The sequence below is a fragment of the Vulpes lagopus genome, chromosome 11 (assembly GCF_018345385.1).
Source record: "Vulpes lagopus strain Blue_001 chromosome 11, ASM1834538v1, whole genome shotgun sequence".
In the NCBI taxonomy this organism is placed as follows: Eukaryota; Metazoa; Chordata; class Mammalia; order Carnivora; family Canidae; genus Vulpes; species Vulpes lagopus.
Genome location: NC_054834.1, coordinates 34,787,648 through 34,911,304, shown reverse-complemented (window position 1 = coordinate 34,911,304; position 123,657 = coordinate 34,787,648). Strand labels below are relative to the sequence as shown.

Here is a 123,657-nt window from a genome sequence, read left to right as displayed (position 1 = left end):
AGTAAAATGCATCTAGTGTCCTTGGTAGAGAAATAGATAAACAAAATACAATCTAGTCACACATTTTGATAAGATTAATCTCCAGGCTTACCCCTAACCTGTAACAAGACTATTAATACTTTGCAAATGAGGTGAGTTTTCACTAAAAAATCAGCTATAATATAGTACAGATGAAGAAAGGATGGCTCTCTGAGTCTATGGCAAAGATGGTTAAATGCAATTTCATTCCCCCCTCTGACCTCCATACCTCTGAAATGATCAGTCAAAAGCTATAATACACATTTATCCACAATTACAATAATGTTGGAATGAAGGATATGTGTTAAGGAAATCATTCTTCCACTTCGGGACTCTTTTTTTTTGTGTGTGTGTGTGCTCACTTGCTTCATATTCAGACATACTTAATTAGATATGAGAGTATCCCACTTGATTATTTTGTACATAATTTGCTTTCATCGTGCGTTTGTAAGAATAAGGAAAGGTAATCTCTCTGGACCGTTCCTTGGGAAGAGGAAGATGCATTTTTAAGGAAGAGAAGTTGCCTACCCCTTCCTCCAGGAAGGACTGAGCACACAGTGGATTTTGGCTCCCACCTACGCCCTCTGTTGGGCATTTATGGGCAGTATATGAAATGTGTAGCCTAAGCACCTCACCCTGAGGAATCGCCCACGGTCAATTCACAATTATTCTTTTACCATAGTGTCATTCAATGGAAGGTCTCTAAGGAACATTTTTGTAATCTGCCATAGTATTTTGGTTGAGAACAAGGTTTGGGAAGTTTCTAGCATTTAGTGAGAAGGAGCTCAGGTATGTTAGATGTCTTGCCAAGTTCAGCAAAGTTCCAAACTACAATCAATTGTTCTACATTCTGCAGATTTTTGTTTTTTAATTTTAACTGGTACAATTACCTGAACCTTAACCCTAATTCCTGTGTGTATGTATATATACATATTACATAATATATATATGAATTTATTTAACAGTATCTATTAAATTTTCCAAAAATGTAACTACTGTGTAAATCAAGAGAAAACTATATTATGTTATTTTGCAAAGATTTTCTCAACATTTTGGAAAATAGTACCACTAAAAGCAACTCAAGTCATAGAATTTGCATTTCTAACACAAAACACATGTGTAAGTCGATATTCATAGTTGTACCATTCATGATAACTGAACATATGTATGAATATAATTCTTCATATCTTACTTCAAAATATCACAAATAAAGGAAAAAGACAATAATATCCAGTTGAGTATTTGAAGCTTTGTCCACAAAAATCACCAATGTGCCCTGAATCCCTATTTGGGTTTTTTTCTAATTAAGTAACAAAATCATTAAAATTAAAAAGACATTTGACAAAGGAACATCCCAATAAAGTTGTCAAAGGTATGCTATACTTCCAAGGAACTTTGTCTCTGAAATGTTTATAGTCTTTTAAACAAAAAAGAACAAATCTTAGAGAGTAGTACAAATGATTGCAAAATGTGGTAAGCTACACAATCTTGGAGAAAAACGAATCTTACTAGCTGTACAAGAATTTACTAGAGTGGCAATGGAAAGAAATATAAATACAATAATTGTTTTGTTTTGTTTTGTTTTTTACTTTTTCATTAAGCAATTTTATTTCAAGAAGAATTGGCAAGATGGCAAACAGTTTTTAAAAATTAACCACCAAGTAATAAACTACACAAAGCAGATTTTTATGACAAGTGTATGAAAGCATCCTATACGATAAAGATCTACTGTTCACATACATAAGCTTTGCAAAGAAAGAAAAAAGTTGTAAGAAACTAATATATTCAAAATTACTGAGAGAGGACAAATAAGGACATCTGTAGTTGAAATTCTTAAAAAAAATAAAAAAAAAAAAATCTCACTTCCAAAATCATTTGTACCATAGATAATGAGACCCGCTATGATTTGTCAACAAGGCTTTATAACAACTTAAAGGATCATCATGTTTTAGCAGTTCATTCTATTTTTCATGGAAAACTAGTAGGCATGTATGTAGGTGAAACATTTCACAAATCTGTAAATACTTTCATCAGTCCTTAATGAAATTCAGACTAAGCCTTTGAATAACAGATTATTTAGAGACCTATAAAACAACAAAGATATTATAAGGTTTATCTGACATAATATGTAATCTTTTCCTACATTTGAGGTGGTTCTCAAAGGAAAATGCTTATAAATATTTTGCTCACTATTTCATATTGCTGTACAATTATTTCATTCAGTCAATGAAATGTTAGTGACAAATTAAATACCAAAATTAAAATATTGAAAAATGATGTACTTACTTTTCAGAGTTATTGATAAAAAGGTAAATGAAGTGATCCTTTAGATGTAAGAAAATTACATTAATCACATTAGAGTAAAAGCAATTTTTCATAGGAACTATCAAGAAAGATTTCTTTTGGGACCCCTGGTGGCTCGGTTAGTTAAGCATCTGCCTTTGGCTCAGGTCATGATTCTGGGGTCCTGGGATCAAGTCCCATATCAGGCTCCTTGCTCAGTGGGGAAACTGCTTCTCCCTCTGCCTCTGCCCCTCCCCCTGTTCACTCTCTTTCTCTCAAATAAATAAATAAAATCTTAAAAAAGAAAAGAAAAGAAACAGATTTCTTTTAAAATAACCTTTGTCACTGACCATTTCCAGGGTTCTTTCCAGCTGTTGAATAAGGCTAAGTGTAATGATTTGGAAATATATTACTCATAGGCTGCTAGCAAAAGATGAGATATAAAGATCTGAATGAATTTCCATTAGTGGTTCGATGGGAATCATTTATTTGAAATGGAAAATAGGCATGTCAGCCAACATTCCCAGAGTTACCTGAGAAAGGATGGAGGAGGCCAAAGATTTGAGTTTCAGAGTGGTTGGTATCTTTCTCCTTCAGGCTTAAGAACATCCTTTAACATTTCTTGGAATTCCTAGTGAAGAAATTCAGCTTTGGTGTTTTGTGAAATGGCTGTTTCATTTTCATTTTTGAAGGATGTTTTTGCTGACTTAGGATTCTTAATAAACAGAAGAGCTTTTGTTCTTGTTGGGTTTGGGGGGCGGTTTCAGGGGGCAGCGTTTGTTGTTTTTTCCCAGTATTTTTAAAATGCCAATCCTTGTCCTCCGGCTACATTGTCTCTGATAATGGTAATTATTGGTAATTGTTATCTGTTTCCTAGCACATAATATGTCTTTTTTCCTCCAACTGCTTTTTAGATTCTTCTCTTTCTCACCAGCTTTAAGAAATTTGATAATAACGTGCCTGTTTGTGTTTTCTGTGTGAATCTCCCATTTGGAGTTCACTTGGCTTTTTGAACTTATGTGTTTATAATTTTCATCAAGTTGGGAAAATTTTTGAACATTATTTCTTAAAATATTTTTTCTGTCCTCCCTCTCTCATTTCCTGGAACCCCAATTTTCACTTCTGTTCCACCTTTTCCACAAGGATAACCAGGAATCCACCGTTACACGCTGAGTACACTGGGATTAGATTGTGGGCAGTGAGCGTTATAATGCCAATTCTCTTGATTTTTGTTGTCTTCTTTTAAAGAGCATTTAATTTCACTTCAGCAGCAGTTAAACTACCTGTGGATTGGCTCAATTCTTTTAAGTCTTATTATTAAGGTTTATTAGGTCAAGACTTGAGTAACTAGTTTGGCCCTACTTCTAAGGCATGGCTATTCTAGGGTCTCTAGTGCTCCAAAGATTTAATGAGATCTTTCCATTCTGGACTGAACTCAAACCCTTCTCAGGCCCATGCATGCTCCACAGTTGTCCACCTCCTAGCTCCTGGGTACTTGCTCTTTCCCCACTAGCAGTTTATTCTCAGCCTCTTAGAGTTCCATCCTAGATTCAAGGGAACTTTCCTGCAGATTGTTGGAGCTTCTCTGTATTTCTTCTTTCTCTCTTGGGAACTCTGCCTGGCAATTTGAGCTCTCTCAGCCTCCCTGGGCTCTTCTGTTTGTCTAGCTCAGCAAGATGATGATGCTCTGTGTAGACTCCTGCTCCCTGTGCTATGGTCCAGGGCATGGCTTCGGACTGAAAACCAGTCCGAATCATATGACACACTTCTTTCATTTCTCTTGGGAATCCCAATCTGGTGCTGGCTCTCATCCAACATAAAAACCCATTTCTTTCCTATATGTTGTTCAGATATGTGTTGTTTACGGCAGGAAGGCTATTCCAATACTGGTTCCAGTCATGACCGGAAGCAGAAGTGAGTTGCCTATTAATTTTAATTTTCCTCTTATATTTCCCCCAGAAACATATCGTAAAACAGTTTTCTACAGCCTCCTGAATGTATTACTCTTTTTTTTTTCTTAATCCACCCTCCGCTCCCTACCACCTGCCAAAATATTTGGCCTTGAAAGTCTTAATAAATACCAGAAACTGAAAAGTATTCCCCAACACGTGGCAGGAATTTAAAATAGAAGATATGTGTTCTGTGCTACTCTGTCACTACTCTGCCCTAGGTCATTCCATATGAGTTATTTTGACCTTCCCCTTACAAGTAAGATACAGCTCATTTGTTGGACTGTCATGCTTCCTCATTTCTCCACTTTGTTAGTCTGCAAGTTTTCCTTGGCATGTTATCCCAACTTCAATTAAGGTTACTTCTCTCTTTATTTCGCATGAATGAGTCTAGGTTATAACTTATCCGAACACTAGTTTCCATTTTAGTGTCACTCATATTTCTGCTATTTCATTTTCCTGCCCCTCATATAGGGAATGGTTTCTTATCTTTTCACTTGTTGAGAATCCAAACTCACTCATCTGGCTACTTGATCCCGTCTTTTAGGTAGTCGAGTTTAAGCATTTACAGAAACGAGGGGCATATTTTTTGTTATAGCTTTTCTTTAATGGCCCCTTTCGAGGGTATTGTATTTATGTGGGTATACATTTATTTTTTCCCAGATATATGTGTAGACAGATGGTCCTTCTTGTTACTTTTCCTTCTGCATTGTACAGGTGCATCACAAAATATTGGCTAGTACAGGACATTGAGTCTTATAAGGTTGGAAACCATGGATTTACTTATTTAATACAAATCAATAACCGCCTTCCATGTTCAAGACACTGTCCTATGTGAAATATAAAGTTGAAGTGGATGTCCTTGAAGAGTTACAATTTAATGAAAGAGATGCCCTGGAGCTTCACAAACATAAGGCTCACATATATTTTGTTTGTATGATATCTTTTGTTCCCAGAACCTTATGGACACAGAGAGGGTAATCAGTAAATGCACCTTGATTTAAGGCAGGTGAGTTTGAAAATTGCTTAATAAAGGGCAATAAATAAGGAATACTCTATAGTGGCCTGAGTTTAAAAGAGGGAAATATCAGATGTACAGTGATCACAACAGGCCTCTTGCTGAAAGGCCATGATGCATAAACTAGATTGACATACAGGCAGATGACGCAGGCTTTCTAATGGAGACGAGCAAAGGAGCACAAATGGAGGAGTACCTGGGGTGTTGGAAGAATGATTCTGGATTAAGGTCCAGGTTTGTCTGGACCTTAGTAATTAAGTTCAAGTAGAAGCATGGGGAGAGATGAGGCTTGAAAGTCAGGACCTGCCAGATTACAGAAGGGACTGCACCAGGCAGGAACCAGGGCTCCCTTGTGACACAACAGAAATAACGCGTTGGGAGATTAGCTTCAGTGTGTAGGGAAGTTATGGTGACAAGCGACAGCACTTAACCTGGAGGACTTCCCCCAATCAAATGCCCACCAATTATGTGAACCACAGAAAATCCTTCTGTTTGAAACCAGTAAAGTTCAGGATGACATTATTATTATTATTCATATCCTGTGCCTGCAATGAGGAGATAAAGAGAAATTAAATGATGTTTCTGTCATGTTCAGGTTTAGGGGAAAAGGTAGACTCGGTGTTTGAAATAAAAGAATAACAGAATGACACACGAAGGGCTCTGCCCAGGAACTTGAGCATTTTTCTGCCTCTCATCTCCACTACAAAAAACATTAATATCATCCTGGGCATTCCGCTATGCAAAGTCACAGTAGGTTAAGCTTCAGGAAGGCTGTCCTCAAAGAATTTGCTCTATCAGAGAGGACACATTCCGATAGCTTGGCTTTTGTTACTAATAAAAAACATCTGAAAATACACGATTGGCCCATGAAGAATGTACTTTGCTATTTGTTTTATTTTTTATCTTTCCTGGGTGCTTTATAATTTCTACTCATAAATGGAGACTCTAGGGTGTTTCATCTGTTTTGGCTAATTAATTCCATATACTTTGAGGTACCTGAGAGAGACAGACTTTAGACTATCAAGGCATACTGTGTACACCTCCCCAAGAGCTGTGGAGTCATCGGACCTCGAAGATGATGGCTAATACCATCTTATTTATTCCACAGCCCAGGCAGTGAGATGACGTTCCCCTCCGCAGACTCCAGCCAGGATGACACACCGAGGCTGGAGTGTGGATGAGAATTTGCACTGGTCAGAAGAGATGGAGAGCCTGTAATCTTGTGGTAAAACATTCGATTCTCAGCGTACACCACAGAAGACCATTATGGGCCTCAGAAATCCCCTGGTTACTTCTCCTCCCACACCCTATGAAAATAATTGCTAGTTCATGCCCAAAGATTCAAACAGCCACGGCATGAAACAACTTCAGTGTCCCTCTTAGCACACTTATTTGTTTAAGCCTTCCTTCCAGACTTCCAGAATGCCCCATCAGTCAGAATTCCAGGCAGTGCTTAAAATGTGCAAAGTTGCTAAGCTTTCATCTCTGACTATTTTGACTCGGTCCCAGTCTCTTCCTCTAAGTGGGGTGTGATTTTTATTTTCATTCTTTCTCATATAAATCATACCTTTCTTCCATGTGGTATCTCATGGTTCAGCTATGGTAACCAGGAATAAGGCCTCCTCCAAACTGAGGAAAGAGAGAGAGAGAGAGAGAGAAAGTGAAAGAGAGAGAGAGAACCTGTCAATCTATTAAGGGTTTTCTTTGAAATCTTAACTGGGCCAAATAATCTGAAATGGGACAAATAAAATCCTTAAACATTGAGTGGGCAAGAGAAAAGAGCAACATTTTGTGAATGGAGGGGGTGATTCAAATTAACTTTGGCAATTGACATATTAATTCTAATAAACCTAACTCTGATGAACATTTGGTTTAGAACTAATTGACTTGCAGGTGACTGTGATCATTACAGAAGTAATAATAAGATGATAAGCAAACACAGGAATAATATCTCCCACGCTTTGTGTGATATCCTGACCTATCTCTTTTGGGAGAAGTAGTAAGGAGAAGTGAGTTCATTTATTGGTGTCAAACTGAAGCAGGACACTATGGCATCCCCAAGTTTGAACTATTGGAAAATTGTCAAGTAGAGCCTCAATAAAGCATAACAGATGCCACGAATTAGGTCCTTTACCATGACTTCATCTATAAAATTATAAATAATAAAATATCTCAACTTTATTGTGCACTTACCATGTGCCAAGCAAGTGCTTCATGCATTTTAAACATTTCATTCTTATAGCCTTTTTATGACATAATCCCACCCAATTTACAGACCCAGAAACTGAGGCCAGGAAAGGTGACATCATTTGCCTAAGTGAACAAGTGGGCAGTGGGACTGGGACCTAACGCTAAATCCTTATTCTGGAACACTTTTTGCCATTTTAGCTACTTTTTATAGATATTGGTTATATTACAGTTTGATTTATAATCATATATCTAACAGTATTTGAGGAGTCTTGCTGGGTGTTTTCATCATCTGTTTAACAAATAGGGCTACATTTGTTTGGAGCAGCATTAAATGCACTTATATGGTTGAAACAAATTGAGGGAGGTTCACTGTCTGATATAACATGAAGTTTGAGGTAACTGTCTGCTGAAGTAGGCTCAGTAGCTTGGCAATGTCATCAAGGATGCAAGCTCCTTCTGTCCATTCACCATCCTTAATGCAGAGGAGCACCATCGTGGGAGTGTGCTAGCCACCATCAGGTCTACATTCCAGTCAGGAAGGAGGGGAAAGGCTGCATCAAAAACATCTATCCCTTTTGTTTAAAAACAAACAAACAAACAAACAAACAACTGAATGCTTTCTCAGCAGTCCCAGTAGTCTTCTCGTATATCCTACTGCCCAGATCTCTCCCACCAGGCTGCAAAAGAGGCTGCAATATTTTTGGCAAATTCTATAAGTAGAAATAGGCGAAAAAGGGCTTGTGGGTGGGAAGGAAGTTGGCCAACCAACAATGGTATCTGCCAAAAGTAAATATTCAGTAAGAAAGTGTCTGAGTCACTTCAAGCTGCTGTAAGGAAAGTACAATAGACTTGGTCAGCTTGAGCTGCTATAACAAAAATACAATAGGCATAAGCAACAGAATTTTATTTTTTGTGGTCTCAAACACTGAAAAGTCCAAGATCAAGATGCCAGCAGAATCAGCTCCTGGTGACAGTCCTCTCCCTCGTGTACAGATGGAGGCCTTCTTGCTGTCTCCTCATATAATGGAGAGAGAAAGACTTTGTCTCTTCCTCTTCTTCTATAAGGGCATTAATTCCATCATGAAGGTCCCACCCTCATGCCTTATCTAACCCTAATGCCCTCCCCCAAACCCCACCTCCAAAAGCATCACATTGGGGATTAAAGTTTCAATGTATGAATTTTGAAAGAGGAACACAAATATTCAGTCCATAGCAGAAGGGACTATTTGAACAATATTTTTACAGCTTTTATTTACCTGTAATATAATTCTCATAAAGAATATTTTTTAAGAGACAGAGTCTTGTGGAAGGCAAAGACACAATTTTCATTTTGGTAACAGTCCTGAGAAACGCCTGTGTGCAGGCACACGTCCGGGGGCATACAGAGAGTGAAGTGTGTCTATCTAGCCTGCACACAGTTCCCTTGACAAATATGAAGAGGGAATGGAAAAGTGATTCAGATAACTGTAACATGCTATGAAAGAGAGGCAAGTAAAATGCAAACTTCAGAGGAAGAAGAAATTATTTTTTCACCGGGGAGGGGCGGGGGAGAATTTTGCTACATAAAGGAGTTATTTGACTATTTTGTAGAAAGTAGAAAGGGAATCCTCAAATAAATGTCTCTCTAATGGTAGAACTTCAAATACTATGGCAACTATGTGTCAGAGTGTATAAAAGCACCCCAAACTGCTGGATGAGTAAGAATGTCCTGACAATGTTTAAGGAGCGTGGCGTTGCCAGCACACAGATTGGTGCATAGGAATCCCCACATATCATCATGAATGTGAACGTTCTTGATAACCTCTTGTGTTTAGATATCACCATTGGGCACCTCTGGGATTTTCCTCTTCCTTAATCATTTCATCAGTTTGCGATTCTGGGGTGTTTAGGGACAGAGAATTGTTTGGTGTGTGAGAGAAACACATAATATTTTAATTGTGCTTGGAGACAGAGAGACTCAATGAGGGAGGTTAATTAAGAAACATAAATAAACTAGGAGTTCTGTTTTGCCTCACATCATATCATTATGGTTCAGAATGAACTGTTGAGCTTTATTACGAGTTAAAGAAGCAGTCAGAGTTACTGATTTAGGAACAAGACTAGGGCTATATGTAACATATAAAGTGAATAATGGAGGTAACTACTATATTATTATAATTATTATTTTTTATTGTACATTTACTTTGATTATCATAAAAAAAGCCCTATTGATGGGGCATACACCGTGGGCTCTGGCCATAATCCATGAATACACTGTAACATTTTTCATTTAATCTTCACATCAAACATATGATATGGATATTCTCAGTGCCTCCATTTTATAAATGATGAAAATAAGGCTCAGAAAATTCAAGTGACATACTCTTCTCTGGGTACATAGCAGGTGCCAACAGCCATTAAGTGGCACACCTTGTTTCGAATCATGACTTACAAGCCATGTTTTTAACCATTGTGTAAACTTTGATATTTCTGTAACCCAAATTAAAGACAAAAGAACTCTAAATTTCAGGAAATTTCGGCAGATTACAGGTCAAGGGAGAATTATCTTGGAAACAAGCAATTAACTATAAACTTGTTTATATGGAATATTAAAATGCACATTGAAACTGTCCTTTGGATACATTTATTAATACACTAACAATACTACATGTGAATGTTTATGTTCACAGCAACATAATTAATGGTGCTAAATTTCCATCTATGTGCAAGGGTTGGCAGACTTTTTCTGCAAAGGATATACAGTAACTATTTTCAGCTTTGGAGGTCATAGAGTCTCTGTTGCAATTATTCAGCTCTGCCTTTGTAGTGCAAAAGCAACAATAGACAATGCATAAGTAAATGACTGTGACTGTTTCCAATAAAACTTTATTTATAAAAACAGGCAGGGGTGGACCTGGATCACGGTCCATAGTTTGCCCACCTCTATGTTAGAGAACTAAAATCATCCCATTTCATTGAGGACATCTAAGAGTATTGCAACTGCAAGCAAGAAAAAAATAGATGTATTTGAATTTGAAGCAATACCTGAATCTCCTGTTTACAAAGGGAGGAGGTCAACATGGTTTTCTTTTTTTACTTTCAGTTGTATTAAACAATGATTAAGAGGAAATGGACTTCTGCTAAATGAGAAAATAATTCGGTAATTCATAAGGAAGACTGTCTTAGCAGTCAGAGTAACTAAACATTGGAAAGTACTTCAGAAGCAATATTAGTACACAAAATAATTTTTTTAAGTAAGCTCCATGACACACTGGTGGCATGAACTCAAGACCCCAAGATCAAGAGTCACATGCTCTACCCATTGAGCCAGTCAAGCACCCTCACAAAATAATGTTTAGAAGAATCAGAGGAAAACTCAGTATCTGTCAATCTATACCTATCTAATAATGCAGGTCCTGTTGGATTAATTCAAAAATTTTCTTAAAAGTGAAACAAAAAGGGATGCCTAGGTGGCTCAGCGGTTGAGCATCTGCCTTTGGCCCAGGGTGTGATCACAGGATCCAGGATTGAGTCCCACATTGGGCTCCTTGCAGGGAACCTCAGCCTGTGTCTCTGCCTCTCTCTCTCTCTGTCTCTCTCTCATGAATAAATAAATAATTTTTTTAAAAAAGTGGAACAAAAAAAGCAGATATTGCAGAATTATATATATTTAGTTTATGAGACATTATTATGTGATTATTTATTAAAATTACTTATTTAATGGTGTGGAATACATTCCCATCACTGAAAGTACCTAAATTACTTCTTTTTTTTTTTAAATTGGAGTTTAATTTGCCAACATATAGCATAACACTCAGTGCTCATCCCATCAAGTGCCCCCCTCAGTGCCCATCACCCAGTCACCCCCACCCTCCGCCCACCTCCTTTTCCACCACCCCTTGTTCATTTCCCAGAGTTAGGAGACTCTCATGTTCTGTCTCCCTCTCTGATATTTCCCACTCATTTTTTCTCTTTTTCCCTTTATTCCCTTTCACTATATTTTATATTCCCCAAATGAATGAGACCATATAATGTTTGTCCTTCTCCAATTGACTTATTTCACTCAACATAATACCTTCCAGTTCCATCCACGTCGAAGCAAATGGTGGGTATTTGTCGTTTCTAATGGCTGAGGAATATTCTATTGTATACATAGACCACATCTTCTTTATCCACTCATCTTTCGATGGACACCGAGGCTCCCTCCACAGTTTGGCTATTGTGGACATTGCTGCTATAAACATCAGGGTGCAGGTGTCACGGCGTTTCACTGCATCTGTATCTTTGGGGTAAATCCCCAGCAGTGCAATTGCTGGGTCGTAGAGCAGATCTATTTTTACCTAAGTTACTTCTTAATTAAAAATCTACATGGCAGGGATCCCTGGGTGGCGCAGCGGTTTGGCGCCTGCCTTTGGCCCGGGGCGCGATCCTGGAGACCCGGGATCGAATCCCACGTCGGGCTCCCGGTGCATGGAGCCTGTTTCTCCCTCTGCCTGTCTCTGCCTCTCTCTCTCTCTCTCTCTGTGACTATCATGAATAAATAAATAAAATCTTTCAAAAAAAAAAAAAAAAAAAATCTACATGGCAGCCATCTCTAGAGATGGCAAAGAAGAAAACTGATTGATCTTAATGGATTTAGACTTAATTATCTGAAATCATATAACCTCTTGAAATTAGTTATAGCTCTTTTAGCTCTATTACTTTACAGTTTTATGAAGGAGACATATGTAAATATATGTTATATACCTGCACATGACTAATTATTGTCTATACTCTATATAATATATAGTGTGTATATTATTATATATGCACTATATATACTACATATGTGTCACATACATAGTATATGTAATGTATGCAACACTTATGCCATGAATATATATATTGCATTCCACATATACTGACTATGTAGAGAATAATAAGTAATATAGAGATTACCAAAATTCCCACATCGTGTATCTCACGAGATCTTCACATCAACAGGCAATACCAAAAGAAAGGCCAAAGTAACTTGAGCAGAGATAATAGTGAATAGCTTTGTAGTGGAGAGACCAATTCAACACAGTTGTTGGATGGCAGGAAGCTTCAGTCCTCGCCTTCTCCAACAGATGGCATACAAGGAGAAAAATAGGACTCACATCAAGTTGTGTGCCAAATCATTTATCTTTTGTAAAATGTGGGAAAGCCGTTGAATTGGTAAACAAGTCTTTTGTAAGCATGCATAAAACATATTCAATATTTGGTGGCAAGGGATTTCCATTAAGCTTTCACGAGAGTTAATAAATCAACAGAAACCACTTACCGAAACATTTTCATGGGTCCTGTGGAATTCTAAGCAAATATCAGGTTTAAGAATGAAAAGTCAGTTATATTTTCAACATAATCTAACGTTCAAAGAAGTGTAAAAGATGCTTAAGTGTTAATATTTTATGTTTCCCTGCTCTCAGCAGTAATTGCAGCCCATTAAAAAGAACGCTAAGCCATAGCTGTTAGCACTGGCACAGACCCAAGGAAACATTGAACCTTCACAGAAGGGGGTTAATTGCTACACGAAGAGGTAATTTATTAAGGAACACTGAAGCCCTGTATACTCCCCCAATATGAGGCTGAACAGCACAATCTTACGTGAATATTACATTTGATAATCAAGGCCTTCTCTATGGTACACTTCAGAACGAGCTAAGCTAAACAAAAAGGGGAGGTGGAGGGAAAAAGGGGAAAGAAAAAACTCGGGCACCATTTTTCTCTATGGCTCCCATAAACTTGCACTTGGTGCCCTCCAGTCTGTCGCTCCCCCCACCAGGAAAGTTGGCTGCTCCATAAAATTCTTGGTGGCTGATGAGAAAGGCTCATATAACTATCAGGTTGACGAGCGGCTTCTACTGTTCCTTATTTGCCCAGATCTGGTTGCTTCAGTATTCTTCTGAGTGTTCAACTTCATTTCCAGCATTTGTCAGAAGTGATGTTTTCAGAACCTTATCACACTGAACTAGGCCTTCATTTCCATCAAGTTTAGACCAGTATCATGTGGCTTATAAAACATGGCGTGCAGAGCAAAGAGTGGCCCCCGCGTTCCTTGCCTGACATCTCCCTTTTGGCAGAATTTCCTCCTCGGTCCTGTGGGTGCCTCAGGAGCTTAGGTTTCTCGTCGGTGGCAAAGGTTCACGAAGTAAAAGTCTGCAAGCAGGCTGGAGGACAAGGTGGCTCAGAGGAACCATTTGACCCAGAGAGCTGATGGTTTTCTTGGCTCTACTGACAACAAACTCCCATCTCTAAGGGTTAGAGAAAGAGAACTCATTTTACCTCTGTGTCTGCCTTTTTACCATCTCTAAGGGCAAGTTAACATTGAAGAAACATTCCCTTGAAAAATAGGGTGAAGGAGAAACAAGGGTTTCTCCAAAATGCATCACTAATGCGTTCCAGTGTTTTCCACTTTGCAACTTGGTCCTGTAGCCATGTAGGGTCAATGGAGTATGCTATGGATTGCTCGTTTTGATCCTGGCACTGGGTTGAGAGAGGTGATGCGGAATCCAAATGTCATACAGCACATGCCCAGCCCTTAGAGTGTTCAGTAGAGAGGAAAGAGTAAAACAAGAATTTATGTGAAACAAAGAACAATTTTATAGAACCACCACAGGAAAAAACAGCAGAGCAAGAGCAATACCGGCAGGATTTTAATGGGCCATTATCCATCTCCTTTGTTGACCTTCTCCCCTCCTTTACTTGTTCTTTGCTCCTCCTCTGCCACTTTTTCTACGATCCAACTGTCTCTTCTTGTCCCTGATCTGCCTCTGCTCAAAGCCTTTATCTGGACCTTTCACCATCCACTTGACACCATCCAACCTTGAAGGGCTCCATGATCAAAACGATGTCTTCTACTGGGAACTCTTCTCCCTGAAGCCCTTCTGTTTCTTCAGTATCAATCAGCTGAGTGATGGGGGAAAAAAATACCCACTGAACTAGTTCACACAAAGTTGTGAAGTGACTCAAGCATCCTCCACCTTCATTGCCCTCTTCTCCTTCAAATATTCCATGGACACTCCAGATCTGAAATAGTCTATCCTATTCTCAGATCATACCATGACCATGCCTCAGATGATCGGGATGCTAAGTGTAAAGCAGGAGAGAAATCAAGAGAGGTTTCTTTCTCAGCTATAGAGACCGATTCATCCCACAAGCCCCAAGTTCCATTACTGTTCTTGATCCTTTTCTACTTAGAATTTAATGTGCAGGCTGTTGTACTTGACAGGTGACCTTACAGAAAAGGAGAAAGAGAACCACTCTTTATAGAGCAAAGGGAACAGCATGCCCTAAGTCAAATGAGCATAATGCTTGTTCTGCTTTCTAGCACTTGGGGGTGGAGGCAGCTGTTCCCTGGCAGCCTCCAAAAGACTAAAAGCAGATGTGGTTCCTGTCGAGGAGAAACGAAAAACGTGGATCCCCAAAGACACAGACCCACGTGACTCCCGAGGATCCTCAAGATACTTTCTGGTCTCCCCTCTTTTCTCTCGCTATTTGGAACTCTGAATTCTCATCTCAGCTATATGTAATCAGTACTAAGCATAGTAATTTACGTTTATCAAAAACAGTAATATTTTTAATTTTTTTTCAGCCAGTTTTTTTTTTTCATTCTCTCTACCTCATGGGTACTTCCTAAATCAGATCAGTATATTACACACTTAAAGCAATATTTTTCCTGCATTATTTTTATTTGTTCTTCATCTTAGGCAGACCTGAAAGTCATTAAAGATCACCATTAAGCTCACAAAATGAAATCAAACACAAAATGAAATCAAACACACACACATGAATGTACACACACACTTCAAGGGTTAAAGTCTCGTTTGTTTGTTTGTTTTGTTTTGTTTTTAGAGAAACCCTGTGTTGGATCTTATTTTCTGAAAGCATACCATTGAGGAGAGCCTCATCTTGAAGTTTATCTTGGAATTTATCTAAAAGGAATTTTTTTTGGGCATCAAGGTCAACACCCCTTTTCTTTCTTTCTCCTTGTTTTCAATTTTCTTTCTAAGGAATTGGAAGAAAATGCAGGCAGATGAGTAGTTACGTAATCCCAGAGCTGTGCATGTCACCTGGACCAGAGCCAGGCACATGTAAAGGTCTTCACTTGCCAAAAACACACCAGGGACCTCTTAAGCAATCAAGAATTGCTACATGTGTGCAAGAGCTAACATCTTGAACACAATAGAAATCTGTAATTCAATTATCTTCTGTTTCTCATACATTTACCCTTTGAGCATCCTGACATGTTGGAGCATGGAAGTCCAAACTGGAAACTGCTAAATGCTCCCCCTGCGAGTGAACAGGCCGCGAGGTCACTCCCTCCTGTTCACAAATGAGCATAATGAGGAGAAATAGAGACTTGGCTCCCCACTCAATAAGCCCTGGGGAAATGAGAAGGAAGAGAAAAGGGAAACAGGATAGAAGGAAAAAGCAGCTTAACAAAGGATAGACTAAAATCAGAAAGAGTTAGAATAATGAAAGCGAAGGAAGAGAAACTCAACCAAGGGTTAACTTCTATTGCTCAAAGATTTCTCTCGGAGGCACTGATAGCATTCTTGGGTACTAGTCCTCAAAAAAGGAGAATTTCTTTGCATGAGATAAGGACTTGTTTTTGTTGTTGGCATATGTTCTACCTAAAGGGGGATCAACTGCCCCCAGTCTTTCTCACAGACAAGCATTCTACTTCTGAAAATGGGATCTTAAAATACACAACAAAGACTCCTAACTCTGGGAAATGAACTAGGGGTGGTAGAAAGGGAGGTGGGCAGGGGGTGGGGTTGACTGGGTGACGGGCACTGAGAAGGGGCACTTGATGGGATGAGCACTGGGTGTTATTCTATATGTTGGCAAATTGAACACCAATAAAAAATAAATTTATAAAAAAACACACAACACATTATTCACTACCTGCATATGATATGAGAATCAGAAAGTATCCCCCAGCAGTTTCACTCACAGTTATTATAATGGGCCAGGTCATTTTCCATAAAAATGAGCAACTCCCAGCAGGAAAAAAAATGAAGAGAATGTGCTGATCTTGAACACAGAGTATTTATATATTTTATCACCCATAGACCTTATAGAGCTAGGTTTTTCTCCTGGGATGCACTGTTAATATTTCAACCTCTGTATATGCCAAATGGAAACAAAGATTGTTTCAAAAGGTAAATACAGTGCTGTCATTCTTCCTGGCACAATACGGATGCAATATATTTAACTAGAGTTACTAAGAAAACTACGGGTTTTTAACAAGATGTGGCAATATTATGCAAATGACTAATTCCAATTAAATCCTTTTAAGCAAGATGTGTGATTCAGGGTTCTTTTGATTGCAAGTGACAGAAATCTAGCTCAAATTAATTTACAGGAAATTTATTGGTTGATACTGAAACATCTCAAGTTACCAAAGGAAGGGTTAAATAACCAGTTTATTGCAAGAACAAAGACGCTGTTGGCCCTCAAAAATATGTGGAATCAGAGCTTCAAGACAGCCAGGACTTTATTTTTGTGTCCCCCATCTTTGCTTTTCTCTGTGTGTTAGATTTTTCCTCATTTAGTTCAAATTTCTTCCACAGTGCAGGAAACATGGCCCCTGGCTAGTCCTGACTTCAAATCCCACAGCTTTAAGTAACAGAAATGGTTATACCCTCTTCCTTATTTCTAGTCAAAAATTCCAGGTGTAGGGGATCCTGGGTGGCTCAGTTGGTTAAGCCTCTGACTCTTGATTTCAGATCAGGCCATGATCTCAGGGTGAGAGGATTGAGCTCCACATTGGGCACCATGCTCAACCTGGTGTCTGCTTGTTCCTTTCCCTCCCTGCCCCCGCCCCTCCTCACCCCCCTTGCTTGTGCTTACTCTTTCTCTCAAATAAATAAATAAGTAAAAATTTTTTGTAATTGCCTTTAGAAAGAAAGAAAAAGGAAAGAAAGAAAGAAAGAAAGAAAGAAAGAAAGAAAGAAAGAAAAAGAAAGAAAGAAAGAAAGAAAGAAAGAAAGAAAGAAAGAAGAAAGGAAGAAAGAAAGAAAGAAAGAAAGAAAGAAAGAAAGAAAAGAAAGGAAGGAAGGAAGGAAGGAAGGAAGGAAGGAAGGAAGGAAGGAAGGAAGAAAGAAAGAAAGAAAGAAGAAAGAAAGAAAGAAAGAAAGAAAGAAAGAAAGAAAGAAAGAAAGAAAGAAAGAAAGAAAGAAAGAAAGAAAAGAGAATTCCAGGTGAAGAATTATGATTGGCTTTGCCGTATCAGGTACTCATCCTCTAGCCAAAGAGTCACCTGTGCATCAGACTATCGGAACAAGCTCTCCTTGTGCTCAGCATGCATCCATCAAGTGGTTAATACCTAGCAAAGTGGGAGTAAGTGTTCTCTTCCTCTCAGTTCAGCACCAAGAGAGCAGCATCATGATAAAGGATTCAGGATACATAACATCCATGTGGGAGTCCCAGCTGGGTGACAGCTGAGACCTTCAAAGAAAAAATCACCACCTCTTTGAATTTGAGTTTCTTCCTTGGTAAAATAGGAGGGAATGGAGCCCTTTCTCAAAAGAAATGCTAACAGATGCACTGACACAGACAAAGCTTATGTTCATTATGTCAAGTGAAAGAAAGTACAAGCAAATGAGGGCATGGTATATCATTTCACTTCGTGCAATGCTAGAAAAAGCAAAACTGTCCAATAGTGATAGAAACATAATCAGGAGCTGCCAAGTTGCATGATGGAGGGTGCTGAATAAAAAAGGTATGAGGGTAAAAGGGCACAAACTTTCAGCTTCAAGATGAATAAAATCTGAGTATCTAATGTAAAACATGGTGATGACAGCTGATAGCACTGTATTGTATAAGTTAAATTCACCAAAAGAGTAGAAATTAAATATTCTCACCAAAAGAAAAAAAAAGGAAAAAAATATATGAAGTGATAGAAATGTTAATTAGATGGGGAGAACCCTTTCACAATGTATATGAATATCAAATCACCACACTTTAAAGATCTTACAGTTGCATCTGTCAATTATACATTAATAAAGCTGAAATTAAAAAAAAATTTTAAGTAAAAAGAAATAAAATTAAATAAATAAATGATTTTTTAAAGAATTTTTAAAAATAAATAAATCTGAAATTTAAAAATACAAAAGAAAAAAATTACCAAAAGGCAGGAGGGATCTTTCTGGGAAAATATAAATGTTCTATAACTTAATTTGGGTGGAAGCTACATTGATGGATATGGGAGGAGTCTTTGACTCACAGATGTAAAATATGAGCATTTTATTTTAGATAAATTACATCTTGATAAAACTGAATTTATTTTTTAAAAAATCTCTTTCCCACTGGGAAAAAAGATTTCTTTCCCAGAAGGTTGAGATGAATATCAAATGAAATGAGGCACCTCAAAGCCTTTGCAAACATAAGTGATATGCACATAATGTAATACTGTCTTTTACTCTGTTTAATTGTGTCTGTGGCTAGTTTTTGTAGTTGAATCAAGGTGCTACTACACCCAAACATCTGGTCAGAGTCTACGATCATAAATTACTTCTGTCACTTTGGCCATGTCTTCTCCAGGCTCTTCCTACTCCAGGAGTCCAGTTATCTAAACCTCAGGTGGTAAGATTTCTAAAGTTATCTCCCACCCTGGTGTCACTTGCAGCCTTTTGATCTTTGGGGAGACAAACTAAAACAGGGACAAAGCTTACACACCACTGGAAGCACCACTAAAATCTCCCTTAGTAGGGATGTAGGTGATTGTGAGCTTGAAAAGGCTCAACTTACTATGTGTTTCAGTTGTTTCTTGCTGCTCATTGAAACTTAGGATTTAATGCACTGTGTCTTATTATTCCTCATGATTAGGTATGTTGACTGGACTCGGTTGGGCCATCCTTCTCTGCATAGTATCAGTTGGGGTCACCTATATGACTGCATCCAGCTAGGAGTTCCACTAAGGTTGGAATACCCCAGAAGGCTGCACTCACATATTTGGCACCTCAAATATGGGTAGATGGAACAGCCAGGGGATGACTGGGCTTCTCTCTTGCCACTTGGTTTCTCATCATTCTGAAATCTAACCTGAATTCCTTTCAGTGACATCTAGAGGCCAAAAGGATGAAAACAGAAGTTGTAAGTCCTCCCACGGTCTGGCCTCAGTAGTCTTAGAAAATCACTTCCACTTCATTCTGAAGTCAAAGGGCCATCCTTATTTCAAGAGATGGAGAATAAGACTCCACCTCTTGATGGGGAGAGTGCCAGTCATGGGAAAGGGTGAAAGAACTGTTGGTGGACATCTTTACCGACAATCCACTGCACTCTGCCACTCATTTCTTCCACTCATTATAAATAATTAAGTTCAAGGTCAATTAGCTCTAAAGATGTAGACCACAAAATGAGGGACTTAGTTGTTCATGTAGTCATTGATTCAAATAACAAGGATCAAAATCTGTGTGCCAGGAAGTTGGTATGCTAACCACACCAAACTAAAACTCCCTTGACACAAGAGGGCAAGAAACCACCCAGTACTCTAAGTTGCAGGCTTGGCAAGAAAACCATACCTTTATCAAGAGTTCCCATTTATCTGGATTTTAGGAATAATAAAATACTTTGAAGATCAACTGGCCTTTCCTCTGGACGTAGGAGGAACTTCCTGGTATTTCCTTGCTAGATCATAATCTTTCCCCTTTTGAAAGACTTAGGAACCGAGAAAATAAATATAGACAAATAACCGTTTGTATAAATTAGAGCAGGACCTGTTGAAAGATAGATAGAATTCATTCTTAGTCCATTAATTATTCCAGTATGGTCATCTATTCATTCCATATAAATTAGTAGCTATCTGCTACGTCATAAGCATTTCTAGTTCTTTGTATAGGGCCACACCTCTTTCATCTACTTTGTCTTTAAACTTAGTAAAGTTTCAGGCCCAGTTTCCTCCTGGCACATGTTGAAAGTCATTATTTAAATAGGAATGAAGAAGGTTGAGACTAGGAGCAAGCAGGAAGCCTACCAGGAGGGGTCCTAACCCAGGGTATTAAGACCCCTTCCCTTCAAGTGTGTGGTGCCCTCCTCAAGTGCATTCTCTTGAGCCTCCAGTGGCCAGCTCTGCCGGGTTTCAGTCCATCAGCTTGGTTCCTTTGAGCTAAAGGTACCTCCTCTTTCTCCCCTTCTCTCTCCCAATGAAATCTTGCTGATTCTATAACCCAACTCCTCTAGGATTAATTAACTGAATCACAAAAGGACATTAAAGACTGACAACAGTTTTCTGTGGTACCTCTCCAAGAGACATTCCCGTTTGGATTTTCAAAGCACAACCTAATGATCCCAAAAGCATGAAGCTCAAATGGAATCAGGCAGAGGCAAGAGGGAGATGCATTGGGATGAAGGCTCATCCCAGTGTTCCTCAAGTCATAGGATATATGCAGCTTCTGTGTGCATATCAAATAAATTTGGCTTTTAAAAAACTCCACTCATTTTCTCCTGGAAACTTTTTTTTTTCTTTTTTTAAATGCTTGGTGACTGAATGTCAAGAGACATATCAGAAGAGAGCACTTGATTCCTTGTAGAAGCAAGCTACTGAAACTGCCCCCATTTGTTTTAGTCTCTACTACAGAACTTTTGGTTCTGGGAATTGATCAAGACCAAGACTTTGAGGGGAAAATGAGGTCAAGGTCACTGCAACACCACATGGCTGAGGTTCAGCTAACTTGGTGTGTGAGTTTCCTTTAACGATGTGGAGCAGACTAATAAACAGAACATGCTATATTTTGGAAAATGAATGAAGCCCAGTACTGGGAGACTCTTGGATGGAATGTGTTAACCCTCTCCTGAGCCAGAAATGGGACCTCTGAGGTTTCTCATGGAAATTATAATATTTGTGGATTCGAAAATAGAAAAGTGGCCAAATCTTCGAAACTGAATGAGAATGACTCATTTTGGTAAGGTACCTCGCAGGCTGTGCAAACAACTCCTCAGTCATTGTCAGGACTGGGAATGTCCTCAAGTGGGCTTTGAAGAAGACTCCTTGGTTTCAAATCCTGGTGACCACAGGGAAATTAACCTCTCTGAATCTTTGCTCCTCCCGCATTAAATGCAGATGATAATAGGAGTATGTATCTCAGATGTTGGGAGGAGTAAGAGGAGGCTTTGGAGTACTTTGAACAGTGTATGTCACATCGTAAGTGCTCAGTAAATGTTCTTTATTAGTATTTAAGTATTGTCAATTCTGTATCATGCTTATTTTACAGAAGAATAGCTGGACAGATAACCCCAGTAATGAGGACTACACAGGTGTATGCCTGCCATTGCAATGCATTTTATGCTTGCATTTCATTCTTGCAACAGCAGATTTGCTTTCCTAATTATGTTCCCCAAGCATAGCCAGCCATCAGTGAGGGAAGGCCCAACAATATGGTGCATGATGAGAAGAAAGTGAGACAGGCTCTCAGGCCCTTCTAAACTTAGGATTCTGTGGTTTGGGGAATACAAGTTTCAAGTGAGTAATCCACAACATGCCTACATCTCCAATGGCTAATGAGGCATTGGCTTATTTTCAAAAAGCTTTTCCTTGGGGTTTCCAATGCTGAGTAGCAACACTTTTCCTCCTCAACCAACTAGCTGTCCTTCTCTCCCAAGGAGTAGACATGCATTCCAGAAGTGAGCAGCTGAGTTTCATCACCAGGTGACCCAATTATTCCTTTATCTCAGTCGAAGTCCTCTGTAGGCTCTGGATGGCTGCTTAGCCAGAAGTGTTTGTACTTTTCTGGCAGGATATAAAGTAGACAAACACAACAATACATAAAATATAAACTGGCAAGTTGAAGCAACAGAAGCACCACAGGGGGCCCCAGGCAGAAATGTTAAAAAACAGAACTTAACCCTTGAGAGGACTCTGCAAATGCTTATAATACAGGCATCATTTTTTTATTCGGTTTGAAAATGATCTAGATATTTCCAGCAGGGACTCACGAGTTAGGACTCAGCATCACTGATATAGTTTCTGTGAGCAATTTTCTTTGGCGGTAACAAACCCCATCTGACCTCCTAGATTTGGAGAGAGGAGTCTCTGTCAATGAGAAATTTGAGAGAAAGAAGAATTGACTGTTGTGAGTTAATAACAAGATTCAAAAATGCAATTCAACCAACACAACTTTGATGCATTCGTTCAATGAGAAAAGCATATTTTATTGAGAAGAGCCTGCTCAGCACTCTTCTATGTGTCAGGAATGCAGTGAAAAGCCTCCGGCATTCCTGCAGTTTCAAATCTGGTGAAAATCACAAATAATAAACAAGTAATCAAATAAATATATAGTGATTTTCTGAAAGTGCAATGAATAATGGGTGGAGGTAACGGGGTAGGAGTATTAGGGTAAGTGGTCAGGAAAGACAGAGTGGTCTGGATCTCTTATTTCTGGAGCACTGTAACCGAGTCAAGCGAAGGCCTTCTATATGCTACTACTGATAAAGCCAGACTCCAGTCTGCCCCATCAGCTTTGCAATGATTTCCAACCTGTGATCAAAAGTAGGAAGAAAATAAACAGCTAATATGGCAGCTCTCCTGGAATATGGCACTGAAGGACTTCATGAAGTTTCTTTCAGCTCTGTAATAAACTCTCCTTTATCCAGAAGCCGAGATTCACTTGTCCCCAAGTAGCTTGAGACCCAGTCAGAGGGAAACAGTGACAACGCTGTAAAGGCTTTGCTATTCCTCGATTTGCAGAGTCAGTATAAATAGACCATGTTTTAAAAGGTGAGCCAAAAGAACCCAAAAAGGTGGAAAAATAGAGAAGCTAAAAATAAATGAGTAAAAGAGAAAAGTTCCTGTAATTTTAGGTTTAAAATACGAGGTTGAGTAATCAAGGAAAGTATTTTTACTGCCTTGTCAATATTTTTCCTGGAAGCTCGGGTAAATAGACCTTCTTCAGATCTGTAGTGTGCGTGCCTAATGGTCTTAGGTGTCTCTGACCACAGAATAACTTTATCCCTAAGAAACAGGGCAAACAGGAACTCTGTGGTTTTAGCATTCCCCACAAATAAGTAAATATATGGATGTATATTTAAAAAGGTTCAGTACCATAGGACAGATCATTTGGGTCTGCTTGAGAAGTGTTTCCCCTCAAGTGGGATATTTCTTATGAAGCTTTCCATGCATTAAAAGGAAGCCCTGCTTGCCCAGGGTGATCTCGGTCATATTTTCTGCATCGTTTGTACTCTTTCAATTTACTGCCGAATGCCTAGCAGCTGTGCGGGAAAGCATATGAGAAGTTATCCGTTTTCTAAGTTGAGTCCTCATTTATTTACCCTGCTGGTGAAAAACCCACTGGCTTTCATCTCTGCTGAATCTGTGGCCAGGAGAAGCAGGGGGTCACAAATGTTGAACAGAGTTTAAAAGGGGGAAAAATTATCATGAGAGCCTTCAAGCACACCTCACTCCTCAGTTCAAGCTGTCCCTCGGTTTTATGAGGTATTTGCCCAAAGCTCTTGCTGTTCAGGCAAGGGGAACAGCACGTGGTTTTGTTGGCAGTAGAGACTCTGCCTCAAACTGCAGCATGCTTCCATGGGCTGATTCATTAGGTCTCGCTGATCCTATGGTTTAACACAAATCCATCACTTGAATAACTGGCACCCCTCAACCCCTGGATCCTTGATTATTTGATGTTGGGTGGAAAATAGGTGCTGGGAACTGTCAGGGGAAGCAAAGAGCATATCAGATGCCCATACATCACCTTGAAGGCCATGGACACAGTATGTGCTTTCCAGTGAGACATGACTAATAGCTCTTCAGTCTGGACTTGGCCAATGTGCAGCTAGCATGGTGAACAAAGAGGAAGACTCACTATCTCTTCCAAGAAGGTCCAATAGGAACCAATAACCCCATTTATCTGATGGTTCCTGGATGAAAAGACTTGAAAGATCTCTTGAAGATTGGAAATTCGTAATTTTACCCCAGAAGGAAAAAATAACGTTGCTCTTCTAGATTGCTTGAAGAGCAATTTCCAATTCCATCAACATGCCAAAACTTCCAGTTAATTCAGTCCAAAAAACTAGTCAGGGCAGTCATTTTCAAGCAAATAAAAGCAAATGCTTCTTCAAATAGCAAGTACCAAATTATCCCCAATATATTGTGTGGGTTGAAAATATCAAGTGCTCTAAAAAAAGCATTTGATGTATCTATTATTAATCAACCTAATGTGGTTTTTCATGGAAAAGCTAACATATCCTAAAAAAAGTCCACAGCCAGACTAACATCAAAAAGGACAACTACTACATTTTATACAAAAGGCTCCAAAAGCCAAAATGCAAAGATAAATGTGAGCTTCTTGATGTCCTTGAATTTGATGTAATGTAGGCAAATATGAATGAATGAATGAATGAATAGCTGAGCATTTTTCTGTCATGTTGATGTAGTCCCATTTTTATTCTCTACAGGAAATATTTGAGATGACTGTACTATATACCAGTTTGTCCTCACTATTTGACATATCCGTGACATCTCTTCCTCCAGAATGGCAGCAAACAATAAGCAGACAGGCAAGAACTTTTTTCCCACAGTGTCTTGAGTCTGATCCTGTTTATCTTTCTATAACAATGGAAACAGATGTATTTTTGTGCTTGCAGCTTCCCAGATGCTCCATTCTAAAATGCTGTCTGCTGTTCAAAGACATTGCTAGTTTTTAAAGCAGTGAGGACTTCACTAAGTTAATTACTTGAGTCAAGACTTAGAATTTCTGGGTGCATAGTGCACCCTCTGCAGGAGATGTTTCATAATCAAGGGTTCACTTGGGGTCCTGTTGTGATGTCCTGTGATCACAGACTCTCAGCAAAGTAGACCTCTAGGTAGAACTTAAACTTCCTTCAAGACCAATGACAATAATAAAGCAGCCCAGGTGCCCAGAATCAGTGATGGGTAAATTGCTTAAATCTCACCATCACCTTACATCAGAATTGATCTCAAGACCCTGTATAATACTCCGTAATAAGCTGAGGTCAAGTATCCCTGGTTATGGGAAAAAAACAGAGTTATAATCTGGGCAGGAAGTAGGCACAACCTGCCAGAGTCATACTCCAGCTATTAGAGAATCTTGTTTTGAAAAGAGCATCTTTCCTTTTCCCTAAATTACATCATTCCCTCACTAACCACGTTTGTTTCTTCCACAAACTGTAGCTTTAACCAAAAGGCATATATTTTTGTCTTTATAACCCTCTATACCAAGATGCTGAGCACATAACTTGTAGAAGGATTCCTGATCTGAAGCTGTAAAAAACTCAGCACTTACAACAGTAAAATATATATTTTTTCAATTGCACACAGAACACTTAGCAAGATTGACTATATCCTGGGCCATAAAACAGAAATTAATAAGTTTAAAATAATAGAAATAACACAGAGTATATTCTCTGATCATAAAGGAATTAAACTGTCATCAATAGCAGAAAGATATTTGAAAAACTCCCAAAATATTTTTAAATTAAATAACATACTTTTAAGTAACCCATGATTCAAGTAGGAGATTTGGAAGAAATCTTAAAATGTTTTAAGCTGAAAAAAATTAAACTACAATATAACAATATTTGTTGGATGTAGATAAAGCAATAATTACAATTTGCCTTGGGAGTGAAAGAAGACATATTCCTGATCCCACAGATCAGGAATTACAAAGGAGTAATAAAACAATTCTACAAATAATTCCATACCCCAAAATTCAACAATTTAGATATAAGGGTCTCAGTCCTTGAAAGACACAAACTACCAAAACTTATTTAAAAAGAAGTAAATAACCAGAATAGTTCTATGTCTATTACAGAAATTGAATTTGTAGTTAAACATTTGCACAAAGAAAACTCAAGCTTGAAGGATCTCACTGGTTAATTCTATCAAACATTTAAGTAAGAAATAATACAAATTCTATACAATCTGTACTGGAAAATAGAAGGGAAATAAATACTTCCCAACCAATTTAATGAGGCCATCATTACCTTAATGCCAAAACCAAACAAGGACATTACAAGGAAAGAAAACAAGTTAATATCCCTCATGAATATAGACACAAAAATTTTCAACAAAGCATTAGCAAATACTAGCCAGAAATATATAAAAAGTTAATATGTCATAGTCAAATGGTGTTTATCCCAGAAGTACAAGACTGGTTCAACATTTAAAACTCAATCAATGTATTCCCATACATCGAGTGGCTCAATGAGTGCTTGAGTGGCTCAGCAGTTAAGAGTATGCCTTTGGCCCAGAGCACGATCCCGGGGTCCAGGATCGAGTTTACATTGGGCTCCCTGCATGGAGCCTACTTCTCCCTCTGCCTATGTCTCTGCCTCTCTCTTTGTGTCTCTCATGAATAAATAAATAAAATCTTTTAAAAAAATCAATCAATGTAATACATTATATTCAGAAAAATCACATAATCATTTCAATAGATGCAGAAAAAGTATTTGATAAAATTCAAAGCATGAGTGATTTAAAAATCTTCAAATAGGAATTTGAAGTTTGAAAAAGGTATCACTTATAGTACAACCCCAAAGAGAAAAATTTTAGCTATAAATCTATTTTAAAATGTGTAAGTTCTATCTGCTTAAAAATAAAAGCACTATTCAAAGAAATCAAAGAAGATATAAAGAAATTAAGAAGGATAATGTGCTCATAAATTGAAGGAGTCAATATCGCTAAGACATTACTTCTCCAATCTACAGATTCAACACAATATCAGTCAAAATCTCAGCAGGCTTTTGTTGTAGACATTGTCAAACTGACTCTAGAATATATACTGCAACGCACTAAAACTAGAACAGCAAAAACACTTTAGAAAAGGAACAAAGTCAAAGAACTCACATAATCCCATTTCAAGACTTACTAAACCTACTACAGGCCAATATTCCTCATAAACATAGACACAAAAATACTCAAAACTCAAGTCCAGCAATATATTAAAAAGTTAATACATCATAACAAAGTAGTGTTTATCCTAGAAATGCACGAGGCACATCCAATAATTAAACAGTGTGATATTAGTGAAAAAAACTCACATATGTTTAGGATCTCATAAGGTTGAAATCAAGGTGTTAGCTCTACTGGATTCTCATCTGGAGACTCTGAGGAAGAATCTGCAATGAAGTTCACATAATTGTCAGCAGAATGCAATTCGTCACAAGTTGTAGAACTGGGGTTTTCTTTTCTTGCTGTCCTCTACAGGCCAGCTGCAATCCTTGTCATACACACCCCTCCATCTTCAAGCTAGCAGTAGCATATTAAATCCCCCCCAGCCTAGAATCTTTTGTACTTCTTCTTTTGCTACCAGCTGTAGAAAACATTCTACCCTTAAATGGTTCGGAAAAATCCATTTCAACAGCATACCGTAAAGACAAAAATAGCCACACAGAAATACTGTACACTAGTTAGTTAATTAGAGATTAGGCTCACCCAGTTAATTAGAGATTAGGCTCACCCAGATAATTGCCCTATTGGTAAATCTGAATGACAACTGATTAGTAACCTTAATGACATCTGCATAATGCCTATGTCATGTGAAGTAAAATAATCAGGGTGCATTATTTCATATTAGCCACAGTACCAAGGATTAGGGCAGGATATTTTGAGGGGGGTATCTTAGAAATCTGACTACCAGTATGCAAAAGAATGAACTTCAAGCTGTATTTTAACCTTTTACAAAAAATAAGTGAAAATGGATTACAGACCTAAATGTAAAACATAAAATTATAAAATTTCCAGAAGAAAATATAATAGAAAACAAGGTCTTTCTGACCTTGTGTTAGGTAATGAGTTTTCATATGTGACACCGAAAACAAAATTCATTTTTTAAAAACAATAATTTGGCCTCTTTCAAAATTGAAAAATTTTATGCTGTGGAGATACGTTTGTGAGGATACACAAGCCACAGAATGTGAAAAATATTCAAACATTATATTTCTGACAAAGGATTTGTTTCCAGACTACATAAGGAACTTGCAGAACTCAGCAACAAGAAAACAACCCAATTAAAAGTGGAAGAAAGATAAATGGACACTTTACCAAAGAAGATATATAGATGGCAAATAGGCATTAATAATTATGGAAATGCAAGTGAAAATCAATCAGAGAAAGACAATTATATGATCTCACTCATATGTGGAATTTAAGAAACAAAACAGAGGATCATAGAAGAGAGGAAAAAATAAAACAAGATGAAATCAGAGAGGGAGACAAAACATAAAGGACTCTTAATCATAGGAAACAAAATGAGGGTCACTGGAGGGGATGTGGGGGAGGCACGGGGTAACTGGATGACGAGCATTAAGGAGGATACATGATATAATGAGCACTAGGTATTATATAAGAATATATATGAAGACTCTACACCTGCAATCAATAATACATTACATGTTAATTAAATTTAAATAAAATTTTAAAAAAGAAAAAGAAAATCACAGCTAGATATAACAATACATTTGTCACAATTGTTATTAGAACAAAAAACAAAACCTGACAATACCAAATACTGACAAGGAAGTGGAGTTATTAGAAGTCTTACACGTTGCTGGTGAGAATATAAAATGGTACCATCACTGTAGAAAACAGTTTGGCAATTTTTTATAAAGTTATACATACACTTGCCATATAATCCGGAAATGTAACCCAAAATTTAAAGAAAAATACTGATATAAAAATGTACATGCAACTGTCTACAGTACCTTTATACATAATCACCCTAAATTGCAAACAATCCTGATGTCCTTTAACTGTGAATATGTTACATTGCCTGGAAAAGGAACTTGCAGTCATGATTAAAGTTAAGGACCTTGAGATGGGGAGATAATCCTAGATGATCAAGGGTCCTTCCTTCAGGGACTGAGGACCCAATGCAATTACAAGGGTCCTCATAAGAGGGAGGCAGGAGGATTAGAGTTAGATCAGAGAGAGAGGAAAGGCAATGAAGGTGAAAACAGGAGTGAAAGGAGGTCAGGCGATGTGATATGGAGACCTGAGCCAAGGCATGAGGTCAAACAGACTCCAGAAGCTAGAATATAGGAGAAAAAGAATTCTTTGCTAGAATCCCCAGAGGGAACACAGGCCTGCCAACACCTTGATTGCAACCCAGCAAAACAGATTTCTGACTTCTGCCCTACAGAATTAAAAGGTAATAAATTCGAGATGTATAAGCCACGGAGCTTGTGGTGATTTGCTGCAGTCGTGCTAGGAGACTAACACACCACTCCTATGTCTCCATCTCCGTTGCTTCTACCTTAACTGAGGGGCAGTTGTGAACACAGATTCTGGAGCTAGACTACCTGTATTTGAATCCTAGCTCTGCCACTGCTATGGGCAAGTCAAGTCCCTGTGCCTAAGTTATCTCACCTGTACGATGGACTCGTGATAAGCATTCAGAGAGTTGTGACAGTGCTCAGCATCTTGAAAACATTTTTCAAGTATTTCCTATTATTGTTTCTGTAATCTGAAATCCCAGTATTCATAATCTGAACCGATCCAATACTCTTAGCTGGCTGCCCTATTTTCCTTCTTGCCCTTATTATAATCTTATTCACAGAGCAGTAAAATTGAGATGTTTGCAAAATAAAATCATGAAATCCCTCTGATCATAATCTTTCGAGGGCTTCCCATTGCACTTAGAATTAAATCCAAACTTTTAACCATAGCCTACGAGGCCTGATATGACATCCATGATTTATACTCAACCTCATCTCTCTCCACTCCCTTTGTAGCTTGCTCGCTTTACCCCACCTCCCTTCATTTTGAGCCTCAAATACACCAAATGTGTTTCTGCCTCAGTGCCCTCAAGTGGGTCATTCCTCTGCCTGGAATGCATGTTCCCCGGTTTTCACGTGACTGACTCGTTCTTGAAACTCACTCAAGGTCTCCTCCTCAGAAAGACCTTCCCTCATCACTCAAACTAAATTAGCTGTCTCTAATCATGTTTACTTATTTATTTCATGTCTCCCATTAAAGGACCTACCGCCACATCCCCAGTGCTCAGAATTACATCTGGCATATTGTAAGTACTCAATAAATACTTGTGAAATGAGTCAAGTGTTGGCTGACATGTGTGTTGAGGTATCATGCTGGTGACTCCCACGTACATTATGAATTAGATTAGTATAGTTGTAAATCTTCCCTCTCAGCAGAAAGGTTCTGCCTAAAGACAAAGTAATTTTGCCAGTGATGATTGTGTAGTCTATTTTCTCTCATTCTTCTCTTTTGTCTTAACAAGTGTCTCTGAGGACATTTTCTCTCAAATTCCTGAAAGGGGACTTCAGCGCTGCTAAAGTGAGAGGTTGAACTATGTTTAACCACCAACATCCATACCTTCTAACTCTTAATTCAATTACTTCTTTATCTTAAGTTGTTTTGGTGAAGAGTGAAAGACCGCGTGGTCTATGAGACCAACATGAGGCAGGCACTGCCTAGCTGCCCAGCACTTCAGGGACTGATGAAAGCCCTAGGACCTTATCTTCTCCAAAAATGCAAAGAGAGCTGAGATCCAATAACAAAAGAAGGGTGGATCTCGAATGGCCCGTAGAAGAACTCCCATGACATTCTCACATTGTGTTGACCCATGGAACTGGGCATTGGTTTGTACAACACTGCACCTGTTCCGATATGTTTGTTTTTCCCCCTCTTTCCTTCTCAACATGAGGCTTTGAGCAAATACAAACATAGCTTTCCTCAGTCTCCCTCTCTCTAATCTTTCCAGCACCTTCCCTTAAAATGCAAGACACCTACTAGGCCTAAAGTGTATTCAATATTGATGGGTTTTTCTGGGGCTTTCATTGTGGATCTTCTTGGCTACTTTGGTGCTGGTAACCAATCTGTGGTCATTGTTAAAATGTGACAAATTGCGGACACTGGGGTTTAGTGTTAATGGGAGAAAACAGACCCCTGGAGGGTGATTCACTCTCTTTTCTCTCTAAAGACAACAAAATCTAATCCTGGGGTGGCCTTGTCCGCATTGCAAGTGCATACCTGGCATTTCAACTGACAGCCAGAGAGCGCCTGCGATTACTCAGAAGAAAAGATGGTATCTCTGATAATCTGAGAGAACAAAGACTCCAGTTACTTCATCACTCTTGCCTGAGGGTCTGGAATTAATTGTGTTTCTCTATACTCCATCTAATTTTACAAAATCATACTTCTCCATGGCAGTTTACTAATTTACCACCTCATCTAAGATAAGGCTTTGCCAACAGTAATAACATTTAGAAAATGCTGTCAGACCTGCTGTGGATGGTTTCTGCCCTGCACTGCTGCCTACGCACACATGCACGCATGCGCACACCTATACAGTGCAAGAAAGAGCCAGACCTTAAAACAGGTAGCTCTGGCCTTTGAGGACAGGAGCTCATCAGAGTGAATGATCTGGGGCCTCAGAAGTTCACCTTCAGGACAAAATCAAGAACAGCTGAATCAATTCAGAGACCTCTTTGGGTATCTGCTCCACTGTCTGTCCAAAGAGTAAACAGAGTAGAAAGAAATAATTCATCTGCTTTTCAGAAAAAAAGAAAACATTTATATATATATATATATATATATATATATATATATATATATATATATATATATACCTGACACACATTTAGTGTGTTCTTAGCATTAAAACCATGACATGGCTTACCTTTCTTCAAATATGACGGAGAGGGAAGAAAGCAGGGAAGTAGCAAAATTTGGAATGAGCATGGACATACCAAGCCTGGAGTCTCTAAACGTGAAAGTTGGTGTTCTGGGGCTTGGGGATAGATGAGAGAGGTGGGACTTTGATATTTATTTCAATTGCATAGTCAATTTTATCAAGTCCTCTATTCTAGGGATAAGTAAGCAGACTCAGTATACAAATGTCTTCTAAATCCCATCACTGGAGTATTATGGCATATTCATAAAGACTCAGAGGAGGACAATAAGCAAAATAACTCTGTTCACACTAGTCTAGATTCTCTGGGTCATCGAGCAGTACATCTCTGATCTTTAAGCATGATGTGGTGTGTATGTGTGAGATGTGTGTGCACAGGTATGAGTACGTGTGCTTACGTTAAGTGTGTAAGTGTGGGGTGGAGTACGAAGCAAAGCAAAATAGTGCCTGCTTCCCTTTTGGCCCAGATTCCACTTGTAGATATAATTATTTGTTTAACATAGTCACACCATATTGTGTTACCTTCTATGATTTATTAGCAAAAGCACGCTCTGTAAGCTCCACTTTCCCAAGCAATGATCATTTCTTGACATGTTTCATTGCTGGGAAATGACAGAGACATTTGTTATACTCTCAGACAATAAAATATTGCCTTGTTCAAATACCTTCATGGAATATTAAACAAAATGAATGCTGTTCCTTTTCCTGTGTTTATCATATCATATTAAAAGTGAAGACGTAGCCCTTATGTTTTCTTTCCTGATAGACGAGACATTGGAAAGAATGAGTTTAGTTTACCCTTCATCCAACTGGCTTCACTTAGCTATGTCCAAAGCCTCCAACAGCACTGTTAGAATACCATTTTAATCATCCGGTTTCTCAAAGGCCATTTTTAAAGTACCTCTCTTTCAAATCATCATGAAGAGTAAAGTCCAAAATCTCTCCTGTAAATTTGTTCTTGGTGGCAATTCCAATTTTTGAATTTTTAGGCAGTGATGGAAATAGTAAAGACTAGGAAATGATCCAATATAAGGATTGAAGGAGTAAGCTCCTTAGAAACTGGTTGTGGACCAACTGTATGTACATCACAAATATTCACCAGCCCATATACTGGTTTATTCTATATGCACACAAAGAATATATAAAATATACATTCTTTACCACTGAAATATCAAAAAGTGTTACCTAATTTGAGTAGGAGATAATGTATTCGCAAGGTAGTATATGCACTCCCACATTTACACGGTATACACATTTATTATAGAAAGATTTTCTAAGTAGTACTGACTTTTTGTGTAGAAAAAATTCATCAGAAAGAACAATAAATTATCCTTTTGAGTTTCATCAAATGCGTATTACAGCAAATGGGATTTCCAAGGCTACCTTCAGTGTTGAGTTGAATCCCTCGTATCTTTAAAGCTTTTTCATCTCTCACTTGCAGAATCAGTATTAAACCAAGGGGAGCTTAGGTAAACAACAATTTTAGCTGAAGAAATATGTGTACTTTTTGACATGATGATGCAAAAATAGCCTAAACAGCCTATAACAACCTCAAGCTTAAGTGCAGATGGCCTAAGCTCTGCATTCGTCTTTGTTACTACTTTGTTTGAATTTAGGCCAATTAATTTTTCTTTACACTGGCTATCCAATATGCAAGGGAAAATGTATTTGCTCTATCTGAAAGGTGGTTGCGAGAATAAGATGAAACTGTACAGTCAGAGCTGGCTTTATGGGGATGCAACCAGGGCAGTTACACAGGCTCTGCTCTCTAAAGGGCCATGTACTCGGCTTACTGCCTTCTTGCTACAGACTTGAAGTTCTCAATAATTGTATCTTTGGACTTGGGCTTTGTAAGTATAGTCTAATGGGACTGAGAGGCATGAGCAGAGCAGATATACCAGGTGTTAGGACTCACGCGCACAGGCTTTGATACTCTGGTACAGTGGGCAATGGGCTGAAGCATCAATGGTGACAGCAGCTACCCCAGCCTGGGGAGAGAGCACAGGCCCAAGACCAATGGCAAGAGGATGGCCTGCCCATCCATCTCCAAAATCACCTCTCTAGCATCTGTCAAAATTCACTTTCCAGTCTGAGTGCAAACAGCAACTGCCTATCAGAAGTAATCAATTTAGCCAGTAAATTATTGCAAAATAAAACTGTAAAGACATTGTAATAAGACATATCAGGGAACTGTTAAAATTCTCTAAAAAGTTTAGAATCTCTGACTCTGAAAACTTCTGCAGTATTTCAAAGCAAATGTCCACAAATTCAGATATAGAAATTAAAGATCATCATATTCGACAGAAAAGAACATTATTCTCACATGAAAATTCAGATAAACCAATTATCAACAAGGAAGACAATTTTAAAATTAAATTTTCCTCGTGATTGAATATATGGTGATAGAATGTGTAAACAGGTGTTCTTAGCTGTACATAAATCATGAAACTAGTTGCGGTTTCTCAATATGACCCTCATAGCTTACAGGAAATGTGAGCAAAAACAATAAAATGCCCTTGCAAAAATTTGCATCTAAAATTAAATTTGAACTTACACAAAACTGATTCTTGCAAAGAGTCAAATAGTTTTAGAAAAATTGTTGGGCAAAAATCAGTGACTTTAGACGTACTAAAAATTTATATTTCAAAATAGTGTGGCAGAAACTTGTCCCAACGTTGTCACAGTCTACAAAACACAATTAACAGTTGCATCAACAGAGAGATCTTTCTTAAAATGGAATATTTATCAAGAATTATTTGCAGTCTTGCAGTTGCCAAAAGAACTGACACTTCTTTCAATTACATTAATTGAAAATGAAACATCCACGAGTATAAATTTTGACGACCTAATGAATTTACAGAAAATTGAGTCAGAAAAATTTTATGATCAATCAAGATATCACATTAATATTGTTTTTTATTTAAAATTATGACAGCAATATATTATTGTAGTTTGTAAGTTTATGTTGTTACTCATGTATCATTATTATCCCTATTATGTTTCGTAAGTAACAAAGTGTTCTTAAAGAAAAAGCTTTTTATTTTAGAACCGTTAATGACACTTCTTTTTTTCTGCTTTTTGAACAAGGAGTCCTGCATTTTCATTTTGCACTGGACCATGCAAATTATGTAGCCAGCCTTGGCTATAATACAGTTCAGACTTTTGCCACAAATTTCCTGAGTCCTATTTAACCAAAGTGGGGCTCATTTTTCTTTAAACATGTTAAGAGTACTCATTTGATCTTATTTACCCAACAAGTCTGTCCCATGAATATTTGTTTCTTTGTGTGTTATATAAACTTTGCTTAGTGCCTTACTGTTCAATCTGTGTGTACCTCTGACAAGAGGGCATCAGGGTTGGAATGTGCCCCTCCAGTGGGAATTTACAGTTTCTCTGTCAGACACCCTAAGATGCCGATGGGCAATCCTATTGATACCTTAGTTTGGGGTTTTGCAGACCAGGCAGGTAATACATAATTAGCCCTGAACCCAAATGAGGGAAGATCTGTGTAACACAGCCTCAGGAAATTTGCTTTTCTGTCCAGAGCCCAGAAAGAAACACAAGCTTCCTTACTTTTTGGTGAGGATTTTTCCCTAGTCCACACTGTCACAGGGGAACAGGCCTTCAAGCATCCCAACTACCTCTCACCCCAGCAAAGCCTTGTCCTGGGTTCTCTCCCCCATCCTAACCAAGTGTTCAAAACAAGCACTTGGGTTAAGAAGTGTTCAGCAAACCCAGATGGCCGCAGCTTCAGTGCCCCTTCCCTGAATGGTTCTAGCTTTTCTGCTTAAATTTAGTCCCTGGTGACTGCAGCTACTCTGTGCATTGGAGGTAATGTTGGTGGTTATTTCTTATGTCTTTTTCAAATGTTTTACAGATGATTCTTCTATCTGACACAAGGCCAGAAAAAGAAGTTTGGCATCTGTTGTCCATTATGTAAAATGAAGATGTTGAATTGGATGAACCCTAAAATACAATTCACGTCTTCCATCTTCAAGTGCTCGTTGAACATCTACTATGTCTACTATGTGCTGGACATACCCGGATATGTCCCAAGATACTAAGAATACAGAGATGGATGAGACAGGCTCCTGTCCCGCAAAAGTGCATAGTCTGGTTGGGAATATAGAGTCAGAAACATAATTTAGATAAAATGTGGCAATACCATCATAGGGTAATACACAGGATAGCCTATAGGTGCAGGTCAGAGAAGGCTTCCAGCAAGAACATAATTGAAGCTAAGTGTAGGAGGATGAGTAGACGTTATCCTGGTGTCCGTGGATGGACAGGGGTTTTGGGGGTTGAGCAGGTGTTGCTGCTGCCGGAGTGGTAAATGTGATTCCAAACAAAGGAGGGATCACAAGAAAAGGACAGAGGTGAAAACCACAGGTGAGCTAAGAGCTGACTGATCCAGTGAAGCAGGCTTGTTCTAACCATCTTTTATAAAGGATACGTATTGGATCTATGAAAATAGAGACTGTAATTGTCCATGAGGTTCCCTGATTCAAATATGTCTCCTTAACATAACCTAAGGAGATTTTATTTTCATGTAAGATTTTATTTCTGTAATTTTATCACTTTTTTTTTGAAATTTATATAAACTAAAACTAGACCCTGGAATAACACGAGCTTTGAACAGCTCAAGCATAAAAGTGTACAGAAAACTACAGATTACCTGCAGATATAAGAACAATGTAGTTCTGGTGGAAATGAATCAAATCCCTTCTCTGGGGTATTAGTGAACCCCTTAGCCCTGCTGTCAAGAGAAATCGTTTTGTCCACCCCCTCACCACCATTTCCTTTTTTTTTTTCTGTTGGCTCACTACTGTCTCCAGTCTAAATTGTGTGTGGCCACAATTCTCTCTGAACTAAGCTGGTCTGTTTTCCTCCAAGGGTGCTCAGTCCTCATTTCTCTCTAAAACTGTCCCAGGTTTCCATCCTAAAACCAGGGTAGCTGCAAATGCCTTAAGATTTGCAACTGAACATTTACTGCTTTTCAATTGTTATTCCTGTTTCTAATTTTTTAATTGCACAATTCCATACAATGTTGAATCTATAAGAGATGATATCCTTTTCAAAATCGAAAGGACTCTGTCCCATGGCCCTGAATAGAAAACTCTCAGTAATCCAATGGGTATTTCCGTGACTTCAGTGAAGAGAAAACACTTTCTGCACAGAGTCCCCTCAGCCATTACTCAAATGTCCTTCCTTTTAAATATTCCTTCCCCCATTACCTTCACAGGATAGAAGTTCCATTAAAGGACTTGCCTATCCTTACAGCTGCATTGCCTTGAGATTCTACTGTGTATTCATTTGGGGTCCCTGGTTGTTGGGTCACAAATTGACTTTGAAATGGTTAGCAGTGATATGTATAAATGCAAAACACTATTATTATGTGGAAATTACTACTTACTTTGTATAATTCTTTGCTTTCCCTCTGCAAAAAAAAACCCACATACTTATATTAAAGTTTAATGTGCACGTTCTTTTCCTGTAATTTCTATGAATAGTTGTATGATACTCAAGTCAACAGGACTCATTACAACCCAACTGAGATTTCAACAACTTTTGATCTTCTGGTGACATAAAGACCACGTTCCTTCGTGTTTAATGATTACATGAACTAATGTGCCATTGCATATGAGATTTTCAGCTTTGCAAGTTTTTCTTAAGGTCTGTAAAAAGAAGTGTCATAATGTTTGTAACTTAAAATACTTCATCACGGACCATAGGATATTATAAAATCCCACTTATAAGCTTGAACTGTAAGGATAGTTTCTTCCTCACAGAAAATCTGTGCTTCAGGGAAACCAATCAATATTATGTCAGAAAGGCTGAATTTGGTTACTACAAGCATTTCTACTATTTATGTTTTGATCAACTCTGAGACTTTGGCAATTAACCTAATGCATATCAGATTCTCAGAATCAGTATTTAGAATGACAAATGTTAAAATTGGTAAAGTATTAGTAAAATTTAAATGGACTGGAGATACATAGATTCGTTGAAATACTTTATTAAAGATATTCAACCTGTGTAGGTTGGAAACTGGAGGAAATGTTTTGAATTCATTCAACTGTCTCGTGAACAATCTCCACTAGGCCCAAAAACTGAGCCTTTAATTAATGAGGAAGCCAGAAAAGAAGTTCCAGTTGGTTCAAAGGAGACCTCAAAGACCAGACAAGAATATAATCTTGTCTGTAGGTAATGCTGAAATGAATTATCTTAACTGGTGTGAAACTGGCTTCTTCCACTGAAGAAAAAGAAAGTCCATTGAACCTCCTCTAGGCAGAAGTTATTTGCATGTGTATAGACAAGAATGAGTGCATTACCATCAGTTTTCTAGGAGTTGACTTAGTTCTACAGAATTGTAAAAGAGCTCAAAGACAATAAAGGCAGTAACTCCAAAGAAGCAAATAACCAAATGAATATACTCTAAACTGTCTGTAGTTTTCTACTAAAAGAATCTAGTTATCTTTTGGTCTATTTAAAAGTTGTTCCAAAAAAAACCACACATTTTTTTCACATTTTTTCCTTGTAATAGACCTATCTCCAGCCACTGGTTTTAGAAGCTTTACTGGTTGCTGCTCAAAAGGTAAACGAAGTCTGCTTCAAAAAGGCTGTCTAGTTTTCCTTAGGCTAAATTTTCTTGCAAGATGTTGGTCAGAGTAACTACTAGAGAGAACAGGACCACACTGAGCTTACAGAACAGATTGTATTGTGCTTGCTTGCTCATAAAAATTTGTTTAAAACTGTCTACATCTATCATGAAATTCATCAGAAGCTCTCTTTCATTATAGCCTCGGTTCAGGGTTGTAGGGGCATAGTCACCCTTATCAACCTCAAACATTTTGATTTATTACCTTTATCTACCAAAAATAACCCAAGAGTTATGCATATCCAAGTTAACTTTAGGTACCTTTGCCATAGCCAGAAATTGATATCAGGGTTAGCCTTTTTCTTTCCTTAAGAGAGGGTTATAAATTCTGTTTACTGAAAGTCAAAATTCATTCCTGTAATAGATTTGGACTGACCTGTAATGGATTTGGACATCTGTGAGAGCCCAATTGGCTATTTACACTTTGTTCCTAGTTGTCCATGGCGTGGACATGACCCTCTCAACTTAGAGTCAAAGGAAACTGAAAACACAATTTTTATTCTTTACTCATTTCTACCACGCTCCCCAACCCAGTCCCTGGTCTATGTCCTTATCACAACCACCCCCTTATCCAGTGTCCTGATGAGAGGGCAGCAGGAAGAACAGACTTAAAAGGTGGTGTAGATCTTTAGTCTCAGCATCTCCAAGTCAATATTTTATGCTCTTTTTTAGTAAGACTATATCACTAGACCATAAGACACTTCGGCAGTAACTACCTCAAAATGTAAACACATATGACTGGTGAGTAAGCTGAGTTTGTTAGGCTTATCCAGCGTGGTTACAGAAGAATTAGAATTTCCATACACCTCCAAATGAACTCTCAAAAGCAGGCCCCAATGAAAAGGAGGTAAAACAAAGACCATGACATATGGTTTATCTTTTCAGTAATGACATTTTCAAGGGTAATCCTATACACTTTTTCCCCTTAAATAAAGTCTTGTTTAAAACCAAATGTTTCTCTGTTAACACAGAGTAGGCAAATGAGAGTCCACACGCGGATATTGAGATATTCAGTGGTTTCATGGTTTTGAAAAGTTTGAATTAACATGCTGTACTTGTGGCCTCCTAGAGCATAAGGCTGTGCAAAGGGAAAAGTGGTTAAGGACTAAGCTTGTGTCTTCCACATGGACAAGTTCTTTCGGGCCACACTCAATTGCAGAATCAGCATTTTTTTTTTCCAGAGAGGACAGAGCAGTTGTGCACTGCAACACATCCCACATGCCCACATCAGAATGGCATATTTCTTGACCCCAGAAAGAAACTTACCTTCAGATTCTCCTTTTAAGTAAAAGGCTTCCAGAGAGAGCTCTTGACAACTCTAAAGTCACTCCAAAGGGAAAACAGATTTCTTAGGAGTTTTAATACAGCTAAAACGATCAACCATATTTACTAATGATCACATTCCAACTAGGTTTTCTGCTATTCTGGTAACAAATGAGGTTACCCTACCTTTCCATATACCTAAATTTTCTGTTCACTGCTCAGAAAACATGTTACTCCTTCAGGGGGAAAAAAAATCACCTTTGATAAGGTAATTTTATAGGAAATCAGATAGTAATAGGGCAGGAGTCCTGCAGTAGACCAGAGTTTCAGAGAGGAGTAGAAAGCCAGATGATATCTAGAGTCCAAGGAGTGGGGGGGGCACTGTGATTTTGTTCACTCGGCCTCCATTCAACCTTCTTTCTTGTCTGTTCTGCAAGGAAATCTCCATTTTCCAGACTCAGTAGCAATGAAAGCTATGGATACAAATTAGGTTGGACATTTAGATACATGCATTTGCCCAAGGTTTAGAGATCAGTAAAGGCAACTCTTCCTTCAGATGTTTCTGCTGGCAAACCAGGTCAGAGATGTGACTACTAAGAGATCATTCAGCTGGCATATGCATGTGTCCAGTGTTGGGTACAAAGTCTCATGGGTGTCAAAGGGCAGTTATTGTGGCTGCAGCAGGATCCTCAGTGGTGTAGCTGCAGCCTCCATATGCCGTGGCCACAACCATGAATGGTCCCATGTTGGGTCCTTGACCCCCTGGTCCATCAATCCTTCCACAACTTTCTGTCTAAAAGATCCAGAGTGTTTTTGCTCCCTGTGCCCCACTTCAACTAATATGGACAAGATCTATAGTCATTAGGAAATGATCAACCACAGGCTGAGAGATGAAGTTTCAAAATGTGTAAGTTTTACAATTAGAAAGAGTTTACATATCCTCCACTCAGTCCAACTCTCCTCATTTTTAAGGTGGAAAAATAAGAAGGTTATATTATCTGAGATTAAATGAAATGAGGCATTGTGATACAAAAGACGAAACAGAGGTGATGAGGAGGGCATATCTGAGTTTGAATTTCTGAGCTGCCACCAATTAACATGTGACTTTACCTTCTCTAAGCCTTAGTTTTATTATCTGTAAAATGGGAGTAATCAGGTTAGAACATGGCAGGTGCCCAGTCACTGATAGTGACTCCTTTATTATTTATTTATTTATTTATTTATTTATTTATTTATTTATTTATTATTTGTTTCATTACTCTAGGTCACATGATGTGGCAGGGTTTTGTTTTAAAATATTTTATTTATTTATTTGAGAGAGAGCAAGAGAGAGAGAGAGAGAGAGCATGAGACTATAAGCAGGGATCTTGAAGCAGGGCTTGATCCCAGGACCTTGGGATCATGACCTGTACCAAAGGTAGACACTTCAGCAACTGAACCACCCAGGCACCCAAGAGCATTCGCTATTCTTATGGAAGTTTTTGTGAAAATGGAGAAAAAAGCTAAATGTGCCTGTTTCAGTGTTGTATGAAAGAGAGGTGCCACAGAATTTGCCTGAAGGAAGAGATGACTAGGTAAACATAAGTCCCTGGAAATGTGCAAAAATCTTATAGATGCACTGGGACTTCCATAGGGCATGGAATGAGAGTATTAAATTTTGTGATTTCTGGCTTAAGGGTCATGCGAGTTACCTATTTATAAGTGTAGGATGACACAGAACACCCAAAGGAGACTAGAACTTATGCTAACACTTTGATAACTCCAAGTACCATATTTAGAACTTTGGGAATGGCTAAAGAGGTTTCTGGTAAGGTTCTGTTGGGTGCAGTATAAGCCTATTGGCAGATCCTGTCCTAGCATGATTGAATAGATCTTCAAAGGAGACTTGTGTCTGGTCTGACTTGCTTTTGCCCGTGTTATTTTAACCCTGGCAAGTGTGTCTGCTCTTCACCCCTACCTGTGAAATTCAGATCTGTTCTCTGGTATGGTGGAGCAGGCTGAGGTTCCCAGCACCAGCTGCTGGATCCAGCTCCGTTTCCTGTCCAGAACATGAGCTACCATCTGCCTTTATGAATTATTACTACATGATCACTTTGGTTTTTGCTATCAGGTCACTTGGATCTTGTTACAAATCGAATTGTGTCCCCCTGAATTTATATGTTGAAGCCCCAACCCTCCGTGTGACTGTATTTGAAGATAGGAATCTTATGGAGGTAATTGAACTAAATGAGGTAGGTCATAAGGAGATGAGACATCAGAGTTTTCTCTTCCTGTTTCCACAAAAAAAAAAAAAAAAAGCCACACGAGGACCTGTTGAGAGGGTAGCTATCTTCTTACAAGATAGGAAGAGAGATCTCAAAATGTCCACATTGGTCGGCACCTTAATCAGGAACTTCCAGCCACAGCACTGTGAGAAGATAACTTCCTATTGTTAAAGAGACCCCCGGAAGTGGTATTTGGTTATGGCAGCCTGAGCTGACTAATACAGACCTTCATGAGTAGAGTCTTTGGTTCCATTTGTTTTATTTCAACACTTCCAGATCCCGATTTCTCTTTTGGTCCTCCTCCTCCATTGCTCTTTCCAATTGGGGAGCTTTCCCAACCTCGGTGTTGTCTTCCAGATTTTCACTGTTCTGTGTTTTCCACAGACTAGAGGTGACCTGAATATAAATTTGCATTTCACCTGTCTTAGTAAGTATTTCTAGTGATAACAAAACTTGGGTTCTAAACAAACAGTGCTGGGGCACCTGGGTGGCTCAGTTGGTTAAGCATCTGCCTTTGGCTCAGGTCATGATCCTGGGATCCTCAGGTCCTGGGATCAAGCCCTGCACCAGGTCAGGCTCCCTGCTCAGTGGGGTCTGCTTCTCCCTCTCCTCTGCCCCTCTCCTCACTTGTGCACACAGGCTCTCTTTGCTCCCTCTCACTTTATTTTTCACTCACTCTCTGTCCCAAATAACTGAAATCTATAAAAAAAAATTAGAAAGAAAGAAAGAAGAAAGAAAGAAAGAAAGAAAGAAAGAAAGAAAGAAAGAAAGAAAGAAAGAAAGAAAGAAAGAAAGAAAGAAAGAAATATGAATAGTGAGCTCTGTTGAAGATATGGGGGTCACAGAGAAAGGCTTAAGAAAGAGTCACATGGCTTCTGGCCACCTGTCCAACTCACCTCACCTTCCTGGGATTCCCCATACCCCATCTGTTATTATGCAGGATAGTTAAGCTCTCCTTAGCAACTTCTCTCAAACTCCAAGCCATGCCCAAACCCACACCCTTGTTGACTTTGGAATCCAAAACAAACAGATCCAGAGTAGATTAAGGAGTTTACTTAAACATATAAAATCTAATAAAAACCAAAACTGTAAAATGAACAAACCAACATTTATAAATAAAGCAGGCTAGTGCTCCTAGGGATAATGAAATACTCCTTCCTCATCCTGGGTTGGTTCAGTGTAATGGTATGAACAAAAGCAGAGGTGAAATTAATTCAACTATCTTTGCAATCAAGAAGAAAAGAGATCAATCAAGCAAATGAGAACTATTTTCATCAATGCAATGAATTGAAGTAGCCACTGAATAGCACGGAAAACAGTTCCAACAGGCTTCTCTTTCAACCTTTCCCTCTCTTTTCCTTTTTTTTTCCTTCTCACTTATTCATTTATTCAGCATATATTTATTGTGCACTTACTGTGTGTCGGGCACTGCCTTTATGGCCGCTGTGTGTGCATCAGAAAGTAAAACAGATTGGGGACTTCATGGAGCTAATGTTCCAGTAGCAGAGAAGGATAATAAACATGTAAATAGATGCATAAAATAAGGCCATATGATGATCAGGACAAGAAAGGAAATAAAGCAGGGTCATAAAGAGACTAACTGAAATGGGTGGGGTCAAGTTGACAGACAGCCAAGGAAGGTGCTAGGAAGATAACTGGGTTGAACAGTGACCTTCTAAAGTAGCAAGATCAAGGCTTGGAGAAGAGGATGCCAAAGCCGGAGGGTGGGAAGAACAGAGGGTGTGAGAAACAATAGGGAGGCTGAGTGGAAGGTGAAGAACAGGGAAGAGAGGAGACAGGAGGTGACATCAGAGATATAAGCAGAGCCCAAATCATTAGGACTCTTATAAGTCATAGTCAGGAATGTGGATTTTATCACCATCCAACTATCATATTTCCAACCATTTATTTCATACTTTTTGACAGAATCAAAAATAGACCTACATAGTTCCTTTTTAAAAAAATTAGCTGGCATATGGTGTTTAAATGATAATATATGATATCATAATTAAATGGAAATTGGAAAATATTAAACACACACACACACACACACACACACACACAGTGAGGGAGGTCGAGCCTTCACCTTATGAATTTTCCCATGCAGAAGGTACACAGTGTGCCCTCAGGGACCCTGCACTGTGTATTGTCATCTGCTCCTGCAAAATTTATGTCTACAAGCAAGGAAAGAAATCCTTCTAATACTGTGCCCCAGGCTCCTTCCGAATTTCAGACCACAGCTGAAGTTAACGTGTAGGAAATTTTCATTGTCTTTTAAAGCCAGTAAGAGAACCACTCCAGATTTTTCTTTCTCACTAGGTTCTTGGGATAATTCTGAAGAGCATGCATGTGATTTTTAGAAACTAATGTTTTCCAGCCCCTAGAGATGGGGAGGAAGAGTCAACTGGGTGCCAGAAAAGTGAGCTGAAACAAATTATGTAGTGGGCTTAATAGAAAACCCACCATGTGATGAAATCTTCTCTCTCTCTTTTTTAATTTATGGAAAGCACTTACTTGCATGTTCCACACCCACTTCCCATGGGGCTTCCTGGTCCATTCAACTGCATCGCTTAAGAATTAATTTTTTTTCTCCGCAGCCAAGGCTATTAAGACAGCAAGACGAAGGTCGGCATCTCTGTTGCACTGATTCAGAGGGAGTCCCCTCAGGACTTTTCTTCCTCTTCTGTTCCAAGGTGATTCTAAATAATTCCCAACCACCTCAATTTTGATCTTATCCATTTACCTAGACTTAGAGATTCCGAACAATAGCTGAAGTGAAGCCACCAACTCAAACATGAGAATTTTTTTAAGGAAACCTCCTCAGGCTCTGCTCCTAAATGGAACCATGTCCAATCTCATGCTCCAGGTATAGTTTTAAATAACGTGGGAAAACCAACCTACTGTGGGATCTTAGCCAATCACCTGGCTCGCTCTCTCTCTCTCTGGATCTCAGTTTGTCCCCATATAAGAAAATAATTAAATAGGAGAGGGAAAAGCAATATGAACTAGGATATTCATTGGGGCATTAAATACAACAGTGAAAAATCAGAGACAATTTCAACCTCCAAAACGCTAACATCACAATAGTATTTCACTGGATTTCATTAATAATAAAAACAACTAGAATTTGTGTAGTATATTAATTTATAAGGCATTGGCAAGTACATTGCCTCATTTGTAAGCAAAAAACAGACCAACTTATGACTTTTATTTATTGCTATTTTACAGATGACAAAACTAACACTGAAACAGGTTAAGTGGTTTGTATCAAGTTATGCAGACAGTTCGTGATGAAACACCTACTCAGACCTAGCAGAGGAGAATGTGATGGTCATGGCCTTTGGATTCAGGTGGTCTTGGTCTTGAACGTTAGCTCTACCATCTTCTATTACTGTATCTTTTGAAAGTTGCTTCAGTTGTCCCTTCAACAGAATAGGCTGGTAGGCGTGTGATTGAACAGGGGGACATACACAGGATGCAGTGCCAGGCCAGGTAGTTGATAGAATCAATCCAAATTCCCTTTTTCTTCTCTTTTAACTGTTAATTCCATGGCCTTTCTACCGACTACGCCATGCTACCCATACCATCACTGAAACTAGCAACAGGTAATTTTATCTTCTCTTTACCTGCCTGTCCAGGGCAGTGATTCTCAACATGCCAACAACGTCATTACTACCCCGGGTTTAGGGCCACCCACACCCAGCAGAATGGCACCAGTCTCTTCACACTGAACTCTGAATTCCCTCTTGCCTCTTGAAATCTGTGTCACCTTGACTTTCATTGGGATCCCTGTGTCAGAAAACAACGTGAGTATTTTTGTGTTTTTACATGTTCAGGGCTTTCTGAGTAATCTGGGTTAAAGGATGAATGAATGGCAAGCAAGACTTGGAAGGTAAAGATCATAAATCACCCAGGAGGGATTAGCAGATTTATCTCCCCTAGAGCCATTTGTTCACATTCCAAAGGGTTGTAACACCTTCCAGTGTCTCCTCAGAGAGATGTTTACATTACAGAGCAAAGGTTTCTATCCTTGTCTCGGGAAGAGAGGAAAGAGCTGTGCCACTTTTCATCTACCCGTAATTCCAGGGTGCCTCTACTTGCTGCAGACACCCTCCCTGCTTCATACATGTAGGCGATGGCTGCCTTCATCATGTTGCCCTCAGGGGGAAATGGGGCATGGGGAACTGGTGCCAACACAACTCCGTAGGTAAATAGATCTGATCCAGAAACCTCATGTGGTAAGTAAAGGTAAAATAAATCAAATAAGTATAAAATGTTATCTCCTTGGCTTGATTTCTTTCTCCATAGAAGCCTGAAATACAGGGACACCTGGGTGGCTCAATGGTTGAGTGTCACCTTTGGCTCAGGTCATGATCCCAGAGTCCTGGGATCACGTTTCACATCAGGCCCCTTGCAGGGAGGCTGCTTCTCTGTCTGCTGTCTGCCTGTGTCTCTGCCTCTCTCTCTCTCTGTGTCTCATTAATGAATAAATAAAATCTTTAGAAAAAAAAAAAGGAGAAGAAGAAAAAGAAGAAGAAGAAGAAAAAGAAGAAGAAGAAGAAGAAGAAGAAGAAGAAGAAGAAGAAGAAGAAGAAGCAGCCTGAAATACATTTCAGGCCCTTTCCCACTTGGTTGAACCTGGGTTATTGTCATCTGCGGAGTCACTTCAAATGAATGCAAAGGAAAATATAACTGGATATCCGTTCCAATGCTGACCAGGTTGAACTAAATGGAAAAGAGAAATATAAGCATGCCTAGCTTGGGAATCAGATTTAAGACCCTAAGCAGAACCCTAAACTTCATTTAGGGATGATGGGCAAAATCTGTAAGAGGAAATTAAAAGGTGAGAGAGACACACCAAATTCACCAGTTACCATTAAATAGCACTTAACTATTTCAACTAACAAGTAGAAGGAATGCAAAATAATCTCTCAGATCATCCATGTATTCTTTGGTCAGAGGAAAGTCACTTCCAATAAAACCGTGGCTCCGGTGACAGAGGACTGGCAGGGAGCAAGAGAATGGTGCTGCTTGCACCCTTGTGTTTGGTCTATCCAGATGTTGAGAGCAAAAACACCTCTTCCATCGAATTGCAACCCAAATCCTCAGGTTTTGGCAGTCTTTTCCTGCACGGCTGCTTTCTAGTGACCTTTGTGAGCCAAATCTATCTTCATGCAGAAGCACACAGGAAGTCATCCTTAGTAGGCTTTGGTCAGAGACTTTTGTGATCTTCACAAAGTGTTCTGGATCCAGGGCGCCACAAGATCAGCAGAGTGAATCTAAATGAGCCACATCAGCAAGAAGAGCAGTGAGTAAAACTTGAGTCAGCCAGTGACTGATCCCTGGCTCTGATGAGTTCACGTTCCCAGCACAGCTTTGCTCTCAGACTTTAGATTTCCGGTGCCCTCAGGGCAACGCTTGGTTGTCCTGTTATACAAAGCCCTAGAGGGATCCTGCTACTTAGCTGTGTAACTGTTTTTCAGATCCAAAGCGTAGCCTGCTGCCTTGCTGGCATCTCCTTGCAACCCACTCTGTCTGGTCCCACTTCTTCCTGCTAAGTCAAATCAGTTCAGTATCTGACAAAAGCGAAAACGTGAAAAAAGCTGGTTTCTCTTATCATCTCAAAGGTAGATTTATTCTATGACTTTGGACAAGTCATTCAACCATTCTGATCTCTGTTCTTTTAAAACATAAGTAGCCAGCATGGATTGTCAGCACATAGCTATCCATGTTTCCAGGGATAGCATTCAGTAAATTATGAAAACCCTCTGGAAGGGTTGGTTTATACAAAGCAGGCAAATTCCAACCTTAGAGAGGTTAATCCCTTCATAAAATAGCATAAAAATACTGAGACACTAAGTTTCAAGAGGATGGAATCTGACTCTAGCTGCATTGTTCTGCCTTAAACCTCAGCCAATATAATGAGCCAAAAAAAGAAAAAAAGAAAAGTCCCAAAATCTTAATAATTAAATGCATTTGGATAATACAGTGGCAAAACCAACTTCCTGAATGGTGGAAATTTTATCTGCCTCTAATGGCTCTAGTCTGTTTGCATGATGACTTGAAAAACTACCAAGGCAAAACCATTTCATGGCATAACTGACCAGCGTGCCAATATATCATGTTCACTATTTTTCATGTTCTGAGGAGCAACACAAAAGATCAGTGTCTTGCCTTTTGAAACATTAACAGGACTGTAAATATCAATAAATCTAATGTACTGGAAGAGGCTTTTAGATGCTGGGGATGATCACTTTTGCCCAGGCAGTTGAGTAGTTTGGTGACAGTGAGAAGATGGGCTGATATTTTTATCTAATCTGATTCTCTCATAGTTTTGGAGCTGGCTGTTGCTAGAAGTCTGGCATCCTGGGAAACTGACCTCTTTGCTCTGGGGCTGTTAAATCACAGAAACGGGTGAGTTCCATCTACCTTACTTAGAAGGAATATTTAAGTAGTTCTACTCTGTGCTGGGTAAAATTATAGAGAACAGCCTACACCCCAAACTGGTACCAAGCATGGTCCCTGTTCTATAATGCACGCATCTATAGAATCCTACCCCAGCTTCAGGGGATTAAGCTGGTTTTGCTTCTAAAGTAGACAGCACCGAGATCATTCCATTTGCTTGTATCAGTCCAGGAAGAGTGCGTTGTGTTTAAGCACGGTGCAAGACTCTTTTATTTGCTGTTTTATAAGCCTAACATCCCCTTCCCACCCAGAATGGCCAGTTAATATACCAGGGCTAAAGGTTTGGAGAATTACTCTACCATATGGAAGTAGCAAATGAAGAACATAAAAAGCAAAAAGATCTATGCCCTGGTGGATAGTGGTCTCAAATTCACTCATTATTCATATGAATGTAAGAAACACAGGGAACAGGAGAAGGTCAGTAGGGTCCATGGAGGCCATTCCTTTCCAATATGCTCTTTTTTTCTTGGGCAGCATCTAATTGCTTCTGTGCTGCTTGCAGTTGGGACTGGAATTCTGTTCCAAATATTTGTTATTCTTAAAAAAAAAAAAAAAATTCCTGGTGTCTGTTCTGTATTTAGATTGTTGAGTTTCAAGTTGCTGGCAGATGAGGTCCTAGGCAGAGGTGGGCTTCGAGGAGCCTCATGCTGCTTCCCAGGAGGTTCCATCCCTCTTGGAAAAAGAAAAAGCTACTCTAACCCCAAGGTTTGTTTATCATTTTCTATAGGAGGTGTGCTACTGGAAAATGTTGGAGAATCAGGGGTGGTCAAAGGACACAGACATTAAAAAAAAAACAACGCATGCTTCCTGTTTTTTGGTAAAATAGATGGGTGTCAAATGGCCTAGGCATTACCTCCTCCCTAATTATTAATACCCCTCTTCCTTCTTTCATTCTTCCTTCTTTCTTCCTTCCATCATTTCTTTTCTTCTTTCTTCTTTCCTGCTTTCCTCCCTTCCTTCCTTCTCACTTTTTTTTTTTTTTTTTTTAAATCAAAAGCCCACTACAAAGCCCATTACCTTATCTGGAAAGTCATTACTTTACCCTGGTCTTCCTTGCTCTGAGAAAATTTCCAGTGTCTTCAGAATAGCTATTGACCCTTGTTTGCATATACCTTCAGAGGTCTGGGACTCTAACTGCATTCAACACCTCAACTTCTTGACACCAGTGACCAGAGACAGACAAATCAACAGCTGCTAACACTGGGAAGTGAGAGGAATAAAACGTATACTCGCTCTCAAGTAACTTAAAGTTTTGCTAAGGCAGCAATATTAACTAATTAACTAATTAACCATGCATATTAACTAATTCATTAAAAAAATACATGATAATATAGTGGGAGCATGTGAAGAAGCTCTGAAGCTACTATGTTAGGATCTAGTGCCAGGAAAATCTAAGTCCAGGTTCTGAAGCTCTACAAGCAGCAACTAGGAAATGTCATAGGGTCTCCTTCTCACTACACTTAAAGATTTTCATACTGTTCATCTTTAAAAGATGGGTAAGAGCCACTCATTCTTTGTCTAGTAAGTAGAATTAGTAATGCCCTGAGGTCTATAATTTCTTTGACTCCTAAGTTTTTTGAAGGGTTCACATACCCTGTTATATGCGAGGCAATTATATTATCAGACAAAAGGATCTTTCTTTTTTAAAAATTTCAATCTATCAAGTAATGAAATGATGCATTTGGGCTGGAATTCTCTCCTTCCTGGGACTGAACATTAATCATCCAATGAACTGGTCTGTTCTTCCTCAAAGCAAGGTTTGGTCCATCTAGAGCACTATTCTCACACATGAGAGCTAGAAAACTTTTGACCACTATGGGCTGCCTGCAAAACAGGATGGAGTTTTCAAGGAGGGCTATTCATTACCTCACAAATCCTACGGTATGTCTGCCTTGGGTTTATTAGTTCAGTGAAATTTTGATGGATTTTAAAATATATATAAATAACTGTAGTAAAAAGCCTGTGTAGCTTTCACCCACACATGAACTGAAGAAACTAATAGGCACAAGTGCTATGAACACAAACACGCCCAACTGGATTTGTTTGGTGGGATGATGATTTCACTCTTGGAAGCTCTGCTACTCTTGGATATGCTTTGTTTTTTTCTTCTAATATAATTTCACATTCAACAAGGTAAAGCAGAATGGCTTCTCATTGACGTATGCCTCTATAAATACCTACAAAAAGAGAAGCAGCTTAGGTTAGAAATGAAACAAATCAGCCTCAGCCAAAGCAAAGTGGAGAGATTTATGAACACCCTAATGAATTTTATCACAATAAAACCTTGATCGTGTAAAGAATGTCAAGTATATTTGTTGACAACATGATCTCAGACACTCGAAATAGAAGAAGCAAGACAGGTAAAAAGATGTTTAAAGGTAACAAGAAGAGAAGAGGAAGAGTGAATCACAAAAACACTAAGGGAAGTGAGAAATGAGAATGTTCTGCCCATGTTAAGGTATTAACAGTTCCCTAGATCCAGGTTCTATTAATCCATGCCTTAAATATGGGGGGACAGATGAGCTGATGAACTACCTCAACTTCCTAGACCTTGTGGCACATTTAGAATAAGATTTGTTATCTCTAACATGTTAGCATTGGCAGAACCTGGGAGACTTGCTAGTTCAACCCTCACACCACTCTACAGATGAAGAAATTATGACTCAGAGAGGAAAAGGGACTTTTCAGAGATCTCTCAGCTAGTCAGCAAAAGAAATGAGAAATGAAAAATAAATTCCAGATCTATTTCCTTCCCCATTCTTATTTCCACTAAGCTCCCTTTCTGATTTTTGGTGGTCCTTCTAATTCCCCATCTTTTTGTGTACGCCCCTCCTCTTCACTCTCCACTCCATCCCAACACGCACACACACACACACAAACACACACACACGCACGCACTGCTGCTGTATGCTTGTGCAATAGTTCTCCATCAGATAGGACAGGTTGGCAAAAAATAATAAGGAATGTATGTTGACAACCCAGTGTTTACACACTGAACACAAATGCGATGTAAATGACTGTCTGGCACTCCCAGCCATTACATATGCTGAAACGTAACCTTTGGGAAAGTCCTGATGGAATTCACCAGTTTTCTTCTCCCTGAATCCACCAAATCATTGCACAACACAAATCCAGCTGTGCAATCCTGCCCTGTGGAAGAGAAAAACTGTGGGGACTGGTGGCGTTTCCCTGTGGATTCATTTGTTGAGGCAATCCTGCTGCTGTCACCTCTGACTGGGAAATAGCCATTTGATTGTTAGAAATTTTGGATTCTGTAGGCTTCTTCCTTGACACACGACAGATACATAAACCCTCTGGTTTAAACACTTCACCTCCTGGACACTAACACTCCCCACTCACACCCCCATCCTCTGGGGCCTTCACCCCCACACTCCACCCTATTTCCACCTTAGGCTTAATGACAATCTCCACTAACTTATTGTAAAAGCCCAAAATGAAATAGTAAAAAGGAAGAAGGAAGGAAGGAAGGAAGGAAGGAAGGAAGGAAGGAAGGAAGGAAGGAAGGAAAGAAAAAAGAAAGAAAGAAAGAAAGAAAGAAAGAAAGAAAGAAAGAAAGAAAGAAAGAAAAAGAAAGAAAGAAAAAGAAAGAAAGAAGAAAGAAAGAAAGAAAGAAAGAAAGAAAGAAAGAAGAAAAAAGAAAATCCTTCATTCTAAAAATTTTTAAGAGGGCTAATGTGAAATACTGTGCTCTCCATCCCATGTGTATTGCTGTCAATAAAAAGCCATCAGAAGAATTTGAGTTTTGAGTTGTTTTCTTAGTGAGAAGGATGGATTTAGACAATTGAAACTGGATGGGTAGCATAGTGAGGGTCTGGTGGAATGCTCCCCCACCTTAAAATATTTAATAATGGAAGAGAAAAAGTTCAGGCCAAGAATTAGGAAGACATTATGACTGCTATATGGAAGAGTAAACTTTGGTTTAAGACAAAGAATGACTTTCTGATGAAATTCACTAACTACTATGCTCTGTTATTTCTGTGAGGTCAGATGACCATGTACGCAGATGCTCCTGGCAGGAATTCTTGGGTGAAAGCCTGGACCAGACATTCTGAATCCTCCCCAGCTCCCCACACCTGCAGCCACAGAAACCCCTCTGATGTGGGGGTTGAGAACAGAATGTAATATGGGTTTGGAAGGGACCACAGGAACTGATGGAGGAGGGATTAAAAACGGACTCATTAGCAGGATGTTCCAACCAACTATGGGGTGATTCTGGAGCTCACTGTGGACACTGAAGCTAATAAAACCTTCAAAGATCTTCTATAACAAGCAAAAAGAATATTTTACAAACATTGCACCCAAAATATTTTTCACTTTTCAAATGCACAAGCATACTTGAAAAGTTTATTCCCTTAGGTAAAATAAATGGCCACTTTTAACATAAAATTGAGGAAATAATGGTCCCTACTTCATAGAGAATATGATGTTTGAAGGAAGTGAGGCAGAAAAATTGTTGGACAGATTGCCAAGCATGGTTAGTAATTAATAAATGCTAACAGTTTGTCTTACTTACAGTCAGTATTGCTTTTCTCAGTAAGTTATTTCTTTAAAAAAAAGATTTTATTTATTTAAGAGAGAGAGAGCACGAGCAGGAGGAGGGACAGAAGGAGAGGGAGAAGCAGACTCCCCACTGAGCAGGGAGTTGGAGGCGGGGCTGGATCCCAGGATCCAGAGATCATGAGCTGAGCCAAAGTGAGATGCTTCACCGACTGAGCCACCCACGCACCCATCAGTGGTCTTTCTCAATAGAGATTGCCCAGGTGGATAACCCACACTAGGTCAGAAGTGTTCTGATCCCAGATTTGCAGAGCTGTACCGTCCGGCACTGCATCATCCAGCACAACCTGCAAGCCTGAACACAGAAGGTGCACAGGTGTAGACGCTCATGCACGCAGCATGTTGGCACCTCGGTGTGGCCTGCCCAGTGTAAGCACAGAAGAAGGTCACAACGAAAGCAAGCACTCAAAGGCTCCATTTTCCTCAGGAAGTAAACAAACCTAGTGAAGATAGAATAAAAGGGGCAAATAGAAAGAACTGGGTCAAGAGAGGCTTGGTACACAGATTTGTGTGTGTGACTAATTTAGTGGGTTAGTGTTGCCTTGCAACTCCGTGGTAGTTTCCAGCTGGCTCAAGGGAGTAGAGAATTTAGGGCCAAACATTTGGTGAGTTTCCTAATGAAAGAAATTAAACAACAGCCACTCTGGCTTTTTGTAAGCAAAGCTGTGTTAACCAAATTCCAGAAAGAGAAGCAGCCCTCCCTCTGCTCCACGTCCATGGGTCCATAGGCCCAGACCGAGGTGAGCACCCCCAGAGGTCCCATGTTATGCTGTTTCCCTTCACCAGGCCAGAACAAAAACAGCAACATACACCGAGGGAGACTCTCAAAAAGTGACTTCTGAAAAGTAAGCCATACTTTTTATCTCCAAAAGCAAAGGCACAAATTGCCCAGAGGCAAATGGGTAAATGCCCAGCTAGCTCCCAGCCAGAGCACAAGATCGATGAGCTGGAAAGCTTGGACTCTGACAGGACTCTGGACTCAACTCAGACTCTTTGGATGACAGGATTCAATTTGGGGTCGACACAGCTAACTAACCATCCAGCAGAGGTCTCTGCTACAGGGACAAGCTACCCAGAGACCGCCTGTTAACTCAGCTAAAATCTGCACAGTGTAAGTGGAAAAGATAAAGTTCCAAAGACCAGATGTTCCTGGACATTCATTTTTAGGAACTATCTGGGACATCCAGTTGCGGTGTTCTTGGACACAGAAGAGTTAAAATGGTCTCTGGCTACCTCGACCTCACGGGTCATGAATTCTACTTCACCCAGAGCAAATATAACTGCCCACCTCATACTTGATCATGATTCTTCTTTCAGCACAAATGGTCCAAACCGGAACCACAGAGCCCATGGTAAACTTTCAGTGGCATACCCTATGACTAGGAGATTGGCAGGTCTTGGGAGTTTGTGACAATTTCTTACAAAGCAACAGAAACTAACACATAGCCCCAGTCCAGTGACTATACGTTCTCATGTATCAATGGTGTGACCTCAAGCAGGTTAAAGAACTCTTCTGGGCCTCCCCTTTTGTTGTCTCTAAAAATGTGAATTTTAAACATATCTGCTCAGTTGTTCTCATACATTTAAAGCAAAGATTAAGAGAAATGTTATTCATTATATGGTCTCATTCATTTGGGGAATATAAAAAATAGCGAAAGGGAATAAAGGGGAAAGGAGGAAAATGAGTGGGAAATATCAGAAAGGGAGACAGAACACGAGAGGCTCCTAACTCTGGGAAGTGAACAAGGGGTGGTAGAAAGGGAGGTGGGCTGGGGGTGGGGGTGACTGGGTGACTGGCACTGAGGGGGGCACTTGATGGGATGAGCACTGAGGGTTATTCTATATATTGGCAAATTGAACACCAATAAAAATAAATTTATAAATAAAAAAATAAATAAAAAATAAAAATAAAAGAGATGTTATTTGTGGAAGATGTTATTTTGGATATTATAAAGCACTAATCAAGTAATTAATAATACTCAATAAAAATCTGTGAGGTCTATGAAAATTTAAAGGCCCTTATGGGCCAAAGGCAGAACCATAAACTCTGGTTCTAGGCCTTTCAAGACAGGGTGGGATTATGAGACCCCCTGCTCCTGTGACCTATCTCCAAAGCAAATGCCAGAGGAGGTTTGGATTCATCCCGTAGAAGGTGTAAGCATGAGGATATTCTCCCTTTCATGGAAATTGCCAGAGCCTAATGGTGCAAATGATCTGTGTATCCATGTTGCATATATTTATTCTACTGTGTCAAGAGCTAGGGAGGCACTGTGAGTAAGGAAGCACCTTTGTAAGGCACTTAAAGCACTTAGAAAGACACAGGTAAGAGATGAACAAACAGGGTAAAGATGTCATATTAGATGGAGGAGCACCTGCCTGTCCTGGGGATGTACAGGAAGGTATCTCAGGGAAAGGCAGGCTTGAGTCGATTAGTAAAGGACAGTTAGGGCTAATTAAAACAGGTGAGTTTGGCAGGATATTGGGGAAGAGGCATTTTATGGGAAATAGTTAAAGACACAAAGGCTTAAGAACACGACCCCTTAGGGACAAGCACGTTAGTGCCATCTGGCTTTATAAAAGAGAACATGAAGGTACATGACAAAGTTCTAGAGTTTAGGGTTTGGGAAAGACCAAATCATGAAGGATCTTAGATGCTTTGCTCAAGACTTCAATATTTATTCTGAAGATGATAAGAAGTCTGGTGGCTTTTAAACAGATTGGTATCTTGGAGCCCCCAGGTGCCTCAGTTGGTTGAGCATCTGCCTTCGGCTCAGACTGTGATCCTGGGGTCCTGGGATTGAGCCTGGAGTTGGCCTCCCTGCTCAGTGGGGAGGCTACTTTTCCGTCTCCCTCTGTTGCTTCTCCTACTTCTCTCTCTCTCTCTCTCTCCCCCCCACTCTCTCTCTCTCTCTCTCTCCATCAAATAAATAAATAAAATCTTTTTTAAAAAATAAAATAAACAGATTGGCATCTCAAACTTGGGCAGCAGTGTGGGTAATGGATTAGAGAGAAGAGAGAATCTACCTTGAAGCTAATTTGAGAAATCTAGGTAAGAAAGGATAACGACAACATCAGCATAAATTAACAGTAGGATGAATTTAAGAGCTAGCAAGAAAGTAATACAAGCAGGACCCCGTAGGTCAGCGTGAAACTAGGTGAGAAAGACGTCAGGGTTGAATCCGAGGTCATTCTAGCGTGAACAACTGGAGAGTGGCAAGATTTACCAGTACACCAGTTCTCATCCTTCTAGAAAGGAGAAAATTTAGGTGAGGGCTTTGAGAATTCCCCAAAGCTTGTGAGGAAGTTGGAGAAAGAAATTATGTATACGGATAGCCACTTCATTTATGTCCTCCATCCACTGAGCCCAAACAATACCCAGGAATGTTTTCTCACTTATAAAAGAATGGTTCAGGCAACAGAAGTCCCTCCTGGGACTAGAACAAGGCAGTGATGCTTCTGTGTCCCCTAATGCCTTGAATGGCTGGGCATATAGATGTTCAACCGAATATCGCAGGACCATTTCTTGATGGTCGTTCAGCATTTAGAAGGCAGAATCGGGCATGTGTTGACTGACCGGCTTAGTTCAGCACATATGTGCACTTTAAAAAGAAATCATAAAGTATCTCATATAACAAAAGAAATTTTAGCCTCCAGAAGTTACTCTTACAGTAAAGGAGGTGAGAGCGGCCAGCGCTCACAATGATTGTCAACACTTTTTTAAACCCAGCTTTTAGAACCACGTCATTCAAAATGATGTTTTCAATTATTCCTGCTTTCAAATTGAATTTTGCTTGAAAATAAATACACCATACCGCTTTTAGTGTGAACACCCCGTAAAAGGCACTGAGAACGTGGAATCGATTTTTAGATTGTGCACGAGACCTATTTGCCAAATCACCCACTCCTTTTAAAACATATCTCAAGTTGGTCATCTGCTGGGGAGCATTGCTTCATTAGAACTGATCCCGCTCCAACCTCATCAGCACTAACCCGAATCTCCCTTTCTCAGTATTCATTGTTGTGGTTTTTGTATTTAGCTGTCCCCATGCCTATTTGCTGACCATATAGGTTGTCTCTTCAGTCTGTTAGATTGGGCCCTAGTTCATTCTTTACTGAGTGCCCCCAAAACACGATACGGTCCTATCATCATGGCTAATCAACTAGTCCTTTGTTTATTAGTATTCAAGCAGTATGCAAACATGCTGAACATGTGCAACCAGAAGGAAGATTTTTTTTTTATTATTATAACTTGCTTCTTTGCTTATCACCTAGAAACTGATGATTACTTGCTTTTTTTACTTTGTTTCTTTTCCATGGGAGTAAAAGCAGGAAGATGCAGTGACAGAGTCATAAATTTGGAATAATAAAGTTCAAATTCCCATTAGAGGGGATAGACTCAGCTTGGTGAGAGCATCAGAGCTGGGAGAAGGGCAGGGGGTGTCTTATGGGAATGAGAGCTGAGAGGAGGCCCTGCGGCACCCACGTGCCAGTGCAAAGCCCAAAGAGTGAGGCTGAACAGGAGAACGAACCAGTAGCTACAGTAGCACTTGAGAGAATCAGATCCAAACTAGAGCGATTTAAGGAAATGGTTAACAGCAATAAGAGTAACTGCAATTAAAGAGCAATATCTGTTGCAGCTCACCCTTTCACATGGCTCTCAGGTCATTTTGGCCAGTGGAGGCAGGTGGAGTTAACCCAGTGAACAAATGCAAAGAAAGCATCTCTACTCCATGCAACTGTGGAGACCATGCAACCAAGAATAACTAGGATTTTATTTCTGCATAGCAGGTGAGGAAACCGCCTGCAGCCTCTTACAGAAGCCTGTCTATGATTTTTCACACTTTACTAATATCCTATTTTTGTTAAAGTCAACACAAGCCAGCCAGCACGTGCTTGCCTCCCAAATCACCACCTGATTTTATTTTCAGTTTGGGATTCTACATCAATTATTCCATTCCCTAACTTGCCACTAAAGCTTTGACCAGGGGGTTTATTTATTTAACAAACAGTTGAATGACTTGGGGTGGTGTGGAAGTTAGAAAGAAGAATGTAATTAATCAACTGATGCTCCATCTGTGAGACAGAAATGGCTTGACTGTCCCTTACCTGGATTTACTGCAAATTATAATCGTTCACGCTCCCTCTTCCTGATAGTCCCAAAACACAACAAGTTGCCATATGTCCCAGGATGTTTTCTAGATTTCAGTAATTTGTCTTTTCAAATGTTTCTGTTTTAGGTGGTTTTTCAAGACTTTGGAAAGTGAACACAATCTGGCTTCAGATGGCTCGGGCTTTCCTCTATGAACCTTCTCTTAAATGCTAGACAAGGGGAGGCCATGCTGGAAAGCTCAGCTTACATAACCTCATTTGACAAATATGATACATGCCAAAAACTTGACATTTCACAATACAAACTTTTATGGAGCAGCTTTATGTTTCAAATACAATACAGCATTCAAAGAGCATGTGATCATCCAACCACCTCCCTAAGTCCCAAGGGTTCAGTTAAAAATATATGGGGGAGAGACAAAGCTCCTTCACATAATGGCATCAAATCTACTGCTCTCCCTTGGATTCCATCCTCTTCCCACTGTGTTCTCCCGGGTGGCCAGGCTAATGTCCTCTGAGGTTCACTTTACAGCACTCCCAGGGGCTGGGGAAACTACCCTCTTTGATCTAGCAGGAGTGCTTTGGAAGTCCTCTCCAGAGCAGCAGTATTATGACCTGACAGTCATTATCAAAGATGAGATAATGAATGAGAGAAATGCTTTGTAAACCATAAAGTCCTAAATGTTAGTGATTGTTTTCTCATTGTTAGTAATTTACGTATTAGTATTGTTACTGCGACTAATAAAAGGAATCACCAAGCTTCCTGATTCAGAATTCCAGTTCAGGCTGCAAGGCCTCAGAGAAGTATGGCATGAGAAGCTACCAGAAAAACAGGGGAAAAAATACTAACCATCATTGACTGCTCAAGTCTCGGGGAAGAATTGTCATGTTTACAAGAGCCCATCAGGATCCTAGCTGACTCTAAAAGTAATTTCTCATTGCTGAAACGATTCTCCTTGATCAGTGAAAACATGCCCATGTATTCATATCATGAAAGACATTTGCTTCTGAGGTCTCTAGAAATTCCACTGTGAGAGGCTTAAAGACCTGGCCACCTTCCTCCCAGCATCCCTGTCATCATCCTTGGCCTTTTTTTCCCCTGACCTCCTTTCCCCTAAATTTTCCTAACCACATTACAAATTGGGATCACCCAAAAAGAAAAAGGAAAAAAGAAATATGATTCAAGCAAACATCTGAGTAAGCAGATGTATTTGGTACCAAGAGATGCAGAGAGTCTGGTCTGCACACCTATGTGGTTACCTGACTTACATGCAGTGACCTTGGGGGGCTCACGTGAATGCAATGAGAAGCACTTCCCAATCTTTACTTTGAGTATTTTTCAATAAATAAGTTCATTTAAGCTCCAGTGGAGCAGCTTGACAAACTTCTTTCTCAACCAAGACTTCAAAAAGAAAGAAACAAAAATGAATAATTTATAACAATCAAAGATAAAGTAAAAGATTAGTCTGGAAGAAATACAATTTCAGATTTAAAAGTTAGTTTTATGAAGAAAAAAATTGTCCCTTATTTTTCCAGGCCTATAAATGCAATTTTTATTTTATTTTTTCCCCAGCCCTCAGATTGCTACAAAGATCAAACAGGGGGAAGAATTATTTCATTTCTTTTCTGGGGTTGGGGGCCTTGGAAACCCCCTGCTAGCTGCTGCTTGTCAATGGATCCAATCTACTTTTACAGTCTAATGAAGCCGTCTTCTATCTGGGGACAAATCTGTGAACTCGGTCAGTGTCTGCCATTGTGTATCTTATGCTCATTATCAGTAATTAACCCAAAGAACAGATAACATCTTGGCTGTTTCAGCCTTCAAGGAAAGAATGATTTTTTGTAATGCCAATTAGAATAAAAAACTTGATACCAAAGCAATCATATTAAAGTCACAGGCAGTTCTGAAATATGTCCAATATAAACAATAACCCCAGTTTATAAAATTCTGCTCGAATTTCTCTTCTGCACTTCAGAGGATCCAGTAAGGTACTATTGCAGAAGAGAAAAAGAGATGTCACTCCAGTGTTCAGCTTTGCTTCAGCATTTCCCTACATCATTAGAGCCAATTTAGGAGGAAAAATAGAAATGTTGGGCCACATTTTTTTTTTATTCCACTTGGCTTATTGAGTTTCATTGTAAACATCTATATTCAGACAACTTAGGTGATCTACCTTTTGGCTAGAAAAATATAAATGAGAAAAAATAGCACTGCTTCTCAACTCTAAAATGTTCAAGTACATCCATGACTGAGAAGTAGGCAGAGAGAGAAAGGGAGCTCATCTTTTATCCTATATCAGATTTCCAGCCATACTGAAGAGCTAGGTTGATTCTGCTTAACCTACAGGACAGAAAGGTGCATGTCAATATCCAAAATATTTCCACAAACGTCCACCAAGGAACTTTTGCCATTACAGGAAATACGAACCAGTCACCTTTCTCATTCAAAGTGCTAATAATATATTTTGAGGGAATCTCAGGACAACAGAGATTTAATAGGACAACAAGGCAATTGTATAACACAGATTATTTCCAAGGAATGCTCTTGATAATGCAGGTGAGCTTGATTTTTATTTAATCTTTTTTTTTTTTTTTTATTCTTGAGAGATAGAAGGAGAGACAGATCCAGAGACACAGGCAGAGACAGAGCCAGAGACACAGGCAGAGGGAGAAGCAGGCTCCATGCACCGGGAGCCCGACGTGGGATTCGATCCCGGGTCTCCAGGATCGCGCCCTGGGCCAAAGGCAGGCGCCAAACCGCTGCGCCACCCAGGGATCCCTTGATTTTTATTTAATGTGAGATAAGTGCTTTAGTAATCAATCAAACTTCAGTTTAGGATCAAAATCTGGCACTAACTAGCTGTGTGATTTTAGAAAAGTTATCTAAACTCTCTGAGCCAGTTTGATTATAACATGTATCTCATAGTCTTATTGCAAGGATTAAATGAGTTAATAGAGATAAAGCAGTTAAAGCAGTGTCTAGCACATAGGAATCACTCAATCACCCGTAAACTCCAGCCATTGTTATTAGCAATATTCCCAGATCTTTCTCCTGCTGTGTTCTGATTTTCTGCAGCTATCTTTACTTCTAGCTGTCACTTAAAGGGGGGGCAATGTATGCATTTCTGTGAAAGAAATCATGTCAGGAATGGACAAGAAAATAGACAAAACACTGATGGAGAATCAGAGAACCCACTCATTTACATACGAAAGTTCCATTTTCCTGGAAATCTGAAGAGACCTGGAGAAAGTAGAGCACGATGTTTTCATTCCTGGCCCTCTTATGTGTCTGTGAACAGATTCCAATGATATACTCCCCAACAGGGAAAATGACTGTTTGTCAGAGCATTCCAGAGAAAATGGCTGGAGACCTGCACCCCACCCTCCTAACCCATCACCAGATAAGCACAGCTAAATGTCACTAAATGTCAGCTAAAGCACTCTGCTAAAAATGTCAGGTATGTAGTCAGCCTCTGTGTATGTTCTGCTTCCTTGGAAGGGCTGTTCTAGGAACAGAGACAGGCTGAGTTTTTTGTTTTTGTTTTTGTTTTTGTTTTTTTTGCTTGATAGAAAACTATGCTCCCAGCAGGTTTTGATACCAATACTTTCAATTTAGAATGGCTAACTGACCTATCAAGGTTGACTATTCATGTCAGTTTGCCTAGGATAGTCCTAGGATATATCTATTGTTCTTGGTAATTAATAAAAGCTGCCCAATTACTCCAAAAGGACTCCAGGTTAGACAATAAATTATTGGCTGCCTCACTCTTCTGTTAAATTTTAAACATAATCACTTCAAAGGGTGGTTGCGAAGGCTAGCCATAATGTATATTAATTGCCACCACAGTGCCTTGTACATAGAAAAACATTCTATTAAAACTGGCTTCCTCTTTAATTTCTTCAGATCCACACCGTCCAGTACAGTAGTCATCAGCCTCATATGGCTACAGAGCACTTAAAATGTGGCTAGTTCAAGTTCAGATGTACTCTAAGTATAAAATACATCAGATTTGAAAGGTTTTGTACCCTCAAAAAAGATAAAGTATCTCATTAATTATTTTTACATTAATTACAGGTCCAAATGAAATTATTTTGGATATATTGTGAGTTAAATAAAATAAATTATTAAAATTATACCAGTTTCTGTTTTATTGCTTTAAAATGACTACTTTGAAAAATTTCTGATTACATTGGTGGCTTTCATTATATTTCTATTGAGCAGCACTGCTCCCGATGGTCCGTTTATGCCTCTGCTAAACCCTCACACACTTCATCCCATTAATACCACCCCACCTCACCCATTGAATTCTTCCTTCTAAAACTCAAGGCAAGAATCAGGTATAATTTTATCTATTGTCAGCATGTTCTTAAATTACTCTGTGTTTTTGAGGGTAAAGGGTAATAAACTAAGGGGCAAAGTAAAATTGACTTTGATCATGTCTCTCAGCAATGGTTTCTCCTTAGGGATAGGAACACTGACCTTGAGTACATTAGGAAAGCTTGAAGAGCCCACGCCAACTCTGGAAAATGTTCACGTTGGCAAGAAAAAAAGAGCTTGGTTTGCCAGAAAAGATATCGCAATCTCTCCCCGGATCAGATTTGCTAATTCTTGTGAATGCTTGTGAAACACCTCAGGTCCTAAATCCAAATAACATAAATAACTAGGGCCCAGGAGCATTCCATGGGCACTGTCTCTTTGAAAAGAAGAGCTTCACATCAAGAGAAACCACCAACTATAAGCCCAAAAAATATCTTTCAAGAACCCTGAAACAGCCTATAGTCAGACTTTCGTCGATGCCCCTGACTATATGGGTGGAAGAGTTGCAAAACAGCAAAGTATAGAGCAAATTCATTCCAAAACCATAAATGAATCCAATCAATGCCCATGCCACACTGATGCGACTAGTTGAAAAAATAAAAAAATCGCAATGTTTAATTTGTTAAATATTAGCAAATTAGATTTTTAAAGCATTTTTAGCAAATAATGTACTTAAAAAAACCTTTTCAAGCATGCAATATTTTTTTTTAAATGTTTTGTCTGAGAGAATCATGTTGGCTACGATGGTTGTCCTGGCATCACATGTCAACTGTCATAGACATAAAGACAAATGACTCAAACTGGTTTCTTAGCACAACCAAAAAAGATCTGTAGTCAATGTATTAAATTTTTCATGTTTCATCCAGTTGCTTTAGTGCTGTGCAGACAGAAATGTTGACATCCCTCCTCAAAAGAGCACCATCTCTACTGATGGCCTCGTAGTTTGGAAGGAGGGTAATGACAGACAGTATGAGAAGTATGTGTTGGGTAATCTGATGTTTAATATGTTCCATGAGATGCTTTGTGTCTGAGCTCCACCAGCTCTCATCAGTTAACTCCCTCACCCCCTTTACCCCACAATCAAATAATTTCCCCTCCCTTTGATAAGGAGCCAACACAGGGAGAGGCAGTGGTTTGGAACAATAGCATCTGCAGTGGAAGAAAACACAGTGGGCCTCTCACTTTCCCTCTCTAACCACAACAATTGGAGGAGACTTTGGCCTGAAAAAAAAAAATCTATCTGCTACCAAATGGTACCCAGATGGAGCTCACAGCTGGTCTCTGGTACCAGCTGTACCTACGTCCATCTATCTTCAGAACACGCCTGATGCTGAAGAGAAGAAAACCGGGTTGACAGAGCAGTTAAAGAGCCTCTCTTTTCTTCTGCACACTTTTCCTTTTATCTTTTCCCCTTCAATTTCAGAGCTTCTTGTTCTCACCTTCATGCTGTGGCAGTGCTGACACAGAAAACTGCAGCCCTGGAAACCCAGTGGTGAGTAATAGCCCCAGGCTCTGAATACCTAATGCCTATTGTATGTGTGGGGGTGGGGAGCACCAGAGGGAGGGGACACATTTGGTTAGGTTGCCTGCAGAGGAATAGGACCGTGTGATAAGGACCCCAATGCATCCAGAGAGTATCTGACTTTTGATACCTGTCTTCTAATTAAATCCAAACATCTAATATGCATGGCCTTGAGGAATGCATTGTTCAAACAGATTTGATTCCTGCCCGGAGCCTTTCAAGCCACTGACCACTTTGAACCTAATTAGAAAAAGCAGAGGACACTGCAGACATTTAATAAAAGGAATCGGGTTGCTGCTTCATCTTCATGACCTGGGATTTATAAGGGAATTTCACTGGCTTTGTAGCAATGTAAAATAAATAGACATTAGATGATGACAGGGAAAACAAAATTGCTGCCAAAGCTAAAAAGAGCTTGGCAAAAGAAGAAAGAACTAGTACATAGTCAGTCATTATTTACTGTACAAACCTTTTCACAAAGCATAGAGGAGAGATACATAGGAATAATGGGCCCTTGCGAAGGATGAAAAGGGCTTTCTATAGCTACATTATGCCCTGATGAAGACACTGACGTGCCCCGATGGTACAGATCTTATTGTTCTACTCAGCCATTCAGAGAGCTAGACGAACAGCCCTGCCCCACAACTTTTGAGGGCTGGTAGTCCGCAGGATCCCAAAGAAAAGACTAGAACCATAATAGATGGAAGTAACTAATTAATACATTAATCCTTGCAGACTGCAACAGTCAACCACAGATGCTCTGACCAGTTCATTATTCTTTAGCCAGTAATGCTAAAATATAAATCAGTGCAGTTATCTAACCTACCAGCTCCTGACAAAAAAGATCCAACTATTCATTATTTAATTTAAAAGGAAGAATGCTTTGCCTTTGGTTGGTAGTGGTGGTGTTGAGACGTTAGCAGACCACTGTGACCTGAAGGAATTCCATCTCATCACAACTTAAAGTGGTTTCATTCTCCATTACATTCCTCCTTCCCCATCCCAGGAAAGCTGAAATCATGGGGCTTTTTTAAAGTTGGGCTCACTCAATCCAATAATAGGAGATTATTCTTAAATGTTAGTGAAGAAAGATGTTTTTATAAACCGTAGCGCACTCACAGTCGTCAAAGCACTTCAACTAAACTTGGGGTAACATAGAACAAGAGATGCATGATGGAAAATTTGAAGGACCAAGGTATGTTATTTATTAATGCTAATTAATAGTCTATTGTTCTAGCAGATAGCACTGCAATAGCTAAAATCATAGGTAAACTTAGCCTCTCAAATGTGTATGGATGTGGTAGGGAAGGCAATTGGTGCACTGGGGTGGAAAGTAAAGACAAAACAGTCCTCTAGCACCTGAGAGACACAAAAGTTGAAAGTACAAAATCTATTCAGGAGAACTTGCAACAAAAGGATCGTTCTAATAAAGATAAGAACATTGATCTTATATGCTGTATTGATGCATTTTATGGTACCCATAGCAAAATAAAACCCCACTTAACTAGAATGTCAGAAAATGGTGGGGTCTGATTAATCCCACCTTCTAAAGCAGTATGGAGCCATGTTAGGTCCACTAATTGAGTGCCCACCCTGACTCTATAACTTTATGACCGCAGGACCTTGGACAAGACACTTTCCCTCCCTAAGCCACCACTTACACAATAGGAAAATTTAGAAACTGACACCTCCTGCCTCACAATGTTGTAATTTGGAAGATCAAATACCAAGATTATGGGAAGATGTTCTGAAAGTTGTAAATCCCTGTATGAAGATGTAATTTACTGTAATAAAGAAGCAACATATATGTGAGCAATAGATTAGTCAGTTTCAAAGAATATGAAAAAAATATTCACCACTACAATAGTCTTAAATATAATTTAATCTTTCTTTGAGGATTTAAAAAGTATTTTAGGAAGCAGAAATGCCTCCTTCTGCCATGAATATAGGCATTAATTACAGAAATATCCAGTGGAGTTATATGGCAAAAATTAAAATTCTGATGATTTCACGTATGTGGTTGTTTGAAACATTGACATTCAATAACTATTATATCCCTTTATGCCTTTCAACTTCTTCATATAAATTGTATGAGATACAAGATGCATCTATTAGAAAGAATAGATTTAGAATCACATTAGTTGAGAGGATTTCCATAAGATTTTATTGATTGAGCAATATAAGGAATAAGGTGGCATGAGTTTTAGGAATAATCAGAGATGCTGTCAGTTGGAGAACTCAAGATACTTTCTTTCCATCTGTTACAACGCTCTCATAATACACCGCTAGAAAATAATTGCAATACATACAAAAACCTTCACTGTCTGTAATATGACTGGAAGGAAACCTTCACTGTCTGTAAATGACTGGAACCCCATTAGCTGTGGTACCCTTGTTCAGTTTATAACCTTCCCAACCATGTATGGTGGCCCTAAGTTGTCTAGTTTTACCTTTTATATCTTCATTCAGTATAACATGAGCTGCAAAATTTATGAACTACATTTGCAACTCAAAAACCACCAAGTAGAAGACATTAAAAAATATTTAATTTTTTGGCCCTAAAATGAATTGTAATGGCAACGATAAACCTAAGCTTCTTGGTGCAGATGTCTGAATGTCTGAATATAGACATGGGCTCAGAGGCTAAGATTTCCAGCTCAATTTTCCATATACGTACTGGGTATTGGACCCCATATATTAACACCTTTGCTACTTTCTTACATCATTCATATATTTTATAATTATACATTTTATAAATATATTTTTATAAAAATATTTAATATCTAGTGATGGATAAAATTACTAATCCAATTTATATACAATTAATTTAGCAACTTTTATAGAAGAGTTTCAAGTGTTTTTAGTTATTATAATATTTTAATCTTTTTAATGTATAAGTATCATGCTAAATCATAAAATGGATTTTAACGGATCCCCGGGTGGCTCAGCAGTTTAGTGCCTACCTTTGGTCCAGGGTGTGATCCTGGAGTCCCGGGATTGAGTCCCATGTCAGGCTCCCTGCATGGAGCCTGCTTCTCTCTCTGTCTGTGTCTCTGCCCCACCCCCATGTCTCTCATGAATAAATAAATAAATAAAATTTAAAAAAATAAAAATAAAAATAAATGGATTTTAAGGCTCTGCTGCAGCCAAAATAACTTTCTGTATTCCTATTTGTGTTGTCCAGTGTCACTTCTAATGTTTTAAACAACTATTAAAAGTGTAGTATTACTGGAAACCACTCAGATGTCCATGAATAGGTTATTGGTTATAATATATTCATATACTGGAATACTAGAAAGCCAATAAAATGCTGAGGCCAAGTATATAACGTTTAGGGGGAAAATGAAGTTCAAAAACCATGTGCACAATATTCTAGATAGAGAGCAATCCTGATAAAGGATGAATGTATAGCCATTCAGTGTATCAGTGGAATAAATCTGGAATGACATATGACACACTGTTTCAGTGATAATTTATGGGTTGGAACTTGGGTGATTTTCATTTTTATATTTATATGTTTCTATAGTTGCTGAACCTTTTATAATAATCATGAATATTTCTGTTGGGAATTTTGCCAGCAAGGTTGTACTGGGAAAATTTCTATCACCCACAAGCAAGTATTTTGGGGGAAGGCTCTTTGAAACCTGGAGAATTATTCAATATTTAAGTTAACAACAAGTAGCATCCACTCTATTCACATTGGCAGAGATTTGGAGAGTTTGAGCCTTGCTTTCATTAAGTGTCAACGTTGATTTTTAAATGTGTTTTCTTTTAGATTGGTTCTTTAACCATTTTCCTCAGGATATAGAAAGGAAAGAAAGTTGTATCTTGGCTTGTTGGTTTAAAACGGTTGGAAAAGACCCAAAGGAACAGTGTGAAGAGCATATCCACTTTCTCTGGGTGATGGCAACCCAGCTCAAATGTAGTTTTCTGTATTATCTCTTTATTTACACCTCTATCTGGATATGGATATCATAGCCTATTATATTCCAGACTGTTTCAATTATAAGGACACAAAGATGAGAAAGATCAGAGCTGCTCTCAAGGGGCTTACAATTCATTCTTTGTCTAGACAGTCCTGAAGCTCCAAACATTGGCATAACCAAGAGAATTAGCCAGAGGACCAAGTTTTTCAAAATAATGGCCCATTTCACTAAAATCAATGAAAGCTCCTTTAAGAATAAAAAAAGATTTTATTTATTTGAGAGACAGAGAGAGTGAGAGCACACAAGCAGAGGGAAGGGCAGAGGGAGAGGGAGAAGCAGGCTCCCCATTCAGCAGGGAGCCCCATATGGGGCTCAATCCCAGGACTTTGAGATCACAACCTGAGCAGAAGGCAGATGCTTAACCAGCTGAGCCACCCAGACACCCTGAAAGTTCCTTTTCAAAGCAGAATTACACTTCATACAAGAAGATAGCCATTAAGACTAGTGAAAGTAAGTCACCTAATTTATAGACATCAAAGCTGAAAATCTTCACGAAGCATTAGAGAAAAAAAAAATCTGTATTCTTGCTTTGTAAGTGGATGTGAAATGTGAATTCAGGGATCCCTGGGTGGCGCAGCGGTTTAGCGCCTGCCTTTGGCCCAGGGCGCGATCCTGGAGACCCGGGATCGAATCCCACGTCGCGCTCCCGGTGCATGGAGCCTGCTTCTCCCTCTGCCTGTGTCTCTGCCTCTCTCTCTCTCTCTCACTGTGCGCCTATCATAAATAAATAAAAATTAAAAAAAAATTAAAAAAAAAAAAAAAAAGAAATGTGAATTCATAGCCATGTGCGTGTCTCTCTGCAGACCTGCCCATGAGCAGGCATAGCCTTAGAGCCAGGGAAAAAGGCAAACTGAAAAACACAGTGAGGAGTGAGGACAGCCTTGGGAAGCGAATGGGGAGGGAAAGGCATTTCATGCGTAAGCTATCATCTGCACACACAGAAGCATCTGCATGCTTATGAACAAAGGGTAATTGCAGGGTGGTTTATTAATTGAAAGTAAATGTTCCCTCTTCTCTGTGAAATGGCTTGATATTGAAAAACCAAACACATGATAAAAGGACATGCACAGTCAGCAGAGAAACCTCAGCTTTGAAAAATCTGCCAGGAAGGAGAAAGTTTAGAATGGATTTGTTTTCTGGCTCCTCACAATAAATAAACCACCAAGAGACTCCCAAGGATCTGAATAATGAATCAATTTCCCCTTTCTCCCCCTCTACCCCCTGCCTTCACTCTGCCTCCCTTAGCTATTGCTTTTCTGTCTTGTCACATGGGCATGGTGAGCAAGTACCCAAGGAGATGCCATATTTTTGGGCCTCCTCATGAGGCAGCTAACACCTCATGAGAAAAAAAAAAAAAGAATTCCATGCATCCCATACCAAACAACTAGAGGCTTACTGTGAGACAAAATAAAATTAGATTTCTAGTTTATGAGTCATTTTTCCCCATTGTTAAATCAATATGGTGGGCATTCAACAACTGTGTTCATGAAGTGAATATAATGGCTACGTTGCAGATTGGGTTTACTCATGTACATTATTCCCAGGTTCAGCAGCAGGTTCCTACTTTACACAGTTAACAATGTGGCTGTATTAGAGGGACCTTATTGGCTATATTGACCAAATCCTCTACGAATAAATTTAAATTTGCTGCTGAGTACTCCTGTCAGTGGGTGTGCTGAAGTGTTCCCCAGGGAAGATAACATGGCTTTGAGCCTCTAAGACCTAAGCCCAAAGTATCCTTTCATGATGCAATAATTAGAACTACAAAAACATTATTTCACTATGAATCTTTGCCTCTGAACCAAAACAGTACTGGGCTTAGGTAAAAGCCACACATATACACAATACGCCCTGTGGGATCTAGTATTTCCAAGTTTTCTCTCTTCTCCTAGACACCTAATCTGTGCCATGATGTGAGTGAGGTACCTTCTCAAGATAACATTTGTGGGTAAATATCTAAATGTGCAAGGAAAGACTTCAGTTACCCCTCCTCTTTATCCATGCTCCAAACACTAGGGAAGGGCTTGAGAAAGTAGCACTTTTGAACCTGCACCATGTTCTCCTCTCTTGATTGAACCAGTCCTTTTTGCAAAAAAGGCAGATGTGTCAGCCCAAAAGGAGGCAAAGGTAACCATGTTCTGGAAATGTAGGCCTGCCAACAAGTCATCTATCCTTCTTGGTGTTAGAAAAAGTTCAACCATATGAAATGTATTTTCTAATCAAGGGTTCGAGGGGTCTCGAAAATTCTTCCTGGGTTACATTCAGAACAACCAAACGACAGGATTTTGATGTTTCCTCTATTCGTCAGTCCAATATTAGTTCTGGTTTTTTTTATCTTTGGAGATAAAAAAAAGTCACATCCCTGGACTTCCCAGTATGAGAGTCTTTTGACTACCATGGGCAAGAAAGCAGATTTTTACTTCTTAATTTGATACTGCTATTTTACTTCCATGTTCTGACCAGTGCTAACAGAGAAGATAAATCCCTTCAGGAGACTTCTGGATCTGGCTTGATGGTTTAAAAAGGAAGTAAGGGACATGAAAAGCAAAAAGAAAGGGAAGATGGAGCCAGAGTAGAAAACAAAAGGGAAGCAAGAGCCAATGCAAAACTGGGTGCATGGGAGAGAGTCTATAGGTGCAGCCAGCCCGGGTGACATGGCACAACTGAGCTTACATTGCCTGTGTGCATTTGTGTCATGGAGGTGAATGTGACAGTTGCCATTTTTAATGCTGAATTGAAAGTGATTAGCAAGATTATTTTATAAACCTCAAAAGCAAATTACCCTCCCCACCCTCATTGTTGTTGTTCACCATAAATGGCATTCACTTTTTCTATTAAATAAACTTAAAACCAAAGATAAAAGTGTCTCCCACAAATTCTAAATCCTCCAAGGCTGGAAACGAGGTTGAACAACATGAAAAATCATTCCAACAGCTGTTTCTATACAATAGCTATTCAGAATGGAATCTCATGGTGTCACTTATCCAGCTGTCATATTGAGGAAAAGTGAAGGTACCGATTGATGTAATGCTCCTGGGAGATGGGAAGAGGAGTAGTTTCTTTGAGAAGGGAAGGCGAAGGGTCAGGAAGGTATGGCTCTAACCTGTGAACAGTGGTTGAATTGTTTGCAATGTTGATTCAGGAGCCTACAAAGGCCCCATTATCCCTATTCTCCAGGTCGATCGTACACCTGAAAAATGGTAATGGCAACATTAGCGGACCAGAGAGAGTTCTCCAGCTCTCTAAATGTGAGTCAATATTAAGTCTGATAGCCTGTCTCTCTCTCTTTCTCCCCTGCCTCCACCCTCCACCTTCCCCCTATTTTGATAGCTGTCTACTGTTTAAGCAAAGCACAGGGTTTCCTTACAGCTGAAGCCCAGGTGGCTTCAGTGTCAATCTAAACAAGTTGATGTAAAATTGATCTTCTAGGGCTGGAACTAGGTGAGCTGGTGTCAGCAAAGCATTCCACCTTCAGTAAAGATAATTCTTTCATCATCCAGGGTGAGGGGAGGGAGGACTAAGAAGAGCTGACACAGGTGTCCAAGCTGCCCACTTGTATTTGCTTTTGAAACTCCAATTGTGATGACATCACCCTATCAAAGGACCGTGTTTGTTGATGTTTGTTTATGTGGGTTGTCAGTATATAACCATGCACAATTACAGCTGGGATCAACCCTCTATATTAAAAAGATGGAAAAATTGAGCCACAAAAGAAACTATTTGGGCAGAGAAATGTTGATGGAAGCAAACAAAGAAAATGCAACCTGAGTGGAAAATTCTCTAGTTTTAAAAACAATCTGGACGGTGTGGGCGGACTAGTGGTTCAGAAAAAGTACATATAGTTGACTCTTAATCGTGCCCACCAATAAAATCCAACCAATGGAATAAGTAATCCAGAAATAATTTTCTATTTAGGTTTTCAAATCAATATGTGAATTTTTTTGAAGTAGACTTATTTTGTTTCACTATGTTTGGCTTAGGACTCTCTTGGCTTTGGCACTTCATTAATCTTTGGGGCAGTATGTATGTTCAAAATAGAAGCCAGGGTGACCTTTGTGTTTGCCTGAACCCAGCGTTGTCAATGGAAACACACAGACACACACACACACACACACACACACACACACACCTTTGTAGAGAGAAAACAAGTCATACTCATGAGTTTAGTTTGGTGGCATGCATAGGGGCATTTCTTTCTTGAATCTCACTGAGTTGGAACGGCTGGAAACGAGGCATGACCTAAAGCTGCAATGCAGGAACAAAGTAATTGCTTATCTATAAGACCTGTCCTGAGATTAGGCTAGATCTTAAAATCACTATGAAAACTGATTGGTAAGTGAAAAATTTAGATAAGCAACTGGTTCTTCGGTTTCTGTAAGACTAGAATGAGTTGATGTTGAAAAGACCCAGACTTTTCCACTTAAAGGATGTTCTGGAAACTCAACATCAACCTATAAAGGTGAAAGAAATCTACATTTAAAAAATTAACCCAATACATTAAAGAGCATCTTCTTGCTTCCAAAATGTGGAATTAGAGCTAGCAAAGGTGTAGACTGCAGAATCTCAGAAGAGTTGAACGCTATAGTCAAAGATCTAAAGATACACAATGTCCCAGGCTTGCTCTAGGACTCTCAATGGCCTGAAGCTGAGCATGTAAACTCTTGTAACCATGATCTGACTTTACCTCTAAAATTCAGTAGAAGTAATGAAGAACACTACCAATGTGCTAAGAATATTGGTAAGATTACCGGGAAATCAATGATTGAACGTGTTGAAGAAAGACAGAGAGACACTATTTGAAGTCTTGTTTCTCCTACACGTTTAAAGTGGTAAAAGAAACTATCGAACACATTTAAAAACTACACCAAAGGAACCTTCTCAGAAATGTCTCCTGGAGTTTGATGAGAAAACATTTTGGGTTAGAAAACTAAAGAACTCTTGCTTCTTTACTTCATCCTCCACATACCAAGTTGTGTGGATTCTCCACCCCAACCTAGAGAGTACTAGAAGCCACAATATTTGGTTGGCCCATGAGCAAGCTGAAAAATGAGATAATTTTCATAATGCAGTTTCTTTATGCTGACCAGAGAGATGAGGGGCATGATGTCTCAGCATTTTGCCTAATTTCTTTGTCTTGCCTTATTGAATAACCTATGGACTAAGAAAGTCATCCCAAAGTTTATCAATATACAAAATTCCATGTGACAAATCGAATTTGATGTAGCACTGAATATTTTCCTCTGATCACTGCTTTACAGAGGAACTTGAACCAGAATTACAAGTATTCTGGATCAGTTCTGTTCAAATGCACTTGGTCTCCATAAGTATATTTTTATTTTTTATTTTTTTATTTTTATTTTTATTTTTTTATTATTTATTTATGATAGTCACAGAGAGAGAGAGAGAGAGAGAGAGAGAGAGGGAGGGGCAGAGACACAGGCAGAGGGAGAAGCAGGCTCCATGCACGGGGAGCCCGACGTGGGACTCGATCCCGGGTCTCCAGGATCGCGCCCTGGGCCAAAGGCAGGCGCCAAACCACTACGCCACCCAGGGATCCCCATAAGTATATTTTTAAAATGTACCAATGTCTCATTGTTTTTGCACCATAAAGGTATGAAACACACAATCTAAGCGAACACTCTAAATGAATTGTTTACCGCTATTCTAGAATCGAATTCAATTTTTAGCCAGTGGTAAATGTTTAAAATAATTTAAGCTTGACCTTTTATTAGCATGAGTTGTTTTTAATTCTAACCACTTTTAATACATACACTTCAATCTTAATGAATAGGGTATTCTAAATGTAATACCACGTTTTGTCAACAAATGCAGTTTACCTAGAAAGCCTCAATCACTTAATTGTGCTAGAGTGGTGGTGCCTTCAGAAAGAGAGCTGGGGAGTGCAAGGCAAGGTTCCTCCCTGACATCCTTTCATGATGTTGAGCTCAGAAAGCATGATTCCCTTGCAGTTCTGCTTCTCTCCACTCCTCATCCATCCATTTCATAAATGTTTATTGAGCACCTACCTTGAATAATACCAGGCATGAAAGTCCTAAAGCTCCTATAGGCTTTATTCCTATAAATAAAAGCACTTGTACTTTATGATAATACTTTTCCATGTGGCTCAGAAACTCTTTTAACCCATGTATGATTTTGTGCCTGTGTATTAAATGACTGAGGTTTCTAGATTTCCAAATTCTAGGTTAGTGGGAGGCATTATTGGAGTTAATCTTCTTGCTTTCTACCTTGACTCAGTGCTGGCGTGTTGCTCTCCATCATGTTTTATGTCTTTGCTTCTAATGGCCCATTAAGTCAGGAGGCTGCAAAAGTCTCCCTTCTGTTGTAGTGCTGATTCTGGAAGTCTATCTCAAAAATATTTAGGGCTGATAAAAAGCTATAACAGAGTGGGATCTGATTTTTTGAAAGCCTCTGGCTCCACATTCATATAACTCAGAGATTATAAGCCTAGCTTCTTTCCAAATCGCTGCTCTGATTTCATCCTCAGTGATGTGTTCTTGAATTCATTCTCAAATCAGTGCTGCTCTGCTGTCACGCTGCACCCAATTCATGCCATGCATGCCCCAATGGGAGGTGCACACAACAGTGTTCAGGGGCCAGGCAAATTTGAAACAGCCCATTGGCCATTAACTAGTTTTACAAACAACAATGAAACAGGAAATAACAAAGCATGATCCCTGAATTAGTACTTCAGCAAAAATACTCAAGAGTTTTTCCACAGATTGTAAATTGCTCCAGCTGTGTTTTCACGGTTTATGAAATTGCGAGAGGTAAACTCTGGAGACAAATTACAATCTTGGATCTGGTCAGAGATGATTTTATAGTAAAGGTGCTTAATAATATGGCATAGTCTTAGATGCACACAGAGCTATAAGCCAAGCTCTACTGAAAAATGCAAACAGTTTACCTTATGCATTGTCCACCCAGAGGGATGAGGACTGGCATGTCTCAAAACACAGATCAACCCAGAGAATAAGGTCTGTTTTATTGCTATGTTTTACCAGGAGAGGATGAGGGTATAATATTTTATTATGAAAGAACTAATAGAAGGAACAGAAGAACACGTGAAGATGGCCCTACTGCGGAAAGAAATAAATGGTGGGTGAGGAGTGCCACCTTTTGGCCACTGGATGCTTTGACGTTTTCTAGGTAAAAAGATTTTTGGCTTAGTGCATACTCAGCTTTGCAATCCAATTCAGAAATATTTCTAAAAGTTCTTTTCCAGGTATCTCTGGGTCTCATCCTGCTTGGAATGAGCCTTCTCGGACTTCCTCATGTTCTTCCCATTTAGTTACTGGCCAAAAGGTTGATGTTAGCTATCATTGCTCCCTGCTGCTTCCCAGAGTACCATGGATGTAGCCAGAAAACCAGGAGAATATTGAAAATCAGGGTACATTTTTTTCTTTTTTTTTTCAGGGTACATTTTTAAATCGCAATGTACTCCTGTGGCTGGAATGGCACACAAGGAACAAATACAGAGCTTGATTGATCCAACACAGTCCTTAGAGTCTAATAGCCCTGAACTTAACCCAAGCTATGACATTTTAGAAGAGATTTATGGTACCTGGCTGGATAAGCATGGAGTTCTCCAGAGAAATAAATTAAACATACACGTAACACAAATAACAGGCAGGTACTGATGCATGTCACGGAGGCTCCCTACCTCGGGAAAAGTCTTAAAATAGCCACATGGGTGCCCCATTAACTGTGGCCAATTGAAAAAACGTTGGAGACTAAGAATTGACCAAGGACGTGGGTCAGCAACCCATAGTGGGACGGGAAGTAAAACCGTTGGCTTCATGTTCTCTGGGGAGAATGAGAACTTCAAAAGATAGGAGTAAACAAGAGTTCTTGCCCCCCACCCCCCAACAGGGCAAAGATAATGAAAAGCATCTATATTGAAAAAGTTTTCCTCCAGAAGTGTTTCCTGGAAGCCCCAGAGATTTCTACCACCATTAATAGATTTTTTAAAAGGAAACAACAACTCTTTGAGGCCCCACTGCCCGCCCAGGAGAGACCACAGGTGGACTCCATATGGCCAAGGCCCAGACTCCATCTCAGCAACAGCTGTGCATCCTCCACCTTGTCCCCAAGGAGTTACCAAGTCCCTACTGTAGGTCCTTTGTGCTTTGTCCTGAGTGAATGCTACAGGGAGAGCAAAATTGCAACAGCCCACAGACTCGTTCCTGTATTCCTGAAGGTAGGCAGTCAGAAGCTGTCCATGAGAAAATCAAAGAGCCAATCCAGGCAAGATGGTACTGAGTGCTGACGTGCCGAGGACAGGCCAAAAAACAACAGGCTGGAAGGACGTGGACTAGTGTTTGGCACACGGCACACACTCAGAGCATGCTGGCTCACCGTTCCTCCTCTCCTTCCATCCACTCTCCTCTCCTCCCCTCTCTGCACAGTGCGGCTCGGATGCACCTCTATCTCTGGGGCATGGTTGCCACACACAGGTCTCATCACTCTGTCAATCACTGCAAGAGCTTCTGAGAATCATTGTCGGGCAGGACTGGCAGGAGTGTTAGCAGCAAAATTCCCAGATGTCGGGTCTTCTGAGGATGCTGAAACACTTGGCTAAGCCACATGATAAGTGCAGAGACGGGCAGCACCTAGCAGCCTGAGCTACCCGCCACCTGCTCCCTGACTCAGGCTGTGCAGAGTGGCACAGCCAAGGAAGATGGGCAAACGGACTGTTCCCTCATTCCAGTTCCATTAAGTTTTTACAATATGCTCTTTCTGACCGGGCCCATCCAAGCCTGACAAAAAAGGACAGGGTTTGACCAAGAGTAGATCTAGATGATAAATTTCATTTTTTCGCCATCATCAAAATGGCCTTGCTCACCACACAGTTCTCGACTCAGGCCATGGGCCCTCGGAGGTGCTGAAGAACTGGGTTTATGATTAGAACCAGGAAAACAAGCAACCCAGAAAGCATGATGCACTTGGAAATCCATGGAAGGAAATCCATCCACTTCTCCCACAAATATTTGCTGAGGTCCTATTACGTTTCCTACGGTACTGTCACCTCAAACACATCATGGCATTAATCCCCCAAGCAACCCAATATCATGGGCATTATTATCATTATCCCCTTCAACGGTGAGGAAGTTAAAGCTCAGAGAGGTGAAATTGATATCTGAAGCCAGAAAGAAATTTTCTTGGTGTGTCCATGGAATAGAAAGAATTGATGGGCAGGAAAAATTTAAGGGAGAAGGAGCCCTGGAAATTAGGAAGCCCAGGCGAGGTCAAGGTCAGAGGAGGACCAGCTGTGCAGCAGAAAGCCCAGATAAGGGCCAGGGCACAGCAGATACAAGCACTCTAAACCAGCTAAAAATAATTCTAAGAATTCTCCAAAAGTTATTTTTAAAAACTGTAAGGAAATATATACATGTTAATGACTGCACACGTTTCTAATAATGATCACTCACCTTTCTATCATGGTCTGTGGTTTACATGAAATATTTGCATCTTTTCTCTTATTTCTTCTTCCCAACCCAATGTGGAAGGAAAGTGGGCAGGAAAGGCAGTTCAGCCACCACTTTGCAAGTAAAGGAAGCAAGGTTTGGAGCAGTTGGATCCCCTGACTGGGGTTACACAGTTCAAGAGCAGCACAGGGAGGTGGGGTGCAAACCGGGTTTCGCACTTGGATTCTAGTATTTTTATTTTACAATGTTTACACACCCTGAAAAAGCCAAGCAAATCCAAATCCAAGGTTGACATTCTCAGGTGTAGTTAAAATAGATGGTTTAAAAGAGACTCAGCCCAGCTGACTGAAGCCAATATTGTTAACATTCTTTTTTTTTTTTTTCACATCCCAGAGAAACAAAGTACCAAAGGGTAAGAGATCAAAGGAGAATCACTGAGTCACTGCCACATGCCGAGAAACCAAAGCCAAATATTTTTTTGGTTGGGGCTTCGTTCAGCATCCAAAACATAACAAACTAATTACTAATTTTTATTGAATTCTATTTTTTTCAATTGATGGATTTTCTTCCAGATGAAAATGTGCACTGTAGCAAAAATATGAATCACTACGTCATTTTATTATTCTTTAAAAAAAAAAAAACAACAAATTTCACCTAAGGAGAGATTATAGACAATTCACCTCAAATACTTTAGGTTAAAAATATATAAAGAACAAAAAATAAAATAAAAGAATAAAAAATATATATATATATAAAGGTGTCAGATTATGGGTCATGTGAGTGGCAACTTGCTCTTCCAGAAGACTAAGAAAAGTCTCCAATTTTATGCCCCAGAGACCAAAACAACAACAACAAGACAACAATTTTGGAATAAAGCATTGATAAAATAAGAGATATTGGAGGAAAGTGACAGCAAGTTTAAGAAATGAGGCAGAATTATTAATTATTGCATTCTTTGGAAAATCAGTGTGCTTTCAAAGATTACCTCAAGGCTATAACACCAAGAGCAAAGGAAAAAATGGTGGGAAGAAAAATGACCATTTACTTCATTTCTAAATTTAAAAGGAGTGTGATATGACCAGTATCAGGAGATTAATAGAGCTGTCAGTGTAATCATTCTCAGAGAGCTGGCGCGTTTCCAACTGGAACTGACATATTCAAGATACATTAATGGTTTTCTGGCTTCCTAACTAATTTGGATTTGGCTCTGGGTGGTTTTGGTTTTTTGGTTTTGTTTTGGTTTTGTTTTTTTTTAATTTTTTTTAACAGTTTTGGGTTTTACAGAAAAAAAATGCAAAGATATTACAGAGTTTCCCTGTCCCCCACATCCATTTCCCTTATTAGTAATCTCTTGCAAGAGCATATTACAATTTGTTGTAACTCTGACACAGAATTATTAACTAAAAGTCCACAGTATATTTAGATTTCCTCAGTTCTCCCTAAGTCTTTTTCTGTTCCAGGATCCCATCCAGGAGACCACATTACTTTGAGTTGTCATGTCTCCTTAGACTCCTCTTTGCTGTGAGTTTCTCTGCCTTTCCTTATTTTTTTGATGACCTTGACAGTTTGGAAGGGTACTGGTTGAGTATTTCAGGGAACGTCCCTCAGTGGAGACTTGTCCGAGGTTTTTCTCATGATTAGACTGGGCTTATGGGTTTTGGGTAGGAAGACTGGAAAGGGAGAAGTGTCATTTTCATCATATCGTTAAAGGATGCCTACTATCACCATGATTTATCACTCTTGATGCTGACCTTGAACACCAGGCTGAGGTAGTGTTTGTCAGGTTTTTCCACTGGAAAGTTACGTCTCTCTCTCTCTCTCTCTCTCTCTCTCTCTCTCACTCTCTACTGTACTTTTTGATAGGAAATCACTATTTGCAGCCCACACTTAAGGAACAGGGAGTTATAGTCTTCCTCCTTCGGGGAAGAATATCTGCATCAAACTTGCAATTTTTCTGTGAAGATTTGTGTCTTCTCCTAATTCCTAATCAATCATTACCTATATCAATATGGACTCATGGATATTTTTTCATGGATATTTATTTTATACCTTGTGCTGTAATTCAATGCTACTTTATTTTCTTGCGCAAATTTTTCCAGCTTTGGCACTGGGAGCTCCACCAGATGGTTTCTGTATCCCTTAACATAACTCTATCAGTATAGGGGCTTCTTGTTCTGTTTTTTGTTCGATTGATTGGTATGGGGTTTTATTTCGTTTTTTTTCTCTTAGTACTTCCTCACTTTCTGGCACTACAGGATACTCCAGGTTCATCATACATATTTCCTACCCAGTCGTAGAATCAGCCATTTCTCCAAAGAGCCCTGGGTCCTTTTATTTGAGGGTGATATTAGAAACCAAGCTCTGGATGCTAGGTTTGCTCCTTGCTGCTGGGGTGACTTAACTCTATTTTTAATGTCAGTTGAAGAAATTTTTTAAAACATTTATTGAACATTCACTATGTGTCTGGAACTATATCGAACACCCAGTCATGACTAAGACACACATAGTTTTCCCTCATGAAATTTACATTTTCCTGAAGTTCAAAAAAAAAACAAAAACAACAACAACAACAACAAAAAACATGTATTAGAAGTTGATGAGTACTCAAGAAAACTAAAGCCTGAAAGGAAAATAAGAGGAAAGGAAGTTGCAATTTTAAATTGAGTGATCAGAGAAGGCCTCTCTTGAGGAAGATAAGACAACTGAAACTGAAATAGCCACAGGAACATTTCAAGTGGAAACCTTCCAGGAGAGGGAATCACTAGTGCAAAGGCCCTGAGGTGGGAGCCTACCTGGCATACGCATGGAACAGAAATGAGGCCAGTGTGGCTGGATAATAGAACAGCAAAGAGGAAAGCAATAAAAGATGAAGTCAGAAAGATAAGGGCATAATGCTGCAAGGCGGTGGGAAGGAGGTACAAATTGTGTAAAACAGGTGGGCCATTGTGAAGTCTTTGGTTTTCTCTAAGAAAAATGGAGGGGCCCTGGAGGGTTTAAATATTCGTGGCTAATTATAACTAGAAACTGCTATTCAAAAGAAATGAAAACTACATATTTTTTTATTCTTGACTTAGACCAAGGATCCTGAAAACACATTATGACTCCAAGTCAAACCAAAGAACACAATCACGAAGTGGCCCTACATTTTCCTACATGGCAGTAATGGAAAGTAACAAATTCATCCTGAGAAACCCCAGGTGCTTCTTTGCCCTGGATATTTCTGTGGGCTCCTGAAAGCAGCATGGGGAGCCTGGAGCCCCCATGGTGGGGAATTCCTAGGTTCCACCTTCAAAGATCTGAGAAGGAGCAAGCATCCAAAACATTCCCCCAAGCTCTTCCAGGCGACTCAGGAAAGACGTTTCATTATCAGCCTTATCATTAGAGTGTTTGCTAAACTGATCTAAAAGATTAAGGCCCGGTTTTAAGTGGGTGAGGGGAAAATCCACTTGGGAGTGCTCAGCGACTTCAGGTGGGAGAGCGGCAAAGCACACAGGTGGCAGTTACCACCAGCCAGCTTTCCACTTGCCCGAGCTCCAATTTCTTATTTTCCTTGCTCTCACCTTGGGGCTTCATTCTTTTCTGCTCTTCTTTGCAAGACCCTTCTTGCTTGGCAGTGGGCATTTCTAAGGTTAACCAACAATGAATGAGACTTAAACGTTTGGGCTCCTAGATCTGTAACAAAGCCTTCATAATTCCAGAGACTAGAATAAGTGTCTCCCCACCTCTCCATGTGTTCCTTTCTCTTGGCCTCTCTTAGGACACTCCTAGGAAGCACTAGATTAGAAGAGAGGGGGGGTCAGACCCACTTCACCACTTTGAGCTCTATGACCTCAGTTAAACCTCTCGGCTTCGAACTCTTCAACCACTCAGTTGGAAGAAGAGGGTGCATGGAAAGCATCTCCTTCAAAGGGTTGCTGTGAAATTTAAATGAACTAAAGAATGTAAAGTGCCCAGAACATTTGTGGTAAGTGCTATGCTTTCACTACATTGTGTTCACCGCCCCCTTCCCCCATTTTGTGATAGTGTGAGGTCTGTGGGCATAAAGACTGTCTTGTTCATTTCTGCATCGCCTTCAAAATCTAGCAGTGACTTGCACCATTAGAGATCCAAAGGCTGCTGCTAGCTGAGTTAATAAATGCATAAAGGCCATGGTGTCGCCTCATCCACATTTAAGGAAGAATCCACACCCACCCCCTCACACAGCCCGGCTCAAAGGAATCATAGTGCACCTTAACGCACGTGTTATTGGCTTACTCTGAAGCTTTCCCCAGCTCAACAATGAGTGGGAGTTCAATAAATCGTGTTGGCTGACTGACAGCACAGACTCCATGAGGGATGGAGAACTCTTAGGGTCAACAGCTAGCACCTGTGAGTCCTGAAACCCCTGCCTTACTCCACACAGGAAGGCCCGGAAAACCAAATACTCAAGTGGCCATTGTTGTCAAGGACACATAGATTTTACCCAGAACTCACACTGGCTGTATTTATGCCCCACCATGTGCTTTTCAGCTCCTTAATTAAGGTAGGAATTGAAAGTGCTTATTGTAAATGAAACGAAGTTGAAATGATGGATGAGCTGCCTCTGAGAGAATTGCCACTCTGGCACCATTTGATCTCTTTCTCGTCGAGTGGACTTTCCAAAGGCTGCTCGTTGGCCTGTATGATAAGCTGGCCAAGGCTACCTGAAACTAGGGTCTCAGCACTTGCACACAGTCCAAATTTACATTACTCTCTGGATATAGCATCTCTCCATATTGATAAGAGAAAAAGAGCCTCTGAAAGTTGACTTCAAAGCACACAATAAGACCTCACACAATACCTGAGAGACATCAGTGAAGGGTCTCAGGTAGGTTGCATGAGGCCTGTTTGGTCCTGCAGGTAGCTCGGCTCAGCCTATACAGACATGACACCGTGCGTCAAACAGCACCCTCTCCTGATAACTTCTCCAGGATGGAACAGTGGCAACTATACTTGGGGACAAGGGGAAGATTGCTTGCTCTGCCATCTTGGGAATCCTTTTGAACTAAACCTGTTTCTTAGCTTAGTTGCTGGGAAGCACTCCTGTGTGAGTAGTCAAACCAAAGAAAATTAGAGGCTAGGCCTGGACGGGCAGGATATACCGTTTCAATATTCTCTTCCCCTGGGCTGGTTCTGCAGTTAGAAGCAGAGCCAGGCCAACAATCAAGGTCTGAAGCCCAGTCTCATCTGCCTTGGTCTTCTTGGCAATCAGAGGGAACCACAGCAGGGAAAAAATGCGCCTGAAGAATGAGCAAGTGTGTGAGGGGAGTTTATTCAAGCCAGCAGAGCTCTTATTTTGTTGCCATCAGAATCACCCAGAGGCCTTTCAAACATCCTAATGACCAAGGCCATCCCTATGCTCTCCTGGGGTGAAGTTCAGACGTCAGTGTTTTTTAAAACCCTCCAGGTGATACCTGGGAGAAGGCAAGTTTGCAAACCAGCATCTCAGGCCCTCTGGGTCCACTGGAAACGCAGAGGCTGGAAGAAGACTTGGTGTCGGCCTCATCAGCTCCAGCTCTCTGGAAGCTAGCCAAGTCTATCAGCACCCCTCACCCCAAGGCTGACACACATCTGTTGACACATATCCCACCTGTTTCTGTTGCCTAGGGGGTGGAATGCTCCTGGGAGTGATTTTCTAAGAGCACCAATTTCTCTATGCATAACCAAAAGCCTATAGACATACCAGCCGAGGCTATTCTGTTTCAAGACAAAGGACTTCAGTAAGAAGAGTCTAGAATTAGTCTCTGCTCAGTTCACAAGGACAAAGAGCAACTGTTGCGCCACCATCAGTGTGATCCTTCCATGCCAACGGTCTGGTAAAGGCTGGGTTTAATTGTTTCTAAGGAGAACAGGAAATATTTATTTAGGATTAGTGGCAGCTGCTCCAGTGGTACAGCTGGGGACGGTGGAAGATATAATTAAGAAAATTGTGTGAGGGAGGTCTGGAAAGGCACCAGAAGGTACAGGAGCCTTGGTAGAAGTTGTTTGTATAGGCTTTTTGTGTGGGGGCATTTGAGTGTTAATAGGCACTTAGAAGAAAAAGATAAATACACAGTCTAATTAGCAGCTGACTTCAGGTTGCAAGATCAAATACAGGTATAATCCCATTATAGCCTACACCACAGGTCCTCAAAATTGTTTTGTTGAGTGAAATTGCATCATAACGAGCACATGTTGGAAACCATCATATCTCCCAGCTTTTCCTCACAGGGGTCCCTAGAATCACCTAGAATGTTCTTCTAAAACAGAAACATTTGGGAAGGGAGTGGCAGGTGAGTTTACAATCACGGAAAAGACAGCAGAATTGTCCACAATAAAAGAAGTGAGCCGTGTAAGTAATGAGCAGAAGTCATCATCCTATTTGTTCTCTAGAAGTGTAAATTTTGAATCGCTTTGGCATGATAAAAAGCAAGAACAATTACCCTGTGCAAATGTTCTGTGTCCTTAAGCCAGTGGGCTTGGTCAAAGCTCTAATTCCTCATTCAGTTGAAGGCCCCAGATTCTTCTTTCAGGCCTGAGTAGCCACATGCCACCCACCTTGCCCACATCCCTATGAAAGAACTGTCCTACTTTCGGGTTCCACCCCACATTGTACGGATACCACACATTTATTTCATTCTGCCCGGGGTCACGTAGAGTTTGTCTTACTTCCCTCCCTCCCAAACCAGGTTATAAGTAATAAAAAAGCAGAGAATTTGTTTTAGCCATCTGTCATGGGACTGTGTTCATAGCCAATAAAGACTGAGTGTTCATGAATTTCAATTGTGGTAGCCCAGATTCTCTCCAGAGAAAACATTTTTTCTGACTGTAAGATTCCCTCCCTCCTCAGTCTTTCAACAATGCTAGAATCAGAATGGCTTTTAGATGTGCCCACCAAGAAAAAGTTAGCTACGGAGGCACCTGGATGGCTCAGTCGGTTAAGCGTCTGCCGTCAGCTCAGGTCATGATCTCAGGGTCCTGGGATCAAGCCCCACATCGGGCTCTCTGCGGGGAGTCTGCTTTGCTCTCTCCCTCCTGTTCTTTCTCTCTCTCTCTCTCTCTCTCATGCTTTCACTCTCAAATAAACAAAATCTTTAAAAAAAAAAAAAAAGAAAAAGTTAGCTATAATATGCAAATGTGCTTCTTTTCAAAAGATGTTAGAATTGTATAGGACCTCAGAGAAGAATGGTCCAGTGCAGGTGAGTCAGTTGCTCAAGGAGTCACAGCAGGTTAGATCAGACGAGACCCACCACTGGGACTCAGATCCCAGGACCTCCAGCCTCTGCTAGGTGTCCTTTACCGAGGCTACTGGTTATGTCAGAGGCATTCTGAAAAGGCGCTCACTAATATTCTTTTGCTCAGTAAATGCTTATGTGTCATTTGAGTTATATTTCAGAAAGAACTCATTCTCCATTCTAACTGAAATGTCATTACCATCGGTCTCTAACCTTTCAACTCTGTTAATCATCAACGGTAAACTCTATCAGATGTACCAGAGCCCCTCCTCCTCTGATACAACCACTAACCACAGGCAGGCAATCCCAATTTACATTAATTACAATTAAATGAAATTTAAAATTTTATTCCTAAATTGCCAAAGCCACATTCCAATGGTTTATAGTTGCATGTGGCTAGTGGCTACCATGCTGGGCAGCACATAGTATCCCATGAGCACAGAAAGTCACTAGTGGAGCGAGTCACTGAGAGGGACCCCATGATGAATGAAAGAAGGATCTTCATAATGTGAACAGACACGACCAAATCCATCTGCTTTAAGTCAGAATTCTGGTACTGGGGCACCCAGATGGCTCAGGCAATTGAGCATTGGACTCTTGATTTTGGATCAGGTCATGATCTTAGGGTCCTGATATTGGGCCCTGCATTGGGTTCCACGCTCAGTATGGAGCCAGCCTGGGATTCTTTCTCTCCTTCTCCCTCTGCCTCTCCCTCTGCTCCTATTCTCATGTGCTCATGCTCTCTCTCTCTCTCATTCTCTCTCAAAAATAAATAAAAATAAGTCAGAATTCTGCTACTGGGTTTTCTTAAACTTGGCAACTGTGTGCAGTTATCAGAGAATTTCTATAAAGTTAAATTTTAGGTTCAGCACATATCTGATATAGATCAAATTTTATCACTGGAAGACTTTGAGAGTTAACTAGCAAATGCTCAGAACTCTCCTTCGGTCTAGAAAACCATTATTCCTTGTCATCACCAAACACTCCATGAGACCAAAATAGGTACTTCCTAAAGCACTTGGCACAGGTTTTTGGTGTAAGGAGCCTCCCATTCCAAAGCTTTACAGCCAGGAAAAAGTTATTAGTCAAAGCCACTATTTTTTGACTTCTCTTTAAAGCCAGGTTCGTACAGGGTGCTTCACACTGTATGGCTTTTAATCCTCTCAGAAACTCCCTGAGATAAGCATTATCATCCATTTTTTATAGTAAAGACTGAGCTTCGGAGTGATTAAATTGCTTGCTCGTTTTAGGGTTGACCAACCATCCCAGGGGGCAAAAGACTGGGATTTTCCAGTGTGCAAGTCTTCCAGTGCTATAACGGAGAAGTCCTTGATAAACTGAGATGGTTGGTCAGCCTATCAAGTTATAAAACTAGTAATCTCACAACAAAAATCAAGCTGAAGCCTGTCTAGATCTAAAATTCAAGTGGGGAGACACCTAGAAAAACTTTGCATGGGATTGTATGATAAAGATTTCCTTCTCTTGTCCCTCATATTCTTGTCCTAATTCCTTCCTCTGTTTCTACTTGGCATTGGATTAGAAAGCAATTTGAAATTTTAGTCCATGTGATCAGATTTTCTTTTTGTTAATTCCCAGTTTTCTTCCTACATAAATTAAGCTTTGTGTTGACATTCCAGTTATTAAAACAATCCCACAGAGTTTCGGGAGTTTGTTTACTGGCTTGGCACCTCCTCCAATACAATCTAACACATCTGATGCGTTCCCTTATAGGATTTAAGAGAGTCCCTTTAAAAGGGTCTGGTGAACACATTTGACATTTCACTTTCCTCAAGAGTCTTTGCCTGTTCTGCCTCCAGGAAAAGATAAATGAGCTACCCCAGTGCTCCTCAAGGTATGGCAATCACCAGCATCACCTGCATCACATTTCTGAGCTCTACCCCAGACCTGGAGAATCAGAATCTCTAGGAGTGCAGACCAGCAATCTGTGTTTTAACAAGTTCTCCAGGAGATCCATATGCCCTTTATTTTTTTTTATTTTTTAAAGATTTATTTATGATAGACATAGAGCGAGAGAGGCAGAGACACAGGAGGAGGGAGAAGCAGGCTCCATGCAGGGAGCCTGATGTGGGACTCTATCCCGGGACTCCAGGATCGTGCCCTGGACCAAAGGCAGGCGCTAAACCACTGAGCCACCCAGGGATCCCCCTCATGTGCCCTTTAAAGTTTGCGAATCACCAGGCAATACTAGATCAGTGGTTCTCAAATGTTACCTAAAGTTAGAATCACCTGGAGAGCTTTTAAAATTGCTAATGCCCATGCCACACCCAGACCAATAAAATCAGTCTGGGTTGGAAACCCAACAATAAGCATTTTTATTTTTTTTAATTTTTTGTTTAAATTCAATTAACTAACATGGAGTGTATTATTAGTTTCAGAGGTGGAGTTTAGTGATTCATCAGTTGCAGACAACACCCAGTGCTCATTCCATCAAGTGCCTTCCCTTTTTTATATATATAAAAAAAGATTTTATTTATTTATTCATGAGAGACACAGAGAGAAAGGCAGAGATGTAGACAGAGGGAGACACAGGCTCCCTGCTCCCTAAGAGTAGCCTGATGCGGGACTCCATCCCAGGACCCTGGCATCATGCCCTGAGCCCAAGGCAGATGCTCAACCACTGAGCCACCCAGGTGTCCCATCATCAAGTGCCCTCCTTAATGCCCATCACCCAGTTACACCATCCCCCCACCCACCTCCCCTTCAGCAACTCTCAGTTTGTTTCCTAAAGTTAAAAGTCTCTGATGGTTTGTTTTCCTCTCTGATTTCATCCTATTTTATTTTTCCTTTTCCAGATGATTCCAATGTGCAGCCCAGGTTGAGAATCCACAAAGGGGGGATGGAAGCACACTGCCTTCTGTAATTTTTAGAATAACTTCCTCCCTATGCAAAATAATACAGTGATACTTGGAATGATTTCTAACATTTTCTAAATACATCATTTTGGAGAATGATAATGAACAAAGAAACTAATAGCAAAATATCTTTTTTTTTAAATTTTGAATGGAAAAAAAAATCTTTAGGACTGGCTGTGGTAAACGCCCAAACACAAATTGTGTATTCATGACAAGTTGCAGTCCTTTCAACAAGTGAATAAGCCAATACTGCCATAGGCAGGATTGTATTTTCTTCCTAAGGTCAAATGAGATGGCAAGAATAAGTTGGCAATCAAAGAAGTGACTTTTTGATATCTGTTTTCTATTACTCTCATTATGGGAAGTGATGATAGTCCACTTGCTATTAACGTCTCTACAACTCTGTGATTTGTGGCCAAATACTGAAGTTTACTTGATGGTGTAGTGAGTCTTAGCATGGCCAAAATGATGGGAGATAAAGGAAAAGTGTTGACACGGGGCATTTTTGAACACTGGGAGCATGGCTCTCCTTTCTGGCAGCTGTAAGGGATGGTGTAACCCTGATAGCCCATGGCTGTGTTTGTAAGCCCAACCCCGTTCGTTCATCAGGATTTGGCTAATTTAGCACCTGGCCAATTTATTCATCCCATCCATTTGCCTGAAGTTAAATTTGATGAAAACGAATTTAATCAGATTTGCCCAATTGACCAGGTTGCTGTTGTTTTTACTCAAAAGATAATGTGTTTCTTATTATAACCTGAGGGATGATGCAAAAGTCACCAAAATGAAATGCCTTAATGGAGGAGGCACGCTCTATGGTAACACCGCCACCTCGTGATGGCCTTTGGATGAGAAAGCCATTTTCATCTGGCAAACAAGTGGGAGTCATGGGCCTGGTCGCCTCTTTTAAAGACAAGAAGCTGTGGGAACCCTGTGAACTCCAGGCTGCTTTGGCAAATGGTTCTTCTTGTCCTAGAACCAAAAGCTCTTGATCATAAGAGGGGGTGGGAGGGGTGTCCCACCAAAGGGGGTTAGATCAACTGGAAACAGAGGCAGAGCCGAGGTGCCCATGATCAGATAAAGTAAAGAAAAGCCATGAGAATTCAGCAATAATGCTCCAAAGAGAATAGCATGCTGTCCAGCTTTAAAGGCTACACGTTCCAAAACAGCCAGGGCAGTACCACATCCTATGACTTAATACTTCATAAATAGGAAAAGAAGTAATATAAGTGGCCTGGAGGTACTCTAACACATAGTGCTTCTTCTTTTCTTCTTGCCAAGGAAAGCTATCGTATTCTAGAGTGGTATGTACTTGCCCCTCTTGAGACCTCCTTCTATCCAGTGCTTTCCCAAGCACAGGATTTGTGCCACTGCTGGAACATAAGAGAATTTTAGGGACACAGCACTTTAAATATGAGCTCAGGATAAACCCTGGGAAGAAGGACATAGGCCCCCGGCTCACCTTCTTTGCCCACCTCAAGTCCTGTCCTACATTGTAAGGGGTCTCTGGTCTGTGGGCCCCAAACCCCACATATCCAAGCACTAAATACATCCTTCCTACTGAACAGCCTTCCCTTGCTCATCCCACACACCCAGGAGCCAGTACATCAGCAGCAGCACAGCCCATGTTCAAGAGGACAAGCATGGGAAAGCTTGGGTGTCTGGAGTGGGGAGTAAATGTCTGAAGATCTAGGAGAACTCGTCCCCAGGAGAACAGGGGCCACTATTCCCATGGGTTGAGCACATTTAGAGGAGGGCCAAGGATGGGCCCTCTTACAAAATGGGGCCCAGAGCAGGGACACTGTTGCTTTTGCCAAGGGTACACCCTCTGCTCTATCCTCATCAAGCAATCTTCAAGACCCTCATTGAGCATCTCAAAGGGCAGAGCGATCTTCACTTCCTAAAGTGCTTCGGTATTTAGTATGGATCACAATTTCAAAAAAGCTGCAAGAGCCAGGAAGTTAACATAAATGAGTGAAGGAGGCTGATGTAGGTCCAAAGAAGGTTGTGGGGAATGCGGTGAGCTGGAAAGAACAAGTTCTTTCCAAAGGAAACAGCCTCCAGCTGGGGCTGGGGGTGGGAGAGTTTGGGCTCCAAGTCTCTGAATCTTTCAGAGTTTCAATAACAACAACAACAACAACAACAACAGGCCACCAATGTAAGATCTTGTACAACTCCTTGATCCTAAATGTTGGCAACCTATTCAGATTTTATCTTAAACACTCTGGGGGGTCCCACAAGCCACAAGCCATGTCTGCCTCGTGGTTTTTAATGGACGGGCTACTGGTTTGCCACCTCTGAATAAAAGCCTTCTTCATTAGATTGCATTGAAATCTGCTTCCTGGGGGATCCCTGGGTGGCTCAGTGGTTTAGCACCTGCCTTCAGCCCAGGGTGTGATCCTGAAGTCCCAGGATCAAGGCCCACATTGGGCTCCCTGCATAGAGCCTGCTTCTCTCTCTGCCTGTCTCTGCGTGTCTCATGAATAAATAAATAAAATCTTAAAAAAAAAAAAAAAAAAGAAATCTTCTTCCTTGGGAAGCCATGATTTACCCTTGGCTTCCCAAGGAAGCAAGGCAGTGACCAAGATTTAGCCTTCTCCACAGGCCATGTTTTGAAGCTAAACCTCACTTCCCCCAAATACCTCTTCTTTGTGCGACCACCTTCTGGGTCCCATGGAAGGCCACAGCCACCCACCTCTGGAAGCCCCGCCCTCCTCTGTTTACCTAAGTGGGCAACGCAGCAAGGGAAATGCTTCGACACCGGTTGCTTTTGCTTGCGAGTAACCATTTTTCTTAGGTTTGCACGCCTGGCTTCAGAAAAGGAAATGATGACTCAGTCCCTGAACTTCTTGTACAAGGCGGGTGATTTCAGTAAGTGGATGGAAGGCTGACACTGTTAACAGCATTCTTGATTAGTCGGAGAGTATAAAATGAGGTGTGTATTTGATCTACTGTCGGAGTAGCAGATGGAACACAGCAACCATGACATGGTCGAGGTAGGACTTAATGGATCATCCTGAAGTGCCTGGGACTGATTAGCCGTGGTACAGCTACATGCAGTTTTTAATTGATTGATTTGAGTTTGTGGTCAGAAAATGACTGTCGGCTCCAGCTTATCTATAATTATCGGTAATCAGAACCAGACTTCTCTCTCCTTAATAGGCCAGGGCTCCTCCAGCATGCTTGACTTTTCTGCTTTTCAGACTACAGGCACTACCTAATAGCTTTCACTGCCATAACATGATACCTGCTGACCGTCAGGGAAAAAGACTCTGGGGGAATGAGTATAAAGGTAACAGGAACGCAGCTCATTCATTAGCTTCATAGTTTGACTATTTTGCGTTCAAGACAGTTTTAAATTAATGAGAGGTCTCTGATTCACAATTTAGCCAGTCTACTGGAGGCAAAACCAAGTGAAGGATTAAAACAAGAATTCCAGTAACTCTGGCCAAAATCTCATTTTTAACATAAAAAATTATCTTGATGCTAATTAGGGACTGGAACTATTTATAGGAGGCAGGGTCTCCCTATCCTGGATAGGGCACCACTAACTTTCCGACAGACCACCCAAATCAGAAACCTAGAAATTATTCTAGACCGCTTCTCCTGCTCACAGCCCCCAGCCCCCCACCCCCACCCCCGCCACAGCCCATCAATAATTAAGGCATACTGATTCCAGCCATCAAATCTGCGTGACTTTAGAACACTTGTGTCTCAGAGCCACAGAGACCTGGGTTCGGGTTCTGACACTATCACTTATGAGTTACAAGGCCTTGAGCAAGTTATTCTCCCTTCTTGGCCACATTTCCCTCCAGTCTAATACAGAAATAATATACTTTCTTTAAGGGAGATTAATAATTAAATGAGGCGGTATATATACACCAAATGCTATGTATGTGTTTAATGCTCTATTTAAAATATTATTATTGATGTAGTATGTCTATATCCCCACCAGTACAATCTAAATCCTGGAGAGCAAATCTCATGCCTACATGAATGAAGAGGAGGGAGGGGATGGGAAAAAGGAGGGGGTTGGGGAGGAGGGGATGGGAAACAGGGGGAGGGACGTGATCCTGCGGGGGGCGAGGAGGGGGCAGAGATGGAGACATTTGTGAAGGTGGTGCCCACCACCTTCATTGGCTCTGAAATTGTGTGAATTCCCCTTGCTTTGGTGCCAGGCCCAGCTGTTTAGGGGCAATATCTGCACCAGCGGTGCCACCACTTATGAAAGCTATGGGACGCCTCTGCTAAAGGCCCTGCTACTATCTGCTAAAGCAGAGTGATTAACCACTGTGCTAAATTAGCTTTTGCTTTTGATCTCTTAATGCTCTGTTACTTCGATCTCAAAGATGGAGTATCTAACTCTCTCCAAACCTCCCTGAAATTTTTGTGGGAAGACAGTTCCTTTGGCCTTTTCTGTCTTGTTTTGTTTTTACTTAGAAGGTGACTCTTCTACCACTCTAAGGGAAAGTCATTAACCCCATTTTAGAAATGAGAAAACCCAGCCCAGGAGAGATTACAAAAAAAACTTGCTTCAAGTCACACAGCACAGCTAGGATTCCTTGACCTCAAAGGCATAGTAATTTCACCATAGAAATGGTCCCTTCAGGGGCCCCTGGGTGGCTCAGTTGCTTAAGCATCTGCCTTCAGCTCAGGTCATGATCCCAGGGTCTTGGGATTGAGTCCTGCTTCTCCCTCTCCCTCGCCCCTCTCCCTGCTCATTCTCTCTCTCTCTCTCTCTCTCTTTCTCTCTCTCTCTCTCTCTCTCAAATAAATAAATAAAAATCTAAAAAAAAAAAAAGGAATTGTCCCTTCAATTCTTCCTTATGAATCCATCATTACAGATGCTGTTTTCTCTCTGTGTTATCTTATTCCTGAGGGAAGAAGAGCAAATGCTGGCATGACCTTCTGAGGAATTAGAAGGTAGATTCAATCATTCTACTCTCAGCAAGAGGCAAAAACAGAGATTAATAGAAATGTCCACCATACCACTGGTACTTACTGTATGCTCTTCCCTTTAAGTGGCTCTGAGGTGCTCAAAATGCAAGAAGAAAACAGCCTGGGCCCAGGACAAAGACATGAATTGGAGTTCTGGCTCCTTCCTTCCTTCCTATCATTCCATATCAAATTTTCCTTAGTGGGCCAGACCCTGTTTTAGACCTGGAGATAGAACAATAAACAGAGCAAAGTTTCCACTCTCAAGCAGCTCACATTCTTGTAGGAAAAGAGAGAAAATAAACAAAGGAAGAAATAGATAAATAAATGTCAGGTGGTAATAAATACCATGAAAAAAAAATAAAGCAGGGTAAAGGGTAAAGAGAGTTAAGGACTGTGCTATCATAAATAGGGTAGCCAGGGAAGGGTGGAGGGGAGGTGACATTTAAGCAAGAATGGGAATGAAGTGACAGATTTCAGGCAGAGTAGATGTCTCAGGTGCAAAGGCCCTGAGGTTGGGACACTTTAGGTATGTGTGGAGGGTGGCACTGAGTACAGGGAACAAGAGAGAGAGATGGGGGAGAAGGAAGTGGAGTGGAAATTGGGGTGATTGGGAAAGTGGGGGCAGGGAGAAGCAGCAGATCATAGAAGGCCTTACAAGACATAGTAATTACATTGGATTTTCACTCAGAGGGATTTGTTGGTGAAGGATTTAAGCAGCAGAATGCTTAACACAGTCTGCCTTATGTTTTTTAAAGGCTCACTTTGGCTACAATGTAAGGACTAAGATTAGAGACTAGGGCAGCTCCAACACAGGCGATGGCAATGGCGATGGCCATCAAGTGATGGCCATGAAGGTGTCAATGGCTGGCTCTTCTTTGAAGGGAGTCATGGGGCAGCTGGGCTAGCTTCAGTGAGATACTTAGCCTCTCCTGGCTTCAGCTCCCTCATCGGTAACATGAGGATAACAATACCAACCTTATGAAAGCACTGTGCGGATGGAATACGATCATCTATAGAAGTGTACCTGCTGTTGGTTTCCTTTGTTATTTGGGACAAAGTCTGCAACATTATGGAAAACTCCATTGCCCAGATACTCAGCCCAAGATGTGAGATATAGCACCTTGTGTTCAGAGTAACAAAAACAATTTTGAGTCTCTAGCAAGATTATAGACACGCCTATCTCCTTGCTGTAAAGAGGTCTCCCAGGTTTTATAGTCCACGCTAGGACCATGGCACATGAAAAATTATAAAATGATGAGCCAAGTGAACAAGGAGAGAATCGTGAGAGTTTTATTCATGGAATAAAAACTGGAAATATTTGTGAAAATATCTTAATAGTGATTATACTTGGTAGTGACGCTGCAGAGAATTTTTCATTTGCTTTGTGTTTTTCTGTGTTTTCCAAAACAACAGAGTCCAAAGGGTATTTTAAGAGCAATTGCTCCTATATCCAGTTAGTAAGAAGGGTTAGAATGTCGGAGATAAAAAGTGAGAAAAATAAGTTATGATGAAATTATAAGTGAGGGAAGGGCTCAAAACAATGGACATTTTGTGGACATTAATTGTGCATGGGACACACCGAGTAGCTATTTAATTTATGTAAATTAATTTAATTATCTCTGTCCTGCCCTAATTACAGGCAGGATCAAAATGATATTGTTGCAGCACCTGGTGGCTCAGTCTGCTAAGTGTCTGCCTTTGGCTTAAGTCATGACTCCAGGGTCCTGGGATGGAGCCCCGCATCAGGCTCTCAGCAGGGAATCTGCTTCTCCCTCTTCCTCTGCCTGCTGCTCCCCCTGCTTGTGTTCTCTCTGTGTGTCAAATAAATAAAATCTTTAAAAAACAGAACAACACACCAAAATGACAAAGTTTAGGAATGTATGGTTGAGTACAGGAAAGGGATCCAATATAGTGCAGGATTAAATGAAGATATACATCCCAACAAGCTCTGGAGGAACGAGGCTTGGGCTCCAATTGTCCTCCCTTAGGGAACAGAGCCAGGATGTGCTTCTTTCTAGATCAAGGACCACTGGTGTGTGCATGGAACACACCCACACAGTGAACCCAAAGGGAGTCCCAGCCTGGACTTCGTATACCCTGCTGGTCACGCAGGCTTAGTCCTGATGTGTGACCAGCCCACCCGCAGAGCCTTCAGGGCCTGACTGAGATCAGGGACAAATCATCAGTGTCACTGCTACCAAAAAAAAAAAAATGCTGACAAGTGGGTACAAATTTTCCTGGGTGGCTCCTTAGGTATGTGGTTACAAGGCAGTGCTATTGATCTGTACATTTCGTGCCTTGGCTCCCTGGAGTCCCATCTTCCTCTTGAAGGCAACATGCACCTCTGCGTTCCATCTGTTTCTCCCTCTGTGGATATGTCAGGATCATTAGATCCTGCACGTGTGAGGACAGGACAAAGAAAAGTGGTCGGCCCTGCAAAGGATCTGTAAGGTAAGTGTTGCCATTACTACGTTGGATCACTTCATACAGACGTCTGGTCAGTATGACGCTAAGAGCCTCCACCTCTAACCTTTGCTGCCTTGCCAAATATCTCATCTGGTCATCATATCTTGGCATGAGGATGCTGCAGAGCAATAGAGAGGAGCAAACTATCCTGCCACACAAATAAGGAAGAGGAGACTACGAAGGTTTAAGTGACCTGCCTCATTCCTGACCCTACTGAATTCTAACTTATTAAAGTCTTCTCTCCTTCTAGAACTTCCCATGTCTAATCTAAATCAAATGCATACATTTCATCACCTCTCTCTCTCTCCCTCTCTCTCTGATTTCAAGACAATGACCAGGGCCCTGACCCACTCATACAACACTTTTGTGCAAATCATGGAAGGTACCCCATCCTGTCTGTAGATGAGGCCCCAGTGAGTCTGGAGCTCAGCCTCTGTTCAGCCGTGGGCACGAAGCCCTGCTGCTGGTGATAGCCTGACCACGGTATCTGAAGTTCCTTCCCATGGTTGGATAACCCAGATGGCTCCCAGCAGGCCGAAATTTCCACCTAAATATCTTGTCGACATTTTAAATTAGGTATTATCCTCTTGCTTAAACCTTTTTCCATTTTGTCTGTTCCCATCAGCGGCGCTCTCAGACACCTCTGCTCTCAGCTTTGGAATCAATATTTATTCTAGCTGGCTTGTCTTCATCCTCACATCCAGGTTGACACCAAATCTTTCCAATTCTCTTTTGAAAAATAACTTAAGTATATTTTTTCCCTCCAACTACAACCCTCTGTTAGCCTGTGGATTTCATTCCTAGACTCCTGTAACAGATTCCCAGTCTGTTTTATATTTTAGCCTCTTACACGTCCAGATCTTCCAACACAGCAACAAGAATCATATTTCTTGGCCACCACTTTCAATCATGTTAATCCCTTTCTCAGAATACTGCATCTGCTAAAAATAAAATAAAAAATAAAAAATTCCCAGGCTTTTATAATGCTTGACTAGTTTTAACCCTACAAAAATGCCCCCAGTCATATAACACTGTAGCTTGGGTTGTCCAGCCACAGACCTGAGACCAAGTTTAGTGTTCTGTGTGTAGAGTGTTCCCTTGGGACCAACACCTGTAGAAGAGAGGGAGAGAGCAGGCTTGAGCACAAGGAGATACAAGTTGTGATCCAGACCCAGAGACCTGACAGGCTTAGCCAACCCCACAGGGAGTTCTGGAGCCTGTCAGACTTACCCTGCTCAGGGCTAAAATGGCTGGGCCTTTACCTCTTCCCTCCATCAGTCATCAGGGTCCACCTGAGGGATGGCTGACCCCTGAAGATGCTGAGACCTAGAGGCCATCTGCTGAAGATACCAACAGCTGGAGACAAAACCTCCCAGAAAGGAGCCTGGGGTGCACATCTCCATGTCCACCACAGCGTATCCTTTGTGCCACTTGGTTCCACTTCTTCATATACATTGAGAGAGCAGTCTTCCCACTGTTCCACCAAGTGTCTCTTCCTGGGGAAAGCCAAGAAGAGGAGAGTCATTGGGATGAAGGATAGTCCCTGCTCCTGAATCTGGTCTTCAGATTGTCTTCTTTAGGTGCAACTGATGTTCATCATCTCCTTTCCTCTACCAGTCTAGATTCTTCTCTACCGAGGCCACACCTCTACTGGCATTATGGCTTATCCAGTGGCATGCCCTAGACCCTCATATCTGCCGGATCTGGACCCTCACTCACCATGCCCTCAACAGCCAAGGGCTGCTGCACTTCTCCTCTTACCATCACACCTGGACATGGTACAGTAGACACCCAAGTAGAATCACCTGGGTGTCATCCTTCCTGTAGCACTGCCCCCTATGCTGATCAGAGCCAGCTACTTTGCCAAGATGAGGACTCTACTTCTCGTCTATTGGTCCCTGAAAACAAGAAACCCAAAGTGTCCAGATAGCAGCTGTAGAATATCACGAAATGAGACCCTTGCTGTACCCTCACAGAAGTGTCCCCTTTGGAAGAAAAGTACTTCTAACCCTTCAGAACATGGAAATATGGGTATGGAAAGCACAACATAGCAGGACTTTCCTTCTCTACTGAAATGCTCACTTTAGTACCCTGACTCACCACGGTTCATTCTCCATTGCAAACAAAAGTAGGTATTTATGCATTCTGTTCCTGATTTACCTACCTCTGGGTGCTTCTGTTTGATGTTTCTCCATTTTGAGCTACCTTTCTACATTCTTCATTCATTAACACTTCTCCCCCTTTCATTCAGTATTACAATCGAGTCTTGAGCAACACGGATTCATACTGTGTGGGTCCAGTCACATGCTGACTTTTAAAAATAACTACAGTATAGTACAACTATTTTCTCTGCCTCATGATTTTCTTAATAATATCTTCTTTTCTTTATCTTACTTTAAGAATACTGTATATAACACATATACAAAAATAGGTGTTAATTTGTTGTTTATATTATTGGTAAGCTTCTGGTTTGATAGTAGACTATCAGTAGCTAAGTGTATTGGGAACCAAAAGTTATATGTAGATTTTCAACTACAAGGGTCACAGAGTCTGGTGCCCCAACCCCTGTGTTGTCCAAGGGTCGACTGTATTGTTATTATTGCTATATGAATGTGAGTGTGGAAAGTACAACATAACAGGACTTTTCCTTCTCTACTAAAATGCTCACTTTAGTGCACTGACTCACTGACCACCATTATAGGACTTGGCCTTCTGTTCCTAGTGATGTGGTGGCTCTTTAAAGTTTTTGAGTGGTGGATGGCATGCTCTGACTTGTGTCCTGAAAGAACTACTCTGGCTGATATGGGAATTTTTTGAAGACGGTCATCTTTAATAGGTACTGCTAATTGGATACCAGGAAAATATTCTAGTGAGATGTTTTACCTAGAGTTATCAGTCAATTTAATTGAAACAAAGTCGCTTTTGACCAGACTTTGGAGAAATATAAATAATGTCCTTTCAATATGAGATCTTTAGTTGATGCAGGACTGAATCTATACCCTCATAAATATGCCCTTAGAAATAGGCCTTTAGAAATGAACAAAAATCTATGTAACTGAGCACAGATCCTGGAAATGCCACCATCATCATCAGTGACTATATGCCATCCTTGGTACCAAATGTAAGGTCTTTTTGGAGTTCAGTAAAAACAATATGAGATCTGTGAAGAGCTATCTAGAATTCCCTTAATGGCTTAGCTCAGAGACATTAGGTTTTAGATGCTAGGAGAAAAAAACACAGAAGTGAAAGAAAAGTTGACTGCTGTTGAACCCTTTAAGAATTACTGAGGAGACACATTAAGTAAATGTTTCAAGCTTTCCTCTCCTATTTTATTCAGTCATTGAATATTTACTGAGTGCCTCCCTTGTACTAGGCATTATTTTAAATGCTAAGATTACAAGTGACCAAAACAATTAAAAAATCCCTGATTTCATGGAGCTGATATTTTAATTAGGGGAGGTACAGTAAAAAAAATTGAAATAAGTATTTATGTTAGAGGTAATGAATGCTATGTAGAAAAATTAAAACAAAGAATAAGGAATGGGGGAGGTTATAATTTTAAAAAGAGTGATCACCGAGAGAGGAAAATTTGAGAAAATACATGGGAGTGTTCATGGAACCTGCCGAACACACACACACACACACACACACACACACACACACACACAGAGAAAGAAAAAGAAAGAAAGAAAGAAAGAAAGAAGGAAGGAAGGAAGGAATCTGAGGGAAAAGAAATCCAGGAAGACAGGACAGAAAAGACAAAGGCACTGAATAGGTAATGTGCCTGGCTTGTCATGTCAAAAGCAATACCGAAGTCAGCATGGCTGGAGCAGAGTGAGTGATGGGGAAAAGTATTAGGAGATAAAGTCAGGGCAGTTGCTGGGAGTCTGATAAGGTACTGCCTTGTGAACCATTACAGGACTTGGTCTTTTACTCCTAGTGATGTGGGAGCTCTTCAAGGTTTCTGAGTGCTGGATATAACCTCTGACTTGTGTGCTGAAAGGACTACTCTGACTTGTATACTGAGTACAGACTAAAGCTGGGAGACCAGGTAAGAGGCTGCTACTACAATCAAGTGAGAGGTGACATGTCTTGGACCAGGTATTTGCAGCGAAGCTGATGAGAGATATATTCTGGATATATTTTGAAGGTAGAGACAAAGAGTATTTAGTAGATAGATTTTTATTTAGATAGTTTGAACACATGATATCATAATGAGAAGAGTCAGAAATGACTCCAGGATTTTTGGCCTGAGCATCTAGGAGAATGGTGTTGCCGTTTATTGAGATGGAAAACTGAAGAAAGAGTACATTTGGAGGTAAGATCAGGAGCTAAGTTTTGGACACATGTCTGAAATGTGTTAACCTTAAAAATAAAGCTGTCAGTTATTTTACCAGCAAAAAAAAAAATGGGTGTATTCAGGAATAGCTGAGAACTGCAACCCAGAGCAAACAAACTACAGCAAAACCACAGGCAGTCCAGAGAACAAAGGACAGGATCCCTTTTTTTATAGAGGAAAGGGGGTGATTATAAACTAAATGTCCATTGGAGTAAACTGGAAGTTGCAAGTATAGTAGCCCCTCATTGGCTGAGCTGTGACTGTCTCTCACTGGCTGGGCTGTTGCCAGGGCCAGAAGAAATCTTCCTTCCACCTGCTGGGATAGTAAAGCAGTGTCCACCTGCAAGGTCTATTCCTTTTGGATATGCAATTGACATCCAGTGCTGGACCTCAGAGCTCCCCCTGCTGGCCTTCGACTCTATTCTCAGTGAGGTTTCCTTTTATTAATTTTCACTGATGCCTAGTGGACATCCAGGTGGAAAGTTGAATTAAGTTCTGAGTTCAGGGTAGAAATTCTGAGCTGATCCTTTAAGTCTGTATTGTATCTCATCACTTCTTTACTCTAAACCCTCCAATTACTCCTCAGATGTAAACTAGGGAATTGTCAGTGTTGGGATGCTTTTTAAAGCCATGACACAAAGATGAGATCACCAAGGGAATGAGAGTACCTAAAAATAGAGAGAAGGTCCAAGGATGGGTCCCAGGTGACTCCAACATAATCTCTTTCCAGTCCCTCCTTCGGGAAACTGAAAATATCCCCAGAAACAGGGCCCAGGCCATCTCGGGTTCATAATACACTTGGGGGTCTGAGGAAATCGAGGGGCCACCTCCAGGATTTGTGTCCATATTGCTGGTATTCTGCAAGGCTGTGGGAGATGTCTACTGTCATAGCTGGGGGTTGGGTACTGGAGGAAGTACAATGAAAGGCTTTTAAATTAAGGGATATAATAATGATGGGATAAACTAAAGTTCTCAACCAAAGAGCATTAAAGCTTCCTCCTAGAGAGCCAGAATTTTGCTCTGAAACTGGAATAAACTACAACGAGTTGCAGAGATGTTGAATTAGGTACTGCCCAGCGAAAAGGAAATTTAAGGATCTGTTTGACCATTAAATTCCTGCCCCATGTTCATGAGAGCATAATGTGACAGCTTTGGCCATTGAGAAAGGAAATAAGCCAGTAACCAAAATGAATTGAGTTGCCTAGGACATAAAATAAGCAAATGCAGCTTGGTTGTGTGTAAAATATTTACCTTGCAAATTTGAATATCTTATCCAAAAATCATCCAAAGCAGCAATTCTCTAGAGTCACTGTGCAAGGATTCTTATCCCAAGATGATGGTGTGATGTGGGGAATAGGATCCAGGCTTTTGAGAAGCTGAAGCTTATACAGTTTGGGGTGGTGAAGTGGGGGACAATTTTAAGAAAAATAATGCAAAACTAGGTATTGGGTCTTAGAAGAGACCTACCCAAGTTGAAGACCCTAGTTTCTTTAGCTTTACAGAAAGTCCACCTCTGACCTTCAAACCAGATGACAGAAATCCTGGGAGCAGTAACTGATCACTTAATCCACTGTGATCGAGTTTGTCATGGAAATGCCAAGAAACATTCAGAATTCACTGGACATCATGGGGAAGATTCTTCTTGATGTCTATTTCCCACTCAAAGTCACCCAAGTACAAGGAAACATATGTTAAAGTCACATAGATGAAAGAAGGGACAGTAAGTATTCTTGTTACTTGGGACACAGTGGAGGAGGCCCACCTCAACAACCATAACGCATCCAACAGTCTGAGCAATCTAGCTGCACACACTGAGGCTGGCACACTGTGCTGTGGTCTGAACCAAAGAACTGGTGAAATGATGCCACTGGCTATCCTACATGTAGAGTTGCCAAATACAATGCATGATGCCCATTTATGCATGAATTACAAATAAACAATAAATAATTTTCTACATAAATATGACCCCAACATACTTATACCAGAAAAGCACTTGTTTATCTAAAACTCAAATTAACTGGCCATTCTATATTTTCATTTGCCAAATCTCGCAAAACTATCTGCACTGATCTCTGGGATTTTGAACAAGATGGGAATTTGGAGAGCCCTACTAAGCAGCAAATCCAAGGAACGCACTACCAATATTGTATTGGTAGGTCAAACCGCTACTCCCACACTTGTCCCAAGAAGTATCATTACTCATATAATGCTAAATTGTGTTTTCAGAATTTGTAGGAAGAGAACTGAGGACTTTGCAGAATTTGTGCACGTTTGTCGGGTGAACTGAAGAACTAGTAAAGGCTACTCCCATTGAACTGATGGAAAGGATGAAAACATTGCTGTATAATGGACAGCATTATTGCAAACAAAATATTCCACTGTATCCCCAACCTCCCAGAGGGATAAGACATTTTGTAATCGCTGGAGTATAATAACAAGTCAAAATGCATAAACCAGTCTAATTGTGAAGAGTAAGTCGTGAAGAGTACAAGAGTAATTGTAAGAGTACTTGGCCAACTGAATAAAACTCACTCATTTTCTCTTAAGACAGAAATTAGAATTAAATATAAGACCTAAGTCTCAGCTCATGGAGATGCTTATCAATACTATGTCCAAATACTTGGTATGCCTTACAATCATTTTAGTTATAGGTCTCTGAATAACTAATATTTTAGTACTTTACAGTCTTAAAGTATATATAGACTTGTGTATGTTCTCATATTCCATCATCATAAAATCTAAAAGAAAATATCATCACCTCGTTTAAAAATTACTTATTCATTTGACAAATATTTATTCATTATGTGCTCCGAATAATGAACAAGACAAAGTCCATCCTTATGGAACTTACCTTCTAGTAAGGAAGAAGTAATATTTTTAAAAATAATAAAATTTCAGTCTTGCCATGAAGAAAATAAAACAGGGCAAGAGGATTGAGAGATACCAAGCTATTTTAGACAGGGTGGGAAAAGCCTTTTCAAGATGGTAGCACTTGAGCTAGCCATAGAGTTTATGTGATAAGATGCCAGGCCTGTGGAAATGGAGTAAGAACATCCCCTGAGAAAGAAATGAGTTTAACAAGCTTCTAGTTGCGGATGACTGCAGTGGAGTGAATAAAATTTGGAAGGAAAAGAGGGTCAGATGTGACCAGAGATGAGGGCAGACAGGGGCAAGTTTTCAGGGAGCTATGAAGGGCATGGAGAAGAGGTTGTGTGGTATTCCAATGCAATGGGCAGGAACTGGAGGGTCAGAGTAGGGGAGTAGTATAATCCAATGCACACTTAAAGGATCAATCTGGTATTCATCCAAGAAGAGGGCAAGACAAAAGTAGTAGTTCAGGGGCTAATTTTGTAAGCAAGAGATGTTGGTGCTTTGGATTTAGCAGTAACTGTGAAAGGCAGAGAAGTGTTCACATCTATTTGAAAGTACAGGGGATCCCTGGGTGGCGCAGCAGTTTAGCGCCTGCCTTTGGCCCAGGGCGCGATCCTGGAGACCCGGGATCGAATCCCACGTCGGGCTCCCGGTGCATGGAGCCTGCTTCTCCCTCTGCCTATGTCTCTGCCTCTGTGTGTGTGTGTGTGTGTGTGTGTGTGTGTGACTATCATAAATAAATAAAAATTAAAAAAAAAAAAGGAAAGTACAGCCAACAAAGGTATCTGGGTGGTTCAGTCAGTTAAGTGTCTGACTCTTGGTTTTGGCTCAGGTCATGATCTCATGGTGGTGAGATCGAACTCTATATCAGGCTCCCTGCTCAGTGTGGTGTCTACTTGAGGCTCTCTCTCCCTCTCCCTCTGCCCCTCCAGCTCGTGCTCTCTCTCTCACCCTCTCTCTCTCTCTCTCTCTCGCTCTCTGAAATAAATAAATAAATAAATCTACCAATATTAGAGAAAGAAAGAGAAAGAAAGAAAGAAAGAAAGAAAGAAAGAAAGAAAGAAAGAGAGAGAAAGAGAGAAAGAAAGAAGAGACAACAGGACTTACTGCTAAATAGGAGGTAAGGTATCAGGAACACGACAGGGATGTCCACTCTCACCACTGCTATTTAACATAGTACTAGAAGTCCTAGCCTCAGCAATCAGGCAAAAAAAAAAAAAAAAAGAAATAAAAGGTATTCAAATTGGCAAAGAAGAAGTCAAACTCTCCCTCTTCACGGGTGACATGATACTGTACATAGAAAACCCAAAAGACTCCACCCCAAGATTGCTAGAACTCATACACCAATTCGGCAGTGTGACAGGATACAAAATCAATGCCCACAAATCAGTGGCATTTCTATACACTAACAATGAGACTGAAGAAAGAGAAATTAAGGAGTCAATCCCATTTACAATTGCACCCAAAAGCATAAGATGCCTAGGAATAAACCTAACCAAAGAAGTAAAGGATCTATACCCTAAAAACTACAGAACACTTCTGAAAGAAATTGAGGAAGACACAAAGAGATGGAAAAATATTCCATGTTCATGGATTGGAAGAATTAATATTGTGAAAATGTCAATGCTACCCAGGGCAATTTACACATTCAATGCAATCCTTATCAAAATACCATGGATTTTCTTCAGAGAGTTGGAACAAATCATCTTAAGATTTGTGTGGAATCAGAAAAGACCCCAAATAGCCAGGGGAATATTAAAAAAGAAAACCATAGCTGGGGGCATCACAATGCCAGATTTCAGGTTGTACTACAAAGCTGTGGTCATCAAGACAGTGTGGTACTGGCACAAAAACAGACACATAGATCCATGGAACAGAATAGGGAATCCAGAAGTGGACCCTCAACTCTATGATCAACTAACATTCGACAAAGCAGAAAAAACTATCCACTGGAAAAAGGAAAGTCTCTTCAATAAATGGTGCTGGAAAAATTGGACAGCCACATGCAGAAGAATGAAACTAGACCATTCTCTTACACCAGACACAAAGATAAACTCAAAATGGATGAAAGATCTAAATGTGAGACAAGAATCCATCAGAATCCTAGAGGAGAACACAGGCAACACCCTTTTTGAACTTGGCCACAGTAACTTCTTGCAAGATACATCCATGAAGGCAAAGGAAACAAAAGCAAAAATGAATTATTGGTACTTCATCAAGATAAAAAGCTTCTGCACAGCAAAAGAAACAGTCAACAAGCCTAAAAGACAACCTACAGAATGGGAGAAGATATTTGCAAATGACGTATCAGATAAAGGGCTAGTTTCCAAGATCTATAAAGAACTTATTAAACTCAACAGCAAAGAAACAAACAATCCAATCATGAAATGGACAAAAGACATGAACAGAAAAAAAAAAATACATGAACAGAAATCTCACAGAGGAAGACATAGACATGGCCAACAAGCACATGAGAAAATGCTCCGCATCACTGGCCATCAGGGAAATACAAATCAAAACCACAATGAGACACCACCTCACACCAGTGAGAATGGGGAAAATTAACAAGACAGGAAACAACAAATGTTGGAGAGGATGTGGAGAAAGGGGAACCCTCTTGCACTGTTGGGAATGTGAACTGGAACAGCCGCTCTGGAAAACTGTGTGGAGGTTCCTCAAAGAGTTAAAAATAGATCTGCCCTACGACCCAGCAATTGCACTGCTGGGGATTTACCCCAAAGATACAGATGCAGTGAAACGCCAGAACACCTGCACCCCGATGTTTATAGCAGCAATGTCCACAATAGCCAAACTGTGGAAGGAGCCTCGGTGTCCATCGGAAGATGAATGGATAAAGAGGATGTGGTTTATGTATACAATGGAATGTTACTCAGCCATTAGAAAGGATGAATACCCACCATTTGCTTCGATGTGGATGGACCTGGAGGGTATTATGCTGAGTGAAATAAGTCAATCGGAGAAAGACAAACACTATATGGTCTCATTCATTTGGGGAATATAAAAAATAGTGAAAGGGGATAAAGGGGAAAGGAGAGAAAATGAGTGAAAATATCAGTGAGAGAGACAGAGCATGAGAGACTCCTAACTCTGGGAAATGAACAAGGGGTAGTGGAAAGGGAGGTGGGCGGGGGGTTGGGGTGACTGGGTGATGGGCACGGAGGGGGACTCTAGACAGGATGAGCACTGGGTGTTATGCTATATATTAGCAAATTGAACTCCAATATAAATAAATAAATAAATAAATAAGAAATAAAGGGTGAGGGAAAATGAGACAAGATAGATAATCCCTAGGATTTCTACCTGAAAGGTTTAATGCTATTACCTGAGATAGAACTGAAGCCCATTAAAATGAAAATATATATAATCCTAAAATCACATTTTATGTAACAGAGCCAAGATTGAAATTTAGATTTTTCTAGTGCTCCAATACTTTTGGACTGGCAAATTAAGTCTACTAATCTGTCTACTTATTTAAAAGCCTACCCTCTTACACTATGAGCTCCTTTGTGACCCAGATCTGATACCTAACCATAGCAGTCAAAGGCACATTAGTGATTTTTTGATGGTGAGAACATTTGTAAGAAGATATGACATGTCTATTAGCCCCCATGTCTCCCATCATCCTTGACTATTTCATCAATCTGTTTCTTTTAGAAGGCTTTATGTGCTTCCTATCTCATTGGCTTCAGATTCCGCTATGGCAGTACTAATATTATTTCAGAGGCCAGGAAACTTTCTCCTCCTAAAAAAGTTGTATGGGTGCAATTGCAAACATATGTTCATGGAGATAAAAACACATGTTATTGTCCTACAGGCAAAATTGTCTTGATGGAATCACCAAGAGCCTTTATTTATTTGAGAAAATCAAAAATAAGATCTCATCAGCTATCTTATAGCATTCTGTATTTGGTTACTAGCTATAAACTCTAAACTCTGTATTAGTTTCCTGTAAATTTTTTAGAAACCTTCAGTTTCCAATATCAGTACAATTCTCAGTAAATCTTGACATGATTTTGATCTTTTTGTAAATCATTAGGAGGCACAAAGTTCCACTTATTTACAAATAATCCTTCTAGAGAATATTTAAGCTTGACATATCAAAGCTTTGCTTAACCCAACCACTATTACAGTATTCAACTTGTTTTTCAGTCTCAAGTCTTCAACATCTTTTTCAGAAAATCAAAGGAAATTTTCCATCACACTTCATTTAATCATCTTACTTTGTGTGTAATATTAAGACTTGAGGCCCTGGGGCACCTGGGTGGCTCAGTGGTTGAGCATCTGCCTTTGGCTCAGGGCATGATCCCAAGGTCCTGGAATTGAGTCCCACATCAGGCTCCCCACAGGGAGCCTGGTTCTCCCTCTGCCTAGGTCTCTGCCTCTCTTTCTGTGTCTCTCATGAATAGATAAATAAAATCTTTAAAAAAAAAAAAAAAAAAAGACTTCAGGCCCTCCTCAAAGTTATCCTGAACTAATTTACAAAAAAAAAAAAAAAAATCACTAGTTACCAACTTGCCTATTTCAATGACAAGATATAATTCAAACTGAATTATTCAATCAATTACAGTTTTTCTAAGTACCTTTCAGAGAAAATTCAAAAGTCTAGAAGTAAGGGAGTTAGAACAGGAAACACATTCCCTCTGGCATTTATTCTTGAAACATTGAACTGTGCCCGGAGTATCTACTTAAATCTGAGGTATTTGGCATTCCTGATAGAGGGAAATTTTTCTGATAAGGACCATAAAAACAGAGATCTTTCTCATTCCAGATACTGATCAACTTAAAACACCTTCACTCAAATCCCTTTCTGATAAATACCAAGACCTTGCCATGTGACTAAGAAGCTTTCTGATAAAGTACTAAAAAAAAAAAAAATGCCCACTGAGACATCCCTAAGTGCAACTTTTTGGAAAGTTACCTGGGGGTCTGTTGGGCAACATCAAATACGGCAATGTTCCTCATTCTTACGATTTTATGCCCCCAAAATGAGAGGAGAACAATTTTTGCCCTACACACTAAATTTGAAAACTGAATTCCTGCCCTAACCACCAAAGCCATGGCCTCAGAAAAATACTTTCTACTAATTTAGGGGAGGAGAAGTGATAATAGTGAGCAGAGGAGGACTGATGTTTGCATAACACATTAAAATATTCCAAGTGATTGTCAATGTATTTGAGAATAAATGAATTGGAGCTCCCCAGAATTACTAAGAGAAATTGAAGAAGGAAACATTGATCATTCTGAATAGAAACATTTTTGGAGCATATTTAGGGAACTACCACTTCTGAACATGATCGAATAACTGATATCAAATTTGTCCTCCTGCTATAAGCGATTAGGAAACTGAATATGTGAAGCAAGTGTTTTGGGACCTTGAAAAAAAAAGACAGAGAACAGCATTGTGAGTTGTGACAACAGGGAGAGAAATGAAGTACATCCTAGGATCAACATGGCTTTCTGGCTAGAGGCAGCTACTCCCCAGACGGCAGCAAAAGGAAGTGGAACCCGAGCAGAGCACAGCCATTTCTCTGAATTTAGGAGACAGAGATCAGAGTTCAAGGAGGCCAAGAAAGCAGAAATATAAGGGATGGAGTACCAGAGAAAAAGAGCTCCAGAAATATGTCAAAGAGTTACCTTGAGTACTTTGTCGAATATCTACTGTACATGGAGAAGGTGAAACTCTGAGAGGCCAGATTTCTGGGCTCTGTGAAGCAGCAGTTGAGTTGTGAGCAGCTGGAATGGAGAGACTTTGCTGAAGCCCCTGAATATACCAGAGCCTCCTGAGGGGACATGCTTTCAGAGGTGAATTAAATTAGCCATAGAGGAAAGCATACTTCAGACTCACCCTAAGAAAGCTTCAAAACAAGCCTCATCAGGACCAGGTTGAACTGCAAATCACTTAACTCTTTGCCAAAACAAGATTCAACTTTCAAAAGGAAGACTAGTAAATCCAGACATTCAACGGGATCCTGTGTACAAGACCCGGCATCCTAATAAAAATTCTTTAAAATGAAAAGAAGCAGGAAGATACGACCCATAACCAGAAGAAAAATAAGTCTGTACAAACAGGTACACAACTACAGAGATCATGGAATTAGCAAACAAGAACTTTAAAACAGCTTTTTACAGAAATGCTCAGTTTTAAAGGAAAATGTGAACATAAGATGGAAATGGAACACACACGTACACGTTCACACACACACACTCAGAAAGGAAAAGGTGGCTCATTGAAAAAAAAATCAATAAAACTGACAAATCTTCAGCAAGACTGCAAGAGAGAGAGAGAGAGAGAAGATAGAAGTTACCAATATCAGGAAGGGAACAAGAGGGTATTACTACAGACACTGAAGACATCAAAAGGATAATGAGGAGAATGAACAATTAAAATGTAATATAGCCATAGGATGGAAGTTGCCCAGCAACAAAAATCAGAACACAATAACACATTACAAGATAGGAGACCATGGATGAATCTCAAAAACATTTGTTGAGTCAAAGAAGCAACACACGCACGAATCCATCCTAGATAATTCTAGTGATAGAATATTCTAGATTAGACATAACTAAGCTATAGTGAGAGAAGATCAGTACCTGCTTAAAGTTAAGGTGGGATACAGGTGGGGACTGACCACAAAGAGACGCAAGGGAAGTTCGGGGTGACAGAAATGTACCGTTATAGGGATTATGGTGGGATTGGTTACATAGAACACAGGTGTCGAAACTCCAACTGGAACATGTTTTCTATGTAAGTTTTGCCTCAGTAAGTTTCATGAAAAATAAAATCTGAAACAGTCAGCAAATTATATATATATATATATATAATATATATATATAATATAATATAATATAATATAATATAATATATATACCTACTAACATACTGCTGTTGCAAGACCAAGTACATTTTGTAATATTCATATGTCAGAGCACCTAAGGATTAATTTCAAGAGTATGATGTGCCTGATTCTTCACTATGCCATCCTACTTCGTAGAAAATAAAACATAAATTCAGAATCGTTTAAATGAGACCTCGTTGTTTATAAACTTCATATGGCAGAAAGGAAGGGGGGAGGTGTTCACCAGCCAGAGGCTGGGGATTACCAATTCTTTAATTCATGAAAATTACAGGTTTGCTCTCATTCAAGACTTCAAATTAAGACCCTTCCAAGAATTTTTGTGCGTGTGGTCAAGAGGGGAGGAGGTTTTTCCCGAGTCAGGTAGCAAGGGGAGATCTCATGATTCTCTGCAGGGGTGAGAGGAGAGACCAGACTGGTAGTCCCAAGGGAGGAAGTTTGGGAAGAGGCCATATTAAAAGGGAGATTGATAACGCACACTGCAGCGAGCTCAGAGCATTTGACCATAAAACACCAAGATCTATAAAAAGGAGGCACCCCATTTGACAAGGGATGCAAGACATTGACAACCTCTTTGAGGTTGAGACTTTACCTTTCTTGGTAACTACAGGCATGCAGCACAATCTTATTATGGAGGGGCCAATTACCTCCTTTCTTGGTGGGTCTGAGGCCATCAACCCACACATTATGGTCAAAAACATTTTCAGTAACCAATCTTTGTTTTCTTGCAGAGAAAAGGCAGAAAAGAAACATTACAAAAGAAACATGACAAAAAGAAAACATTACAAAATGTTAAACCTGGTCGCCTTTCAAGGCCAAAAATATGGATATATTTTCATGGACTTTCTGTATTTCCAGATATTGTTTTCTAAGTATTACTTTTGCAATGGAAAAAAATAGTAAACATGTCATTATGGTCTGCATTTATTGGTAATGAAAAAAAAACTTTCAGGGACAACAAATTGTTCTGCTGAAGTCTTCTAGCTTCTATAAATTTCTGTTACTTTTGCAAGAAAATTACTGCATATTCTGGTCTTTTCTATTAATACACAAAATGTGCCTTCCTATACCACAAACAATTTTACCCCTGTTGGTTCTTTTTTCCACTGCATGTGTCCAATACGTCAACATTCCCTCCTACACACCGCAAGCCACAGACCACGCATGGCCACCTGGGGAAAGCAGGAGTCTCCTCTGATTTTGTCCACTTCGGGAAGGAGGTCATTCCATTTCATCTCAGACTAGTTCAGTAGCTAACAGGCTCAAAGCATTAACAAATGAGGTGTTTTTACTCAGGAAGAAAAATCAATTATCCCAAATAAATTCAGGAAACATAATTAAAGAATTGCATACCATTACCAAAATGCCCCCCCTTCCCAGATTAGGATTATTTTTGAAACTGGTGACAATTTAAAATGGTTCTCGATTATCACACAAAGGTGCTGAACGATGAAGGCAAAATTTGCAGCCCTTTTCTGGAAAACAAGGTTTTTCTACATCTCTTTACATCTTCTTAAAGATTAATGAGCTTCAGCCAATGCCAATACGCTGCTGGGCCAGAATTCAAACAACTGTGTTCAGCCCTGGAAGTTAGGTTTGGGGTTTGAAAATATTTTTGTCCTTCCTCTCTCAATAGATCATCATCATGGAAAACTTGTCAAAGGTATAGCTGGTTTATGGATTTAGGCCATCGTGTGAGTGGTCGTGAGCCGACTCCATGATTTTTATAACCATCTAATTTCTTTAAAAATACTCTCAAGAACATCTTTTAAACTCTGTTGGCAAGCCCTCCACTGATTTCTTTGCTCAATGAAGATAAAGCAGTTGCTTAGGAACCTGGAACTAGGCACGGCCTCTGATCTGGGTAATTTTTCTCATATTAGTGTTGCTGGAGCCATATTACTGAGAGCCAGATTTCAGACACTACTAGATTCTTCTCTTGAGTGCACTCAAAGAAGACCCTATGCAGGGTTTGTGTGGGGGTGTCTTTTTTTTTTTTTTTTGGGGGGTGTCTTTTTTTTTTTTTTTTGGGGGGTGTCTTTTTAATGTGTATTTTATGTTATCTCTGACTCTGTGCCAAATAACAAGTTGAGTAAATTAAAGTAGATCCTAAAATCAAATGGAAAGCTGGGCAAACAGGCGATCAGAAAGGAGAAGGAAACTGATATTTATTGAATGTCTACTTGTGAACAAAACATTTGACAAGCATTGTGCTCTTGCGGTTCGTGGTCACCCCTCAAACCAGCAGCATCAGCAGCACCTGGGAGCTTGTTGGAGATTTGGAATCTCAGGCACCATCCAGGCTTGCATTTTAACAGATCTTCAACATCCCTTTATCTTATTCCTTCTAAAATTTTGGGTGAATATGGTATTACCTCTATTTTATATCAGGAGAGTAAAGATCAGAAAGGTTAAGAAATTGACATAAAGTCAGAACCTAGTAATAAAAAAAAGCTGGATTGGGGCCCATTTTAAAACTTCTCATATTTCCACTATACTAGGCAAAGTCCTAAACCGGCCTTAAACTGTAAGACTTGGGTTTCAATCCAGACTCCACCATTAATATCTTTTTGGGCTCATATACGCCAGTTAATCTATCTGGGTGTCACTTTTTTTTTTGTCCTGCTTATTTCATGGAATTGCTACAAAACAAATGAAATTAATATATGCGAAAACACTCCGCAAAGTAAATTGCACTGGCCAACATTAACCTGCTAATGGAATCTTACAAATGACTCTTTCTCACTTCATTTTTGCCAAGGAAGAAAGACCAAGAGAAAAACAGCAGATGCCAAGTATCTCCACATCACATGGTGAGGGATCTGACTGCCTAGGTGGTTTTGAAGCTGGCTAGGTCAGCCCTCATCCATTACCCAACCTCAAGGGTGTAAAAAGTTTGAAAGGAAGAAAAGAGAGGCTTTCTCTGAAAAGCATTTTTATTGGAGAACGGGGCAAGGGTAAGATCATTTTTCCCACATCTCAATCCTACAGAAAGGGGCTCTAAGCAGCCCACACAGAGAGCTTGCTATTTGTCCCCTAAAAAAAGACAACTTGATCTGGAAGGAGAGATGTGCCATAAACCTTTCTTTCCCCTGCAGGCTTTCCAGACTAAAGCAATACTATGTTTTAGTATTGCCATGATGACTTGAACTGGATAACAAATTTTAATTAAGTGTCTTTGGGCGAAAAGTGACTAGTGGATTTTTTATTATTTAAAAGTATCTGAAATGTTTTCAGGAGAGATTTCAACAGCAACAACAAAAAACAATCCACAGGTTTAATTTAAAGAATCAATGTGAGGGGCACCTAAGTAGCTTATTGGTTAAGTGTTGGACTCTTGATTTCAGCTCAGGTTGTGATCTCAGAATCATGAGGTCAAGCCCCACATTGGACTCCATGCTCAGCATGGAGCCTGCTTAAGGTTCTCTCTCTCCCTCTCCTTCTGCCCCTCCCCTTGCTCTCTCTCTCTCCCCCTCTGTCTCTCTTTTCTCTCTGTAAAATAAATAAAATAAATCCTAAACAAAAATAAGAGAACAATATGAAAAAAGTAATATGATTTGCTGCTTATATCCTATGGGGACTGCTTTTCCAACACCCTAGTTCCTATTATTAGCACCTTAAAAACCACACAAGATCAATAGGAGTAGTGTTTCCAAAGCAGAAATCTGTTTTTACAGATAAAGGTAATGGGAGAGAGATGAAGCAAGCAAGTAGGCTTTCCCCAAATTATCTTTTATCCTAAATCCAAAATTAAAGGACATCCTAGCCCTAGCCTACACTCTTACAGCTGCTCATCACACAGAGGTAGGTGAAGCTTCCTACCATGTGGGAGACCTAACTCCATTTTCCTGTAGGAAACCACAGAAGCTTAGAAAAGTAAAAAATGATTCTACTAGCTCTACATGTGAGATAGGATGGGAAGAGAGCAGCTGCCTGGTCACTCCCTCTCAGGCATGGCTATTGAGAATTGAGGTCCCAATCAGACTCGTGAAGGTAGGGAAAGCTAGGTGCAGAAGTTTAGGCCAACCCAGAAAGCTGAACAGGAGCTGGACCTGAATATGAGAGCTAGGCCACACACAGTTGATTTGAGACAAAATCACACAGGGAAAGCTGAGACACCAAGAGAGCAACATATGTGTTGGGAAAACGAAACTGAAAAGATCCAAAATGACCAACATGTGCAATTTCCATGTCTGTCAAGATGACTTCAAATTCACACCTCCATCCCAAATGTTTATAAACATTATATAAAAACATAGTCTTTCTCTTTCTATCCTCTAACTCCATCTGCCCCAACCCCTACCTCTCTCCTGACCTTCCAAATGTCAAAGAGAGGACATTTAAAAATTGTCATTTTGTTGTCCTCCAGAAAGATCTTTTGCTGCCTCCCATAACCTTTAGATAAAGTCAAGGGTCCTTAGCTGGCACCTGAGTTATCTCGTGATCTGGATCCTGCTTACTTTCCAACACACCTCTCACCAGCTCCCATCCAGCAACCCACAATCCAACCAGATGGAACTTCTTAGTTTCCAAACACATCCCACCTTTGAGCCTTGGCATATCTCACACTGCCGAGTTTTCCAAACTTGCTGATGATAAGAATCACCTGCAAGCTTGTTAAAATGCAAATTTCCAGATCCTACTCCAGACCTACTGATTCAGACATGCCAAGGACAGGATCTGGAAATCTGTGTTTTTAAAAACCTTCCAGGTAAAACTTATCATCTAGAAACTCTAGTGAAAGCTCTGTGAGGGCAAGGACTCTGCCCTTTTTCATAGTGTCATTTCCAAAATTCAGAGTAAGTACTATTCCCTTTGCCTAAAATACCTGCCCTCCACTCTACTTTTGACTTGAATAACTCCTGTTTTGTTCACACAACACCAGTACCATTCATGTAACATGATAAGCAGTTGATAAATACTGAATAAGCAAAGAAATTAATAAGAAAATGAGTGAGTGCATCAATTGAGTAGAGCAGGAAATCTGGGGGGTAGATGGAAGGTTACAAATGGTGGGCAAAAACAAATGTCCCTGTGCTAGGACCGCATGTAGAAAGCCTGAGCATAGGGATCCTGGATTCAGAAAAAATAAATCCAGGTGCTGGCGCCGAGGCTACCAGATAAGTATCTGGTCACTAAAAGGGCCAATGTCACAATGCAGAAATCTTATCAATAGCAAGAGGAAGAGCAAAGAAATTTGTCCACTAGGGAGGTAACTAGAAACAGAGACTCAGCCATACTGGACCTTCGAAACAAGATGGGAACCCAGTAACTGGGGAAATGATTGCTAAAATTTGAGTGAGAGCAGCCACAAGACATTCTTACTAATGAATTACTAAGGGCCCCTTAGAAGACACAATGGGGCTGGTCTGGAACATTGTGGCATATACAAGAGGGTGTTGCAAGCCAGTTCAGAAGCTTAGGAAGAGGTACAGGGTCCGAGGGCTTGTAGCTACTCCTGTCTGCTGCCCTCCTCCCTCCCCAGGGGCAAAAGAGATCATTAAATTTACTGAGATTTTTCTGCCTCCTTATCAACCAAGACAGTACTTTTCTAGGGTTGTAAGTTATAAAAGGAAATAGCAGAGTTGATTTAATTATATGTGGGAGTATGTGAGGACAGAGAGATTTTAAAAATGTCCAGAAAAATCTGGAAGCTGGACAAATAGGGAAATGAAAAAGAAATGGAGAAAACCTCAGACTGTGCTCTTTTGACATCAGACCCACCTGGTGAAGCTGGGCATGTTTATTAGTTTTCCACAGCCACATTTATTTATGTAATAAAAACTCGTCCATAAAGTCTTCAATGGTGGCAAGAAGAAAGCCAGGTGTAGTTGAGGTTTGGTGAAGCTCTCAATCTCTCCCTTGTCCTTTGCAGATGGAAGGGAAGAGGCTCGAAGACTCAGAAAGAGAGAAAACTATGAAATTTACAAGATGTAACCACTTTTCCATCCGTGTTTAAACCATGTATACTTGAGCAGAAATGTAACCCATGTGATCCTGATTCATTTACACTATAATCATCAAAATATTGTTTTCCAGGAGCAATTTAGTGTCCACAAGATTTTTTTGAATCTTTTCAGAAATATTTTTAATCCATTTTCCCCATAAAAACAGGAAGTTGCATTTGCCCACTGTCAACTGACTCAATCATGAGGAAAATGTTCAGATTCCCTTCAGATTTTCAAGGCTATGAATTTTAGCAGATTTTCATTGGGTCCCACTGGATTTCCAAAGCCCACCAGGAAAGGACAGCGCTTGCCCAGGTGGGTGGATTGATTTCCTACAGGTGTCCTCAGAAGTCGACTTCCCCCAGCAGGTAGGGTTCCTGCCCAACCTATGTGGCATCTGTGTTCTTTGCTTTTCTATGGTGATCTTGCTCTTTCTTCCTCCTGGCCTTTATTCTTTCCCTTTTTATTTTTATTTCCACAGTGAACTATAGTTAATATTTAGTTTATGTCAGGTTCTATTCTACTCAATACTGTTATCAATGACTCAGATGAGGACAGCTCAACTGCTTAGAAAGTATGTGATAATATCAAGATAAAAGGACAAACTAATCAACTAGATGATACAGATGCCTCATTGTAATAAAATCATGAGTTACAAGGAAAAATGAAAGTACTATCTTTAGATATAAAATACCTGCACACAGATAAATAAACGCACATCAGAGGGTGCATTTAAGGAGTCAGAGTTTAAGAGGAACCTCTCAGCAAACCAAAGTGGTTTTCAGTGGAAAGAAATCTAGATGGGAAAGAATCCAAATAATTCGATGGTATAGGAATTGAACCATTTAGCCTAAAGATAAAAAGACTCTGGGAGTATAAGACCACTCTTGAAACAAATTAAAAGACAGATAAACAACCACCAATACATTTTAATCAGATCCACACAGAAATCAATGAACTAGATGATTCTTAAAATGCTCCTAGATCTGAGATTCTGTGTTTTCCCCCATCAAGGCTCATGCATCTCTTCACCTTCAGGATGTCTCTGCTAGTTTAGAAATGTACAAATTACCAATGACTCTTTAAGAAAGTTCCAATATAAAGTTTTCGACTTCAAAAATGTCACTGGCTTTTTTACTTGCTTTTTGTTTTCTCAGGCTCTCCTATAAAGAGATGCCCTAGCATAGAGGAGTTACCCTCCCTAAGATTAAAAAGCATCACAAAATCCATGCCTGAACTCGAACTATCTCATCAATTCGTAATCAGCTCCCTTTTGCATAGGCACAAAGACTCTCCAAGTCTTTCTGAAAATATCTAAGATCCAATCCATGCTCTCTTTTCAGGGTTTTCAATTATTGAACTGAGCACCCAGAAGTAGCAAATATATTTTACAATGGAAGAAAAATAATAGTCATGATTTCTTATTACATTTAAGAAAACAGGAAAAGAGGATAAACTCTTTCTATGTAAATATTCCAGATATTGGGCATTTGGTCACATTTTTTCCCCATATAACCATTAATAGTTGTGATGGAAAGAACTCCAGAATTCAAGACAGGCATTTGAATGATAAGCTAAAAGAGTCTGGTATGAGCATTCTCTATGTGCTCCATCCAATATATTTCATTCGGGAAAACTAAGACAAGCAAGTCAATTAACTTTACAAAAAAAGGGGGGGGGGAAGTCGTCCATTTCTCTCTACGTTTACACTGTGAGAATTGAAGAGACTCCACTTCCAAGAAAACTATTAATTTTAACAGTGTCAGCAGCATGCCTTTTTTACAAACTGCATTTTTATGATACCATTCTCAGTGTTAGAAATCTTTTATACTCGAGAGGAAAGTCAAAGCTTTCACAAAGTGGAGGAGCAGTATCATATTTAAACCGTTTGATCTATTTTTAAAAACACTATATTTAAGCCTACAGAACAACATCTTTTAAAGTATTCTAAATAGTCTTTTGTAAGACATCTCATAAGCATTGTAATCTTGCTCTGTCTCTTGTCTTACCCCCTGCCATACTCTGCATGTCCTGGGAATATGTGTTGTCCATGAAGCCAGATTGCTGGGTGTCACATGCACAGCCCACATATCAATAGAGTTTCCTCATGCCCCAGCATGAATTAATCTGCTGCCTCCTCTTTTGGCAAGAGACAAACAGTCAATGTGATTAAAGGGATAAGAAAGAGTTGCTGCATGAAAAGGTTAAAGGAACCAGAAGGGTTTAGCTATAGAAGAGAGAGACTTGAGCACAGCAATTCATTGAGATTTCTTTTATAAGCATGATAAATAATTAAATAAATGATTATGCTCATGTCCACAGAGAACCAACAAAAGGAAACATGTTTAAGATATAGCCAGAGAGCTTGCCATTGGATAAAAGAAGGGCTCGTCAAGGTTTGAGTGATGAAGCACTGAGAAGAGCTCCTTTGGGAGGTCATGGAGCCTCTTTCCCTATGGAGATTTCATATGAAAAGCGCAGTCCCTTTGTCTTGGATGGTTCAAACAAAGAACATCTGTGGTTAAATTGCAGAAATGGAGCCTTGTGGCCCAATAACACCAGAAAGAAAGATGAATCCATCCTGTTATAAAGGCCTTTGGGAAAGTATTTCCAGAACTTGCCTTGGTAACCAAGTCTAGTACTAAACAACCTTCCCTGTCAGGGAGTTGCTCTTCATACATTCAAAATCCATAAGCTGGGCAGCCTTGATGGCTCAGCCGTTTGGCATCACCTTCAGCCTGGGGCACGATCCTGGAGATCCGGGATTGAGTCCCATATCCGGCTCCCCGCATCAAGCCTGCTTCTCCCTCTGCCTGTGTCTCTCCCTCCCTCTCTCTCTATCTGTGTCTCTCATGAATAAATAAATATTTTTTTTTAAAAATCCATAAGCTAAATTCAGATATTTCTCCATGGGATTGAGAACATACAACACAGCCTTGAGCAGTCCTTGATTTCCTTGCTGATAAAGGGCCGGCTTACACCCTGTTATCATGGAATTCTATCTGGGCTCTTCCCTAATGTGCCCATCACAGAGCCATGAACAGAAGAGCTCTTCAAAGAGCACCCACATAATTCTTCCCACAGTGGACAAAAGAGGCACATGTTCCCCTTGGTGGTCTCAGATGACATCTGCAGCAAATTCAGTTGAACTCAGTAGGTCCATGTTCAATGCTTTTCTTTGCCCAGCTCTAAGCTAAGTGCTAGGTAGGAATACAATAAAAGTATGTCATGATATCTGCCTTGAGTCACTAGAATATTTTAGTAAAAAATGAAGCATATTCCTATGAAAGAAATAGAGTGGGATAGCTTTTGTTAAATGATAAGGTGGTAAAGAAACCAGAAATGACAGGGGTATCTGTGGGCTAGAGAAGCTGGGAAAGCCTTCGTGTTGGAGATGCAATAAAAGTTGGAAATCTGAATATATCTCTTAGCTACTTTTTCCATCAAAGTACTTCCCAGATTGACTTACAGCATTTTCTCCCTGTGAAGCATACTGATACCCACAAAGAGCTGACCACTCTTGCTTTATTTTTTTTTGTTTTTGTTTTCCACTCTTGCTTTATACATGTCTTGTTTCTAAATGTGAACCTTATATATCAGACAAATTTGTTTTTACTTAGTATTTTTAGTGTTTCAGTTTTAGTGTTTTTACATGGAAATCCAACTGGAAAGTGTGGCTTATATAAAGAAGGCAACATGACCTCTAATCTCTAGGTTCATACTCAGAAAAAATAAATTAGCATGGCCATACTTCTTTTTAAGTTATTCAAAATATGTTCACTTGTATATTTTTAAGATAAAAGAAAATTTTAATGCTAAAATATATGTACTAACATTTTTACTGATTCTCTGCTTTAAATGATTTAATTAATTAGTCAACTATTTATCCCATAGCATTGGACAGTAGGGCTTTTCCTGCCAAAACTGGTATAAGAATCAGTGGAACAAAAGGAAAAAGAAATGAATTCTAGCTTTTACTCTCCTTTGGAACTTGGTCAAGACCATTTCTTCCCTGGCCCCAGTTTTCAATTCCATAAAAGAACTGAGGTAAAGTAGGTCTTTCATTGGCCCCTTCCAGCCTTAGCATTCCGTGAATCAATGATCCCAGCTTTCATGAGCTCTCTGTGCATTGTAGGCCCATAATAAATATTTGTTAGCCAATAATCATTTGTACTTTTTACTGTCCCAACATAGCACATCTCTAAATGTTCCAGAGCTCCAGTACCTCGAAGCTGATCCTCTTTCTGTATGTGATTCCTTTTTCTTAGTAGGAAATGTGGTATCTTAATCTGATCTGCATTGGGTTTGAAACAGAATAGAAAGCAAGGTGTAAAAAAAAAATAAAAAATAAAAAAAAGCAAGGTGTGTGAGAAAAAGACACTTCCTACAAATGGAAAAATATGAGAAAGATATATTTGGGAGCATTAACTTTGGGGCAAAAACAAACCCTTGATGATTTTGGCATATCCTCAAGAAAAGACATGAGAAATACAGTAAATTCTCACCACACAAAGATAGGATGTGCCCTTCCCCAACAAAGAAGCATTATGACACCCTCATTTGGGGAAAAAAAAAAAGAAGAAAAGGACCTGAAAAGGCAAATAAACTGAGAAAGATACTAAATGCGATTTGATATCCTGGATTGGAGCCTGAAAACAAATAGGATATTAGTGGAAAAAGTGGTGAAATCTAAATAAATGCTATAATCTAATTAATAGTAATATACTCAGGTTAATTTCTTAGTTTTGATAAGTGTATGATGGCGACATAAGGGGAAGCTGAGTGTAGGACGTACATGCGATCTCTCTACTATCTTTGCAATTTTCCTATAATTCTAAAATTATTCCAAAATAAGAAAGTTTCTACAAAAAAAAAAAAGATAAAGAAATGAGAGGCACAAAAGACAACAGAGACCTATAGAGAAAGTTTCGTGGAAAGAGACAAAGAGGTAAAGGGACAGAAAGGGAGAGAGAAAGAGAGAAAGAAGAGAAACTGGTAAGTGACAAGTTGATTACAAAGAGGTGCAGCTCAATCTTAGTTTTTATTTATCTCCTTTGTGGTCTCATCATTCTGTGCCTCTGGTGCCCTGCAGCATTAGTCTACAGGGAGTAGCATATGAGTGTTGAATAGCTTTCTGCTAAAATCCTCCCTTGTCCACTTACTGCTGACTCAAGTACTACCAGGATGGGAAGAGAATTCTACAATTCATACTCTGTTTGCACAAAAACAGGGTTTAGTAATCAAGGGTAACCCATGGTGTGGGTTGCCCAAACTCTCAACAAGGAAAATTATTTTTCCAGCACAAATGGAAATCTCCCTGGGTCACTCTCACTCCCCAGCTCTAATACTGAGTTTCTCTGAAAGATGCCATTTTTGGCTTATAAGCCTGTTACCCTTACATTTGGAGACTACCACCCTGCAGCCCACGGGAAAGAATGTTCAGCCCATTCTCCTACGGGCAAGGACCAGAACCCTATAACTGCTGTAACTTTTTGCTATCCTTTTACTGGAATGACTCCCTTCCAGGATTACAGTTAGGCCCAAAAGACATTCCTGGGAGTCATCAAAGCCAAATTTTGGGCACAAAATATTTGCCAAAGCTTGCAGAGTGGCATGGCCATCAGCCCAGGAAGGCAGTGACCAAGTAACTCACACATATGAAAATTATAGGATACATATTTTCCATGAAGAGGAAAGAGATATTCACAGATTAATTTTTTTACGGGCTCTTTAGTTACCTTCTCCCTCTATGTCCTGGTGTCTCCTTCCATCAAGGACAAGTAGAGCCAACGTGATAGGAGTATGAAAGAGAGGAAAAGCCTGTCTCGGAAAATACGCTTTTAAGTGTTTCCAGAGGAAGTATGGCTTCTTTAGGAATTATTACTCATCTTTATGTTCCGGAATTTTGTACATAATCACATCATATATTCTGCGATATTGGTTTAATTGAATCAAACAGAATCAGATAAATACAGAATTTAAGTGCTAGAGTTTATCCTCTCATCCAATACTTTCATCAGTTGACCACTTAACCATAAAAATACAATGTAAGGATGAGTACGTTCCAGTCACTGTGGTCAGCAGGGGCATAACACTCTTCTCATGGCCATTACCATCTACAAATGAATAATGACCATGGACTACAGAGCCTGGGAAAATGAGTAGAGAACTGGACAGACTGGTCCATGGTGAGAGTGCCAAGCAGCTGTGTCAGTGATTATCGGGGGTAAGGCAGCCATGGGCCAGAAAGATAGACCATACCACCCTCTTGGAAAACCTCGAGTGAGCCACAGCCAGCAGTACCATTTTGTATTCTAAAATATTGATTTAATGTCACTTAGTTCTCAGAACATTCACTTCAAAGGGACAGCGAAAGCCTACACAGTTCAAATTCTAAATTGAAATATGAATAAAGACTTTTACAACTCTTCTGGTGGCACGTGAGCTGCAAAACAAATGGTCTATTGCTGCCCTCTCTGTGTCTTTGATATAATAGTTTCTTCATTGGAAATGAAAAAGTGATTAATGGAATGGAATGATCATATGTTACCGGGCCCCAGAGAGTCATGAGAAGGGAAGAGGAATGAGAGAGAGAGAAAAAGCAAAACCTCCCTTTTCCCAACACTCTCAGAACTATGCTCTTCCCCAGGGGAAGCTCTGACTGTAAAGGGGGCTTCCGTGGCAGCAGGCATCCAGAGGTGTGCACACCTGCTTCAAGAAGCTCACCAGGGACAGCTTAATGAGTTACTGACCTCCTAAAAGCATCTGGAGTTGAGGGGGCAATCCGCAGGGTTAATCTCATCCCTAAGGGCAAAATAAAAATAAGAGGCGATCACTCAACTACAGAGAGTAGAGACAAGTCCTCTGTTGCCAGTGTGGGTAGAATCCAAGCATTATAGGCTGGAAGCAGATCTGGAAATACAATATAGTCTATTCTTTGTTCTCCTTGAAGACCTTTGAAGGAAAAAATAATGTGTGTTCCTCAAGTTTCACACCTCTCAGAAAATAGCCCTCTGTGTTAGGAACATCGTTGTTCAAAAAGCACCCTTGAGATCCATGCCCAAGAAGCAACACTACCTTATAATGAGGTATTGCTGGCCTTTTGGGTTCTGACCTTTCTTGAATTGTGTCCAAGATCAGTCTGTCTCTAATTGGATCCCATCCAATATTCAGAGCTTATGGTGAGGTTGTGACATGTGTTTAAAAGTCAAAGGAAAAGCAGCCAGTCTAGTAACATTTTATCATTTTCATCATGTATAACTAGGAAGCAACTTCTTTTCAGGATGTGCAGCTATTTAAATCAATATATTCAACTAGAAAAGCTGAAATCATTATTGGACCTAGCTTAGAATCTAAAGAGAAAAATTCCTTCTCGTATCAAATAGCAGAAAGTTTGGTACAATTCAGGGACCAGGAATCTATGATGCAGGATCCTGTCCACTACCTATTTTTGAAACCAAGTTTTATTGGGAAACATGAAGGCCCATTCATTGACTTCATTCATAATACAATGGCAAAATTGAGTAGTAATCACAGAAAATATACATTCCTCAAAGCCAAAACTACACAGTATCTGGTCCTTTGTGGAGAAAATTTGCAGAACCTTGGGTGAGCCATAGCTTGCTCTTCTAAATAGCATTACCTTGATTCTGGAACAGAGAAAGATATCCCTTAACAGACAAAACAATCTCTGAATGGTCATGGATGGAAATATATTTCCAGAGTATGTGCATTATTCTGCCTAATAGAATCAATTCTCAGTATTCTCAGTATTTGCTTTCCCTCTGGTAGAAGCCTATTATGTTGCCATATCGGAGCCAGGGCAAAGTCATGAAGACACTCAGTGTTGCATACTGTAAATAAAATTTAGCTCTACAATGGCTTTTGTTCAAAGAATATTTAAAAGCACTGTGGCTTGCTTTCATGGGTTTGTGTTTTTCTTCAAAACTAAGTAAAAATCTCATGAAATGATTTTCATTTACTTAGGAATTATCTGAAGATTGTGGAAAGGCCATCATGGGTTTCAATGATTTTTTTTTTTAATTTCAAGCAGTCCCTCCTGACTTCCTTTTTATTTTCAAAAGGGAACGTAAAAAGAATTAGACTCTAGCCCTCTCAACATAATTCCCTGAAGATTTAAATGATCAAGTTGACTCTCTTTTTGACTCAAGAACATTTTATGTGTCTCTCTATATTATCTGTTCATCTAAAAGAGACTGATGAAAAAAAATGAATAAAATTCATGCTATTACAGTTCAATAGTTTCTTTTCAGTTGTTTTTATTTTGCCTAACCAAGTCACTTGGCCTCAGTTACCCCGGTCATGGGAGCTTTGCTCGTACTGGATACCCTTCACTCTAATCCCCAAAGCCTCATATCCTGTTTTTCACTTTCTCTTGATTTTAGCAGATGTTGCCTATTAATGTGTCTGAGATCTT

At 40.0% G+C, this 123,657-nt stretch overlaps 2 long non-coding RNA genes across 2 annotated transcripts; one reads left to right on the top strand and one right to left on the bottom strand.

Annotated features, from left to right (window-relative positions):
* Positions 1-22,363: 22,363 nt before the first annotated feature.
* LOC121501332 lies at positions 22,364-77,851 on the bottom strand. The gene is made up of 3 exons (XR_005990582.1): positions 77,682-77,851; positions 27,460-27,537; positions 22,364-22,492 (listed from the first exon to the last, which is right to left on the bottom strand). It is a non-coding gene; the product is annotated as an uncharacterized LOC121501332 (long non-coding RNA).
* On the top strand, positions 63,888-90,152 carry LOC121501331. The gene is made up of 3 exons (XR_005990581.1): positions 63,888-64,216; positions 71,410-71,480; positions 87,724-90,152. It is a non-coding gene; the product is annotated as an uncharacterized LOC121501331 (long non-coding RNA).
* The last annotated feature ends 33,505 nt before the right edge of the window (positions 90,153-123,657 follow it).